This window comes from Sturnira hondurensis, unplaced genomic scaffold (assembly GCF_014824575.4).
Source record: "Sturnira hondurensis isolate 20B ecotype Veracruz unplaced genomic scaffold, ASM1482457v3 Scaffold0017436, whole genome shotgun sequence".
NCBI lineage: Eukaryota > Metazoa > Chordata > Mammalia > Chiroptera > Phyllostomidae > Sturnira > Sturnira hondurensis.
Genome location: NW_028090067.1, coordinates 17,663,182 through 17,766,238, shown reverse-complemented (window position 1 = coordinate 17,766,238; position 103,057 = coordinate 17,663,182). Strand labels below are relative to the sequence as shown.

The window sequence follows — 103,057 nt, the reverse complement described above, 5'->3', positions numbered from 1 at the left end:
GGAAGTGAGGGGGGCTTCCCGTGTTCCTGTCCAGGTGGGCGCCTGGGCAGCCCTGGCCGGTCTCTCTGGCATCCGCACTGGCATAAGCCCGCTTCAGCCCCCTGCCCCATGGGTGAGTGAGTGCTTTTCGCACAGCGGGTATGGCAGGGCATCTCGGTTTCTTCAGCAGCCCCTCTCGGAGCCCCGACTGTGTGCCCAGCACAGCCCCAGGCCCTGAGAGTGCAGCAGCGAAAAAAAGGAAGTCCTTGCCTCGTGGATTTGACATTGCAGCGAGTTGGAGCCGTACAGGAGGTCAGTGTGGGCACTGTATAGCACATCAGATGCTATCAGCCTGTAGAGGAAAATAAAGCAGGAGAATCGGACGGACAGTGAGGACAGCAGGGAATTCTCAGTGCGGTGGGCTTGGTCACAAATGAAAACCCTAAAAGACCACCGTGGCTGATGTGTCGTTATCAGGCAACACACTCCCCAGGGCGAGAAGGCTGATGCTTCCTCAGCAGGCTCCTCGGTGCCCTGATGCAAACAGCCCCTGACATGCGGGCCCCCTGGCCTGGCCGAGTGCCCAGGCCCTCCTTCCTGGCAAGCAGACCTGGGGCCCAAGCTGCCCCACCAGCCTCTCCGCCTCGTTTCACCCTTTGGCCCATGTCTCACCTTTCTCTCCTCACACTGCCCCCAGGGCACAGGCACTGCCTTTTGGAAAACCTCTCCAGGTTTGGGGGGTGGGGGGCGGGTGCAGGCCATGGTGGGGTAAAAGTGGAGACAACTATACTTGAACAATAAAAGAAAAAAAAAGAAAGAAAGAAAGCCTTTTCAGAAATCCCTTTGTCGGGGCGGATACACAGACCACGGTGGGGAGTTAGAGAGGCCCTCGCTGGGAGGGTCGAAGGAGGCAGGCGCACACCCTCCGCAGACAGCGGCTTTTAAAATATGTCTCAAGCCCTGACTGGTGCGGCTTAGTTGGCTGAGTGTTGTCCCAGAAAGCAAAAAGTCACTGGCTCAGTTCCCAGTCAAGGCATATGCCTGGGTTGGGGGCCGGGCCCCCAGTTGGAGAGGAGAGAGAGGCAGCCAATCAATGTTCTCTCGCATATCAGTGTTTCTCTCCTTCTTTCTCCCTCCCTTTTTCTCTCTCTAAAAGTAAATAAATAAAATTTTAAAAAATAAAAAAAAGGCCCTGGCTGGTGTAGCTCAGTGGATTGAGCACAGGCCTATGAAGCAAAGGGTCGCCAGTTCGATTCCCGGTCAGGGCACATGCCTGGGTTGCAGGCCAGGTCCCCAGTGGGGGACCCATGAGAGGCAACCACACATTGATGTTTCTCTCCCCCTTCCCCTCTCTCTAAAAATAAATAAATAAAATATTAAAAAAGTAAAATAAAATAAAAGATGAGAAAGTGTTCCGGGGGGGGGGGTACCCGGGCTCCGGTTCTATTTGAACACAGGTATGAATCACAAATACACAGTGGAGGAACAGTATGAGCCAACCCCCTGAGGCGGAAAAGCACACATGTGACACAGAGGCCTCTGGTGTCCCAGGGACCAGCCTGTCCTCATCACCCCCTACCTACACCTCCTACCATGAATCCCCTCGCACCCTACCCCCAGCCTTGCAAGGCGAGCGGGTCATCACATTCCTGTGGCAGGTGCAGAAGCAAGGATCAGAGAGGCCAAGAGAGTGGCCTAAGGTCACAGAGCAAAAAGTGGCAGAGCCCAAAGGCCAAGTTCACTGTCTAGATAGCCTGGAGCCTGTGGCCACCCTGCTCCCAGTCTCTAGGGACCTGGGGACCCCTCTGCACCACAAACCTCCATAAGCAACTGGGGGAGAGACTCTCCACGGCTTAACCCAGAGCCTCCACTTCTGGGGCACAGAGCTGTCCTCCCCGCAAGGAAAAGAAACACAGGAGACGCTGAGACACAATCCTCGCACTGCCATGGGTGCACACACAGACACACAAATGACACAGACTCACCAACACCACAGACACTCTCACACGCACAGCCAAGCAGATATCATTTTTATTAAGTACAGCCTCCCACCAAAACACAAATCCACACAGATACATTCGCATGCCCTCTCAGGTACACAGGGCACGCTGTTGTTCCTAAGTTCCACAAACACAAAGACACGTGCAAATAGACCCTTTCAAATGCACTCAGGAAGGGGGAAGACATATTAACGTGTTAGAGAGGAGGAGGAGGAGGGGAAAGAAAGAGACAGAAAAAGGAAGACAGAGAAAAAATCAAGGGGAGAGACATAGGGAGGGAACCGGCAGGTCGGGGAGCAAGTTCAGAGCACCCAAAAGCAGAGAGATTGAGGGAGGAAGAGGAGAGGAGAGGGGACAGAGAAGGAGGCAGGAGGGACGGAGAATGAAGATGGGAAAGCAGAGGGGAGAGGGGCTGTGATTGGAGCCTAACTTTAGCTGCGGCAACACTGATGACTCACACTTCGGGGGGAGCGTTGAGCCGGCTCCAGGTTTCTGTTTATATACTTCGATGAGCTAAATATACAGCTAAGGGGCTCTTCTGTTCTGGTCCAGCAGCTCCTCTGTGTTCTTCCTCCCGCCCTTGCCTCCCTGCTCCCGGCTCACACACGCATGCACTCGGTGCCTGCCTGCCTCTCCCAAGCCCCCAGGGCCCTGCCTGGGCCCTCCTGCTGCACCAGCCCGCACCTTGCCCCTGCCTGCAGCTCCCGCCACCAGGAGCTGACCCTGGGGTTTGGCTGCAAGCTCAGAAATAACAAGGTCCAAACTGCCCCTTTCTGGTGCCAGGCAGTCAGGCGGGAGGGCATGCCCAAGGTCACATAGCGTGCAAATAGATAGGCCACACCACAGCCTCCTGTAACTGTCAGACTAGAACTCCCCCAGGAGATGACAGGGGACGGGGTGAGGGTGTGAGGGGGGGCGGGCGGGGGGGGGGGGACAGGGCGCAGGTGGGCAGCGGGCTGAAGAAGAGAGAGTGAAGCACGGAGGAAGCGCGAGAGCACCCGCCGAGGCCCGTGGCAAAGCAAAGAAGAAATGGAAGTGGTGTGGGGGCAGCGGAAGGTGATCCCCAGTCTTGGGGGCAAAGAAGAGAGAGAATTCCGTTAACAAAACCATCCGCGGACCGAAGGGAGCTCCTCCGACATCACCAGCTCCCAGTGTCCGACCTTCCAGGCGGCCGTTCAGTGACCCCAACCAGCCCAATTCACTATCTGACGAGTCCGGGCGCTGTCCGTGGTGCTGAATCTCCTCTCCCCAGCCCCATTCCCACCAGGACGACTCCCTGAATTCAGCAGGGGTGAAGGAAGCGGTGGTGGTGGAAAGGGAAGGAGGAAACATAGGACCAGGGTTGTTGGGGAGGTGGCCCCAGCCAGAGATTTCGGGAAGGGAGAGCGATTTCTTCTTCGACATGGCTTTCAAACAGCCACAGTGACCCAGAACCCCACCAGCAAAGCTGGCTGACAAAGCAAGGCAGCAAGGCAGAGTGAGACGTCTGGTCCGCAGAGCGAGCGCATGGACGCGCCCAGAGGCATCCAGGCCAGAGGGCAGGAACGGGGTGGACTGAGAGGAGCAGCCTGAGCAGAACTGCACCCAGGCGCTTCTACTTTTCCTGTGTTATTACCCATCTTGATGAAAAGGTTGTGAGTTTTCACACTGTCACGGAACAAACAGAGCCGCGACTTCTGTTTCCCAGGGTACGTGGCTGTTTCACGCACTCTCAACAGCTCCATCACATTCTGACAGTTTCAAGGTTTTGTTTCCCTCGGGAAACGTGGAAGAGCACCAACCTTCCTTTCCCCTGTCACGTGCCAGGCTCAGGAGCCACGCACCTGACCCCCATGCTCCATTCACACTCGCCCCACTCCAACACCGTCTTGTGCCTCCAGGCCTTTTCCCATGCTGCCCCCCTTGCAGTGTCTCCTTTCCCCCCACTTTCTCCTTCTAGGCCCAGCTCCTCTGTCTCCCTCGTGGGACACTCCACTCCCACGCTGGCCTCAGTATCCCCGGCCACTAGCACAGAGCCTGTCAGATCCATTTTGTTTCCTTTCCTTCTACAAGAAGGAGCTGAGCCAAAGAAATGTGTGGCTTAATACCCCAGGATGGGGGGGTGGGGGGCAGCACATACTGACGCCTGGGGCAAGGATGGGGTCGGAGGTGGTCAGAGGGGGGAGAGGTCTCCAGTTCCTAGTCAGAAAGGTATGGCCTAAAGCGACCTTCGAGACCATTTAATGTACTCTTTCTTCCCTACTCTGTCTCATTTTGTTGATGAGAAAACTGAGGCTAAGAGAGAAAGGGCCTTGTACGATGTTGGCCAGGGTGATGGGGGGGCACCCTGAAGCTGATGGAGACCGTGTGGCCAGGGTGATGGGGGACACCCTGAAGGTGACAGAGACTCCTGAGTGGGAGCAGGTGCAGAGGAAACCACCCCCTCTCCCAGGCCCCTGAGCCCCATCCTGGCCACACACGCTCAGGAGAAAATTCTAGGCCCCCAGCAGAAAGACAGCCCTGCCTCCCCTCCTCTACCCCCTCACCTGCTACAGGATCCCAGCCTCTAAATAACGAATGGTTCCTAATTTAATTAATTAAATTACATCTTTAATTAATCCAGGTCTCTGAGGAGCTCCAAGGAACCATTCAGTAGTTCCCGAGAGGTGGGGGGAGGGCTTGCTTCCCAGTTTCAGGAAAGGGAGAAGGAGAGGCCAGGGTCCCACTGTCTTCTGGGTGCCCCCACTTTCCCCACAGGGAGTCACACTTAGGCTTCTAGACAAGCAGGGTGCTGGGCATCAGTGAGGAGGCAGTAGGGCACACAAGCAAGAGGCAGAGGGGAAAGTCCCCGCCTGGTGTTTCCAAAACCCTGCTCACTCACGCAGCCAGAGAATCGGCATGGGGACGTTATCGTCATTGTGATCATTTCTCATGGGTCTTCTCTTGTGCGCTTTACCCAACTTCAACCCCATAGTATTACCATCTGCACTTTGCAAAAGAAGTTGAGCCTCAAAGATAGGGAGTGACTTAGTGAGGACACAAGATAGGTAAGGGGCACAACCAGGACCCAAAGAGCTGTCCTGGCTTGCAGCCCCTGCCCACAAGCTCCACCTCCACAGGGGTCCCTAACACATACACACCCATCGCAGACAAGGAACCCCAGGGGACAGATGTCTAATCCAAGATGATGACACTCCCAGGATGAACCTCCTGGAAATGTCTGGGCAATCTGATGCGTATGTGCAAATCACATCAACAAATACTAATATTAATAATAATAATAGCCCTGGCTGGTGTAGCTCAGTGGATTGAGCATGGGCCTGTGAAGCAAAGGGTTGCTGGTTCAATTCCCAGTCAGGGAACATCCCTGGGTTGCAGGCCAGGTCCCCAGTAGGGGACACATGAGAGGCAACCACACATTGATGTTTCTCTCCCACTCTTTCTCCTTCCTGTCCTCTCTCTCCAAAAATAAATAAATAAAATATTTAATAATAATAATAATAATGGCAGACACTTATACAGCCTCTGTTGTTTGCCAGAGCCTGTTCTAAGCACTTTCACCTATAAACTCATTTCACCTCAGAACAGCCCTGCACCACCCCTCTTTCAGAGACAAGGAGATGGACACACTGAGGAGCAAGTAGCCTGGCTGAGGCTGGCACAGCCCCCAAGTGGAGGGTTCTCAGAACCCCACAAAGTAAGGCTTTTCATCCTGATTCTAACAGTCCGGAAGGGGAGGCTGTCCCCCGAAGCCATGCAGGAAATAGCTCAGACTCACACCCAGGCCTGATGCCCAAGTCCCAGCCTCTCCACTCCACTGAGCAGGTGGGGACCTCACATTCTACGTCTGCCGAGTGGGTCTGACACCTGTGTCTCAGACTGAGTGTGAGGACCAGGTGTCAACTGCTAAATGGGTGGGCACCAGAAACGTGACAGCTACGTCCATAAAGCATGGGATCCTGTAACCCTCACAACAGCTTCCCGGACTGACATTATTAAGCACGATGTGTAACAAGGAAACTGAAGCACAGAGAGCTGAAGTAACTTTCCCAAGGCCACACAGCCCACAGATGGCAGAACCAAGATTGAAACCCGAGAGGCTGGCTCCAGAGGTTTGCCCTGAGCCCCCATGCTCTGCTCCTGCCCCCCTGGAGATGAGAGAAGGGAGAGAAGGAAATGGGGCCACCACCAAAGCCTGAAAGAACACAGGGAGTCATCTGGCAGAGAAGAGGATGGGCAGAGGCAGAAAAGGGCGTGATTCTGGGACCAGACCTGGGGTAGGGACACAGCCTGGCCCCCCACCCCAGGTCCACAGGGTCTTGTGAGCCTGCCTGCGCTGAAGCGATGGGCCCCCAGGCACAAATGGTTTGCATGGGTGGGGGGATGTCGCCAGCATACAGGCCCCAAAGGCCATGTGGGCCACCACCTGGGCAGGCAAAGCTATCCACCACTGCCCCCTCCCCAAGGGTCCTACCAGCAACTCCTGGGCAAGCCTGGGCAGAAGGGAAGTGTGTGGGGGAGGGCTGGTGACCTGGGCTGGGGGTGTGGTTTCTGGGGACAGAGAGAAGGGGAGAGACTGGGGGTGACTTAGAAGATTCAGCAGACAGGACAGGTGGCTCCTCTCATTTGGGGTGAAGGGGAGAGTAGCACCCTGAGTTTCTGGCTGGGGCGAGACAGGAGAGGAGGGGAGAGGAAAGGAGGGGGAAACAGGTTCAGGGGAGGAAGCAAGGTCTCTTTGGGATAAGCTAAGGCTGAGAGGTATGTGGGACATGCAGGAGCAGGACAAGACAGGAAGCTTCGAAGGTAGGAGTCTGGGGCCTGGAGAGGCCTGAGCTCATGCGGAAGCCATGCAGCCCTGGATGGCTCAGCCAAGGCCGGTGGGCTCACCCACCCTCCTTGTACCAGTTTCTCAGGACAGGAGTCGAGCCAAGTGACCAGAACCCACTGGAGCCATCTTCTGCCACTGTCCACCACACCATGGCCACAGCCACCCAGGACTCCTCCTGAATCGAGGCTGCCAAGATGCCTATCCTCAGAGCCCTGTGCACGATGCCAGGGACATGTCCTCAAGCTCAGAGGCTAGCAGACACTGCGGGCACCAGGCACTAACCCCAGCTTCATGGAGACTTTCCCAGGTCTGAAGGCCATCCTGCCAGGGAACAGTCCACCTGTGGAGGAGTGAGCTCACCATGACAGATTAGAGCCACAGACGTACAAAAGCTCCCTCCTCCCAAACCAGCCTTGCCATGATCCCCCCGTCCTTGCGCCTGTGGGCACCATCTCTGCCCCGCCGGACCCCCAGGTTTTACCAGCTCTCGTGCGCACTGCCACCTTGCTCCCCTCCCAGCCCCAGCCAGGCTCCTGCTGCACCTCCAAATGGTCCCCGACATGCCGCAGGCGCTGCGCACGTGTCTTTTACCTAATGAGTGTTTTTACCTGACACTCATCCTAGAAGCGTCTGTCATACACCTAGTGTGTGCAAGGCACCACTCTAAGCTCTGCGGCAGCAGGTGAGGACAAGATACACAAAGGTGCTGTGGTCCTGACATTGTGACTGAGAGGACCCACGACAAACAGGAGTAAACAGTTCCGTGTGGTTGTCGGAAAGTGGCACATGCTTTGGAGAAAACAGCAGGGAGGGCACGGGCATGGGCAGGGGCGGGGGCAGGGGTGACGCCTGCAAGAACTACCAGCTGCGGGGTGAGTTCTGCCCCAGCCCCTGGCTCAGTCTCTGGCCACTTTAGCTCACAGAATCCTCACAACGACCCTGGAAGGTGAGTGTAATTATTCTCCCCATTTTGCAGATGAAGAAACTGAGGTGCAGGCAGATCCTGGTCCCAGCTAGATCTGCACCAGGTCATCTGGTCCAGTCTATGCTAGAAGCCACCATGGTACCTGGGATGGGGTGGCAGGTGGCTTAGAAAATGCCTGAGCTCAGAATTGTCCTTGGCCCTGAAGAGGGTCCCCCATCCCGCCAGAAGGGCCTCTCAGAAGGGTCTCTGCTCGGTTTCGTGCTCTGCTCTCACCACCTTGCACAAGGGGCTCCGCCTTCCCTTGTGCACCAGGCCCCACACACACGTGGCGAGCCCTCCCCTTGGGTCACAGAGCCTCTGACAGATGGCCTCCCCCACTCCCCCCTCTTCCGCAGCCTGCCGGCCCTGGCACACCAAGTCAGGGGGCACAAATTGGCCATGTCCCTCACTGGACCCCTTTGCAGGGGACAGGCAATTCCCCTCCGTGTCCCCTGCAAAGCCCAGCCCGGACAGGGCCAGCACAGAGCAGAGACTGGAGGGCACTGGTGGGGTCAGCCGGTGGGAGTGGGATGGAATGAACCAGCCCCTCCTGGGGGTCCTTGGTGGACCTGTCGGTGTAACTTCTAACTCTGCTTCTTCCTTAAAAGTCCTGCCACTCCCCTCGGGCCGCATCCTGCCTCCTGTGGGGAGGGGGGGTGCTCCTCACTCCGATGCATCGGATAGTCTCTCTAGAGAGATCATCTCTCTCATCTCTCAGGACGAGCCCTGTTAGGGGCTCTGAGGTCCAGAGAAGTGTCCTCCGTGCCCTCAGCTCCACCTGTTTGGAGTGAGGAGATGCAGACATTGTATGCCTTTTTTCACAGGCTGGCAAGGGTGGCCCAGAAGGGCCTGACTCTCCTGGCAGCCAGGACAGGTGGGGGCAGGCTGAGAGCCCCAGCCTCTGACCCAGGTTCCTCTCAAAGTCCCCCTTGCAAGCCATCTCAGGAACCTCAGATTTCCTCCTCTGTGGGAGAGGAAGCCCCAGGGGCCTGGCCAAAAGCTCACCACTCCCATGGGTCTCAAGCCCCGGCTCCTGGCCAGGGTGGAGGAGGGACAGAGCCCAGCTCCTTGGACTCTGCATTCTCGAAACCTGAGCCTTTAGGGGACCGGGGCTCTCACAACGGAGCAACACAGGGCCCTGGAGCCATGATGGAACCTGCTCTTCCTTGGTCTTCCTCAGAGAATACCCCTCATATGACACAGGTCATCCCAAGCCCAGCCTGACATCCAGGGGGCTCCCGGGGACTGTCAGGAGGGGACCTGGGAGGTGCATTAGTCAGGATATGAGAGACTGTGCTGCAGTAATAAATAGGTCGCAATACCCTCAGGGCTCTAACACAACAATAGTTTGCTGCTTGTTTGTGTCATGGTCCAGCTGGGTGGTCCCCTGCCATCCACCTTGTACCAAGGTCATGATAGCAAGGAAAACGAGCTGGAGGTTGCAAGGGATGCTTCCAAAAGCCAGGCTAGTATCAGAACTCAGTTCCTGGCCCCACCTAATTGCAAAGAAAGCTGCGGTAGAAGTGGGGGAGGCAGGTAAACACCAAGCTGTCCTCTCCCGATTGGAAGGGAGTTAATGCATATCCTCTTCTGGGAACTGAGCCCCACCTTGCTCAGTCCCGTCCCCTCCAGAACCAGCCCTTCAGCCCCACCCTTGCTCTTGCTGGGAGGCAGTTTACCAACCTAGCATTAAGAACTCAAAGTCAACCGTCAGACAAAACGCCAGCGCTCCCCAGCCCACCCTCCCCTCCCAGCAGGCACTCTGCATCAGGCCACGGTCACCCAGCAGCGTGGGGCTGAACGGTTTGCACAGAGCAGCCACGCTCATTCTTTTCCTCTCTGTCACAATTGTTCATTTATAATTTACACTTTCAGCTGTTTCTAAAGAGGGTTTCTTAAAAAGTAAAATAAAAGATCAGAAATCATTTAGAGAGCAGGAGTGAGTGAGATGTACCAGAAAGTCGGAATGAATATTTATTACAATTGAATACAGTAATGTAACACAATAACGTAATAAATTACATGTATTACTGTAATACAGTAATAATACGATTCAGTCTGAGCTCCCTGGAAGCACAGGGAAAAAAGGGACGCACAGCTTCCCCCTCCATATGGTCATCCCGTCCGGCCCCTGGTGCCAATGCTCTTTCCCTTCCCTAAAGCTCCTGCTCTTTACCCTCCCTTGTTTTCGGGTCCACCGAGGGCAGACAGATCTGCCCCCATTTTTTAGACACCCATACCCCACCCCTTGCAGGGAAAGGCTGGCATAAAGCCAAATGGCTGTGGGGTTAGTGTAAGGGGAGCCTCAGCCTGAAGCACGGAGCGGACCCAGGATGGGAAGCCGCCTCCCACGCCACCTCTTGGCTCCTTCTCCAGGATGGAGCAGGGGCTAGAATTCCAGGGCATGAGACACCTGGACTCCACACAGGGAGGGGTCCAGGCCTCGGCTTCATCGAGTGCCCTGGAACTGCACTTGGAAGGCGGACCCCCTGCCCTGACATCCTGTGTGTTCACTGACTGAATCCCTATGATAACCCTGCAAGAGAGGCCTGTAACATTATCCCCAATACACAGATGGGGAAACTGAGGCCAAGAAGGGGAAATGACTTTTACAAGCTTACCCAGCCTCCTTCCCCAGAAGACCCAGCCTCAGAGCAGGAGACCCCCAAGCTGCGGGTGAGGTGCTCAGAGCTCTGAGAGGGGGAGGAGGAAGGCGCCCAGGCAGGCCCCTCCCCACCCCCAGACTCCAGTTGCTGTGACAGCAAAGCCTGCACTCTGGGTGTCTGTTGGAAATCTGTATTTTAATGGAGATGCAACTGGAATTGCAAAGCTGAGGCTGAAGAGACAGAAGCCCTCTCACCTCCTTGGGACCCAGAACCCCCCTCCTACCCCTCCCCCGACACCTCTTCCACTGCCACACTCCCAGTACCCTCCCCCTGCCCAGACCGGCGGGGGTGGGGGGGTGGGGGGTGGCGCTGAGGCTCTGGGCAGAGGAGGGGCTTATTCAAGGTCTCACAGTGAAGCCAAGGCCCCAGGGTCTGGGCCCCATGTCCTCTAAGGAACCCCCATACGACCCCCTCCCTGCTGGTGGGGCATGAGTTGGCTGGCAGCAGCGGGTGCTGGCTTGCTGAGGGCCCCCAAGTCTTCCCCCGAGTCTTCAGCTTGCCTCCTCCTTTCCCTAAACCCTCTCACATCTTAGTGGCCCTAGGGGCCTGGCAGGGCTGGGGGCCCCCCATCTTACCCCAGAGGGAACTGAGGACTGACTGGTCGGGGTGGCACCATTAACAAGACCCCACCTGTGAGTCACTGTCTGGCCCCAGATCTCCATGGAGAATTTCCAGTAGCTTCTTCCTGTGTCTTTATTGAGTTCTTTTTAAAAATATATATATTTTATTAATTATGCCATTACAGTTGTTCTGTTCCCCCCTTCATTCCCCTCCACCCTGCATACCCCCTCCCCTACCATTCCCCCCCTTTATTTTTTATTTTTTTAGTATATTTTATTGATTATACCATTACAGTTGTTCTATTTCCCCCTCCTTCATTCCCCTCCACCCGCACACTCCCTCCCCCACCATTCTACCCCCCTTAGTTTATAACCACGTGTCTCAAGTTCTTTGAATTCTATATTTCCCCCACTATTCTCGCCCTCCCCCCTATCTATTTTCTACCTACCGTCTATGCTATTTTCTGTGCCTTCTCCCCCCTTCTTCCCCTCCCACCCCCCTGTTTCTAGCCCTCCATGTGTTCTTCATTTCTATNTCTTGGCTAATGTAATTATGATGTGCCTTGGTGTGTTCCTTCTTGGGTCCAACTTCTTTGGCACTCTCTGAGCTTCCTGGATTTCCTGGAAGTCTATTTCCTTTGCCAGACTGGGGAAGTTCTCCTTTATTATTTGTTCAAATAAGTTTTCCACTCGTGGCTGTTTCTTTCCCCCTTCTGGTACCCCTATAATCCAGATGTTGGAATGTTTAAAGATGTCCTGGAGGTTCCTAAGCCTCTCCTCATTTTTTTGAATTCTCATTTCTTCATTCCTTTCTGGTTGGATGTTTTGTTCTTCCTTCTGGTCCATTCCATTGATTTGAGTCCCAGTTTCCTTTCCATCGCTATTGGTTTCCTGTGCATTTCCCTTCATTTCAATTAGTTTAGCCTTCATATGTTCCTCTAATTTGTGACTATAATCAACCAGTTCTGTGAGCATCCTGATAAACAGTGTCTTGAATTGTGCTTCTGAGAGTCTGGCAATTTCTTGGTCACTGAGAGTTATCAGCTCTGGGACTTTGAGTTCTTCTTGAGCCATCTTTGGGGCTGTTTGTGCCTGTTACGCAGCAGGAACAGAGCCCTAGGTGTTCACCAGAGCAGGGCCACTCAGTCGCTGGGTTGTGACGCTGTATGTCAGGGCAGGGTCAGAGAGGAGCAATGGCACCCGTCTGCCGTCTCCTGCCGCCTCGGCCCCCACTGGTGCGGCAGCTGCCACCATCACCGGGCGCACGCGTTTCGTCCCACTGCATGCGAGTGTGCCACCGCCGTCAGCCCTCGCCCCCTGGGGCCTGCGTGGTCCATCTCACTGTGTGCGAATGCGCGACCACGGTCAGTCTGCCCCACACCCTGACTGGGTCCGGGCAACTTGTGCGCGTAGGTCTGGGGATCTTTCCTGCCCGACCCCGCTCTGCTGCTGCTCTTACCGTCCCCGTTGAACCGTTAGTTGTAGTCAGACTTCCATATAATTTAATTTCCTGTTTTTTCGCTGTGTCTTTGTTCTCCAAACCTTTGTTGTATTCAAACTTGGTTGTGGGAGAAGGCACAGTGTTTCCACCTATGCCTCCATCTTGGCGGAAGTCCTTTATTGAGTTCTTAAAACCAGTCATGCCAATAATGTTATCTTTTCATTATCAAATCATTGAAAAAAAGCCACTCGGTCTCAGCCTGGACACTCCCCTGATGGGGCCCTGCCCCTGGGGGCCACCCTGAACCCTGCAACCCCCGGGGTCACAAACGTAGGCCTTCGCAGTGGAGCAGAGACCGGACGCGCTGAGAGTGCTGCCCAGCCCACAAGCAGCCCGTGTTTACCCTGCACCCACCCCTGCACCCGGGATGCTCCGCAGCTGTTTGCACAGTGAGCACAGGACCAAGCGGCAGGCCCAGGCGCTGAGCACACCCATCCCAGGCAGCCCCCTGCCGCACTCTGCCGCAGACCTGTGGAGGGGGCACCACCAGCCCCCGCCAACCCCCCACGAAGCCCACAGGTGACCTGTGTGACCTGATGTGACCTCCCCGGGTCACACAACTGGTAAGTGGCAAAGGCTCTCTGAGCACCGACCTGCTGACTCCAAGCTCTTAGCATTGCTCTCTGTGACTTCCACGCACCCACACCACGTGCTGACCACAAAAAGAGCACGGGACCCAGCTGCCACACACACACGCAGGTCACGCCCACGGACATGGGCACAGGGCCCATGGGTGCACTGCTGGCCCACATGGCTATTTATTACAAACACATAGCGCCTACTCTGTGCCCAGTGCCAGTCCAGGAGCTTTGTACTCAATCCTCACAGCAACCCCAGGAGGTAGGGATGATTATTATACAATCACCATATTCAACTGACAGATGAGAAAACCAAGGCACAGAAAGGTCTTGTGACTTACCCAAGGTCACACAGCTGGTGCATAGAAAAGCCAGAATTTAAACCTGCACAGCCTGACCCCAGAGCTCCTGCCACCCTCAGCCCTGGGGAGAGGGCGGGGCAATACCGCTCAAAGCCCAGTTCACAGAGGAAGCAGGCCCAGCAATAAAAGGCAGCTTACTCTTGGACACGCACTGAGTGAGCACAGCCCATCAACCCTGAGCCTCTGTGTCAGCCATGGGGACCCCCTACCTACAGCCCTGCCTCTCTCCCAACATCTCCCACCCAGAGGGACACTGACGCGGGACCCTGAGGAGGAGCGATTGCCTGGTGACAGCATGGTCAGGAGGGGACAAGATGCGATGTACAAGCATCACTTTCTAGAAAAGAAAGCTGAAGAGCCCTGATCTGTGTGGCCCAGCTGGCTGGGCGTAGTTCCGCAGAGCACAGACTCAGTCAGGCCACATGCCTGGGTTTTGGGTTCTGTCCCCAGCTGGGATGAGGGTGAGAAGCAACCAGTCAATGTTTCTCTCTCACATCAATGTGCCTCTCCCTTTCTTTCTCTTCCCCCTCCCCTCTCTCTAAAAAATAAATGAATAAATGCTTTTTAAAAATTTCAGATTTTTAAAAATCTGAATTAAAAAAGAAATAGGAACTCTACTTTAAAAAAAAAGCCAGAGACTGAGTCAAAGCTGGAAAGACCCGAGAGGGATGGGCGAAACCAGACCAGAGGCCAAAAGGAGCCGACTCCACAGTCTAGAACCAGACAGGGAAGAAATGGGTCTTCTCTTGAGCTCTCTGTAACCGCACTTCAAAGGCACTGAAGGCAGGAATCAAAGGGGAGACGGAGAGAGGGAGACTGCACTCAGCACAAGGCAGCAGGGGAGGGGGAGGGCGGGGGACACACCAAGACTGGGAATCACCTGCTGGAAGGGCAATCAGAAATTCCATTTGGGTTTTCAGCGGAAGGCGGAAGGCGGAGAGAGGCCAGGCATTAGTATGGGGGGCAGGGATGACGGAGGAAGAGAAGGAAAAAGAGAGGACTCAGACAGGGAAGAGAGAGGACAGAGGCAGGGGGCAGGAATAAAGACAGAGAGACAAAGGACACCCAGAGCCAGAAGAAAGAGGGAGAAGCAAATGCAAATCACAAGATCCCAGGTGTCCCCCAGCACACTATCCAAAAGGCCACACATGACCCTGCCTGCTGTGGCTCAGTGGGTTGGGTGCCGGCCTGTGAACCAGAGGTCACCGAGTCTGTTCCTGGTAGGGGCAGGGGCGTGTGCCTGAGTTATGGACGGGCCCCTGGTTGGGCACGTGTAGGAGGCAGTCAGTTAATGTTTCTCTCCTTCTTTTTCCCTCACTTCCCCTCTCTCTAAAAATAAATAAATAAAACCTTTTTCCATTAAAAAAACAAGGCCACACACACACACACACAGCACTCTCACACAAGTTCACATACATACTCATGACTCAAAGACCTGGGTTCTAGAGTTGACTCTGCTCTTCAAATGCTTTGTGACCTTGGGGAAGACCAGCCTCCCTCTAAGCCTCAGGTCCCCCCTGAGCATTGGTGAGGTTAAGCTGGTTCTGGGAAGGCCAGGACATGTGGGCAACAGGGTCTAGGACGGCAAACCCTCACGGTGATGTTTCTTCCATGTGGCAGAGGGCCCCAGCTGGGCAGGCACTGAGGGCGACCTCAGGAAGGGCCTCAACCAGCAGGGACCCAGCACTTCCTCTCGGGAGGAGAGAACAGGCTGAAAGCAGCAAAGCAGCTCACTCAACACAATGCAGCCAGGACAGGAGCGCCCCTGTGGGACCCCCTGACACACCCTCTGCCAGCAGAGCAGCAGGGATCTGCCTTTCCTGAGCCTGTCCCATCAGAGGTTCAGGACAGGTCTGGCACTTCTTAGGTGCCCAAATGTGGGCACCACCAGAGTGGGAGTGCACACATCAGTAATACCAGAGCAAACAGTGGCCGGGCACTGACTCATCCACTCCCTGTTCTAGGTGCTTCACGCTCTTAATTTACTGGCTCCTCACACCCACCTTGTTAGGAAGCTGAGCCCCATTAAACAGAGGAGGAAACTGAGGCACTCCCTGTTTAGGGATTGCCTAAGGTCACAGAGCCCCCTGCAGCCTCCCCAACAGTGAGTGCCCAGCTGCGCCTCCCACCTCCCATCCCCTGCTCCCACACCTTTTGAGGAGGTCTCATCGTGCCCTAGGCAGCCCAGCCTGCCGGCTCTGCCTCTGCTTCCCACCCACTCCTCAGCCAGGCCCAGCAAGGGTGTGTAGCCCAGTCTCGGAAGGCTGCGGGGTAGGGACAGCAAGAAGCCAGGGCCACGAGGGGATGGCTGCAAAGAGTCAGCTGAGGTCCAGAGGTGTCCAGACCCCGTACTCCTACCTGGACACACCAACCGACCCGAAGCACACAGCACCGCAGTCGGGAGGCATGAGAAAGATGATCTGAGGCGACACCTCGTGGCCAAAAAGGCCTCCTGGCCCCAGGTGCCCCTGTTCACTGAGACGCTGGAATGCAAAGAATTCCTCCTCTGGGGACCACGTGCTTACCAACTCAGGTCAAGAGAAGGAAGCTTGTCCTTTGCACCCACCCCTGGGGAGGGACAGACTCACACATCCCACGACCACCTGGACATCTTTACCCACTGCCCACAACATCCCAAACTTCTCTAACACACACAAACCTTCATCTAACATATGCATTTATGAAGCACTCATATATGCCGAGCCCTGTTCCAGGGGCTAGAGATACAAAGACAAGCAAAACATAGACCTCTGCCCTTGTGGAGCTTGAGGTGGGGCGTGGTGGGGAAACACAATAACCAGCAAACATAAGAAATAAAACAATTCGGCCATTTTAGAAGCAGGAAAAATACAGTGTGTCTGACAATTCAAAGAGCCAGACACACACACAGCCCTTAGGGCAAACTCACAAGAGTCAGACGCCAATCAGACCATTCTGCCCTCTTGCTTCCTCTGGGGCCCCTCTGTTCCAGGGGATGTCACCTCACCATGGGGTCCTCCTGCCCGGTACTCTCCCCTGTCACATAGCTCTTCTCTGGACGTCTCCTGACTCCAGGCTGGCTGGGTCCCACCCAGGGCACAAACGCTCAGGTCAGGGTGCCTTGCTGCCTTGCTGCCTTGCTTCCCAGCTCCTATACCACCTGTGTGACCAGGTCAGGTTCCTTGGCCTCTCTGTTTCCTCATCTGTTAAATGAGAAAAAGTTGTTCCCACTCCAGAATCATGGGGGAGGGAGGGACACAGTTAATGAGCACAAAACACTTCTAACAACATCTTGACATAGTTTTGTTATTATTAACGTCTGTTTAGGTGTTTCCCTCCTGGCCAAGTTGATGGAGATTAGACAGTGAGTTCATCCAGGAAGGACCAGCTGAGTCATCACTATGTCCCCTGCGCCACAGTCAGGTTTACAGCCCTCAGAACGTGTTTGCTCGGTGGGTTCAGCGGTTCCTTCTCTCACCACGTATGGAGTGCCTCCTGCGTGCCTGGTAGTGCTAAGTGAAGACACCGTCTTTCCACTGCAAGAAGAGTAATTTCTAGGCCAAGAGTTCTCAATATTTTTTTTGATCTAAGAACCTCTTTACACTAAAAAACAATTCAAGGTCCCCAAGAGCTTTTGTATATGTAAATATTTTATAGCTATTTGCCATATTAGAAACCAAAACCAAGAAAACTTTTGAATATATACTAGTCCTTTAAAATAACCACCTCATTGCATGTTAACATATTTTTATGATAGTTGTCTTTTCCAAAACAAAGCAAAATAGTGTGAAATCATATTTTTTGCATTTTCTCAAATGTCTTCAATGTCTTGGCTTAATGAAAAACAACTGAGTTCTTGTGCCGTACTCAATCTGTGCAACATGTTGCTTCGGTTCGCGTATACGAAAAAAGAAACCCAGCTCAACATTCTTTTTCGTAAAAATTGAGAACACTAACACCCTACCCTATCCCCAGCTTCGCCTACTACAGACCGACCAGATCAGAGAGGTCTGACCGACCAAAGTAGGCTAGTCCCGAGTGGTTTCCGGGAGAAGGCGTGGCCTGGCGCGCAAAGGAGCGGTTGGGCTGGAATTGGACATCAAATGCGTCCTTCTGCGCATTGCCCCCGCCCCCGAGTCCCGCCCCTCCTCCCTCAAGAGTAAACCAGCTAACCTAACGCCTGCATCTTAACGAAGGTGGCCACTTCCGCCTACCCACTTCGGAACTTTCCGTTCCCGCTCGGGTTTCCGCCGAGACTACGCGAGCGCCGGGACGGAAGTAGGGTGAGCGTGTGGGTGGGGCTAAGGGCAACAATGTCCGCCTCCTTGCTGCGGCGGGGCCTGGAGTTGCTGGGTGCCCCCGAAGGTGAGGAGAGCCTGCACGGAGGCTGCGGACGGGGGCGCGCGGGGGCTGGGGCTAAGGGCGGGATCCCGGAGGGTGCGGAAGGATCCAGTCCCGGCTATCCCGGGTAGGATGGGAACCCGTCTCTCCCTCCGACCCGGGTCCATCCCTCTCTCTCTTCCCTTATAGCCCCCCAGGTCGCGCCAGGCCAAGCCAAGCCGAACGGGGCTCCGGTGAAGCGAACTCGGAAGGCGAAGGCGACCCAGGCCGGGAAACTGCGGAATTCGGCCAAGGGAAAAGTGCCCAAGTCGGCGTTGGGTAAGCTCAGGAGGGGGCTGGACATGCCACCCCCAGGGTCGGGGTCTGCGGCTTGGAGGAAGGGGCACTTGAGGCACAGCTTAGAACGTTCATCAGGCATTTCTAGAATACCTACTGGGCGCCATGCACGGAGCGGAGTCCTGGTAACAGTGAACGAAACACATCAACCGTGCTGGGGAGAAAGGAATTAAAGAGCTTCAAAATCAGCCCTGGCTAGTGTAGCTCAGTGGATTGAGTGCCGGCCTGCAAACTGCAAGGTCCCCGGGTCTATTCCCAGTCAGGGCACATACCTGGGTTGTGGGCCAGGTCCCCAGCTGGAGATACGCAATATTTCTCTCCCTCTCTTTCTCCCTCCCTTCCCGTTTCTCTAAAAATGAATAAGATCTTTTAAAAAAAATTTAATATCCCTGGCTAGTGTAGCTCAGTGGACTGAGTGTGGGACTGTGAACCAGATGATCGCGGTTCAATTCCCAGTCAGGGCACATGCCTGGGTTGCAGGCCAGTTCCTGTCAGGGGACACATGAGAGGCAACCATATGTTGATATTTCTCTCCCTCTCTCTTTCCTTTCCCCTTTAAAAATAAACGAATAAAAAATCTTTTAAAATTTTTTAATAAAGAGCTTCAAAATCGGCTAAGTTTGATGAGGGCTTTGAAGAAGACCTGTGCTCTGAGAGGGATTTCAAATAAAAAGCCAAATCAGACTTCACTGAGGAAGTGACATTTGAGTCCTGACCTGAAGGGAGTGTAGAGCGAACCACTGAGTACAGTATCCTAGAAAGAACAGCAATGTGCAGAGTCCAGAAGAAGTTTGTTGCCTTTGAAATTTTGAAAGAAAGAAGCCAGGTAAAGGTGACGTATAGGCAACAAAGGTCAGAGGTGGAGTATTTAACAGTTAACGGTCCATGCCCATCACCGTTCCAAATGCTGTGCGAAGATTCACTCGTTTAATCCCTCACAGCAGCCTTGAGGGGGGTGCAGATGGCGCAGGTGGCGGCCATGTGGTGTCTCTTCAGAGCCCTGCTCTCACCTATTCCGTTCAAGTGGGAGGTGCTGTGACCCAGGCAGTGGCGAGGGTCACTGTGCAGGGAGATGAGATGAACTGTGCAGGGAGAAGATGGGGTGAGGAGGGAGCAGTGATGGGCTGTAGTGGTGAACTGGCTATGAGGATGGGGGAAGAGGGAGACACAGAGAACAGAACCCGGTGTCTGAAGAGCGCAGTGAGGGGTGTGGTGCCACCTAAGGAGAGGCAGACTTGCAGAGGGAAGGATGGCGGGAGGATATGTGGCAGGAGTCAGTGAGCTCCCAGGGCATCTTCCAACCCCAGGGCCTGGTGCGGAAACGGTGCTCAGGCCTTTGTTAAGAGGACTGCAAGCTTCCGGAAGGAAACAGCCCAAGCGGAAGTGCAGAGGGAGGAAAGTGAGACCCGTTTGAGCAAGCGATGTTGATGTGCAGAGCACAGGATGCCAGAGGTGCCCTCATCCAGTCCAGACCTTGTCCCATAATTGCTACCTCATTGACGAGGGAGGGGACCCTCAAGCCTCAGTGGGCAATCTAAAGGACATCTCTGTGGCAGCCACCTCTGTAAACTAGACATCACCTCTTGCCTGGATGGTTGTGAAAACCTCCCAGCTGGTCTCTCACCTTCCACCAACCCCGCCACCACCCGCCTAATCTTGTTTTCAGCACTGCAGCCAATGGGACCTTATAAAATCCTATTGGACCCCTCTGTTCTCTGCCCTGCACCCTCCTGTGAAGCCCAAGTTCTTACGGCTCCTGGTGGGGCCCCACATGTCTTTCCCCTTCTGCTGCTCTCCCCTCCCCTTCCAGCCGTTTTCTGTTCTTCAGATGCATTAAGTCACAGCTCTGCTCCAGGGCCTTTGCACAGGCTGTTCCCTCTATCTAGAATGCTCTCCCCCCAGACATTACAGTCTCCCTTGAGTCTTTGCTCAAATGTCATTGCATTGGGGCTTTTTCAGACCCTCAGGTTTAGAACTGCAACCCTCTGACCTTGGCATTCCTCATTCCCATTTACTATAAAACATATTGCCCTCTAAACACTATTTACCACCTCTCTTCCCACTGGCACATAAGCTCCATGAGAGCAGTTTTGGCCTGATGGTTTCCTGCTATATGCTCATATCTAGACCAGTGCCTCACACACAGTAAGCACTTAGGACACGCTTGTTAAGTGAGTGATTTGAGCCTCAGGGAGCCAGGGGGGGCTTTCAGCAGGATCTGTGTGGAGAGGCCAGGGTATTGCAGTAGTGGAGGGAAGGGACGACAAGGCCTTTGGGGGGCCATGGAGGTTGGGGGTGGCGCAGAGCAGAGAGCTGTCACGAGGAGACCCAGAAGGCTTCCAGGGAGTGACTCAAATTGATGCAGCTTTGCCTACCCTCACAGCCGAGTTCCAGAAGCAAGAGTGTCAGGGCTACCTTGGAGTGAACCTAAAGTTCATGACCAGTGCGAGGAGCACCGTGCCTGAGTCCGTCACCCAGCAGGTTTGTCAGGGATGGTTTTGAGGAGCCTGGGCGTAGGGTGAAGCCTGGGCCACCCCTCAGGCTCCTACCTTGCTGTGCTCTGAGGGTTCTCCCCCAAAGGGCTGGGGGCAGAGCAGGGGAGGTGGAAGGCTGGACCAGGCCCTGCCCCCTAAGGGGCAGCATTTGGCCAGCTGGGCAGCTCCTTTGTGTCCTGACTCCCACACGCCTCCAGATCGTGCGCCAGAACCAGGGCCGCAAGGCCTGTGACCGGCCTGTGGGCAAAAAGAAGAAGAAGAAGGCGGCTGAGGGCACTGTGTTCACTGAGGAGGATTTCCAGAAGTTCCAGCAGGAATACTTCGGCAGCTAGGCTCCCAGAGGGCACGGTGGGAGAGGCACTGGGGCCCAGCATCCTCTGGTCTCACAGCTACTGCTGGCCCTAGGACCCGCCTTGCACAGCGTGGACCAGGGTGATTCAAGGAAGCCCTGGAGCTGAAGCCAGGGGCAGGCTGGAGTGCATCTGGGGAGCTGGAAACCTGGGGAAGGATGTCAACTCAGAAGGAACTGAAATCCGCAGGCCCGGAAGGAGTGATCTCCCCACCAGAAGGGAACATTTTTGACTTCTGTTTGCTTTGGCCCCAGGAGGGCCTCTTGGCTGTTTGCTGTGGAGAGACCAGTTCCTGGGCCCTCAGGGCCACACCTCTAGGATGGGGGGTGGCTACTGGGTCCACTTTAGGATTCTAATAAATGTGGGCCCAAGACCTGTGTGTGTGCTGCAGCTTGACTCGTGGGATATCTGTTATCTTCTGTGGCTCAAAGGGGCCTTCGCAGCCTCCCAGCTTGGTTCTTAGAGCCCCAGCACACCTAGCATCTGCTGGCAGAGTCCAGGGGGGCACCCACGCCAGTGATGGCCGCCACAGCTGCCAGGGGCTTTGCTCCATAGACCCACATTCAGGGTCCAAGGAGAGAGATGCTGCCAGCCAGTTGCCCAGGCCCTGTGCTCTTGTGAGCACCGGTAGGGGGCGGGGGGAGGGGGGTATGTGTCAAAGGCCGCTAACTCTTGACTCAAGTTGGGAGAGTGGTTGGGTGACCCAGGAGCTGACCTCCAGAAACAAGGTCAGCACTCAGGTCTGTTCCCCAGCAGAAAGGCAGTGAGAGCTGGGGGCCGGGGCTAGGCCCTTTCCAGCCAGCCCAGTGCCTGGCACAAGCATGTGTTGATCAAATGCACAAGTGTAAGTGTGGAGGAGACAAGTCCTAGAAGCCAGGGCCCCTTGGAGGGGTTGGGGGCCTCCTGGAGAAGAGGGTCCTGGACACCTTTGGGCAGCTCTCCTACCTCTTACCTGCCACCAAAGGGCTCCATAGGCCATGGTGTTGTCTGATCAAGGACTTCCGAGGGGTCCCCTGTGGCTGGAACAGCTGGGAAGTGAGTCTACCAGCACCAACAGCCTCACCCACTGCCCTGAACTGCCTGGCTTTTGGCCAGCTTTCTGTTCTGAGGGCAGGAGCAGCCAGAGCTGCCTGCAGCAGTGTTGGATCTGACCGTCTGCAGGGGCGGCTTCCATCTGAGCAGCAGGAAGCAGACCACCCAGAAGCCAGGGCTGCAGAAGAGGGTGCTGTGACTCCACGCTCATGCTGAGAAATCACCATGTAGAAAGTGGGGGAGGGGGCAGGGCATGCAGGTCCCAGGGCCTAATGACTGAAGATCTGGGAGACAGGGCCCAAATGACAGTTTACACACTGCAGGCAGCGGCCTGTCCCAGTGAAGACATGATAGTGGATGTGAAGCACCTGAGAATGTCTCAGGTGGTTTGGGACAGCTGGCAGACTTGGGGCAGGTATGTAGTTGACAACTGTTGAAGCCAGTAAATCCCTATAGTCAAGCTGCTTTGATGGGGTGATCCGGTTGAGTTGATTTCTGTACCTGGACCTATGGCCCCCCTGCCTTGAGTGAGGCTCGTGGCCTTGTGGATCATTCCCCTTAACAGGTACGCCCTCAAATACCACCAAGTCCACCTTTCTGGTGTGGCTCAATGGCCCAAGTGCCAGCTTGCGGAAAGGTCACCAGTTCAATTCCCAATCAGGGCACGTGCCTGGGTTGCAGGTCCCCAGTAGGGATATGCAAGAGGTAAACTGCACATTGCTGTTTTCTCCCTTCCCCTTAAAATTAGGGGGGAGGGGGAAGCCACCACCCATTTCAGCCTGCCCACCTGATTCACCACCCACGCATCCCAAGTAGACCAGTTCCTCAGTGTTTCCAAGCCCTTAAAACCACTTGGTTTACCACTGCTCAAAGTCCTCGTGCAAATTCATCACCTCACCTTTACCTGGTTAGACAAGATCAGTGTCTAACCATCATGACACCCTCATCCCAGCCAGGTTCCAAGGCACCCACACTGGCCTTTGTACAGGAAACAGGTCCCAAGGACATGAAGGGACCTCCACAGGGTGGGCCCAAGACAACAGGAAGTCTGCCTTATCCTACACTAGGCCAATCCAGTTATGAGAGCAGGGTTGCCACAAGCAGCACAAGTGGCTTCCCCTTGCTGCTGCTCCTCCACATCTCTAGGGATGGCTAGCAGGGGGGCCCGACCACACAGCTCCTGCTAGCAAGTGACGAAGCAGCAGGACTTCCTTGTTTCTTCCAGCAGAAACCAAGAGCTGTTTTTCTGAATGACCACCTCTTCTAAGAAGAGCTCTCTGCATAGAAGTGTAAGCTTGAAAGTAAAATATAATCACCAGTGCACCCCGGTATTTCCATGACAGCTGTTGGCAAAAAGCCAGATTGAGGACAAGTAGAACCTGGCTGTTCTTCCCCACCACCCAGTTCCCTCAGTTTGCTAAAGCCTGTATGCACCTAACCAAGGACTAACCTAAGCCCAGCCAATTCAGATGTGGGAAAACCACCCAGGAGCCTGCTGTAGGGGCTCTAGCCCAGGCCCCTCCAGTGAAGGGCCAATGGAAGTCCCCCAGCCATCCTGCCCCATGGCACAAGGGCCCAGCACACCTCTCTAGGATAAATCTGAAGCATTGTTGAGCCCCGCCACCCCCCCCCATTCCAGAATCTAGTTCCAAGTTACCAGATCAGATACAGGTCTGCACAGCACTTTCACTACAAAATAATTTATTACACCACAGCTCCAGCACACACCTCCTATATACAAGCGCACGCTACCCTAACTAGGGGGCCCTTTTCTTTCCCCTTGCCTTGCGCACCTCTTCTATCAAATCTTTCAGATACTGGATCTCCTTGGCCAAGGAATCTGCCTTCTCTTTCAGAGCCTCATTTTTCTTTTCTAGCTCTTTACATTCACCCATGAGGGCCTCCTGCTCTGCCCTCTTTTTCTGGCGGTACCTAGTGGCTGCTGTCTTGTTCTGCTGCATTTTCTTTAGCTTTTTATCTAGTTTTTCACCCTTTACTTTAGCCACCACCACCTTCTCTCCAGGAGGGTCATAGGGTTTGGAGCGGACAGAGCCACAGAAGGCATCTGACAGCGAACTATTTGGAGAGGCCCTGGAAGTAGAGGGACTGTGCTGCGGAGAGCCCCGATCGGACTCTGGGCTCATACATATGCCACTGTCGTTGTCTGAGGCAGCTTCCTCCTCCTTTATGCACTGAGGGATTATAATGTAAGGGGCAGAGTCCGACTTCCTATCTCCTTCAGGAATGTCGACCTCACTGCCCAGCTCTAAACTAAAGGAATGATCCAGAGTGGCAGACAGGGCCACTGGGGAAAGGGGACGAGGCTGCAGTAAGGTAAGGAAAGCAACCTGGTCGGTTTTTGGTAAACTTTCTGGAAGATGGCCAATTGGGTTCACTGTCTGGGGGAGCTCCTTATTAATCTCCTGGTTTAGGGGGTCAAGGAGATCACACGAGTCTTCCAACGTGGCCCAAAGCTCATCCGGCATGATTTCCAGGTCATCTAAACCTAACAAGGCATCGAAATCAAACTCGTTGAGATCCATTTTCTCCACCATCCAATCCGTCCCGGAGAAGGCATCCTCTGCAAAAGATTTCAAAGGATGAAATTTAAAAAAATTTTTTTAAAGGATTAAATAAAATCAATCAGATGCACAAGGCAACAAGTTCGTATGACCAGGTCTCACCAGAAAGGTGAGGATGGGCACTCACCCTTGCCGTTGTCTGAAGCGCTGACCAACCCATCCACAGCCGACCATTCGGAGGAGCCCGCCTTAGCCTTGGCGCTGGAGAACCCATGAGGTTTAAAGTGCTTGGCCACCTCCAGGGAGTCGTCTAAGAGACCTAGGCTTTCTTCAGCCCCCAAGCCCGACTGGTCGAAGGGGGACACGAAGTCCCCCACCAACACCTCGCTGCTCAGGAAACTCATCTCGGTCATGTTGTGGGGCTTTGCTGGAGTCGAGGAATGTGCTTAATTGGAAGGTGTCTTTGTCGGTTACAGCAATGCTGCTGCTGAATGCCGTGAAAAACCTGAATAGGAACCAGAAACCAAGTCCCATTAACGACCAGTTGGTCAGGGAACTTCATCTTTCTACTACTGAGGCAGTGCGGGCAAACTCTACTTCCCTGTTCAGATGGGAAACACGTGGCCCCAGAGCCATTGTGCCGACCCTCCCTGTCCCTTCGTCAGGCCACCCAAAATGGACGCCCTCCGAGCTCGGCCATTCCTCAACCGGCCACAAGAGGAAGGCGCCGCTTCCTCATGCCCAAATACGGCCTCGGCCGCGCGGCCTCGCCTCCGCGTGACTCACACCGCGCCTGCCGCCGCCCCGCCGCCATCTTTGCTCCTGCCACGTTTCGCGGGGCGCCAAGCGGGACTCTTGCGGGCTCGGCTGCACACCATCGAAGGCTTCTCCCCCTAGGTCCAGGCCGCTCTCCAAACTGAGACCTAGGGTCTCCGAATACCCAAACAGCGGCCACGCGTGCCCGAGAGCTCGTAAAACCTCTTCCCCCTCCGCGAGGCCGCAGGGCGCGCCTGCTTAGGTCCTAAGCCCTAGCCAGCCCAAGGGTCCACGGCCAAAGCGGTCCGACCCTGTACTTACGCCATGGCTTAAGCCGCTGGGGGGTGCCGCCGCAGAGCCTGGTGCTGCTGCCGCCGCTGCAAAGGCCAATGCTGCCGCAGGCACTGCTGCCTCTAATACGCCATGGCGGCCGCGGACTTGCGGGAACGGAGGAGGGAAAGCACGCACTCGCACACACACTCTACATTTGGGGACGGAAAGAAAAGAAATGGCCGTAGCAGCGTCACCACGGGTCTTTTATAAACTTCCCTGTGAGACGCATCACAGAGAAAAATCCCTCCGCCAAGGCCACGTGACCCACCATTTGTTTTCATCTGTCAACACCTTACCATTTTCAACCAATGACTTTTTCGTTCCGGGCGGAACTCCAAAGAGAGAATGAGTTATTTTCAAGGCCTCCAGAAAGGAAAGACGCACTACATAGAAGCCTTGTAATGTAGCCTTGATCAAAGAGTCACACTTCCCCATGCCTCTAGAGAGTGCGGAGGGATCCACCAGACACGCCGCGTTTCCGGTGTTAGCTGAAGGGCAGGGGAGTGGCTTCTCTCCCCAAGAAAGATTTCCATTGTGAAGTCCGAGGCCGCCTTACTCTCGCGCGAGAGGCCAGCGGAGAGCGCGCATCGAGTTGATTGGTCAGATATGATGAGTAACGTATATCTCGAGTTTGTATTGGCTCAGGCCCGAGGTGGGTGACACTTCCCAGGTCCGAACGGGAAGAGGTGGAGCTGCTGATGCGTTTCCAGCTGAGTCCTGTGTAATCTGTTCTTGGTGGCAGGACTCTGCAGAGTCTTTCGCTGTCCGGCCTGTAGCTAGCCTAGATCGGCTCTCCCCAGACCCTGTGGTTGCTAGTTGCCCCCTCTTACTGTACCTACAACTAGGGACCAGGTTGCAACTGGAAGAGAAAACTAAGCAAAAGGAAATGTCATGTGTGCAGTTTCACCACATGGAAGCCCTTCAGTCGCTGAAGTGGGAGACAGGATCTCAGGCGGAAGGTCACCTGATCCATGCCCACGTACTAACAAAGGCCAGCTCTCCGTTCTTACTCAACTTTGTACAGTTGAGACGGAAAGATGCGTAATCCTGTAACCCAACCTATTATAGTTTTACATGCCCATTCTACTAAAATATGTTTACTAATCTGTTAACATATGCAGTCAATCACAGGGGAAATGCTTTTGGTTTATGTAAGTTCAGTTTCTCTAAGAACACGGAGAGATGTTATTCAACTGGGACCTTTCACTTTAGAGTAATTTCAACCAACTATCCCTTCTGTAACTCCCAGGCATCCACTTCCTAGCAAGTCCTTGTAATGGCCCTGCGAGGAGAACCCAGGCCCAGTGGCAGGGGTTCCCGTGTTTGGAAGCAGCTGTCCAGGTCCCGGCCAACAACCTGCTCTCTATTGGGGACTTGTTAGGAGTGCTGAGAGCCCTGCTCTGGTAGCTCTGTTCGTTAGAGCGCCCTCCCAATGTGCCAAGGTTGCAGGTTCCATCTCCAGGCAGAATACATACAAGAAGCAACCAATGAATGCTTAAATAAGTGGAACAACAACCCGCTGTTTGTCTCCTCCCTTCTCCCTAAAATCAATGTGTTCTTTAAAAAGTGCAGAGAAAGCTGTGNTTTGGAAGCAGCTGTCCTGGTCCCGGCCAACAACCTGCTCTCTATTGGGGACTTGTTAGGAGTGCTGAGTGAGAGCCCTGCTCTGGTAGCTCTGTTCGTTAGAGCGCCCTCCCAATGTGCCAAGGTTGCAGGTTCCATCTCCAGGCAGAATACATACAAGAAGCAACCAATGAATGCTTAAATAAGTGGAACAACAACCCGCTGTTTCTCTCCTCCCTTCTCCCTAAAATCAATGTGTTCTTTAAAAAGTGCAGAGAAAGCTGTGTGCCATCCATCATTCCCCTCCATAGTCAGGCCCTGTGAGAACAGAGACTCAAGATTTCTGTCTCCATTCACTTTAGTGGGTCATGCAAATACTGTGAAGGCTGCGCTGTGCTGGCAGAACACTTGGGAAGCACTGTCCTAGGTAAACTGGCAACATTCGTTGGCTTCATCCAGCATGACTTCTTCCCAGTGGTGAAGAGAGGCCTAACAGGGTGAAGTGTCCTGCTAGGTCAGAGCTCCCAGTGGAGACAGCATGGGGCAGGGATTAAAAGATAGATTTTAGGGACAAACCCAAAAGGATCCTGGTTCTTCCATTTGTTAGCTGAAAAGTTTTGGTTAAGTAACTTATTCTCGCTGAGCCTGTTGACTCATCTGTAAAATGATGTAAAATTGATGAGTAGTATCCTTATCCTTACAATGAAGTAAAATCACTGAGGTGTGAAGCACTGAGCAAAGCACCTGGTATCTGGTAAGTGCTCAGTGATTACAGTTAGAACTCAGGTCTTCCGACCCTGGCCCCCCAATACCCGCTCCTCGGCCTCGAGTACATCATCCTGCTTCCTCAGAGGATCCCTATTATTTACTGAGATGAAGCCGCCAGTACAACTCTAAACCACCAGTACACGCAAAGCATACTGGGTGCTGGGATGTGTGGTGTTTCTCTCCCCGTGAGGAATGGTCACCAGTATGGAGGCCCATGGAAGTTGCCCACTACCGGGTCTTCCCGGGGAGTGACTCAGGGCCCGTGCGGCACGCCCTCTTTTTGCGGGATCTGGATCGAGAGACTTGAGAGACTTGTCGGTGCCTCCTGAGGGATGACCACGCAGATGGTTGAGAATTAAAGAAAGTAACACTGCCCCAGTTTTGACACTAGAAGTCGTGCACGAATGACTTCAGTGGCAGTCTGGCCCATCCACTCTATTATGGAGACCCGGATCAAGCACTCCAGTGTTCTCGCTGAAATGAAGAGTCAGTACACTCCTGTGGGAAAAGGCTCCATACCACACGCAGAAGTCAAAGCTGTTGGAAAGGAGGCTTTTATTTTGTTTTTCCCATGCCGTGGAAGGACACCACGTTCCCCAGCTCTATTTCCTCCCCCAAGGAGAAAAAGGACAGTTGTTCTCCAGGTCTCAGGGCTAAGCTGCTTGTACATGGAACTAACCAAGACAGGACAGAAAGATTGGTGACTGGTTCCAAATCTGCCAGCCAAACATACCAACTGCTTCTGAAGAGTGACTGGAAGTGACTGGAAGACAAGTTGTGGACTTGGCGTCGGACCAAGAATTTAAAGACTACACGGTGATCAACATGAAAAGGTAAACAGCACACTGTATCCGTTAACTCAAGAACCCCCATGTTGGGCATTTTGGCCACTTAAGAGTCAGCAGTGTCTAAGAGGGTGACAGCCTCACATCTCTAGTCCTACGCATCTCTTTGGCCTTGAGCTTCAGAAGGAAGGGCAGAGTTCTAACAAATTCTGTGACACCAGATGTTCCCAGCCAGAATCACAGTCTCACGGAGATGGCCCGCAGCAGAAGGCTCAGGACACATGCAGGGACCCTACTTACAGAAACCCCTCGGGGCCTCTCCAGGGCCTTTGGATCCTGAGCTGATTCCCTTCAAACCCACTTGCGCTCTCAACTTCGGTGGAACACAAGGGAGCAGGCCCAGCTAATCTGGAATGTCCACCAGTGGACCACCAGGGGCCGAGACCCGGGGAAGAAAGACCGTAGGCCTCAACACAGCTTTTCCAAACATGAGCTTCAATCATTTATTTGAAAAAAATAAGTCACAACCAAGTGTATAAAGAAAAATACTGTTGTCCTAAACTCATTTTTTTAAGGAAGGGAAAACAAAACCACACTTTGAAATTGATTCGAATGTCAAAATGAAGTATATTTTTTAAGCATTAGGCTGTGTGGTTTGCTAACCTAGATGGTGTGGAAAAAACCCACCTCAGACGGAGAAGTAGGACCAGATGCTATGACGTTAGAAAAGGCGGGAGAAGGCGGGAGTTACTGAGTGAAAATGCAGAATGGCGGGAAAGGCACCACCTCTTCCCCCAAAGATTAAAGGTGGAGGGGACAGGATGTTCCCTCTTCCTCCCAAGAATCTGAAGACCTTGACCGTCCTCCATGTTTTACGGTGAGGCTTGCTGAGTTCGTCAGCAAAGCCACCAGGATGGGGAATTCCCACCGCTTCCAGTTCTGAGGGCTTCTAGGAGGTTCTTGTTTGTGAAATGGCAAAGTTATGGATTTTGGTTTTATGAAACATAGTTAAGAAGCAGAGATGCCCTCAGAAAGATGCTCTTTAAGAGAGGAGATAAACTCAAATCACAATCACGCTTAACTTTGATAATCTGGGACCTGATCTTTAAAATCTTTTTTGAGCTTGGGAAAACTTGGCTTTATACGAGACTGGGAAAACCAAACCCGTCATCTCCGCGAATGACCTGTGCTTTGGCAATGCCTCCTCAGCCCGCCCGTCTCCTGGATGCCATGCCAGGCACTCACCCAGGGCAGCACCAGGAGTACAGAGTTTCTAAAACTCCAATTTAATTCTGATGAACAGCCAGGCTGGATAATCTTTTTCCAGGTTCTGGGCTTTACACTTTTCATTCTGTCCCAATATCCTCATAGAAACAAAACAACTGAACCACTTTAAGGAATCCTTACATACATGTCAGAGGCCAAAAGATTTTCCAAATATAGCCAAAGTTAACACCAGTTCTCAACCCCCTGATCCATGACAGACAGGAGTCTCTACCCTAAACTCAGAGCGTGGCTGAGGTTCTGATGCTATTCATAGAGCCATTTCAAGTTGCTGTAGCCGGGAAGGAATGAGACAGCTGCAGAGAGCTTCCCCAGAATCACTGATCGGAGAGGTAGTAAGAATAGAAAAAAAACACCACCACTTCATGGGAGCTAAACAAAATACTGGGTGGGCGGATCAGAAACAGAATTATCAGGCTCTTGTCATAGACAGGAAAAAACACACAAAACAAGCAGCAGTGACATTGTGTATTAATCACTCCCCTGCCCACTCAGGACACTTTCTACACTACAATAAATACTGCGATTTTAGCAGCCAGAAACAAGGAGCACAGGAAGTCCCTACCCCCTCTCACATGTGTTTTATCCGTGTGCACTCTTCCCTAGGTAGCACCAATCTCCCCAGGTGCTGGGCAGAGACAGGACTGGGGGGGGGAGGTCTGAGCACATGTGCTGGCCCTTTGGCTCTGGACGTGCCTGGAGAGCTCAGCAAACAGCGCCCTCGCAGACCTACAGCAGAGAGTCGAGCCTGCTCTTGCTCTTGCTCTAAGGCAATGTCCTAGAAAGGCAGAGTCTGATGGGAGAGAAGCGTGGTCACTGAGTACCAACTGGTGACTGGATCTTCCAGCTGACGGTCTGCCACCTGTCAAGCTCCCTTCCACCTCTACAGCTAAGGCTGTGTTCTTGAAGGCCTCGTCCTAATTGGCAATCAGAGAGGAAGGGGGTGAATGAGCGCGGTCCTGCAGAGGTGCTGCCCTTGCGACTCCTTCCCTCCCTTGTCTGCGCCTGACTCCGGCACACAGGGGCGATGGTCTGGAGCAGGATGCGGCGCAGACGTCGGGCACACAGACCCTCCCCCAGGCCCCTGTACCACCCCCGGCTCTCCTACTCTGACAGCACCAAGAAACACAATCTCCGAACAACGGGGCATCCGTTTTTTCCTGGGCCCTCACTCCTGGGTGGGTCACTAACAGTGTTCCCATGAGAGACCTTCTCAGCACTACAGATGTGAGCAGGTCAGGAGACTGGGGGAGTAAGCTTCTTTTCCAGGAACCTGGGTCAAAGGCCAGCTCTTGCACCACCTCACCGCCAGGCACCCTAAATACTGCTTGAGCACTCTCTGCAGAGTTCAGCTTGGAAACGTGCAGTAACTTCGGTGGCATTCAACAAAAGGCAACATCCGGGTCAGGCAGGTGTGCTCCGGGGAAGGAACAAAACAGAAGGTGCAAACACAAGGAAAAGGGAAAGGCAGAGGAGACACTGAAGAGAAGCCAAAGGGCAGGGCAGGGCAGGGCAGGGCAGGGCAGGGCAGCCGGGAGCCGAACACCAAGCAGTTTCAACAGCTCAGGCAGGTGCTCCACCTTCTCAATTCATTCCAGAAAATCAGCCTGGAGCAAGGGGCTGAGGAGTAGGGAGGAGGAAGGAGCACAGTGTTTGGTAACAAAAATAGAATGGGCTAGGTTTGAGAAAATAGGAAATTAAGCGATGTCATTCTCATCAGCATGAAGTGCCCAGGGCAAGGCAGGAGGCACCTGGGGACCCTGTGAGGCACCAACCGCTTGGCTGAGTGTTTCTGACAGAGGGTCCAGAGCCTGACTGCCCCACACCCGCTCTGGCCCCCACCTGCCCTACGTCTGCAGCAGCACCTCCGGCTCAGACAACGAGCAATAGAGAGTGTATCCCAATTCATCTATTTCCTCCGGGGTGAGCTCTGCAAATAAGTTCACCTTGGGGTTGAGGGCACTGGGCAGGACCCCGGCCTCTAGGTACCTGATGAGTCCCCGCAAGGCCTGCAGGAATCGATCGGCCAGCATACCGGGCGACCAGTCAGCCTCCTCCTGGGCCAAGTGGAGGATGACGTTGGTGAGCTGGCTGGCAGTGAGGCGGCCCAGCGCGGGAGTGGACTTGCATATGGCCTTAAGGATCTTGAGGCACAGAGAGCGGCAGCCTGAGTCGGCCTGGTCCAAAGCCCGCAGGCGTGCCGTCTCAGCAGGGCGCAGGCTCAGCCGCCACAGGTTGTCATACTGGGCCAGCCGGTGCGGTCTGGCCACCAAGACGGTGTCACCAAGGGTCACTGACGGCAGGAAGTCAATGACAAGATGTTTGTCGTGCTCATACTGCACTTCCAGGGTCAGGGCCTCTGGGGGCGGTGCCGGTCGGATGACATAGTCCAAGAGGGAGCCGATAGCCGGCCAGTTGATGGAGCCAGCTACGACCTTCTCAAACGTGTCTGCCACCGTCTTTGGGGAGAGGTAGCCCCCGACCACACAGCGGTCCCAGTAACTGCTGCCACGAGGAAAGTACTCCGGGTTCTCACGGCGGACCAGGAAGAAGCCGGGGACGTTCATGATGGTGTCCTCGCCAGGAATGCACGACCACAGGTTCTGCTCCAGCACGAGGGGCACGATGAGCTGGATGTGGTCGGCTGTCACCACCTGTCGGAGAATCACAGAGGTTTTGAGGGACTGAATCTGCTCAAGACAGCAGCTTCCTCAAACACACATCTCCACAGGAATCTATCTTGCATTCCCACAGCAGCGAAGGAAACCAGGAATTCTTGCCTGTGAGCCTTTCAGTTCAGACAGAGAAGTAGTGAGGACCGAAACCCAGGCCCGTCAGACTCAAACCCACACTCACACCATATGGTCTCGGGGCACAGAAGTACCAGGACACCCCCCACTAAGCCTGAAGACCCAGTAAGAGAGAGAACTACAAAGCAGAGACGGGGCAGGAACGGAGGATGGAGGATGGAGGATGGAGAATGCCTCTTACGGTTTCCTACAAGTTGTGAGTACGACCGAAAAACAAGAAAGGGTTAAAGAAGACCAAGATGGATTCAATAAAAAAACCAAATAAGTGAGATCTGTATCTAAAAAACAAACAAACAAAACAAAGAAGACTCCAGCCATGACCTCCAAACACTCCTGGTGAGCACAGCAGAGTTCAGAGGCAGCAAGACTTCAGCCTTCCTGGCAAGCCTGGGACACTGGCCCTTCATGCCAACAGCACCGCTCAGAAGCATCGCGGTCAGAACCCAATCCTCCCCTTCCTGAGAACCACCCTGTTACCTGCAGGTCATCATAGAGGCTACCGCTCAGGTACATGTCCCGAAGCGGCATGTCAGGCAGCTTGGCCCGCAGGAAGCCCCGGAGCTCGGCACAAATGTCCACGGCAGCTTGCTTGGCCCGCGCCTGCTCACCGGCAGGGATGGCGGCCCGGTTCCGGTAGTAAGTGAGAAGTTTCTCCTGCAGGGACATGCGGAGTCGTGACTTCTTCAAGTCTACCTGGCCCTTCCTGGCCAATGGCTTGGGCCGGGGTGGGCAGAATGTATCTGCCAAGGCAAGAGAGAAGCACGTCAGCCCTTCCCAGGCTTGCTCCGCCCACGGCTGCCTCAGCCCCAGAAAGAAGGGCTTGGCACAAAAGGCAAATGCTGGCACGGTGCCTGGCACCTATGTGCTCAAGAAACGTTTGCCGAGTGCAGGGGCAGGGCAGAGAGCTCCCAGAAAAGGCCCAGGAGGGGCAACAGGCCTCTCACCGGTGTCGAAGGCGGAGGAGTCCGTGGGCAGGGTCTGCAGGGAACGGCTCAGGCCCGTCTTCATGTCCTTGTTCAGCAGTCGGGGGGAGCCCATCCAGTTTGGTTCTTCCCAGCTTCTTTTCCCTAAATGGTTCAGGCGGGTGGGGCTGGTAGGGGCACTGATCGCCCGATCGTACATCTGAAACAGAGAGGGCCCCACACATGCGTCCTCCCTCTGTCCCCCTCCCCTCTGCCCTGTGAATTCCAAACCACCATTTTTCAATGCCTTTGTTTTATTCTAGATTACAGAACACTTTTCTCCATGTAGGAAATTTCAGGAAATAGGAAATGATATAAGCAACAGACTTATTCATAATGTTAATATTATGAATGTTAATATTTGGTATATTTCTTTCTGAAAAAAACAAGAGATAACTGTTAATATGTTGGTATATTTCTTTCTGGGAAAAAAATAGATTTAAGGAAATAATATCCTACTCTACATATGCTTTTGAAATCTTACTTTTTTTCACTTATGACTTCATTACTTCTCCATCTCTCTGAAAATGCATCGGTGTTCAACATCCCGGCACACTCTGCCACGCCTATAACGGTGAGCACTGACTCATTTCTTTACCAGATGCTTCCTGAGTGGCTGCTGTGTGCCGAGCACGGGTCTGGGCACAGAGTACAGCACCAGACAAAGAGCCTCCCCGCCCTCATGGGGCTTTCAGTCTGGGGGGGGGCGGGCAGCACATAAACAAGTTAAACACAAATACACAGACAGAGACAGCCGTTGAGGAAAATGAAGTAGGAAAGGGAACGAGGAAGCATATTATGTGGTGGAGGGGTGTTGATATTTAAAATTAGGTAGTCACAGAAGGAGGTTTTGGTTATTTACAATTTTTTACTTGCTGGGATAAACTTCATTTGTACCTCCAATGATTTCTTTAGGGCAGAGACCTAGCAGCAGACTGAACTGACTCTCTTAAGGTCTCATCCAACTATGCCGAACGACTGCGTCATGTTCCAGGCCAGCTCCACTCTGCAGAGGCAGCCCCCCACCTCTCCCACCACCTCCCACCCCTGGCCCGGCTGCAGGCACTTACCCGCTTAACTGCCAGTGTGGCAATGCCCAGCATGGCTGCTCCACCCACCCCCAGCACCAGCCGGGCATTGGAGAGCACAAAATCAATGGCCGTGCCGATGCCATTGTCATCCTTCTTGCCTTTGCGCTCACCAGCGCCTGCCATTGCTCACCTGAGAAAGAAGGCAGAACACAGCCATGACCCCCTGGGACCTCAGGAACTGTCCCTCCTGTCTCCCCCATCAGGCCAGTCCCCAGGCAGTTAAGCAAATCCTTCTGCCTCTAACACTGCATGCTCTAGGGCCGAGAGAGAGAGACCAGGTCCCAAGATGTATCTGGATGTAAGAGGGGAGCCAGTCACACTTAAGACAAGGTTCTGTGGGAGAACCTCCCCACTAATCCACTGAGATTACAGAGAGTATTAGGCTTATTTCAGCCCTTTCCCACATTAGAGCGCCCCAGCACACAGTACAACGTGCAACGTGCAGGCCACTGCTTCAGAAAGGTTAGCTCTGAGAAGGTCTAATCTAACAGATTAGAGGAGGCTCATCTTATCCCATTGCATCACTTCACACAGAGGGAGGTGACTTGCTCGAGGTCCCAGTGAAAGGAAATGGCAGGTCCACCTCCAGAACTCTGGATTCCCAATTCCTACCACAACGCTTTTGCTACTGGATCATATCTACCCTCACCCAAGTCAAACTCTTCCTATTCTATGTACTTTCTGCAAAACAAAAGCAAAAACCCCACAAAATAACATGGTCCAAACACCCTGCACATACACATACATATAGGACTAGGAGTCCATCCGTGATAAAGGTCCAAAGAAGAAAATAACCCTCATGGACACTCCCACTTGACAAATGCAGTTTCCTGGGTCAAGGGTGTGGGGCGACTACCCCAGGCTTGGGTGAGGCTGGCACTGTGAGAATGAGGATAAACACAGAGGACAATGAAGACTTGACTGTTAACTGAAAAACAAGCAAACAAAACCCCCACCTGCTCACTCCATGCACTTGGAACATGAACTAAAAATGTGGGCACCTAAAAGGGGTCCTTCGGTGCAACACAGGACCCAGTACCCAGCCCAAGAGGCCAGCACACACTTGCTCCCCGGCAATGATGGAATCATCCTGACTGAAGCTCCCCCAGTCCCCAAACAAGCCAATTTCCCATGGAGCCTGGCCCAACCCAGTAGGGGATGGCAACATGGTTTAGATCTGAATACGGCTCTCAACACCATTCCTCTCTTCCATCACGTGTCACGTACACCGGGATTACACAGGGACAGAGCTGTATGCCATTCAGGATCCCAGTATACCTGGAACGGGCAGCCGCAGAGAGACAAGGCCCCAGCACACCTTCCAGTATAAAGTAACATTCTATGCCTTGTCACAACTGAAATTGCCAGTTTCACAGCTCACACTGCCTACAGCTCTACACAACTCCAAAAGGAAAAGAAACATTTCTGCCTCTACTTATTCCAGCAACTGCCTAAGAGTCACCGTCAAGTCCAAAGACATTTGTTCCCTAACTAGAGTTCACAACCTTGGTGGCACTTTTCTTTCCTCCACTTTTAGAGTCAATAGAAACTTCACATTAGGGACACATAAGACCACTCAGGCAAATAAAAAACATTCCCACTTCAAATGCACAGAGCAAGCAAGGCCAAGAAGAGCTTAACTCTGAATTTACAGGTGGGGGTCACACAAGAATGCCTGTCATCCTTTTTCCAGTGGCCACTGAGTAATCCAATCAGGACTGCAATTCCCACACACAACAATGACCACTATTTTATTTTTATAAAAACGAAACATCCGCCCTGACTGGTGTAGCTCAGTGGATTGAGCACAGGCCCATGAAGCAAAGGGTCGCTGGTTCGATTCCCAGTCGGGGCACATGCCTGGGTTGCAGGCCAGGTCCCCAGTAAGGGACACATGAGAGGCAACCACGCATTGATGTTTCTCTCCTACTCTTTCTCCTTCCTGTCCTTTTCTCTCATAATAAATAAATAAATAAATAAATAAATAAATAAACAAACAAACCGAAACCCCCTCTACTGGTCTATTTACAACAGGAAGAAGTACTGGGCCGAGGCGCCCCCAGGTGGTCCTCGGGTGCTGTGCGATGGACCGGAAGAGCAGGTTCTCCCAAGCAGATGCCAGAAGGAGCCTTCCTGGGCTACTCTGTCCCTGGCCCATGTGATGTGGTGGCCAGTAAGAGCAAGGCTCTGACTGTGTGATATGGCAGAAGAGAAAAGACCTGGGGCCCTGGCTGGTGCGGCTCAGTGGATTAAGTGCAGGCCTGCGAACCAGAGGGTCACCGATGCGATTCCCAGTCAGGGCACATATTTGGGTTGCAGGCCAGGTCCCCAGTAGGGGGCATGTGAGAGGCAACCACACATTGATGTTTCTCTCCCTCTGTCCCTTCTTTCTCTTCTTTCTAAAAATAAAATTCTAAAAAAAAACAAACTGCCTGGCTGATGTAGCTCAGTGTATTGAGCGCGGGACTGCGAACCAGAGGGTCGCCGATTTGATTCCCAGTCAGGGCACATGCCTGGGTTGCAGGCCAGGTCCCCAGTAGGGGGTGCTTGGGAGGCAACCACACATGGATGCTTCTCTTCCTCCCTCTCTCTCTAAAAATAAATAAACATTAAAAAAAAAAACAAAGAAAGAAAGAAAAGACCTGGGCTTCCGGGTTGGGAATCCTGAGATCAAGAACTTGTCCCAGAGCCCTGACTAATTAGCTGGGTGACCTCAAAGGAATCACTTAACCCCTCGCTCTGAAAAGGGGATAATGATGCTGGTGTGGCCTACATCATAGGGGTGTGGCAAGGAAAAAACATGTACTAAAATACTGTGTGCAAACACTTTATAAACTGTAAAAGTACTTCAGAAATTTAAATTTATGAGTAAGTCTTAAGATTTCCACCTACAGGACAAAAGGTCAGCTTCCAGAAAACAGTCAGGAATCCAGACTGTCCCCTAAGTTACATCTGACCTTCTGAAACAGAGGTAAGAATGACCTCTAAGCCCTGGCTGGTGCGGCTCAGTGGACTGAGTGTCAGCCTGCAAATGAAAGGGTCACCAGTTCGATTCCCAGTCAGGGCACAGGCATGGGCTGCAGCCCAGGTCTCCAGCTAGGGGCATGCAGGAGGCAACCACACATTGATGTTTCTCTCCTTCTCTTTCTTCTTTTTGGAAACTAGATATTTCATTTTTATTGTATAAAAATACTTAGAATTATGGTTTTATAATAGTACTCAAACAAAAGTTATGTTATTCTGTTATTCTCATTAGAATCCTCTAAAATCTTTTTTTAAATTTTCATTATTGTTCTCCCTCTTTCTAAAAATAAGTAAGTAAAAAAAAAAAAAAAAAGAATGGCTTCTAAAACTCACACCGATGCTATCCAGGGCTTGAGATCAAAACTGTGTGATTGAGCGGCTTGTGAGAAGGCTGTCCTACTGTAGTGCAGTGTGTCCCTCCCATCTGAGGACCGGCGACCTGGACGAGGGGAGTACCTGCGTCCTCCAACAGGAAGATGTGAGCCCTTATTTTAAAATTTAACTTGTTCCAGTTGAAAGTGCTTGTCGACTGTACCTCCTCCACTCAGGTTCGGCCGCAGTAGCCAGAAGCCTCCTGGGAGACAGGTACTCCACCCACTGGGCGAGGGGCAAGGGGCCTGGCCAGTGCACTTGAGAAGGAGCAGTGTTGTCTCGTGGGTATGGAGTGTCAGCTCTGCAAGACAGATTCTGGAGATACTACACAACAATGTGAATACTCTAGTTTGTCGGGCTGGGAGGGTTGCCATTTTTTAAATATAACATTTATTGCTTAGATGATTTGATGCTAAACGGCTTTTCTTCGTATTTTGAACCTGGAAGTATAATACAACTGAATACAAAGAGGAACAAACAGCATCAAAACCAAATCTGTGATTCTGTTCATGCGGCATAAACAACGCACTCTGAACACTAATGAACTAACTGTACACTAACAAATGGCTCAAATATTTAAAAGAAAGAGCACAGCCCTGGTGGACAGGGCAGGGGTGGAGAATCCAAGCACTGCCAGCATTCAGGGGAGTGAGTTATTAAACGGGCCTCCCTAGATCCGAAAATGGGACTAAGGATACCCATTGCCCCAACACTGTGGTGGTGAGCAATGTGGGGCCCTGTAGCTTCCTAGGGTGGCAGCACAGAACTATGAAAACTCCAACTTATTTTGCTTGAAAAAGTCATGTGACTCAAACATGTCATGAGGTCATATTGTTGTCTCCAATTTTTCAGAGGAAGAAACTGAAGCAAAGGTTAAGTAACTAGCCCAGGGTCACCATGGCAACAAATTGTATGGAGATTTGAACCTAGAGTCATGCTGCCAGGTAGTAGCAGTTTACAGGGGCCTCAGGTGACTTGCTCACACTTTCTCTGTATTAACCACTAGACCACAGCTTCTTGGGGGCGTTTTGGCTCCTTTATTGCTACCACCCAGGGCCAGCAGTGTTTGACATATAGCAAATATTTGTTGCATAAATGAGCTATAACCCTGTGGCTACTCTTTTTTTTTGGCAGGAGTGATTGCAGCCTGTAACCCAACTCACAGTCAAAACAGATCAGGAGCATAAAGACTCAGTAAGTCACTGTTTCATTCCAGGCCCCCAGGGGCACCCACCCATCCCAACCCCACACTGCCAAAGGCTGGCCTGCCAATCAACTTAAGTGGTTTGAGCAGAAACAAAAGCCATTACATAAGGTTCCTCCTCCTGCTTTCCCTCTGGAAGTTGGAAACAGTACCCTCCACCCAGCTGGCAAGCCTTACAACTCAGCCTTCACTCTCTCCTTCTCCTGCCTCCGGCCCACTGGTCACCAAGCCTCACTGCAGTTCACGTCGTATTTCCATGCAGCCACCCCGCCCCTCAGTCTCAGCTGGCCAGATTTGCTGCCCTAAACCTCTCACCAATTTATTCTCTAGGCTGCCACTGCCACGACCCACGCCCCATGACATTCCACCTGCTTACAAAGCTGTGACAGTCCCCCTACTGTAGGATGTCACAATCTCCTCAACAGAGGATTCAATGTCCTTCCAGACCTGGCCCAGCCTCAACGCCTGCCACCTGTCTTACAGGTACTCCATTCTAGCCACGCCAGGCTCAAGTTTCCAGACTACAGAGTACTCTACACCTCTACTTTTTCTTGCCCATCTACTCAGCAACCTTCTATTTCTCACGAGGCAGACCTCAAATGTCCTCTTTTCAACAGCTACCTGTGATTCCCTCTCCCATTTCCTACCCAGGGCAGTTGTGATTCTACCCTTACCATAAACTCTGCACCCAACCCTCTAACACAGAGCTGCCCACGCTGGAACTACTTCCTGTTGACCCCACGACAGACCAAGTCCCTCAATGGACTGCTATAACACACATCTCCATCTCCGAGCTTACAGAATGCGTGCGCCACAGACGGCCCTCTGGGAAAGTTGCTGAATCGAATATAATCATTAGGTTATTTTTAGTGGGACTTCTTAGTAACAGCGGTATCGGGTAAAACCACTCGTAAAGTAATTCTAAGTGCCGTGTGAGCACTGTCTCACTGAACTCTCACGATACCGTGGGGAGGTTGCTGTCCATTTCACAAATGAGGAAACAGAGGCCTGGCAGCGATTTGCTCCGAATCCCACAGTTGTTAGAAGCAGTGCCAGCTGGGGAACCCAGACACCATCCTCTAGCATCTGTACACTACGTTCTGCTTTGTATTAAGGGCAGTTGTAACAAAATATAGTTATGTCTGGCCCTGGCTGGTATAGCTCAATGGATTGAGCACATGCCTGCAAACCAGAGGATCGCGGTTCGATTTCCAGTCAGGGCACATGTCTGGGTTGCAGGCCAGTTCCCAGCAGGGGACGCATAAGAGGCAACCATACATTGATATTTCTCTCCCTCTCTCCTTCCCTTCCTCTCTAAAGATAAATAAATAAAATCTTTTTTAAAAATGTTAAATATATATATATATATATATATATATATATATATATAGTTATGTCTGGAGAATGTGGTCAGCCCCACAAGATAACTGACTACACTGAAGAATGTGTCAGCCTAGAACTGAACTCTAATAGTTTTAACCAATGTCTTCTCTAACATTTTATGTGTAAATTGTTCTTTCAATATGGTGAACAATCCTATTCTGGTGAGGCTTGAAACTCAGGGCCTAATTTTTCTCAATAAGAAAAGAGACTTCTGTTAATACATCTACAGTTTCTCTACTGACTTTGAATGATTAAACCTATGAAATGATTTAACAATGAAACCTACATGACAAGGGTCCACCTACCTGAAGCTTCTTTACTGCATCTGTGAGGTGGGGATGGGAGGGATCCTAGGGTGTCTACAGAAGGCACTTCTGCCCTCCTTCCCTCGGAATTAGGATGGGGAAAGAGAGGATTCTAAATAATCCCCCCCAGTTTGCTGTGAAGGAAGACCAGGCCCTTTTCCAGCTGCCTCTCCCGGGCCTCAGGATCCTCTAGCTTCTGATTTTTCCGGAACTCACGGCGGATGGAAGCAAGGTAGAAGTCCCGATCAGTGTAGCGAAGCTCTCGGCCCTGGCGCAGCAGAGCCCGGTAGAGACTCAACACCGCCTCTCGGCTCCACGGGGCCATGGGGGACTGGCAGGGGCTGGGCGTCGAGCTTTAAGCAGAAGGGGAAAAAACAAAGCCTGGAATCAGAATTAATAACAGAAGAGCCTATAGAGACTATCCAAAATTCAAGAGTTCTTAATCTAGGTCTCAGAGACCAAGACCATACTACAACTGAATGACAGGGCTAGGGCTAGACCCCAACCTCTCAATTCCCCTCTTTATGCTGAATGTACAGGGTTGGCTGAAGGGCCAGGGCCTGGAAGCCGAACTGTCTGGGCTTGAATCCTGGCTCTGCTACTTCCCACGTGACTTTGGGCAAAGTGCTTAACACCTCTAAGCATCAGCTTTCTCCCTTGTAAAATGGAGGTGATATTATGTTAAAAGTACCTACTACATAGTTTTGAGAACTGTGTGAGAAAATACATGTAAAGAAACAGTCACAGAACTTCACTACAGGGGTCTAGACGGGTTGAAGACAAGGACTCAGCCATACTTGAACCCAGGAATCACTAGAGAGCTGATCACCTTGGGCAAGTTTCCTCTCCCCTCTGTGCTTATTTCAGCTCCTCATCTGTAAGATAAGGATTAAAACTGTATTCTGCCCATACGGTTTGTATGAGTTAAGGCATGGAAACGTGTGTAGAACAGCACTTGGCACATACTAAGCACTCTTAACAGGGACAGCTATTACTACTGCCACTGAGCCTGGTGTGTAAGGGCTCAACGAATCCCAGATTTAGTTCCACATAAGCTGCCACCATCCTCCTTCAGTGACAATAAACCCTTTTACAAGTACAGAGTGGTAAAGTGATAAAGCACTTTACCATTGGTAAAGTGCCTTGTCATCCATTATCGTATTTAAATTAAGAAACCTAGGAAGTAGCCAGGGCTCATAGTAATAATAGTGAACACTTACTGTTTACATACCACGCAGGTTCCAAGCACATCCTGCATCTCACTCTACCAACAACCCCAGTGTCGTCGTCATCCCTACTTTAAGTGGAGACTGACGCTCCCGGAGGGAAATAACTTGCCCACGGACACAGCTGTAAAGGCGGGCTGCACCCCTGACCCCAATTCCGCCTGCCTCTGGAAGGACGGTTGGCACCCCGCTGGGGCCTCACCACGCGACAGAGCAGTTCTGGGTGCTCCACAAACTTCAGCGCCTGGCACCCAGCAGGAGCTCAAAAACGAAGCTGAACGAAAAAGGGAATCCTCAAAACGCCCCAACGTGGAAGAAACGCTCACCCCCGTTTCAGAAATAAAGTAGAGACTGAACGGGGGAAGTATTTGGTAAAAAGATCTGACCCCAAAGTCAGCTAGCCGTCACTCTCTGGCCTTGCTAACTTCCTGCGCGAGCTTGAGCGAGTCACTGTCCCTTTTCCCTCAACTAGAGAGGAGCCCCCTTCAGCCCCAAGGGCCTCCCGGAGAAGGGGAGATGAATCCAAGAAATTAACAGGACAAGTGCTTTATGAGGTGGGAAGCGACTGTCAGCCAAGGGCTATCTGTACAGGGTCTCTCGGCGAGTGGACGGTTGAGTCCGGGCAGGTCCCCAGGTCCTCTCCCGACCGTGGGGAGGATCGGCCGAGTCGTGGTGCTGGGCAGGCCGGCTCCGGGCACCTGAGCGGCTTCGCAGGGAATGCTCAGGGAGGGCTGCGGAGAGAGCCCCGGCGTCCAGGCCCGCGACACCGGCCACCGCCCTAAGAGGAGACTCGGCGGGTCCCGGCCGCCGGCCCTCACGCCTCCTCGCACTCACCCGCGGACCGCGCGCGCTACCACTCTTCGGGATTCGCCTCTCGCCCGGTACCTCTCCCCGGGTCACCCACCAACATGGCCCCTTCACTTCCGGGACACGACCTTGTGCGCGGAGCCGAGGGGAGGGACTGAAGGGAGTTCGGAGGAGGACGGAGGCGGGAGGGCTTCCGGTCTTCGCTGCGGCAGCCTCCCTCTGGCGGGGCCCGGAGCTTCGTCGGCCCTAGCTCTCGGGATCCGACTCTGCCCACAATCCTCAACCCCGCCTCCTGCGTGACGTCACACGGGCCCCGCCGTCTTGGAGCGTCCAGGCCCCGCCCCCCGGAAGGCCGCGGGACCGGGCGTCCACTCCGCAGAGAGGCAGCGCGCGAGCGCGTGGGGCGTGGGATAGGCCTCCAGACCGTAGCAACTTCTGGGAGGGACCGTGGGAATACCTGCGGGAGTTCTGTCATTAATAACATTGCCAGCCATAGGTTTCAAAGCTCTTCAAAGTCCATTTTCTCGGATCGATTTCGAATCTTTACTTTCCTTCGTGCTGTTCCAGCTTCCCAGGCTTCTTGGCTCCTGGCAAACTCCTACCAAAGTCCACCTCAGATGTCACTTCTGGAAGTCTTCCAGCCTCTTCCTTGCCCCTCATCCAACGCACTTAGGTGCCTCCTTCGGGCTCCACAGAAATGTCAGCACACTAGTAGGGTTCCTAAGCTGGCCAACGACAAAGCACAGTTATTTATTGACACCTGTTATTTGCACAGGCACTGTGTTTTAATATGCACTGGCTTCTCTGTCTCTCACCAGCTTCGAGGGCAGGAGCCATGTCTTAAGGAATCTATAAACCCCCTCCCCCAGTGCCTCACTGGGTGCCCAGTCCTGAGGGAAGCCAAGGAATGTTGGGTTTTGGAGTCAGGCCCAGCTGGCTCCCAATTCCAGCCCCAGCGTTTCAGAACAGCTGCCCTCTGGCAAATTGCCTAATCTCTCTCAGCCTGGGACTGTGGTGAGGTTTGAAAAGTACCTAGCATTCTAAGAATAGTGGCAAGAGGCAGGAAACCCTGGCTGAGGGTCTCTAGCGCGCGCAGCACTGCCACAGGCATTGCAGGGAAGAGAGACCAAGCCCTGGTGTCCTGGTAGCTCAGCCTCCAACTCCTCCCAGGATCTGACCACTCCCTTGCTCACTGCCACCTCCCTAGTCTGAGCCTATGTCTGATTTTGTAGATGGGAAGACTGAGACACAGAGAGGTTTGGTAATTTCTCTAAGGCACTGAGCTGGGCAGCTGAGAAGCTTGCAGTGGAACCCAAGTCTGTCTGACTCCAAACCATATTCTTTTCACCCTTCCAGGCTGCCCTACTTTGCTCTCTGAACAAATAATTCTGTGACCCAAATAAATCTAAATGGATCTAGCTGGAAGATCAGATGACCTTTCATATCCCTCCTGACCCTGCTGTTCTATAGAGAATTATTTTTAGGAGGAAAGGAGGGGGTTCCTTAAGGATCTGCCCTTCAGATCATTTCCCAGATTCTTCTCGTTCTTCAGAGTTTTCTCTTTATTTCCAGACAAACAAGGGTCCTCCCCATTTTCAGTGCTTCCATGGCAACGAGTGGGAGGGAAGAAGACAGGGCAGGAAGACAGGCCTCTGGCCCCCTCAGGTGTTGGTGGTGACTTTGTAGGCTGGAGACCCAAGCAAGGGGCACTGACCCAAATCTCAGGGCTCTGTTGGGCTTAATGGGACAAGATGCCTTCCCGGATCTCTCTGATTGATATTGCAGCTTTGACATAACCTCGGGTCTCACATCTGGATGATGGCAATGACCTCTCAAGGGGTCATGGTTAGGGGGCACGAGGGAAACTTACTCGACAAAACAGCGACTCACACAGAGTAGGCATTTAATTGTGGAATTAATTAATTAATTAATTAATTAACATTTTCCACAAAGGTAGAGGGTTTGGGAGAGATGGTCCATTTCCCCTGAGTCAGGCCAGTCCAGTCTAATTTGAAAGGGGCATATGGGGTGGTGATGAGCATGGGGCAAGTGATTTAGGCTTTGTGTGCCTTCGTTTCCTCATCCATCCATTGGACAAAAATGGACAAAATATTTTTGCTCCATGGTCCATGAGAACCAACACTATTGCTCCCAATGTACTAACCAAGTAGTCACCCATCCACCATTTCGTGAGCATCTAGTCTGAGTCAGGAGAGATGCAGGTATGTTAAATGAAACCTGCAGTTCCTGTCCTCAAGAAGCCCCAGGTTGAGGAAAGAGCCAGACAAGCACACAGACAAGAACTAGTAGAGAAGCCTTCATGGCGGGAAGGAGAAGAGCCAGTGACCCAGGGCAGAAGAGGAGGGTTGGGCATGACCTGGCTGGAGCACAAGAGAGGGAGATGAGGGGATGAAGAGGCTGGACAGGTGAGCATTCCGAGGTAGTCCAGGGAGGAAGTGATGGCCAGATGTGCTTCAGGCAGTTGCACCAGCACCATTAGTCTGGAGTCAGTCATGAGTTTGAATCCCAGCTCCTCTTGATGGCTGGGTGACCTTCAACAAGGTTCTCGACCTCTCTGGGCCTTGCTTTCTACACTTGTCAATGGGGATTAATACAAGTACCTAAGCAATGAGAACTTGATATTGACTCAAACTAACTAAAATGTGGGAGAGACAGGTAGGTCAAGCAGATTTCTGCAATGAGAATTATGACTATGGCTGAGGTTTTAGGGAGCTCACCAGGTGATGAAATAGAGAGCAGTCTGGGCAAAGGATAAGGTTGTGGGCCATCGGAGAACTTAAAGGACTGGAGCCCAGAGAATGCAGGAAAAGGGGTCCAAGAAAAGACTAGTGAGGAAGGAAGGGCCCAGTAGGCCACGGCTGGAAATTCAGCCCTGACCAACTGCCGTGGGCAGTCTGTGCAGTGATCAGACTTGGGTCTTGGATAGAGCATTTCTGTGGGGGATGGACTGGTGGGCTTAGACTGCAGGAGCTCAGGCTGCAGGCACAGCGGGACCCCTTGAGAGAGTCATGGGGGGCAGTGAGAGTTCGTCCTCACTGAGTTTTTCCTGTGTGCCTGCACTTACACATGCCAGCCCCCAGCTCTCCTCACAGCCCCGTGCGGACAAAGGCTGAAGAATAAGTGGCAAGCGGGAAGGAGACAGGGGTTCTTCTGGGAAGGAAAAGGGCAGAAGAGGACAATTCAAGGAGAGGGTTGTTGGAGGGACCGTGTTTGGTCGGAGTGATGGCACAGAGGAGAGAGAGGAGAGCGTGAAAGTGCAGGTCAGGCGCCCCTCTGCCTGTGGGGCAGCAGGCCTGCATCTCCAAGGCCTGCATCTCCCCAGTCCCATCCCCTTCACTTTGCCTAGCAGGCTGTCTTACGAAATCAAGACTCTCTGGAAATGCTGGCTGCTCTGAATTGGAGGGAAATTGCTACTGGATGACAAGACAGAAAACTCGGTCCAGCCCACCTCCACCTCCCCAGCCCTCCCAGGGGCAGGCCCAGGATGGAGTGAAGGTTGGGCACTATCATTATGAGGCTGATGGAGAAGTTGGCTGTAACCAGATCAGCAAAGCTCTGGGACTGCAAGCCTGCCAGGGACCTGGAAATCACTCTCCGAAAGAGCCGCCTCCCTCATAATGGGCTTTGCTATAATCAGTGCCATGGATCCTGTATTCACCAGACTAAAATCAGATATCCCTGGGCAGGAGTGAGGTTTCAAGCCAGTGAAATCTTTGCTGCCCATGTTGTGCCAGGTGGTGTTGAAAAGGACGCAGGGCATGGAAGCTTGTTTGCTGACTACCCTCCTTTACCAGGCTGCAGGAGTGGGGGCCAGGGACTGGCAGATGTGCAGGCTCGGAGCCCAGATCCCAGCATCTCCGCTTCCCACCTGTGCAACCGCTGTGAGTTCCAGGACTTAGGAGAAAGTGGGGAAGGCTGAGTACCCAGCCCAGCCCAGAGCAGTTGCTTAGTGAATGTTACTTGGATTCCTTTCACATCCTTTGTCTCCGTTGACCTCCACTACAGCCCTGTGAGGGCTGGGTATCCATGTACCCATTTTACAGATGAGACAGCACCATTCAGGCTGGCTATAGCCTCCACCTGCACTCTCACCTCCTCATCCTCAAGGGACAAGCTGGAAGCCTACAAGCCGGACTGGACCAAGAACTGTTCTCCTTGCCACACTAAGAGCTTTGTAAGTCCCAGACAGTCATGCAAGACAGCTTTCCACATTTGTTCAAATATTTAGAAGATCTGGCAACACCAGCCTCCCCACCTGGGCTGGGGAATAGTCCTCACCCTTGGGCAGGGTATGACCTCCCCAGCTCACCCCAATCCCCATCACTCCCTACTGTCTCACCCATGGGTGCTCACTCCATTACCTGTTGGGCTCTTTTGGTTTTCTGGATCTGCCAGGCCTCATGAGGGTTTCTCGTTCTCTGTGGGAAGGAAAAGGAATCCAAGACAAAACCCGACTGCCTCCCAGGGTCACGATGAGTATACCCCCTGACACACCTCAGTTCCCATCACAAAGCACTGAACCTTAACATATAGAAAAAGAAAACCGAGCCCTGGCTGGTGTGGCTCAGTGGATTGAGCGCTGGCCTGTGAACCAAAAGTTCACAGGTTTGATTCCCAGTCAGGGCACATGTCTGGGTTTTGGACCAGGTCCGCAACTGGGGACCTGCCAGAGGCAACCAATTGATGTTTCTGTCACACATAGATGTTTCTCTCTCCTTCTCTTTCTCCTTCCCTTGCCCTGTCTCTGAAAATAAACAATCTAAAACAAAATTCCAAAATGGCATAACTCATTTTGAACTTGGACTCATGTTCAAGGTAAAAGCCTCCAAAGTCCAGGAAAGGAGCCGCTAGTAGTTCCAAAACAGAATGCAGGGATGAAGGAGTGAGAGCTGAGGACATTCCAGTCGGGGGGCAAGTATTACAGGAGGCAGGTGGGTATGGTGGGCTTAGGGTCCCTGGGGCTTAGGGTCAGGGTATAATGAATGGCAGCTGTCCTGGCTGTTAGAGACCCGAGAGTTTACTTACCCAACCCCTCCCTGCTGCAGCCCAGAGAGAGAAAAGACTGGTCAAATTGTACTTTTTAGCCCTGGCTGGTGTGGCTCAATGGAATGAATGCTGGCCTGTGAACCAGAAGGTCACGGGTTTGATTCCTGGCCAGAGCACATGCCTGGGTTGCAGGCCAGGTCCCCAGTTGGGGGCATGTGAAAGGCAACCAATAGATGTTTCCTTCAGTTTCTCCCTCCCTCCCCCTTTCTCTGGCTGGTGTACCTCAGTGTATTGAGCACCAGACTTTGCCAGTTCAATTCCCAGTCAGGGCACTTGCCTGGGTTGCAGGCGCTTGAGAGGCAACCACTCTCTCCCTCCTTTCCTCCCTCTAAAAATAAACAAATAAATCCTTTAAAAATAAATAAAATCTTGTTTAAAATTGTACTTTTTAAACTTTTTAAATACCTTTGGTAAATTAATCTGGGATTCATCTGGGTGTAAGGGAGGGATTGTAACTAGACTTCTTAAAAAATGGCTGTCAGATATTTATGAATTAATCCTTTTTTCTTCCAATGCCATGAAAAACCACTTTTATCAAATACTCTGTGTATTTGAGAACCCCATCTTCAGATCCTCAGAATTTTGTGATACTTCGAATTTGCTGACTCCTGCATCAGCGTCACCTCCCCCAGGTCACAGCTCTGATAGGGCGACTGTGAGTTCACAGGGCGGAGCACCACGGAGGCGGGCAGGTTTGTCCTGAGGATGCACCAGGACCAGGGATTGGAAAGGTTACTGGTCTCCCGTGGCTGCTTCTCTCTGAACCTGTCCACACACCCCCTCCCTGACCGCTGCCCTCTGACGGGCCCAGCTCACCTCTTCAAACCCAGCCACGTCACAGGCAGCACTGCCCAGACTGCAGGCAGATCGGCTGCCTTTGAGTCAGATGTCTACTCCAGCTCAAGGGGATGGCACAAGGTAGCCAGCATAACAGGGCAGCAGGGTGACTTAGCAATGCAGGTGACAGGGGACCAGAGACTGTGTTCAGGTCACGATGCGGGCAGATCTGGGATGGAGGCAGGGCTGCTGGAGGTGGTTGTTCGTGTCACACACTGAACAAGGGCACCACATCCAAGAGCACCTTCCCCATGGTGAGCCTTGTGGAGTTGTGTGTCTGTTCTGACATTTCTCTGGCAGAGACAGTGAATTGTCTTGTTCTAATGAAACCAGTACTTTATGGCAATTTTTAAATTTTTTAGTGAAAGGGGGGGGAAAGAGAGGGAGGTCAGTCTGTTGTTCTGCTTATTTATGCATTCATTGGTTGGTTTTTGTTGGTGCCCTGACTGGGGACCAAACCTGCAACATTGGTGTGTCAGGACGATGCTCTAACTAACTGAGCTACGTGGCCAGGGCCCATTACAGCAATTTTTTGATAGATGGGAATAAAACGTCTTGAGGAATGGGTCCTCTTCCCGATTTGCACAAAGGCCCCGATGGACTGGGGCAGCCCTGTGTGGAGAATGGGTTGGTTGGGGGAGACTGGAAGAGGGGGAAGGAAAAGCAAGAGATAATTTCTGCATTTCCAGGTCGGGGTGTGTGTCCCAGAGGATGAGCAGAGCTGGGAAAGACACTAACTGTAGTTCAGATGACAAGCTGTGATGTTTGCACACGTTCTCCATCCTCTGAGTCTTAGAGTGTGACCCAACGATGCCCTCCTGCTCGTTGCTGGCAAACAGCCTTTCCTTTCCTGGGTGGCTGGCTATCCACAGGCCAGGCGCAGGCTGGAGAATGGGAGGAGCCCTCCCCAAACACAGCTCCTCAGCAGGAAAGTCATTCCTAACTTGGGCCTCTGTCCTCCATGAGCCAGAGGGGATGAGTGAACCCCAACTGAGGAAGGTAACTACTACCCTCAGCTGCCAGGGCGCAGGGGTCCTTGGGGTCCGACTGTTTGGGGACATGCTGGCAGGGTCAATGCCAACATCTACAGTGACCACTAATAGCACGAGTTAGAGGCCTGGGGGTAGGTCGCCCAAGGAAGGGCCAGTTATTACATGCACATCACATCAGTACAATTCAGCAGGATGTAGTGGGTACCGCCTGGCCCTGGGCAGAAGGCTGGGGACACAAAAGTGAGGAAGATGCGCCCACTAGACAAGAGAGACGCTCCAGAGGTGCCTGCCGTCAGTGTTCACCCCAAAGCTCAGCCACCTCCTGCCAGTTCTGGAAGCTTCACTTCCTCATCTGTAAAAGCCAAACAGAGGACACGCCCCTCCCCTCTGCCTTCAACACTCTGACATTTCCCTAGCATTGCCCTCATCATTTGGTGGTGTTTCCCAGGCTTGGTTTTCTTTTCTCATTACATTTTCCCACGATTCTAATTTTTATATTTGCTTTTCCACTGTCTGTGGCTTCCAGTTGAGGAGAAATAGGAAGAAGCAGGGAAGCCTGAGCCACCTGTAATGGACATGCCTCACCCTCCCACTAGGAGGCAGTGCAGCACTGTAAGAATGGTGGAGACCCTGCTGCCTGGGAGCAGTGTGCCTCTGAGCAGTTTCTACCCTTAATCTCCCTAAATCCTAGCCTCCCCTCCTCCAATCTCCCAGGCTGGAAAATGGAAGGAACCCTCCCCGACCCAATACCATTAAATCCCACAGGAGAAGAAGAGCTGACCCTCCAATGCCCCTGTGAGTGAATGGTGTGCCTTCTTCCACCATCCACTGCCTGTGAAGTACCTGGCACCCTGTGAGTGCTCAGAAGACACTAGCCCCTGCTCTGGCCACCCACACTGCAGCCACTCCCTCCCATCTCAGGCCTCAGTCTCCCCATCTAACCTGGAGGCTGCACAGCCACCCCACAGGGGACCAAGGAAGAGTTCAAAGTGTGTCCCCTCCCACCATCTCTGAGACCTTCCTTAGGAAACACCCAGAGGGCCCTCTTCTCAGGGACAATGCCAGTATACGAGTCCTACAGGAAACCACCCCCCACCCCCAGCATTCCACAGCACCAGGTGCCATCTTGGCCCAAGCCCAAGGTCAGTTTCATGGGGGAGAAATGACTAAACACAGAGGCTGCCATCCTCTCCTGCCCCAGAGGGTTGAGGACTGGTGTTGTAAGGTCAGGCCCAGCCCTGCTCTGCCATCAGGTGGCTGTATGACCTTAGGACCCCACAGGCATGGGCAGGAAACAGGGGAGGATGCCTCGACAACCCAACTGCAGGGCAACTGCTGCCCTCTCAGAACAGGCACCAAAGTCCTTATCCGGATCCCCAGGGATCCCCCTGCCTTAGGAGGGTGGGTGTTGCCAGGCCCAGGCCCACTTCTCCTTCCTTCTGGGGGCCCCTCTCCAGCCCTTTCCCTTCTTCAGCTAATTTCTACCAGTGGGAGGGAAGGATGCCCCCTGGTGCTGGTGGAGGTAACTGCGTCCCTCCTCACCAGCCCTGGGGTCCTAGGACTAGGCTCTGATCCCAGACCCAGCACTCCATAGCCAGAGCGGCTCCAGCAAGGCCAGAGCCACCCACTTGCAGCCCTCCCTGCCCCAGAGCACCCCGAAACCAGCCACACAGACATGCTACATACTTCGTAGCTGTTTTTATTATTAATATTACCTTAAGCATCCCTTTAAGGGTGAAATGAAATCCAACCATTTACAGAGAAAATGATTTCAGAATGTACATATCAATTTCCCTTTCCAAAAAAAATAATGGTGTCCTTAAATTATACATTTCCCAGGGCCCTGCTATCTTTGTGGGTAAGTCCTGTCTTCCCCCCCCAACTGTCACCTTTGCCCCCCAAAGCTCTCCCACACCTGACCCTGGGACCCAGCATGGCCTGTGGGTGGGCTGGGCCTCCTTGAGCCTAGAGGTCCAGGGCAGGTGTCCCAGGGAAAAGAAATCTGGGTGTGTTGTGTTGTCAGGGCCAGTGGTACACCAGCATTCACATTCACAATTTGGCTTCCCTTCACATTGAGTGAGTGGCCTAGGGCTCCCCTGCCCCCCAAATTCCCAGTGTGTGACGTGATTATACGTGAAACTCTTCAACCCCGTGCCTTGGCCCCCCACCCCTGACAGCTGTCATCTTCACCCAATGGCTAGGCCTCACTCAGCAGTGGCCACGAAAATGCCCTCCTGGGTCTGAGAGGAAAGGCAGGGCCTGGCAGGTCTAGCTCCACCCTTCTTCCCTTGCCCGAGCTGCTGAACTGGAGGCTGGCCTGGGAGGGGGCGCCCGGCAGTAGCAGGAGGGGGTGCGGGGTGAGAAAGCTGACAAGCAGGGAGGGGGCTGGGGGGGGCTCAGGCACGACTCCGGAGCCCTGAGGCTGCCTGCCCAGCAGTGAGCAGGGAGGGGGCTGGCCTCCTGAGCCACTTGTCAGCCCCAAAGGGATCAGAGGGGGGTGCTGCTGTAACCCCGAGAGGGGTTCCCTCGAGGTCCTCCTAGACGGGAGGGAGAGTGGGGGCAACAGAGCCCCCTCGGCCTTCTTCATTCCTACCCCAGAGACTGTTTCTCAGCCAGCTGCCATACTACACCCACACCAGGAACTTCCCCAGACAGAGCTGTGGCGAAAGGGACACCCTCCTCGTCTGGCCCATTCAGGAACACCCAGAGAAAGTCCCTGCTGGAGGCCAGAGGGCACAGGGCAGAAGGGTGTGGGCGGGGCCAGAGGGGCTGGGAGGTCATGGGCTCACAGCTGCACAGCCCTCAGCTCAAGAGGGTTCTCATCCCTTGGACTGAAAGACAGACGGACGGACGGACCCTGCATCCCCTTCAGCCTTGCTTTCCAGACTCCCCAAGGGCTTTCTGCCTCAGTCATTTTGGGGAGCTGCAGGAGGTGTGGTCACAGGCTCCGGATTCCGGGGAAGGGGGGCCATCCACACACAAGTATTATGTATAGGGACATAGCGACACAGACACATACAAGTACACACAAGCATGCACCCATGCCCATAAATACACACACACACACACACGTACCATTCCACAGGCAGCCTCTGCATCCTGGAGTCACCAGGTGAGTGTCTACTGGGGTCTCAGAGACCGAGTGGCCCACCCTTCCCATAACTGCAGGCTCTCAGTGAATCCCAGCCCCGGGCTGCAGGGAGGGGGCAGGTTGTTCCAGGAGCTCCACGCAAGGGAGGATGATCTTATGACTGCAACAGTCACTTCTACGCTCTCTCCCCGGCCCCCGTATCCGCCTTCCGGTAATGTAAGAACTAAGTTGACACTGAGCTCATGGCAGCCCAGCTTCCCTTGCAGCTACCTGTGGCCAGCAAGATGCTGTCAGAAGCGACTGCCATCTCTGGCTCACGCCACTAACAGGAAAGGCTCTGTGCTTCCCTTGCCTGTCTCTGCCGGCCCCAGGCCTGGGTGCCCACGTGCCGGTGGGACCTGGGGCGAGTGCCCTATCCATAATTGGAAGGTGTGCATGAGGAAAGCAGAGCTGCCCTCCTCGATCCAGACCACTTCCCTCCAGAGGGTTAAATCCACAACAAGCTTGTCTTGCTTAAACCACTCACTGTATTTCAGGGTCTCTCAATCACAGCAGCTTGGAACCTACTTCAGTGAGTCCATCTCCTGCCCCCACAAGGCATACTAAGAGGAATGAGATACCATACAACCGGCCATAATGTCCCTCACGGCCCCTTCCTGGGCCCTAGCCAGCACCAAAGAGGGGCACAGGGGCAGCTCCACCTCAGATGGCAGAGAGCCAGGGCTGTGGACTCCAGTGGGAAGGGGTGATGGGGCGTCCTGGGAGCTGACCTACTAGGCTGGCTGATGCCCTGGGCCACCCTGAGAACTCCTGGCCTTGCAAGGACTAGCAGGTAGCCCACAAGACAGCAACGTAGAAAGTAAAAAGGAACATCAAAGCCAGGCCCAGACTCCCCAAGCCCCACCCCTACGTCAGCTCGGGAGGGGCTGGGGGACAGAGCTGGCACCCACCACAGTGGTGTCCCTGTGGGGTGGGCAGGTGGTGTTCTGGGCTCCTTCTGGCCCAGCACTTCTGAGGACACTGTGCTACTCCCAGCTGGGTGCTCTTTGTGTTTATCCTTTCCTTTCTTGGTGTGCCCTCTTCCTCAGGCCCAAACGCAATTATTTACAGAGCCTGGGGACCTCCTGGCACTACCCTTCCAACTGCAGGTCCAAAGCACCAGGAAGCCAAATGGCGGGCTTCTCCCCAGTGGGGCCTCAGCTCCCACTGAGCATGGCCAGAGTTCCTCCATGCCCTTCCCCACCCTCCCCTGCCACCCAGTAACATTCATGCACTCTCCACCGGCACCACCTGGCCACAGCCCTCGTGGAGGGCAGAAGGGTTGGGCTCCCTTTTCTGACAAGGAATGATGCTTTTTGAGCTCACGGGCCTGACCCCTGATTCACAAGGGCTTGAACAGGGAAGACTCTCCCACCCATCCACTCCTGGTCCCCTCAAGAACCCCTCTGAGGTCAGAGAGATGACAGAAGTCGCCACCCGCTGCCCAGCCACTGGCCCTATAAGGTCGCGCAACCTTAGCCTTCCATCACTTCCAATTTGGCCCTGGCGGGCGGCCGTCCATCAGAGCCCCTGTTGCGCAGCGCACCTTCCGCTGTGCTCTTGGGCTCCTGGTAGGGGTTGTCCAGCAGGTAGCGGAACTGGTTGTAGTTCTGGAGCAGGTACTTGGGGGCATACATGTGTTCGCTGGGGTCAGCCGGCGGGTACTCCTGCTGCGTGCCATCAAACCAGCCCCCCGTGCGGATCAAGCTCCGAATGTAGTTGAGGTCCCGCTTGTCCTCGTAGTCTCCCCAGCGCGGGAAGTCACCGTTCTGGGCGGACACGAGCTTGAAGTAGATGCCCTCGGGCGTGAAGCACCAGGAGCAGTGCCAGCCCGCGAAGTGCAGGGGGCTGCCCAGCGACCACTGCACCAGGATGTGGCCCGTGCGGTTCTCGTACTGCCGGAAGGTGGGCATGGTGTAGTACTGGCGGCGGCGCAGGCGGATGCCGTCCAGCCCGTACACCGACTGCAGCATGTCCACCGTGCAGCCCGACACCACCTCCAGGGTGCCCGGCTGCTTCCAGAAGAAGCCGTAGAGCGACTTGCGCATGTGGAAGGCGAACGGCTCGGTCCAGCCGTCGTAGAGCTTGAGGAAGAGCACGCCGTCGCGCGCGGGGATCTCGTCGGCGTCGTCGATGATGAAGACGTCATCGGGCCGCAGGTTGCGCAGGCGCGCCACGCCGTCCTGCGTCAGGAAGGTGCGCAGGTAGTCGTCCGCGATCCAGCCGTCCTGCCGGCCGCCCGGCGGGAAGTGGTCCAGGAAGACGTAGAGCACCTTGTGCCGGATGTACTCGAACGTGCCGTTGGTCAGCATCTCCCGGAACTTCAGCGGCCGCGGCTCCCCGTAGGCCGTGAAGTTGGACTCGCACACCACAAAGGCGTCCACCACGTCGCCCAGCTCGTGGAAGCGCACGTCCAGCAGGTCGAACTCGTGGTTGATGTTGATGGCGTTGATGACGCGCCGCGGCACCTCCCTGGGCACCAGGCGCTCCTTGGTGGGCAGGTTGGAGTACTGCACCACGGTGGGCACACCGCAGCTGGGCCCGTGCCAGCCCGGGAGGCAGACGCACTCCACCCACTTGCGCCGCGTGCCGCGACTCCCCACGCGCTCCTGGGCGCTCAGCAGGTGCCGGACTGGGCCCCGGGCAGATGAGCCATCGCCCGCCTCCACCTTCTCCTCTGGCCGCCCTGATGGGGGCTTCTCCAGCATCTTGGTACCTGGTTTGAAGCAGACACCCCCAGCTTTGGTGCGCACGAAATACTCAGTGGTGTCCTCAGGCAGCACAAAGTCCATCCGGTGGAGCTCCTCGGTGGCCCTGCTTGGTGGCAGTGGCTGGAGCAGGGGCGAATGGGAATACAGCGGGGTACGCAGCAGGTCGGGGCTCCCCGGCTCTGGGCTGGCCTGGGGCGTGACGGGGGCATTGTTCCAGAAGAAGCTGGACACGAGGTTAGGGCTGAGGGAGGCCAGTTCTCGGGGGAAGGTGACATAGGACAGGGTCTTGAAGAAGTGCAGGAAGGAGATGAGGCACAGGCCGGCCATACAGAACATGAGAAAGAGCTTGTAGCGTCTCATCTTCATTCTACAGGAAGGAGGAGAGAGTAGACGGGTCAGGGGTCTGAGTTCCTGGGTGAGGGGAGCATGGGGCCCTTCTGGAAACCAGACCTGAGGAGGCCCTTGCCGCCACCATGTTTGTGATGTCCCAGCCAGTTGCTGGTGACCCTGTATGAAGCCACCTCCTGCTGCCCAAATGTCAAACCTGCTAGTCCAACTTGCTGTACCCAGTGACTCTGAAAGCCTATGTGTCCAGGAAGCTCCCCTCCTGGTTTGAGGACCCCTGCCCTTTGCTCACCAGCCCAACCCCCAGGGACCACCAGCTCACCACACATCCAGCCTCTGCAGTGGGCTCCTCCACCTGGCTCACTGCCCCGCCCCTGCCCCTCACCAGCTGCACTGCTTCAAGGTACAAGGTGCATCCTGGGAAAAACTCAACCCTGGGTACAGAATCTGCCCAGGGGGCTTACAGGCCCCAGAGGGGGGGAGCGGGCAGGCTGCAGGCATGGGGCCCCTTCTCCGCACTGCCCAGGGTTACCTTCTTTCTTTCTACCTGTCTACCTTCTGATTGTATGTGGGGAACATTGACAAGCCTTTCCAATACCTTTTCATTGAAAAAATTCATAGGTCTCCAGGGACGACATTTAATTCTAACATTTAAAGAATAAAATTAAGTGAAAGTTTCCCGCATTACCCCATGCCCTATACTGCACTGCTCTCCGGGCACGCACAGTTGGACCTGCTAGAGGTGTATCGCTGATTCTAGGTGCCATTTTTCTGTTCTTGATTTAAAAGGTTTCATATCTATCACATTGGGCACCAAGTCCAATCAAATTTCTTCTAAATGAATAATAGAGATTTTTCAGATCAGTGGAAATAAACCTGCCATTTCCTTTTAAATTCTACATAATATTCCATGGTTATTCTGAATGAATCAGTCTCTGTTCATGAGTGATTCATGAGCAGAACCATTCTCTCTTCACACAGCTGATTTCACACAAAGTTATCAACTCGTGATGACCACGGAGACATATATATTACAATTTAAACAGACCTTCCATTTTAGATTATCTGGTTTATCAGAAAAGTTGCAAAGACAGTACAGAGTTCCCTCACGCTCTTCACGCAGCCTCCCCTGGGTTAACAGCTACATCATCACGGTACCTTTGTCCCAATAAGGAGACCAAAACGGGGACCGCGACGTTGACTGAACTCCACAGTTTTACCTGGATGTTCAATACTGAATCTCATGCATGACCCTAACAGTCTGGCTCGTGCTGCTCTTGAGCCCAGGGAAGTGGGCAGGCAGGCTGGGAGGTTATACCCTTTTGGGGGGTGGGACCAGTGACTTGCTTGCAGTGACCCACCAAGTCACAGGAGGGATTGAGACAGACACCTGGCCTGTGGCATCTGGTGCCTTCATTTCCCCTTCCATAGATCCTGGTGAGTGGGCCACTGTCCTTCCACCTAGAACGTTCTTTTCCCTAAAGTGTTCTTTTCTGTGGCTTCTCCCCTGGTTGTTTCTCTGGGTCACTTGAGTGTCCTCCTGCCATACTCTCCCTTTCACCTCCTGACACTGAGGGTGGTGGGGCACTGTGCACTTGGCTTTAAACTGCTGTGACCCTATGCAAGGCACTTGCTGTTCTGAACCCCAGTTGCTACCTCTGTGAGACGGATACAGAGTTCTCAGCACGTAACTTTCTCTGAAAAGTTCTGAGGTCGGAAGGCACAGAACCAGGAATATTTGACCTATAAGTTTACAAACCGTTTCCTCTCTTTCCTTTTTTAAAGATTTTATTTATTTTCATAGAGAGAGGAGAAGGGAGGAAGAGGGAGAGAAATACCAATGTGTGGTTGCCTCTCCCATGCCCCGCACTGGGGACCTCGCCTGCAACCCAGGCATGTGCCCTGACAAGGAATCGAACCAGCGACCTCTTGATTTGCAGGCCCACACTCAGTCCACTGAGGCATACCTGCCAGGGTGCTTTCCTTTTTATAAAGGAGGAAACCCACGGACTTCAGGGACCTGCTCAAAGTTACAAAGCTGGGTGACCCTGGGTGGCTTGACTCCTTTGTTGCGCACCCTCCCTGGCCTCACCTTGCTGGGAAATCCTGAGCAAACTAGTCCACAACAATGGAGTTGCCAATCCCCTGGCTGGAGCGACCTTCCTGGAACCTGCCCCACAGGTGGCTAGCCCAGCTGCCTGCAGGCAGGCAGGACAACTGGGGGTGGGGACCTAACCTCTGCTGAATGCCAGCTGTCCCAGAACAGAGGTGGGGCTGGTCTCCACTAGTGTTTCTGATGGCAGAAGGGAGGGGCTGCCCCTCGGCAAACTGTTCAAGGGGGTCTTCTGGACTCCACAGTGGATTCCACTCCTGCTCTGCAAAGTGAGACCAGGTAGAGCAGGCCCGCAGGGTGAGTGAAGGAGCAATGGGTGAGGCCCAATAAAGGCAGGCGGGGAGGATGGTTGCCATGGCAGTGACCAGGTATAAGGCAACTTGTGGAGAGGTCAGCACTGCAGAAGCCTCCAGAGTGACCTACCTGAGGATTTCAGGGTTTGCCAAGGGAGCCCCGATCCTTCTTGCAGGCTGTTTTCCCCTACTTGGGACGTGCCTCTGTAAGGCACAACCCCCACCCCCACCGTCCCGCCCTGGTTGGACTGAAAGGACCTGTGGGCTGTGGAGGGGCAGGGCAGGGGAGGGCCAGGACTGAATCCCCTGGCAGCAGCCAACAAAGGCCTTTGCAGGTAAGAAACTCAGGGCGGAAGTGAACTCCCTGCTGTATGCAAAGGGGGGCCCTCGGACCCCACCCCCCTGGCCAGGCTGGCTCTCAGGATCTGGTTACACCTGGCCCACTCTGCCCAAGGGAGGGCAGGCTCACCGATGCCTGGGACCTCGCTGACTCACTGGGCCCCAGCCCAGCTTGCTGCCGAGAATCATGGAACTGAGCATGTTTCTCTCATCACTTAGGCTACTAGGAAGCTCTAAAGGGCACAGGGGTCAGCCCAGAGTCAGTGCCTCATAAACTGCATTTTCTGGGACACCTTCACTCATAGCTGCTTGTAGTTTTTCAACTTTCACTCCTCTTGGTCTGCTTTCTTTTTATCTTATCTTCATGTATTTTGATAAGTGATTCAAATACATCTTGTGACCAAGAGGCACCTAAGTAGGAAACAGAATAAATAAATAAGCATTTGGGAGCTGGGGTCTCACTTAAGTCTCAATCACCCTGGGAGGTCTTGGTACTGCCTTTGTCTTCAGAGACGGGGAGAGTAACACTCCGAGAGCTGACGAGGCTTTCCAGGGAATATGGAGTTGGTGGCCAAGTCGAGACTTGAACCTAAGTTCTGTTCCCGAGCTGGCAGCTACACCCCCCCCTTACAGCTGCAGCCGAGCCCCTCCCCAGTGCAGGTGCCCTGGCTGCAGGCTACAGCCAGGGAGCATTTCCCAGGCCACTGTCAGCTTCTTGGAGAAACCTTCAGGTGTGACCACAGAGCTAATGGCCACTGACACAGCCCAGCTGCTGTCCTGAGTGCATGACATGCACGACCTCCCTGAACCCTTCCAACACACAGTGGGGACTGCTGTTACCCGGTTTCACAGATGAGAAGACTGAGGCCAGAGAAGTGAAGTGACTTGCTCAGTGCCACACAATCCGGAAGGGTCAGACTCGATTCTGTGGGGTCAATAGCAGGACTAAGTCCAGTGGTAAAGTTGTCCTGAGCCCCTTCCATCTGCCAAGTTCAACCCAAGTGGACAACAAGGTCCCACGAAGTATCCCCCAGTGACCTGGGGAGATAACCCAGTGGCTGGAACTGCCACCATCGCATCTGAAGCACACAACACCCCCAGGGTGCTCACCGCACCTGTATCATCCATTCACTCAGCAGCGACTTCCAGCGAGCATGCCGGGTGCCAGGCACTGTGCCAAGGCCCAGGAGCACAGGAGACCAGGCAGCAAGGACCCAGAGGAGGGAGGCATGTGCTTGGGTGAGTGGGAGAAGGGTCAGTTATAAACTACATAAACAAGTCAAGTAATGTTGTATGTTAGAAAGAGTTGCACTCTGAAGAATAAAGCAGGATAAAGGGGAAGAAGGGGGCAGGTTGGAGCAGGCCTCAGGAGGAGTGAGACCTGAAGATGAGGCTACAGGGGAGGAAGGGACAGCCAGTACTCAGGGGAACTGCAAGGGCAGCAGACCGGGGGGAGATGGATGGGCCCAGATCACACAGGGCCTGGGGTCACAGCTGGCAATGTGGCTGTCCCAGGAGGGCTCTGAGAAGAGGGACAGGCTCACCTGGCCACTTTGCCAAGACTGCCACCCCCGGGGCAGGGCAGGGGGACTCTGTCACCCCACTTCCCGGCTGCCTGCAGGGAGCACTGGCCAGTCTCTGCCGAGTCCAACCCACTCTGCAAAATGGAATGTGACCACAGCTTCAACGAGACACTGGATCAGGGAGGCCAGTCCAGCCCATTCTTCTCCCGATTCCCTCCGCAGTGGCCTCATCTCCCCTGATGTCTGTCTCTCCGGCGGCGGGACCACGAGCTCACAGGGCAAAACCTAGACACAGCGGGCGCTCGACAAGAGCACCCTGTGTTGCCCTGGGCCTCCTCAAAGCATACCCAGACTGCCTGGTTCCAGCCCAGGCTCTGCTGCTTCCTGGGTAGCCTTGGGCAGGCCAATGACCTTTCTGAGCCTCCCTTTTCTTATCTACGCAAGTACTCAGCAATAATCCACATAAGGTGCTGGCACATACCAAGCGCTCAATGAGCTTGAGCTCTTCTTACTGCTATTGCTATTCCCCAGCTTGGCAGAGAAGAACTGGGCTGGGGGAGGAGCAAGGGCAAAGGCTCAGAGCTGAGCCTTGGCAGGGCCTGGGCCCCGGTCGGTGCTGTCCTGTCTCAGAGCTGCACTGAGCAGAGGGAAGGCCTGAGCCTGACTAGGGAGTGGGCCGGGAAAGGTGGGAAGTACTGTGAGGGTCTCTGGGATCCTCCCTACCAGGACTCCCACATATCCCACGAGTCGCACCCAGCCCCAGGGGCTGGGTCTCCCCTCTGAGTGCGTGAAGGAGGCAGTGGGTGGGCCAGGTGCTTCCTGGTAGCCGGATAATCATGGACAGGGTAGGCTGAGACTGACCCTGGCCCAGGATGGCCACAGGATCAGCCTGCCCCTGGCCCCCTCATCATAGCCAGGAGGTTCCAGGCAGGTTTCCCTCCTCCCCACTCCCTCCTCCCACTTCCCCCCTCAGGCTCTGCTTAGAAAGCTGAGGGAGTGAACAGGGAGCAGCTGACCCCAATTCCATGACACAGCCATGACTGAGGTCAGGCTGAGTCTGGGGGGTCCCGGCCAGAAAGAGGGGTGCTCCCTGGAGGCTCCAGCTGTGCCTGTGGGGCTGGCCAGGCCAGCAGCAGCCGCCCAGGTGCAAACAACCCCCGACAGCTGTCAGTGGGGTGACCCAGGCGCCCAGGGAGCTCTCCGTGGTCCTGAGCTCGCCTATGCGGGCCAGGGCCTTAGCTCAGCCCTGGGGGTGCCCTCAGGCAGCCTCCAGCAGGCCCCTGCCAGCCTCCTCCATGTTCAGAGCTTTCGTCCTAAGGGCTACTTCTTCCTCACCTGCCTCACAGCCCTGATTCCTGGCATCCTCCATTCTAGGTGGCTGGGGTGGCTCAACTGGGAGAGGAGGCCAGCTGTGATCCAGCTGTGGTCCGTGTCCAGCAGCAAGCAGGGCCAACCCTTAGTAGGTGCTCAGAGCACTCTGTCAATGGGGTTAATCTCAGAGGTCACCCATCCTCCCTCAGTCTCCACTCCTGGGGAGGAATCTGCCATCTAAGCTCCCCAGCCTGGGAGCACCTTCGAATGGACCCTCCCCACCTTTCCAAGAGTTCATCTGCTTGAAGGCCATCTTGATTTTTCAGCGGAAGTACACCTCTCTGTGCCCACCTTCCTCCCCACCCCAGCCCTCCCACACTGACCTGAGGGCTCTGCCCATTTCCATGAGGAAAGCAGGAGGCGCATCTTTGCAGCCAACTGCAAAGATCTGAGCACTGCGTCTCACCGTAGCAAGCTACGCCACCTCCCCATGCCTCAGTTCCCCCTCTAAATAGAAGGGAGGTAGAGCACTCTGTTTCGTAGGGTTACTGTGAGAATCAAATCAGCTGACCCATGCCAAGAATAGTAACCCGACCTAAGCATGCAGTAGGTGCTCAGTAAATACTGGCTGCCCGTTTTACTGAAGTCAGGAGAACCTGGTTTGAACCCAGCACTAGAACTTACTGTGTCCTTAAGCAATCTACTTAGCCTCTCTGAGCCCGTCCTCAGATGAAGAAGGATAATGTCATCCTCTCCCTCGCAGTCCTGTGGGAGATCTCAATGAGCCGAGATGTCAAAGCACCTGCCTGCACAGAGCCTGGCACTTTGGTTAATGCTCCAAAAGTGCCTGTTTCTTTCCTTGCATTTGGGTTTCCTGTCAGATGAGCAAATTCAGATGATCCAACTGATCCTGCCAGGCCTGGTTCCTGGCCAGCTTTGTGCAAGGGCCGGGCCAGGTGCAGGGCTGCTTACCATCTTCCAGGGTATTGCTCAGTGACTCAGTAGGCTTCCCTAACCTGGGGCCAGAACCTGGGAGATCCGGAGCCCCAGGAAGTGTTCAGAATCCCCTTCCAGGGTTCTGAAGGGCACCTGAAGTAAGAATACTGCCCAAACCTTCACCCCAGGCAGGAGTCCTGCCCAGCTGCCCGCCTGGCTTCCTCTTGTCCAATTCTTAGAGTTGCCCATTGCAAGCCCTTGGGCTGCTAGAAATTCTTCTGTTGGCCTGAATCAGCTTCTTTGGAGCTTCTGCTATTGCTTCTAGGTCCTTTCTTAGGCTTAAGCAAGCAAGTCAGTGTCCAAGATCAGAAGACAGGGACCACAACTTCTGTATTTCCTCCGTCCCCGGGACTCAGTAAGGGTCCTTCCAACATGAGGTTCCATGATCCTACATGGAAGATGGGCAGAGGAGGTGGCGAAGAACAGGACAGATTCTAGGTTTCAGGTAAGATGCACAAAACCGACACTGTGTTTATTTTTTCGTATCTCGTTGTTTCATTCATTCCCTCAGTTCGTCTCCAGCAGGCAGGACTCCAAAGGTCAAGCTTACACTAGGGGTCACTCTACGGCCAGCACATTATCCAGGCTACTGGTGGACATGCACTGAGACCTTGCTGTATGCCAGGTACTGCGCTACAAGGGCTGGAGAGGAGTTGGGGCCCAATTCGGGGGCCAACACTGGAGGAACACAAATGTATGTCTCCCTCTTATTGAAACAGAGGCTTGGGGAGGTTAGGGTACTTGTTAGCCACACAGCACCAGTGGGAAAGGAACAGATGGCACCCTGCACTTGCTGACAGATAGACTGGGGCCCAGCGGGACTGCAGACTCTGGGGCCTGCCCTTGCCCTGGGCTAACCTCGAACACCCTGGCCAAAGGACTGTCTGGTGTGCCAGGACCCCAGTCCCCAAGAATGCTGCCCCCCTGGCCCTCTGCAGAGTGAGAGTTGGCTCATGGGGCCAGCCCTGGCCAAGGACGCATCTGTTCCAGGTGACCGGAGTCCTGGCAAACACTGTTCACCACAAGGCAGCAGCTGCCACAGCCACAGATAAGGAAATCAAGCCCTGGCCGGGAGAGGAAGCGCTACACTGGGAACCTGCTCGGCAGTGTTGGAGGAGGGCCGGGCACCCGTGCCACCTGAATACGCAGCTTGCCTGGCACAATGGTCCTGGCCCCACTTCCTCCACAGGCTCAGCTCCAGGTTGGGGCTGGCTGCTCAGTTCAACGCCCACACCCAGAAGCCCTTTCCGTGATGAACCCCGCCTCTCCCCCTGCTCCACAGCCAGCCTGTCCCTCTCCTTCCTCAGAGCTCTCCACTCAGTCCCAGCGCCTGCCTGCGGCCACAGAGGGGAAGCAGGTGCCTGGGAAAGTTGATCCCCAAGGCTGGTCCTGCCTGCCCTTGCTCCCTGGGGCCCCCTCCCCTTTCCACACCAGTCATTGGCCTGCCTGAGACATCAGTCCCCAGAGGCCAGTGGGCATATAGAACATTCCTACCACCCAGACTGTCCTGTGGACAGCACTGCAGGCTAAACAGGTTAGTCATCCTCGGGACAACTGTGCCCAGAAGCCCAGGTGGCCCACAGCTATTCTGGCCCTGCCTCCCTCGACCTGGCCCTGTCGCCTCATTCATGTTGATGCGATGGACACCCTTACCACGTGCTGAAATATATGCCAGCCATTGGCTGGGTTTTACAATTACTTGACCTTCACAGTCACCTTTGGAGGTAGGCATTATTATCATCCACATTCTACAGATGAGGAAACGGGGGCCGAGAGGGTGAAGCAAATCGGAGCATGCTCCTCCAACCACCGGTACAAAGCCCCTGCTCTCCAGGGCTGCAGGTCTGTGCGGCGTCCACTGAGAGGCATGGAGCAGGGTGGCCTTAGGCCACTGAAGGCTCTGAGCACAGCAGCAGCATCGACCTGTGCCTGAAGATGACTAATCTGTTGGTTTCCCAACTGCCCCTGACGCACTCTTTGATGGTGGAAACATCAAGGCCTGTGCTGGCCCAAGCACCAGCCGCTAACCACACACGGCTACTGAGCATTTGAAACTGACTAGGGGCGGGGCAAGTTGTCATTTAAATACAATGTCAATTTTAACAGCCACATGCAGCTAGTGGCTACCAAATTGGATAGAATTGGTTCAGACTGCACTGGGGAGAAGGGAGCCAGGAGGCCCACTGCTCCAGGCCAGCGGGAGTGGTGGGGCAGCACATGGGGGGAGACAGTGGGAGGGGGGGAGGACACCGTGGGGCACAGCTGTGATGCTGGTGGGCAGGAAGCAGCCCAGAGTGTCCAGCCTGGGACACTTGGAAGGGTGGGGAACAGTGGTAAGCTGTTGCTGAGGTGCCTCAGATCCTGGATGACGGAGGGAGGGAAGAGGAGAAGGGACACACCCCTGGGGGGACCACCTAACAACCCAGATCAGCAGGAGGAGGGCTACAGTGGGGAACTGATAGGGCAGAGCCCAACTGGGCCCAACTCAGAGCCCAGAGTCCAATTTGGTAGGTGGGTGCAGAGAGCAGGTCAGCTCTGGGCCTGGAGCTAGGGAGCAGCAGGGAGCGAGGTGGGCAGAGGAGCACCTCATGGAGCTCAGCTCAGTGGAGGGACAGAGGACACATGAGAAAACGGGCCGATGGAAGAGGCCAGGTGTCAGGGAGGACCTCTGAGAGGATGTTTCAGCCCAGGCCCCAGGTCCAGCAGGAGCCATTGCAGAGACGGGGCAGCAGCCCAGACACTGGGTGGGGGGCACAGAGGCCTGTGTGCTGGGAATGCCCAGTGCCACGCAGCTAAGTGGGGGTTCCTGAGTCTGGTAAGGGGCACATGGAGTGGTAAGGATACTCCCTTCACCTCGGGCTGCTTGGTAGCCACCCCCTTGGGTCTGCAATCCCGATGCAGGTAAGCCCTCCATCTGGGCAGGGCTGCGGAGCAGGGGGCCTGGAACCTTCCTCCCAAGAGATGGCACTTCCATCGTCATCACCTTCTTCTTGGCAGTTGGCACCTCCCAAATGCCCTCAGGTGCCTGACGCTGTGTGCGCTGGCCTTGCTCTGTGTGTATGCCCGCAGTGCCCGCAGTGCCCGCAGGTGAGGTGGGCACAGGGAGCCGAGGGACCTGCCTGAGACTCGGCTCACACCCACATGCCACCGCTGGGGGTCCCCAGTCAGGATTTCAGCACAGGGTCCCGGCTGCTGCCTTCAGTCTGGCCGCTCACCTCTACCCAGGTCCCCAGCAGACACCGGTGGGCCTCCCTTCTGCGGGTGGCCCTGAAAAGCTGCCCCTGAGCAAAAGCCCCACCCCCGACCCCAGCTGGCGACTGCCGTCTCCACCCAGGCAGCCCTCCAGGAGGCTGTGCTGCACTGACTCACAGCCACATCTCTCAAAGCCCTGGGCCCTGCCCCATCCCCCCACGTACTCCAACAGGAGCAAATCTCCCCGGACAGGGGCCTGTGTTGGGTCTCCAGCAACTTGAAGGGGGTTGGGTGCTCTAGAAAGTCAAAAACCTGAGATGAGGCCTGGCCTTCAGGAGGCTCTGGGGGCCTGAAGCCCCAGAGGGGACAGGGCTCCTCCTGCTGTGCATTGCAGACCCCTGTCCACAGCCTCCTGGAGGGTCTCAGACTGGCTGCGCCCACCACCGTGGAGGTTTCTATTGGCCTTCCATTTGACCCTGGCCTCCAGTCAGTGGGGACCTGGCTGCATGGCCTGGGGACACCCCAGCCCTGTCCAAGGCCCATTCTTGAGCCTCCCACTGCAGCACGCTCCAAGGCAGGGGTGTCTGACCTTTTGGCGTCTTTGGGACACACCGGAAGAAGAGTTGTCTTGGGCTGCACATTAACTGCATTGGGACATGTAATCACACAAAAAAATCTAATGTTTTAGGTAAACTTAGGTTTTGTGCTGGGGCCACATTCACAGCCATCCTGTGGATGGCACGGGCTGCAGGCTGGACACCCCGCAAGGGCTTCAGCTCCCTTCTCCAATTTCACCGTCACGTCGGCCCATCACTACGGCAGTGTCTGAGCGACCAGCCTGGCTTGCTCCCCACTCACCCAGTAAGTGGCAGGGTGTATCAGTCCTGACCCTAGGTCTTCCTGCTCCCCACCACTCCAAGTTGCCTCAGGCTTGCCTGGCTCCTCCCTGGGCCCCTCCAAGCTCACCCACCCTCCCCTCACCTAACCAGGTACCTGCCTCAGGAGGGTCACAGGCCACGGGTGGGGCGCTGCCCCATCCCAGCTGCTGCAACGCACTCCTCGACCCTGTGCCTGGCCTTCACAGCTCCATGGCAGCTGTTTCTCCCCAGGGCTGTCCACTGCACCCCAGGCCCAATGCAGGCCGCAATTAGGTGGCGGTGTGAGGAACCGACCTTGTCCGGGCCTGGGGCCAGTTCTACCCTTTCCTGGGCTGCTTTCCTGGCCCCACCTCTTCCCAGCCGAGTCTCCTAACCTCTCTGTCTTCATTCAGTCTTCTCGTCCACACAAAAGGGTGACCAAGCAGCCCCGACAGGTGGCTCAGCTGGTTGGAGAACTGTCCGTACCCAAAGGTTGTGGGTTGATCCTGGGCAGGGCGTGCACAGAAGGAAACCAACTGATGTTTCTCTTGCTCCCTCTCTCTCTCTGAAATTATGATCAGTAAACACACCCTTGGGTGAGGATTAGAAAAAGGGTGACCAAGCAGAACGAGGTGCCCCACCCCACTGGAACCACTCCCCAAGGCGAGGGGCCAGGAGTTGGGGGGCCCTTCAGGTTTCCATGTACAGGTGAGAGCCCGTCAGTGCCCAGTGAGCCCCATGCCCACCTCCCCTTGGAGCCTCTCTGCCCGGTTCCCTCTGGGCGGGAGGTCACCCTGAACTGTGTCCTCTCTCTCGGGCTCTGGGGCACTTTCAGTAGGACACAGGTGGGAAGCAGAGGAGTGACGTGCACGTGCAAGAGCTTGAAGTAAAGCCCACGGGTTGGGTGGGCCAGTGTCTCAAACACAGAGGGGCCCGGGGCGGGGGGAGCCTGGTGCCACCAGCAGAGGGGTCTGTGTGTGGCTGACCACGGGTGAGAAACTGGGGCCCCAGAGGAGACCCCCAAACAGCTCCCGCCCGGTTAGCAGGCTCGAAGGCTCAATGCCCAAGCTCACAGTTAGCAGGACGTGCTGTCCCTCTGTTCGGAGTCACCCTCTCCAGGCTGCTCCTGGGAGGGTGAAGACATGATTCTGTCTCTGAAGAGAGCTGGGCAGCGGGGCCTCGACCATTCACACTGCTGGCGGACATATGAGGGGGGTGCACTGAGGGCCTTTAAAGATGCGCCCCACCCTGGCTGGTGTGGCTCAGTGGATTGAGTGCCAGCCTGTGAACCAAAGGGTCACCGGTTCAATTTCCAGTCAGGGCACATGCCTGAATTGCGGGCCTGGTCCCCAGTTGGGGGCACATGAGATGCAACTACACATTGATATTTCTCTCACTCTCTTTCTCCTTCCCTTCCCCTCCCTCTAAAAATAAATAAATAAAAATCTTTAAAAAAAGACGCTGTCCCATAGTGTGGGGTCCCCTCCTCCCCTCTTTTACAGCCCAGCTTAGCTCTTGTCTCCCCGGTGGGGAGCTGCCCTCAACCCCAGCCTGCTCAGAGCACCGCCCACCAGCCTGGAGAGAAGCTTCCCACTGGCCCATCTGCCTGCCCTGAACGCAGGGAGTGCCAAGTCCCGCTCCTGAGCCAGCCACACAGAGGAGGACAGGGAGGTGAACGTCCAGCGAACCGGTGAAGGACATCGCTTTGGGCAGGCCCCACTGCCCTCTGTGCCTCAGTGGCTCCATCTGTCAGAGGGGACAATGCCCACCAGGGTGCGGTGCTGAAGGCCCAAGTGAGAAGGACAGTGAAGAGGACTCCCCAACAGCACGGGGGCCTGGTCATCTCTGCAGGGAGAGCCTGGCTGGGACAGATGGCTGGAGGACAGGGGCAGGTGCGGAGCCCCGAGAGGAAGGAGGAAGAAGGAAGAGAGAGACCAGGGTCCAGCCAGGGCACAGTCAAGGCGGCTGGGGGGTGGCCCCAGCGCGTAATAACCAACGGAGCAAACGAGTAATCATTAACAGAACTTCTGATTAGAGAAAGAACACGGCCTTTTCTGATTCGTAGAGAGGAGCCAGTCTTTGGGCAGATGTTGACCAAGTCAAGACCCAGGCAGGCTTATCACTCACACTCTACGGAACCCGGAGGCCCTGAACCCCTCCCTGCACCCGGGAAGAACTCATTCCTGGGCCCCGCTGTGCAAGACGCCCCCACACCCAGTGTATCAGGAGGCAGGGGAGGTTGGGGGTGGGGCGGCTGGATTCGAACCCTACCCCTGCCTCTCCTCGCCCCGCTGTGTGACCAGGTCACTTCCTGCCCCTGGGGTTCCTCGTGGGACCAGCCCGGACCCTCACTCCATGAGGATTAAAGAAGTAACATCCCAAAAGCCTCAACCTCAACCAGTCCTCCGGGCCCCAAGGCTGAGGCTTGTGTGCCTCTGTCCACAACTCTTCACCACGCGCCTCGCTGGGGCGCTCGCTGAGAGGCTTATGGACACCCCCCTCCAAAAAGGTTCCCAGGACATAACCCCAATCCTCCTCCTCACTGGCCTCCCTCCTACCTCCCCCTTTTTAAAAATTCTGACTTGAAATTCTTAACTGTGGAACAAGAGGCCCTGCATTTTCATCTGGCACCAGGCCACGCAAATTCTACGGCGGCAGAGTCCCCATCAGGTCACGTGCCCCTGCACCACAGCCCCCACCGGACCCTCCCTCCCCCCACTCCTGCACACTCAGAATGAAACCCACACTCCTACGTCCATACACCCTGCCGGGTTGGTCCCTGCCTCTTTGCTGACCTTGCCCCTCTTGTCCACTCAGCCCACCCACAGTCCCTGCCTTTTTGTCCCTCCCACACCCCAGGTTTGCCTGTCTCAGGGTCCTCGAGCTGGCTGTTCCTGCCACCTAGAATGCCCTTCCCTCAGATCTCCACATGCCAGCTACCTCCCACTTCCTGACCGGCCAGCTAAAGCAGCTGTCCCCTCCCGGACTGTCTGCCCCACAGCACTCCTGGCTGTGGAAGCCATCTCCTCGTTTATGTGTTAGTGGTCTGCTTGTCCCACCCACACCCTATTCACTCGGAATGTCAACAACAGGAGAGCAGGGTCACTGTGGGCCGTGGTTACGGGTCACTGCTGCTCCCCACCCGACACAGCCTGGCCTGGACACAGCACTCCGTAAACAGCTGCTGAATGACAGCAGAATTCTTACGAGAGCCGGCGACAGACTCCGAGTGAAAAGTGTCACCTGGTTTAGGGGTGCACGGGCAGCAGGCCTGGCCAATGCATGCCCACCCCAAGCAGGGGGCCCTCCCCTGCTCCAGAGGCCCAGAGAAAGCCCCATCCTCTCAGCCCGGTCCTGCCCAGGCAGCCCGGGCAGTACCAGCCCCTCCCGCCAGGCTTGCCTGTCCTCCGGGGACAGTATACAAAGGGCCACTTCAGCACGGAGCCGCTCCGTCTCCAACCCAGAAGCCACCCCCACCCTCCTCTGTCCTCACGGGGCCTTCCCCAGCACAGGGCCCTGGAGCCAAGCTAAGCTGGAGAGGCTCTGCTCCGCACCTGGGGGCGTGGGGGTGGTGGGCACCTCCACGAAGTGTGGAGGCAAAAATTGGCCCCCCCACACCTGGGCATTAGGAGTGGGGGGCGCTCCCGCAGGCACCTCCCCACAAATACAGGGTGGCAGGTGGTGGAAACCCCTGTGTCCTGAGAGGCCTGGGTGCCAGTGGGGTCAGGGAAACAGGAGCAGACCTGGGAGCACGGGGTCTGCGTCCGGTCAGTTTCCATCCTGCCTGGGACCCTCGGCTACAAAATGGGGCACAAAGAACTCGCTCAAATGGTGGCTCCAGCAACCTGAGCCGATGACCTGGGGTATGAGCCTGACACCCAGCGACGCCTGGACGACTTCGGGAATCCCCAGCATTCTTCCTCCAGGGCCCAGCTGCCCACACCAGGAATTCCCCCTCTCATCGACCCCACACACCTGTCACTGAGCCTGGTCTGCTCTATGTCCCGTTCTAGCGGCACCACCATCAGCGATCACCTGGACAACAGCGGCAACCTCCCTGAAGGGCTCCCAGGCTTGTCACCACGAGCCAAGTACAAGCCACATCTGACGCTGCCTGGCCCTTGCACCGTGGAACCGCTGACCTCGGGATAAAGTCCAAACCTTCCAGGAGGCTCCAAGTCAGTGCACAGCTTTCCACCCCCATCCTCATGCCTGTCTCAGCCGGGTCCACTGACCTCGGCACCCTCCAGGGCTCCCTGACCCTCCGCTTTGGAAAGACCCTGGCTTGCAGCCCCCGCCATTCCTTACCCTAAACCAAGGCTGTGCTGCCCACGTAGGTGTTCTAGGTTCCCCTAGCCCCAGCCTGACACGAAGGTGTGTGTCAACCTCTGTTTGCTGAATGAATAAATGACCCTCTACCAAACCCCACATCTGCACCTTTCAGTAAATGCTACTGGGCTCTCAGGTCTGGCCTGGGGCTTGGAAAAGTGGCTGTGGTTCTAGTCTTGCCTGCAGCACGCCCAGGGCTCACACCCTGCCATGAGCTGGCTCACCTCCATGGGTTCCCAGGGTCCCTTCCAGGGGCGGTGGGGGTGGAGAGGGGAGACAAGCAAGGACTGCAGCCACCTGAGCAGCGATGTGATGCCGGATGGCCCGGAGGGGGCTCGGGAGGGAAGGGGCGGCACATGAAGCGCCGGCTCAGAGTAGGTTACGGTCCTCCCCACGGCAGCTCGTGGCCATGCACCTGGCACACCCTAGGTGCTCAACAATCACTGCTGAGTGCAGGAATGAGCTTGAACTCTGGCTCTGCCACCCGTTCTGGGACCCCAGGCAGGAACTTGATCCTCTCCTGGCCTGTTTGCTGAGACACGACAGGAGAAGCTGGTCCTCAGAGGAAAGGTGACGAGGCTGCCCCTGGCTCAGAGCCTGCGGCTCCTGGATCTGTGACCCTGAGAGCCACAGGAAACTTTCTGCTGGGAGCGGTCTGGATGGGGCAGGTGCACAGCTGGTTGGCTTCATGATCTGGGCACCTGGCGGGCCTCCATGGAGCTGGAACAACGGCCCCTTTCTCCTCCCCCTCCCCCAGCTCCTCTCCGTCCGCCCTGCCTTCGAGAACACCAGCTGCCAAGGGTCAGGACCTGGCTGTCTCCACTGGGGACATTCGGGGGGCCCCCACCAAGTGGCAGGGAGCCCAACGCAGGGCTGCAGGCAGTGGGCCTTCGCTCCTTAATATCAAGGGAGCCGCCCATCTGCCCTGGCTCCGTCGGCTACTCAGCCCTTCCCACCTGCTGCATCTGGCATCCCATCGCCGGCTTCAAGGAGAGACGACACAAGAGGGCAGCAGCAAAGCCATCCCCACAGGGCGAGGCTGGTCTAGGGGTTGGGTGGCCAGGACCCCGGTCTCCGTAATGCCACCGACCTCCTGAGCAGCACTCCTCCCCTCCATCTCGGCTCACCCTCACAGCTCCGCTTCACAGACGAAACAGAGGCTTGGAGAGGGGACAAGGCTTGCGAGGCCAAGCACCAGGGGCTGCAGGGAGGGCTGTCAGCCCAGCTACTGCTCGCCAAGGCCCAAGAGCGCCCCTCCCTCCAGACCTCAGAGGACATCAGTGCTCCGTGTTCCAGAAGGCCCTAGTCGGGTCTGCCGCTCCACAACCCCCTTCAAGTCCCACATTCTGAGCACTGTGTTCTGACGTCTGGTCCCCAGGAAGTTCCACAGCCTGGAGTCTCCAGCCTGCCCTCCCCCCGGGGTTCCGTCTCTGTGTTCTCCAGCCAACATGCTTCCTCTACAGGGCACCGCATTCTCTTCCCAGCCTCCTGCCAAGGGGCTCACAGCCACTGCTTCATCAACCTTCAGTGGCATTCTCAAGCGGCAGGGAGGGCGAGTTGGGCTGGTGCGGGGGCGGAGGGCGTCTAGCAGAAGGCAGAGCACACAGAATGCTCTTCCCCACTCTTCTCTCCACCTCCTTTCTCCAGGATGCCCTCCTGACCACTCCCACCCCTGCTGGCCCTGGCCCCACCAGTCCGCGCAGCAGCGGCCTCAGGAGAGGGGCATTCCCCCAAGGACAGAGAGCACTTCCTTCATGGGCACTCGATTAACACTTGCTGAGTGAATTCACCAGGCATGCCCCAGGTACGAGCAAGATCGCACGGGGGCTCAGCCTGAGGGACACACATTCACCTGTGACGAAGATGCCCCGCTGTGTGCGTGTGCAGGTGACGTGCACAAAACCTCCGCAGGGAAACACAGCCGTGCTACACCGTGAAGTGGACAGGTCTGTCTGTGCCCCTGGCACCTAGCTCAGCCCCTGGCACATAGTGGGCCCTCAGTGAGTAACTGCTGAATGGATGTATGAGTGCCCTGTACCAGGTAGAGTCAGGGGCCATGGGAGAGACAGAGGTGGAGTCCCCACCCAGGATCAAGGCTCAGCTGTAATGACAAACACCTTTACCACAAGGCAGAGCTGGGCCATGTCGTAGCGGGGCCACCTCAAGGCAGGGTCGGTCGGTCAGGAAGGCAGTCGAAGGCAATGCAGCGCTCCCACTGAGCAGTGGGGATGGAGGTGATGCCCACAGCCCTGGAGCCCCCGCTGGCTGGGAGAAGGGGCAGGAATGGCTTTCCAGGTGGACAGCAGCACCTGCAGGGGTGTGGGCTGGCCCTCCAGGTAGGGGGCCTGGCACATCAAAGTGGGGAGGTGGGCAGAAGAGGACCTCATGCAGAGAACAGCAGGGGTCCCAAGGTTGGAACTCAGGATGCAAGGGGAACGTGGGGAGAGAGAAGTGAAAGCCAGACCTTCACCCTAGGAAGGAGGTTGGAGGTTTGGATTGAATTTGAGCAGAACCGCACCCCAGTAGCCCCAGGCCTGGACACTCACTGACAGAATTTCCGGGAAGGAGAGACACGCAATCGACAGGTAAGCTGTTTGCCACTGATGCACCTGTTCCGGGGGGTGTGCCGGGGACTAGACAAGCCCACTGATGTGACCCCATGGCGAGCACCTCTGCAGACCCTGCACAAGTGCCAATCCCAGGAACAGACACATGGTGAGCTGGCTGTTCTCAGGGCACCTCTTCTTACCTCTCTCCTTCAAAACACAACTGTATCCTCTTGGCTACAAAAGTTTGCCATATTCTAGAAAATCTGGGGCTTGCAGTGGAAAAGGCAGGACAGTAAGCACATGCCGTCCCACCCGCCATCTCTTGGGCCGACGCTGAAGGTGATGCTGTGCACCTTCCCCATGCACCTGTGCTGTAGCGGCTCACCGCCACAGACCTCCTGCCGGCTTTGGGGCAGCGAGTACTTCCTCCCTGGAGCACTGTCCTCCACACTGAAAGACTGAAGTGCCAGCCTGGGCCCTGGGGACTTTGCCCTTTTGGGTTCCTTCCCACCCCCACACAGACCTGACCCGGGCGGGTCCCACTGAGAAAGCTCCAACTTGGGACAGGCTTGGGACAGAGTACAGCCGCCCCCCCCCAGCCCCAGGCTCTCCTCCTCCACACCACGAAGGAGACGCGTAGCCACTCTCCGTGGCACTCTGGGTAGGTCCCAGGCCTCAAGGTTTCCTTTGTGAAATGGGTAGCTTCAGCCGGCCACGTGGCCTCCAGGTTCCCCAGCCTGGCCCTGCCTCTGGGCTGAGGTGACAGTCACCTGGGCTGCACTGCACCTTATAGTTGTTTCTAGGAGCTGCGCCAGGAGGCCCCTTGGTCTCTCCCAGAACTCCACGGCTTGTCATCCAGACAGAAGGACCAGCACGGTAAGCTCTACTGCTGGCCCGGGGACCTGGCTGCGTCCTGCTGGCCCAGTCCTCTCTCTCCCTGCCACCAGCACGCCCCACCAGGCCCTCAGCAGACCTGCGCTGCCCACAAGGTTCCCACATCCCGTAGGGACAGACAGAAATCCCCTTGGGGTGGGCATCAGCCATGCTGCCTGGAGGGGTTCTAAGGGATGCCCAGGAGAGGAGGGGAAGGGCATCTGGGCAGAGACCTGCTCCTGCGAAGGCCCAATGAGAAAGCCAGTGCCTGGATTTCCGGTCTGGGTGCCGGTACATTGCCATCCCCACCTGCCAGGGCCTGGAGGTGGCAACTAGGGCTTCTGCCACATTCACTGCAGTGCTGGCCACAGGACCGTGGCCCGTGCTCACATGTGGCCCCAAACACTTCAGACAGCCGTGACCTGCCAGGCCCCAGAACCAGCCTGAGGAGGCCTGGCCCCTGGACACCCCTAAAAGGGAGTCTGCAGGATATCCTCTAGGGCCAGCCCCTGCTGTGTAATGAATGACTCTACAGTGGCCACTCTGTGTCGCTTAAGCCTGCCTGCCAGGCCCCCAACCCTCCCAGCCATGGCAGAGCTTCACACTCTCTGATCTTCATCTTGGGGAAGCAGGCGGTGACCCTGGACCAGCAACCCGCACGCCGGGGGCCTGGGCTTCGAGACTGAAGAGTGTCCTGGCTGTTGGAGGAGCAGATGGGGCCAACCGTGTGCCAGCCTGCGCTCAGGCCTGGCTCTGTCTCTACTGGCCAGGTGGGCCCCCAGCGCTGGCTGCTCCAGTTCTGTCTCCACCCGCCTGAGCAGAGGCCCTCCCTTCACCACCCCCACCCTGCGCATGCAGGACACCCCCCAGTGCGGGTCTTCTAACCTGGGCCGGGGGCACAGGTGAGGAGAGCCATGCCTCTGAGTAACGTGAGAATCAAGGGCGCTGGTGGGTATGGAAGTGCTTTTTAACTGCAGGTGCCACAGAGGCCTAGTCACGCTTCTGCCAGTCAGGGACACTCTGCCCCGAAGAGCCACCTCCTGGCTGCGTGACCCGGGCTAGTCACTCCTCCTGGCTCAGATTCGGTTTCCATACAGTGGGACAGAGCCTTCGCAAGCTTTCGCCCACACCAGCCGTAATGCCACGTGCTCACACTCACCATTCAACAAAGAGTTAAGAAACATTGAGTGAATGCTTTCTCCATGTCGGGCATGGTGCCAGCTCCCAGCACACGCACGTGTGCCAGCCCAGGAGCCCAAGCCGCCCGTTTCCCTTCGCCGGCCACCATCAGTCACCAGCCACGACTCACTCAGGCGGCGAGAAGGGGAGAGCCACCAGAGGCTGACCCAGACCCCGAGCAAGCTCTGGGGGGTTCCGCAGCCAGCAAGGACCTATTTTATGTCCCAGGGGAGACTGCAGCAGCAGGTGCTCCTCTGAAAAAGCAATGGGGGTGCAGGGTGGGGGTCGTCACGGTGTGCGCAGAGCTGGGGGGCAGGGGCAGCATGGAGCAGGGGCATGAGTCACAGGGACCGTCATCCCAGGGGACAGGGGCTCTCTGAGGCAGCCTGGACCCCATGGGGCCGGACAGTGGGTCTTGGAGTCCACAGGCCTCTAAACCCCGAGGCAGCATTTTAAAAACTGGGTTTGCACCCTCCCTCTTGCGTTGGATTTCTAACTCGGCGGGGTGGGAGGGGCCCGGGAATCGGGGACTTTCCTGAAGCCACCCAGGTGAGACTGAGCGAGGCTTCCAGCAGCCCCAGGACTACGGGTGGACTGGAGGGACACAGCCTAGAGGTGGGGGGCCTGCAAGCCACCAGGACAGAGTGAGGTAGCCATTTCGGGCATCCAAGCCTCAGAGAGCAGCCTCCCCCTGGGTGACCAAGGGGACCTAGGTAGGAAGCCCTGTCTGGGGCCCTACAGTCCCAGCCACACTCCTTCCCAGCCCTGAACCCTCTGGGTCCTGGGCTCCCTTGAACTGCAGAACAGGGAGACACAATAGCACCGAGCTCTTGGGCGGTTAGGTCTTCATGGGATAATGCAGACAAAGCGCTTGGCCCAGCGCCTAGCACCCAGCAAGTGCTCAATACATAGCAGCAAATTAAGACGACTGGGAGGCTGAAGTGGGGAGAACAGCCTGGAAAATCATCTATCACGGGGCTCTGTCGACCAGAGCCCGGGAGCCTCTGCGCCCCCAGCCACACTGCTCAGACCCCGTCTGCACTGCGCCTTTGGGGACTTCCAGGCGGGCAGCCAGCCGGAGAGGGCAGCCGGCCCAAGAGGGCAGCGGGAGGACAGGCCGGAGGAGGTCCCAGCTGCACCCCGGCCTGCACCCGGCCCCGCCCGTACCCCCTCAGACTCCACTTCAGTGGGAACCAGTCTTGAGCCAAATAAGCTCTGAATTCCTAAAATAACAAAGTAATTAGGTATATAAATAATTTCTATTGTTTCCATTTTATTTTTAGGGGAAAAAGTGAAAACAAGAGAGGAATTTCCATTCCAACAGGGGAATTTCCATTTGAGGGACCCTGTTAACCAGGCAAGCCTCGGCTCCCCTGTGGGCCCCTTCTAGACCACAGGGCAGGGTTTCACGACCCTTCCACCTGGCCTGCTTCCCGCCACCAGCAGGCTCTCAGCCCTCCTGCAGCCCCACTGTCCCCTTCCGGGAGATGGGGACAAGCAGGGTCCATGTGACTGCCTCGCCGTAGCCTGAGGCTCCCCTCTGGAGGACCAGTCTCCTCCCCCGGGATGAGGAACGGGGTGGGACAGCCAGAAGAGCAGGCTGCTCCCTTGGGCTGAAACTCATTTACCGGCTCACTGGAGCTCCTGCAGGTCTGTGGGGCTCAGGCCGGCAGGACCCCCGTGGTGAGGACACAGGGACGGTGCTCTGTGGGCCCACAGCCAGGAGACCAGGACTCACACAGGCCTCCCTACGTAAGCGATGCTCAAGCTAAGATGTAAAGGACAGGTCGGCGGTAGCAAGACACAGTGCCTTGACGTCCCCATCTGCAGAAAGCATTGCCGTGGTACTCTTGCCACGGGTTGCTGTAGAGATGCAACAAATGTCGGCTGCTGACATTTTTATGAGTGGGCCCATGAGAGAGGTTGTAAGGCCGGGGATAACAGGAGAAAGGGGAGAAGGGTCTGCGTGATTTGGGGTGGATGGCTGGCATCATGAAGCGGGCTTTTACTGGGTGACAGAGTTTCAGGGGGCAGAGGTGAGTAGAAGAAACATTCAGGCAGAGGGAACAGCAAAAGCAAAGGAACAGAATTTGAGGATGGAGATCTCTTTGGACCACATCTCAGAGCTCTCTTAAGTGAAAGCTTGGGATCCAGAAAGGCCACTCTGTGCAGAGCCCCAAGGCCAGGCCAAGGTCAAGGGGAGACCCTGGGAGCAGGGCCTCAAGCAAGAGTGAGGCAGGGTCAGAGGTGTGGAGCCCCAAGAAAGGGAGATGACAGCCTTCCGTTCCCTCTGCTATCGGTTCCACTGAGGGTGTTTACTCAGGGTGGCCTCTGGCCCCACCCTCAGCCTGCCCAGCGCCTGCCCCTACAGGCCCTCTTCCGGACAGTATGGCCAGGCAGGTCCCCAGATCCAGCCAACCGACAGTCTCCCAGTCTCCAGGGCCTTTCCTTCTTGTTCGACCATCACTTATGACCACCTACTAAATGCCTGGGTGCTGAAGCCGTCATTGTACCTGCTTCCATCAGAAGATCGCTAAGCTGTTGGCAATCTGAAACGGGCCCTGCTGGGAAGATTCATACCACAGAAATGGGCCAACCCTGCTCATCAGAGCCAGATGACAGCATGCCACAGCCCTCTACCCAAGCGTGAACACAGAAAGGCAGGCCCCTGCCATGGGGACTCCCAAACAGAAGAGGACACCGGGGATGTGGAGTGCACCGGGGGGCAGGGGTGGGGGTAGGTCGTGAACACTCACCAGAAACTGAACCAAAACCAAACTGTTGAAACGATCGGGGATCGTTCGCACCGTCCCACTTTAGGAACTGAAGCACGGCCCACACTCACCCAGTAAGAAGTGGCGGGGCTAGGATTGGAACCTGGGCCATCGGATGCAGGATCCTTGCTTCCCACCCCATGGTGCAGTGATTGCCTCTCCTCCTTCCCCAAAGCACAGCGCTGGGGAGCCTTTGGGTGCCCAGTGCTATCTGCCCTTCAGCTAGATTCTAAACTCCTGAGCGGGAGGCCTGCATCCTCTCCACCTGGCTGCCTGGCACAGCGCCCCTCACAGGAGGGCATCATGGCATCATGTTTGTTGACCTGTATGTCTGAAGAAACTTCTGGAAAACAGCCCTGGTCCTCATGTGGTGGATTAGAGCTGGCTGGGGGGGGGGGGGGGGGGGTNGGGGGGGGTTGTGCACCATGCAGTATGGGGAACAAAGAGGCTTTGGCCTTGGAGTGCACAGCAGGGTCCCTTGAATGACATGGCTTGAGGCCAGAAGGTGGTGGGGACCCAGAGGAGCAAGGAGAGGATGTCTGTGAGGACAACACGGCCCCCAGCCACTCCTGCTTCTCTCTTCTCCTCCTGGAAGGAGGATCCCCCCCCACCCCCCCCCACCCCCGCCTCTGGCTCCCTCCCAGTCACATCCAGCCCGCACATGATCCTCACCATCACCTGGTGAAGTGAGCCCGGCCTGCCAGCTGGCATCAATGTCCCCGTTTTACAGGTAAAAATACCAACGCAGCAGCCAGTACCTCTCAGGTGCCAAGCACCCTACGCACATTGTTCTTTCACGAAGTCTTCTCCACACTGGTAGGGAAGACTCTCCCACTGGACAGATGTAGAAACTGAGACTCAGAATGCTGACTGCTTGAGGTGGTCCAAGTACCCCAGAAAAGGGATCCCAGTGCGGGTCAAGCAGCCCTGACCACAGCGGGGGCACTGGGCATACCCTTGGAAGGACAGAGTGCCAGCTCACTAGGGATGTGGCCCACCACCTCCTCCCCACCTGGCCTTCCCTCCCTGAGGCCTTGGCTCCCTCCCCCTCTTCATCTGGCTTCTCACTTGGGCCACTCGCAGTGCCTGACAATCCCCCACCTCCATCTCTCAACACAGACCGGGAACTGGTATGTCTAAGCTTTTGCTCATGCCATTCCCTTGACCAAATGCCCTTCCCACGTTTCCTACCAAATGTACAAACTCTTCCTGCTTTCAGTTATCACCTCGTCCAGCAAGTTCTCTCCCTCCCTAGGGCTGGCAGCCCCTCTTTCAACTTCCCTAGGACCCGGTGCTTCCCGCCCCCCCATAGCATTTGGAAGCATTAATGACCCCACAGAATGGCCAGCTCCCAGGTGGGATGCAGGCTGGATTGTCCTGCTCTTCCCTCCAGCCTTAGGTTTGCCCCATGCTCAGATCTTTACTAACTGCCCTGGAGAGGTGGCACATCAGTGGCCGTAACTCCCCCATCAAGGCAGATCCTGAGTAGTGTCCCAGTAGAAAGGAGAAGTACTATGGGGGCTTGGAGAGTGCCAGTTCTCGGGGACCATGCAGGGATCTCACCAGAGTAGTGTGCCTGCCCACACCCTTTCTGGGACATCTTGCAGGGCTAAGAGAGTCCCCCGACCTCAGGCCACCAAGGCTGGCTGACACCCATCTCTGCTTCCCCTGGAATCAGAGCTCAGGCACCCCCTTACCCCGCCATTCACCCAGACTCGCTCCCCTCCCCTCCCCACCCCAGGTTCCAGAATTCACTGTTTGCAGATATTTATAGCGCCCTCCCCCAGCCAGGTTCCCTCCCCTGCCTGGGCAGTGCAGTTACGGGTCTCTTCCCATTCCCCTCTGCTCGGTCCCCAACGGCAGCCACAGTCCTGCCCCCGCCCACCACCCCGACTGCGCCTGGGCCTCCAAAGCCGCCGCCGCAGCCCCAGGTTGGGGGGGTGGGGAAGGCGGGCGCTAAGGCCTCCCACTCCCCGCCCCGGAGGTTTGTTGGGGTACAGGGCACAAAGCACTGCTCAAGCCGGTTGCCTCTGGGACGCTCCCCGCCGGGACCAGGAAAAGAAAGGTCGAAAGGATGAGGCTCTGGCCCCCGGGGCCAGGGAAAGCTCCACCGAGCAGCCGGTGGGGGAGGGGCGCCCGAGCCCCAGCATCTCACCCCTATCTCAGCGCCCCCCACCAAGCCCCCCAGCCTAACGCTCTCGCCCCCGGCCCCAGAGGTCATGCTCGGGGAGGGGGCGTTGGGAGCCATGACTGGGGGCGCCGCAAGCAAGCAGGAGGTGGCGTGGAGATGGAAACGGAGGGCCGGGAGTGCGGGATGAAGGGGCTGCGGCGCTGGCCCCCAGAACACCAGGGTCAACTCACCCATCGCCTGCTGGGTCTCAGCAGCAGCGGCGGCGGCGGCTCCGCGGCCCCCGGGGCCCCCGGCGGGGAGATGCTGGCGTCCGCAGCCTCTCGCCCCATCCCGGGCTCCGGCGGCGGCGGCTGCGGCGGGCGCCCGGCATCGCAGGCAGCGCGGCCCCAGCCCGGCCCGGATCCCCGCCCCTTGCCCCCACCTCCACCTCGTCCCGCGGTCCCCGCGCGGCCGCCTGGCTGCACCCCGGCGCCGCGGCGGGGACCCGATGAGCGGACGGCGCGGGGGAGGGCTCCGCGGGAGGCGCGCTGGGGGTGCTGAGGCGAGGCCCGAGCGCGGCGCGCAGAGGTGCCCGCTCCCGCCGGGTTCCGGCGACTCGGGTCCCCGCCCCGCCGCGCCCCGCCCCCACCGCGCCCCCTCCCCTCCACTGCTCGCCGGGCTCTGTTCGCAGCGCCGGCCCGGAGCCACTCGGACGAGTCTCGGCCGCCGCTGCTCCGCGCCTCCCGCGTGTGCGATCAGATGTGTGCGTGTGTGTGTGTGTGTGTGCGCGCGCGCCCCTGCCTGTGACCGTGCGTGCGCCGGCCCACGGCCCGGTGCGTCCTGTGCAGTGGTGTGTGTGCGATGGGAGGCAGGGCCGGTCAGGGAGTGTGCGCGTCTGGCGTGTGCACGGGTCTGCGTGTCCGTGGATGTGTGCATCTGTTTTACAGTGTGCACGGGTCTATGTGGCCTACGGTGTGTCCCTGGGACTGCTTCGGTGTGCGTGGCGGTGTACATCTGCTTACACCCGGACCGCGATTGTGTGCACACTATGACCGTGTGCAGAGAGGCCTCTAGGTCTCCTATCATGTGTTTGCCTGGCCCCCGGCGGCTGTGAGGAGGCATATACCCATCTGTGACGTGTAGAGAGGCCTGGTCTTACTGTGTTTCGAGCATAGTGCCAGGCCTGTTATCTTGGCTACACAGGTCTGTGAGCCCTGGGGGTGGCCGCTGTACACCAGCTCCACAGGGCCTCGGCCGGCTGTATCCTTCCGACTCCGTCCATCCACGGATATGCCCTGTGTGCTCACTCTCTCCTGGGCCTCGCAGGGCTCCCAGTCGCAAACCTTCCCACCCCATTCGCGTTAGGGGTAAGTGGGAAGCCAGCCTGCCCTGCTCACCTCTTGAGCCTTGTCTCCACCTGCAGCTGTTCTCCCAGCGCCCACTATTTCACACTCAGGCTCTTGCTGGGGCTCCAAGATGGCCTCCTCAAGCTTCTCTCTCTTTTCGCCCTTCCTGTAGTCCCTTCCGATTTGGAGGCTCCCTCGGTCAGTGACTTCCGCCCACGTGTGCAAGGCATCCTGGGTATGCGCCAAGCACCACTGTGGGCCAGGCCATCAGCAAACGTATAGGGCGTAGGGTACAGAGACCCCTCAAGGCTAGGTCTCAGCAAGTATCCTCAAGGGCAGTCTGGGCCTTTGCTGGGCTTTTGGAGCTGGAGCCCGTCTCCCTGGTTCAGTTGCCCACCGCCCACCTCCATCCATCCTTGCCAAGAAGCCAGAGTGACCCTCCTCCAACATTCTTCTGAACAGGTCCTTCTCCCAGAACTCCCACTTTCTTAATTACACTCTGCGCCTGGGCAGGGCAGACGGCCCCTCTCCTGTTCTCCAGCCTCACTGTCCACTGCCCTCCTCTCCCTGCAGGCCGCCTCTCAGCCAAGGATGGGCAGACTGTTGTCTGGAAGGACCAGACTTAATGTTTTAGGCTTCGCTGCCCACTGGATCTCTGTCTCAGTGACTCAACTTTGCCACCTTAGCACAAAATCAAGACAATATGTAAAGGAATGATCAGGGCTGTGTTCCAACAAAACTTTATTTATGGACATGAAGATGGGAATTTTACATTATTTTCACATGTCATAAAACACTATTATCTTGCTTTCCCCCAACCATTTGGAACTGTGAAAACCGTTCCCAGCCACCACTGCTCTGAGCATGCCTCCAGAGTCTTCATACCATCCCTGGGACTGACCTACTCACAGGTGTCCCCACGAACGCAGGCAGTCCCCAAGTCCAATCCACTCTACCTCTTTCCCCCCCCCTCCCCCTCCAGCTGACCTTCCCTCGGTCCTTCTCTTTCCACCTCCTGCGGGTCCCTCGCCACTGCTCACGCGTGCTGTCCTCCAACGCTCCCTGACTCTGCCTGGGAGCCCCTGCCAGCTGGAAGGGCCAGCTCAGAGACTCTCTCCTGGCCCCGGACCTCAGAGGAAGAATCTGCTCCCCCTGCCCCGGCCTCCTGCAGCACCTCGGGCATCCCTCGGACTACATGACAGAAGCGGTTAGAGGTCTGGCTCCCCCAGTGGGTTGGTTCTGGGCACCTCAGAAACCTCAAGGCTGGCCCCTGAAGGGGTTCGGAACAAGCCTTCCCAAAATGTGCCACTTTGGCATGTGGACAATATTGAGCTGAAGGCAATCAAGACCCAGCAGACTCAAGGAAAATGTTTATCCCTCCCTTAATTACCTAGAAAAAATGTAGATGGGTGTCTGGCCCGGAAAGAGAGATGGCTTTTTATTTGAATGATCTCTGTAAAGCAATACAAATGCCTGAATGCCACACATCTGCTCTTCTCATCCCGGGCCCGGGGAAGCCTCTGTCCCTTGGCTCAGAAAGGCAGGGAAGCCCCAACTGCCCAACTCCTTCCTGGGTCTCACAGTCTTACGGGGGCCCCAGTATGTACGTAATGAAATTTGTGTTTCTTCTGTTAATCTGGTTTGTGTTCATTTGACCAGCAACAGAAGCTAAAAGAGTAGAATAAAATGTTTTCCTCCCCCACACTCCCTACCCCTAAGCTGGGCACAAATCATCATAGCCCTTAATTTTCACAGCTCCCAGCAAAGAAGAGGTGAAGTGATGTGCCCAAGGTAACAAAACTGGGGAGCCCCGGGCTTCATCCCAGGTGTGGGGAGCTTTCCCTCCTTCGCTCTCTCTGCCAGGGTGCCCGGGGGCAATCCAGCATTCGCCTGTCTTCTAGGGGGTGCTCTTTCTGCCCATGGCGACCTCTGCTCCCCCCAAAACGATGGGCCCTGCAGGTGTGGAGCAAGGCCGGAGCCACAGATAGGCAGATATCCTTTGAAAATTGTTGATTGATTTGGGTACATAGATAATAGCCACGCTGTGCAAATTTGAAAATTATTGAAGGGTGTCCAAGTAAAACCAGAAAGTAAGCACCCCAGCCCCCACCTTGCTCAGCTTTTTGTCCTTTGAAAATTGTGAAGTGATTTGGGTGAATAGATAGCAGCCACGCTATGCAAATGTGAAAATTACTGAAGGGTGTCCGAGTAAGACCAGAAAGAAGGCAGACTCCCCCCAGTTTCCCGCAAAGGAAGGATTTCACCCTCGTGGCCTTTTTAGATGCAGCCTGGTCGAATTGAAGCCATTTTGTTGTGACCTAAAAACCAGTCCTGGGACTTGACTCCCAAGCTGAGGGCTTGACTCCCCTTCATTTTCTTTTTTAAATAAAGTATAAAACAGACAGGCCCACTTGTCCTTGACTGCACCACCCTGCCCAGAGGGCAGAGTGGGAGGTAAGGACTGGTGGGGAGGGCCCTCTCGCACAGCGGTAACTGGTTTCAGTCTGGGGTTTTGCACAAATTGCTCAATTCTTAGTTTTCTCATCTGTGAAATGGGAATAAGGAGGGTTCCTTCACAAGGCTGCTCCAGGGGTGAAACGGACCCCTATATGGGGGGGGGGGGTTCCCCGCCTAGGGCCTGTCATCCAGTTGGTCTTAGCTGGCACCATGACTACAGGGCCACTGTCTGTCTTCTGAACCCAGAGTCCAGGCCTGGGCACATAGAAGATGCTCAATAAATGTTGCTAAAAAAAAGGAGCACATTAATGCCGCCTGTGTGCATGCTACCAGTTACTGAAACAATGGCGATTGTTCATTTTGATCTGTCTAAAAATGGCCGCTGTGGGAAAGCTGTGTCCCCAAGCCCTGCACCCCTCAGCAGGGCACCCCGACCCACATACTGGTGTTTCTGATAGGGGATTTGAGAGTTGGAAAATTTTAGTTTAATAGCTAATAAGCTTAGTAATCAAATGCATGTGAAAACTTTTGTTCGAGGAACTGAAGGTCTGACCCACCCTGACTGCAGGAGACCATAAGCAGTTCCACCTTTGTTCTCAGAAGGACTGTAAGCAACTCAAGGTGATATCGGAGCCACTGTACTCCAGGGTGAGACGACCACCACCTGGGGCACAGCTAAAGAACACTGCCTGGGGCACAGTTTAAGACCACTGCCCAGGATGAGAATGCTGACGTCAGGTTTTTTTTTTAATCTAATTAACATTTCTATGAATTTCAAAACCCCTCACCCCATCTCATTTATTCCCTGCTATAAAAACCTTGGCCTGGAAAGAAAAGACAAGATGGTCTGTTAGGGTATGAACCCGCCATCTGAATAAACCCCCCACAATGACTCAGTCCCTGTCTCTGGTTATTGGGTTTGGTAGTAACAGGGCAGCCCAAACTCCGGTGTCATTTCCAGTTTCACTTTTAGGCCCATGCAGGGGGAGGAACCTAAAGCCAAGCACCCCCCGACCTCCACCCCAGGGCAGTCATGTGGAGGAACCAGAGTGGAATTACCCTGCCCACGCCCCCTCTACTCGGCCTTTGTGGTCCCGACCTTTCCAGATCCCCAAGCTTCTTGGGAGGCCACAGGGGAGTCGGCCCTTGGTTGGGGTCATATCAAAGCCAGCTTGTCTACCCATTGAGCTCTCACAGTGTCTGGGGAGCTGTGTGTGACAAATGCCTGCCCTCCCAGCTCGGCAGAGATGACAAGTGGTTTGCTCAGTCACCTGCAACCTGCCCAGGCCCAGCAGCACCAGGAGCCCCCCTCTGAGAGAGCTGGCCAGGGCTGGGAACAACCCCCGAGGCTTCCCTCTCAGCCTCTTTCTTCCCTTCCAACGTTTTAGAAGTCTGGCACTCAGGTACTGACAGGTGGAGAAGCTGAAACAATCCTGACTGAGACCTGGGTTCAAGACCCTGGCGGGGTAGTTTAGCTGGTTGGCTATCGTCCAGATTCACCAAGGCTGGAGGTTCAACTTCCAGTCAGGGCACATACGAGAATCAACCAGTGAATGCACGGATAAGTGGAACAAAAATCGATGTTTCTCGCTCTCTCAAATCAATTTTTCACAAGAGCTGGGTTCAAACTCATCTCTGCTGCATGTTCCGGTCTTTTCTTCATCTGGAAAATGGGGACAATCACTGCCCAGGCATGACAGTGCTGTCGGTAGAATCTGGAGCCCGCCAGCCTCACCTCCCCTTCCCATCGGGTCCCCTGATGTGCAGACGGAGTGTGGCAGTGCACTGGGGCTCAGTGGGTGGTCCTCCCTCCCCAGCCCCTCTGGGGCCTGGCTGCCCAACACGGAGGCTGTGCAGAGCCCAGAGCTCAGAGGAGATACAAGATTAGCTGGCCCCAGGCAGTGTCACCTTACAGCTCTGCCATCCCCTCTCACCTGGACCTGTTTGTGCTCTGGGCACAATTGCAAGGTCTGTTATCTCTTTCAAGAGCTGCTGTAAGGGCCCCAGGGAGCCAAGTTCACATTCCACCCTCTCTGAGTCATCTCAGGCCCAACACTGCGTCTGGGTGAGGAATGCCGACCCTGTGTCTCAGGCACAGCCGGAAGGCAGAGCCCTCGGGCTCACGGCTTTGGCTTGTCCTCTGCAGAAGGGGCGTGAGGGTCCTGACGGCCGGCAGTAGAGGCTTTCAGTTAGTGTTTGGTCCCTTGCCTTCCTCATCACCTGTTGGATAAAATCACTAGACTTGGCATCGTCTATCCTCCACCACAGACACTCCACTCACTCGTTCATTTGTTCACCCCTGAGCCCCTCCCCAAAGCACACAGCGTGCAGCCCTCTGAAACACCTGCGGTTTCTTCCGCTTCCCTCCTCTGCGTCTGGGCAAATATTAGTCCCTCTGCTCAGAGAGCCTTTCCGGAGAAACTCCTACTCGACCTTCAGACCCAATCCAAGTGCTCCCTCCCCGGGGATGCCGCTCCGACTTCTGGTGCCCGAGGCCCTGCTGGTGCCCATTTGGGGAGCTCCCACCTCAGGGCCTCCGCTGCTGCTGCTGGACTCTGCCCGCCAGGCCTTCCCAGGCCCACAGTCAGTACTGAGGAAGAGGAGGGGCCCCATGCTAACCTGACAAGCTCAGAGGAGGTCCTCGAGGAGGCCTCACAGACTCAGAGACCTCAAGTAACCACAAAGGATGTTCTAAAATTAAAGCTCATTAACTAAAAGCAGTTCCAGTCCTAGGCCAGTGTTTTTCCCTAGCAAAGGTCAATCTTTACCTTAACTAAACTGCCTATTGTCTTTTTACATCTATGAAAGATCTTTGGAACCTCAGGGTAAGGACAGTTTTCCCAAATCCCTGGGGGCACAAGCTGAGACCACAAATCCCCTCCTCGCTATTGTTATCATGATAATTGTTGTCTGTGAACTATTCCTTACCGACCTCCGTGAAAGAGGGATGTGTCTATCATTTTACCTTTTATCCAATCCCGGAGGTTTCCCCACTTTGCTTTCTCCCTAATCTATCACCAGTGGACTCCGTGTAACGGCCTTATGCCCCCTCCTTTGATTCTAGTGTATAAATGAAGGTGCTAGCTGCCATTTTCCAGAGCATGTCTCAATCCGGAGCACTTCTCAGTCTGTTGAGATGTTGCTTCCTGGCAGTTGTCGTCAGTTTGGCTCAAATAAACTCACCAAAGAGTCTCCACAAGTCTGAACGTTCCCCGAGTTGCCGGCTGGTGTGCGTTGCACCACCTCAGCCTCTGGGGCGAGGCTCAGGTGCCTCATCTCAGCGTTCCCCCTCCACTTCCTTTCACCGCGTGGCCCACCACAGGGTCAGGTGTCGTCTCAGGTCCCTGAGCACTTCCTTTCTGATATCCTGGCCTCCCTGTGGACTGTTTGGGCACAAGGACAAGAGTGCCAGGGGACAAAGGCCCTAAGACAGGGGTCTCCCAGGTTGGGTGTCCGAACCAAGTCTGCAGGTTAGACCCTCTCTGTGTGACCTTGGACAAGTTCCTCTCAGCAAATCTGTTTCCACAGTTGTCATGTAGAGGGAATGGATTAGACAGGGGCTCATTACCTGAGGGACGGGGTCCAGGAATCATCTGAAATTACTTGTAGCATGGTGTGTCTGTAAGGGTGTGAAAATGCAGGGTGTGAAAATGCAGGAATGAGTATACTCCTGGATGGATGTGTGTGCATGCATGTGCAAATGTGTGTGTGTGTGTAACTGTCTGTGTGTGGACATGTGTGCACGTTTTTCTGGGAGAGGGCCCATGGCTGCTACTGGATTCTCTCTCTCTCTCTCTTTTTTTTAAAGATATTTTTAGAGAGGGGAAGGGAGGGAGAGAGAGAGAAACATCAATGTGTGGTTGCCTCTCATGTGGCCCCCACTGGGGAACTGGCCTGCAACCTAGGTATGTGCCCTGACTGGGAATTGAACTGGTGACCCTTTGGTTTGCAGCCCGCGCTCATTCCACTGAGCTACACCAGCTAGGGCTAGAGGAATCTCAAAGTGTGCAGGGGGCAGGTGAAGGGTGCCTGGCTCCCCGTCCTTTCAGAGGCCCCTCCCCCATCCCTCCTGGCTCCTCCCACAGCAGGGAATCCTGGCAGTTCCAGAATTGCGCTCTTGCAATGAGACAGGACAGTAAGAAGCTGGGAAAATGTCTGGGCAAGTGGAATGGAGAAACTGAAACAAGAAAATTAAATCGGGCCCTGGCTGGTGTAGCTCAGTGGTTTGAGCGCGGGCCTTCGAACCATAGGATCGCAGTTCGATTCCCAGTCAGGGCACACGCCTGGGTTGCAGGCCAGCTCCCAGCAGGGGACGTACGAGAAGCAACCATACATTGATACTTCTCTCTCTCCTTTCCTTCCCCTCTAAAGATAAATAAATAAAATCTTTTTAAAAAATTAAATCAGGCCAAACAGTTTCACCAATTTACAGCCAGCTAGTGAATCGCCAGACCTTATCTTCCCTACGCAGAAAATCAGTAACATCCCTGGCCGTAAACTCCTGGCTGGCGTCTGGGGGAAGAGAGGAATTCTAATGCAAATGGAGAAATAACACCAGAACAAAGGAGGCGGCTCCGGGAGAAGCTGCTGACTTCCTTCCCAGCTCCCTCTCCCAAGAGAAGCAGCAAGTCTGCGCTCCCCCTAGGAATTTCCCCCTCCCGAATTCCCACTCTTACCCTATATAAACTTGCTCTGAAAGCTCAGAGTAAAGGGAATGTTAGGGTTTTAACCCGCCACCTTCTCAGGCTGCTAGTCTCTGGTAGGAATAAAAGCAGTTACAATCCAATGCCTGTCTCTGCTTTTCCCCTGAACGGCGGCAGGCGGCCAGAGGCCTGGACTGGGTTGCCCTCCAGGTTTAGTTCCGGTGACCCTGGTAGGACTGGAACCCACAAGCTTTGAATTAGAAGTCCAATGCGCCGGATTCCTCTCTCCCCCGGATTCCTGAAGTTTACAGCCTGGAGGTTACAGGCTCTCTGGGTAGGGACGGTAAGGTCTTGCGATTCGCCAGCTGGCTGTAAATTGCTCGACCTGTTTGGCCGTGTTTAATTTTTTTGTCTGAGTTTCCCCATTCTGATGGGTGACTCAAGAGTTAGAAAATTTTAGTTTAGGTAACAGCTAATAAGCTTGTAAAAAGCTGTTGCTCCAGAAACTGAATGTATGTCCCACCCTGACTCCAGGAGACCATCAGCTCCACCTTTGTGCCTCGGGGGGAGGGCAAGATGGTCAGGATGGTATCTGAGCCACTGTGCTCCCGGGGAGATGCCCACCGCCCAGGACCCAGATGGAAGAATGCTCCAGCTTTTATCTGGCTACCTTCTCCCTGAATTCCAAACCCCTTACCTACACTTTTCTTCGCTTTATAAAAAGGCACGGTTTAAAATGGAGTTGAAGACGGTCTGTTAGGGTGCATAACCCATCGCCCTCTAAGATCGCCAACCGTCTGAATCAAGTGTCCACAAAGATTCAATCCCTGCCTGTCTGCTTATTGGGCCAGGTAGTGACAGGCTTTTCCGATTTCAATTCCACTTGCTCAGGAATTTTCCTACCTTCTTACGATCCTGTCTCAATCCCTCCCTTGGTTCTCGACTGCCTTCTTGCCAGAACTTTGTGGTGTTTTTGCTCCTGCTCCTGCCCCACTGAGCAGCTAGGATGATCCTGAGTGCACATGTCAAGTCACCTCCCTCCTCTGCTCAGAGTCTGCTGTGGCTCCCATCCCCCCACAGTGACGCCGGAGTCCTTCAGAGGCCACAAGGGCCCTCCTGGCCTGGCCTGGCGCCTCCCTTCACACCTCTTGCACTGATCGACCTCTGCACTGGTCGTCCCCTGACTAGACCTCGCTTCTCCAGGTACCATATGGCTCAAGGCCTCCCCTTTCCCGATCCCTTGGCCTGCCGTCCTTCCCTCCATAGTGCTTTTCACCTTCTGTCACACTAGGTACTTTCCATGTTTTTGTTCTTTTGCTTGTCTCCCCCATAGAACAAAACCACTACCAGGGCAGGGATTTTCATCCCAACTTTGCTGGCGGCTCCCAGCTCCTAGCATAGCCTCGCACACAGAACTGCCCCGGAAACGATGTTGCCCAGGAAGGAGGCCTCAGTAACCCCCTGTGTTGGCCTCTGTGAGCGTGTTTGGGGGGACGCCCCTCATCCGTAAGTTCTGTGGAGGGTGTGAGGGCTGGTGGGAGTGTAGAGAGAAAAGTGCCAGCCTTCCAGGCAAGGGAGACCTTCGGACCGGAGAAGTCCTCCCACGCGGGCCAGGGCTGCAGTGGAGTGGCAGACGGATGTGACAGAGCGGACAAACGGCGTCACGCTTAACTGGGCCCTGGTGACCGCCCCTGGGAACACAGAGCCTGTGCTGTCTCCACGCCTCTGCCTTCCCCGGGCTGCCCACACAGCCTCACACACCCAGTCCCCAGGGGAGCGACTGAGGTGCTGCAGCTGAAAGAGACTGGCCCCCTCCACTCTTCAGCCAGAAAGGAAGCGGCAGCACCGAGGGAGCAACTCATCCTGAGGCCCCCACAAGCTCCAAGGATGCCACAGATGCTGACAGTTAGCTTAGGTCACGAGGTGGAAGCTGAGCAAGTGAAGGAACGTGGCCTGCTGGAGTGAGGTTTGGGGCCTGGACCCCCACGGCTCCAGGCTGAGTCACACCAGGGGGCACACCAGCAGAGAAGAGTAGAAACACCCAGACCTATGCACACATGCCTGGTACGCCTACGGAGTGAGCACCCATCGGCCTGCAGGAGCGCCCCCTGGGAGATTCCCCACCCTAGTGTTGCACACACACACTCTCACACTCTCACATTCACACCAAACCTCGTACACACTGGCCCGCAGACACCCCCCACATGCATACACACAAGAACACCTCCCTGCACCCACAAAGCCCGGCTGGCATTCCCCACAAGTTCATAAGGCAACATCCCACGGGGCCACCACAGGAAGGGCAGGGCAGGGCCCAGGCCCCCAGAGACCCCTCTCCTGACATCCGCCCCTGCCTTCACCCCACAGCCAGCACCCACTTTGGCAAAGATGCCAGAAACAGAGGCGGGGACAGCTTAGTGATGCCAGCTCCCACCTGTTCTTCTACAGCGGCTTCAGCTCTTAGGGCCCATCAGCAAGGTTCGGTCCTCAGAGCTGCCTAGTCCTTGCCCGCAGCCCCATGGCCACATCTATCTCCTCGGCCTCGAAGGCAGTCTTTGGGGCATCTGTCTGTCTCGCTTGTCTGAGCCCGAAAGCCACAGGCCCAGAGGGGGCCCACGAGGGATCTTTGGGGTCCTTTGGGTCAGCAGGTTCTCTGGTCCTTCTGACGACCAGAAATTTAAAGAACAAGCCCTGGCTGGTGTCGCTCAGTGGATTGAATGCCAGCCTGCGAACCTAAGGGTTCCTGGTTCGACTCCCAGTCAGAGCACATGCCTGGGTCCCCAGTATGGGGCATGTGAGAGGCAACCATACATTGATGTTTTTCTCCCTCTCTTTCTCCCTTTCCCCTCTCTCTAAAGATAAATAAATAAAATCTTTTTTAAAAGAGAAATTTAATCAACTGCTGGGAACAACTGCTGGGTTGTTCATGTCAGGATGGGCGGGGCAGGACAAAATGGCAGCTGAACTACAACCCGGAAAAGACGGCTGACGTCAAACCAGAGAGCCGGAAGGGCAGGCTTTATTTGCATAGCAACCTGAGCCCGAGGAAAGCCACCAATGATACATTGCCGCTTTGTTCAAAGGGGACCAATCCCCAGCTCCCAGGAAGAGAGCAACCAAAATAAAACTCACCACATTCCCTGCTTGGGCACGACTTCCCCGACCCCACTCTGCGGACCGGGGGACCTGGCCTGGGCGCGCAAACCCCAATAAAGCTCTATATTGCCTGACTTTGTGGTTGATTGGGATTTCTTCCTCGGCAGAGCCTAGAAAGCCTTTCGGTTCAGCTAGAGCCAGGCTGATGGGTGGAACTAGAAGAAGAGAAAGTCACCAACAAAATGTGCGCTTAGTTAAGAAAAGGCCACTGGGCTGGCTCTCTGTTTGCAGGCTGCAGTGGGCAATAAGAGGTTCAACCACTGACCTTTAACCTGTGCACATGCACACCCTGAGGCTTTTGGGACTGTCCAAATGTGGCTCTATTGAATCTCACACCTGCAAACTTGGCAGGTGGGGGCACTGCTCAAGGTCATCTCGTCCGGTCCCCCTGTTGTCCCATGCAGCTCTGAAGTGACACTGTCCCCCATGGCAGCTCTTTATCATGGGTCAGATTTGGATGCTAGAAATCCTGGACCCCACTGCCTGGAACTGGTCAAAGCAGCTCCGTGTCTGCGTTGGCACCACGGTCCTTCAGAAACTTGGCGAGAGTCCCTTTATCACATCTCCTCCCAGGTTCTTTACTGGCTCCTCTGACAGGGTTTCCAGACCTTTCCATCCCAGCCACCGTCCCCTGCGCTGCCGCCCTCCCCCAGGCCCTGCCCGACTAGCACAGACAGGTGACACAGAGGGCCCCTCAGCGCCCCACCCCACCCATCCTCCAGTTCCCATGGCCTGCTGCGCCCGTGAAAGGCTCTGGCCGCTGTTGCCTGCTTCCTGCAAGCTGCTACACGAAGGAACTTGGCACTTGGCAAAGCTCAGGGGCTCAGAAAAACTCTGGTTCAAAACACCTCAGCCCCAGGATGGTGGAAGACTTGGGCTGAGGACACGGGTGAAGAAGGAGTCATCGAATGCTGCCTCAGTGGGGCTTTGGGCTGGTCATTGAACCCCTCTGCTCCTCGGTTTCCTCTTCGGCGTGGTGGGAATCAGAGCTGTGCCTGCCACATTGGGCTGTTGCCAGGATTAAGTGAGTCTGGACGTGTTAACGGCTTAGAACACAGTGGGTGCTATCGATACTGTGACTTCTGTTCAGTGGTCGTTGCCTAGAAACTCAGCTGCCCAGTCCTTCTCAGTGACTTCTCTTCTTCTAGAAGGTCAGGGTCATGGACATCTTCTAGGTGGGAGGGACTCTGAAGGCGCTCAGTTCCAGCCTACCCCACTGCACCAGTGAGGAAGCCAGGCTCAGAAGGAAGCTGGGGCTTGTTCAGGGCTGTGGGAAGCTGCTAGGACAAGACCCCATAACCTTGGCCTTCCACCCATAGCAGTGCTTGTGCCCTCGAGGCCGAGGCCAGATCACTGCCCCAGGTTCTGCACGGTGCCGCTTCAGAATGTTGGACCCCTGTCCCCAGCCAGGACCAGGGCGGCAGCGGTCAGGGCCCAGGACCTGAGGGTGCAACGAGAGGCAGAGGGGCGCTGAGCTTCAGGCCCGTGTCTGGGGCCACCGTGTCATTCCCGAGGTCTTTGGAAGGTGGGGGGAGACTTTGCACCGCCTCTTCCCCACTGGCCCGTGAATGTCATGATCTGGGGACACTATTTTCTCAGAACCTGAGAGACTGGGGCAGGGTAAGGTAGAGCTGTTGGCAGAACATTTCTCAGATCTGGGAGGCCCAGGGCAGGGCAGAGTAGGTGGGGGACAACCAACCCAGCAGGGCTCCCTGCCAGCGTGACATCCCAGCAAAGCCACAGCTCGGCCCACAGAATGTGGTCCCCAGCGGGAAGGGCAGGCCTGGCCTCATTTCCCCCTGGGGCTCCCACCCTCCAAGGGCAGGGGGCAGGGGGCACCATGGGTGAGGCCCAGGGGGATAGGCCTGAGGCTTGAAGAGAGAGGCCTCTGAGGCCTCTGGTCCCCCTGGGCCTGGCCAGAGCCAGCCTGTTCCTCTTGTCCCACTGTAGCTGAGCCTGGAGCTTCCTGGGCCCACCCCCTCCACCTTCTCATGGGCCGCCATCTACTCTCCACCCCTCGTTGATCAGGGGCCTGCCAGTAGGCAACAGTGTGAAGGCAGGATCCTTGGGTGGGACAATGTCTGCCAAGATGGCTGCCGTCACTTCCTCCCCAGCTGGTAACTTGGGTCCCACGGCCCACTACTTCCCTGCCCTTGGAGTGTGGCCTGTGCGCAACTGGCTTTGACCAACAGGACGAGGCGGCAGTGACTGGGAGATTCCAGGACTAGGCCTTAAGAGGCTTTGCAGCATCCGTGTTCTCCGGCTTGGAAGCCAGAGGCCTGTGAGGAAATCAGGTTACCCAGCTGGAGAGAGGCCACCAGGGGAAGCAGCCCTGGAGACTGCTGAGGGAAAATTGGTGGCTGTCCGGCCACTCCCGCCAGAGCGTCAGACCTGGGGAGGCCAGTTGGCCCACCCAGCCTGCCCTGCACAAGGGGTCCAGCGGTCCCGCCCAGCTCTGTCTGGACTACGGAACTGTGAGCAAATCCGCACTGGGGGCTGTTTGTTGCTCAGCAGTGGATGCCTGCTACACGTCCAGTCCTGAAATCTCAGCCTCACAGAGACGTGGCCTGGGCGAGTGCCTTCAGCTCTCTGGGACTTGGTTACCCCCAAACAGAGACGACAGCACCATGTGGCCCGGGTGAGGTTGCACACTGAGCGTGGCCGCGGAGTGCAGGTGGCCCACAGGCTCTCGGAGGAGTGGGAGCCAAGTGCGGAGACCCCACTGCTCCGGCTCCCAGAGGGCGCTGGGCACAGCCCTGTCGCCGCATCTCCTAGGCCTGGAAGGCAACTGCTGGAACACCCAGCCTGTCTCCTCTCCTCCTGGCTGACAGACAGTGCCTGCTGGGGCCGCTGCTTCCCCCCACTCCACGTCACGGTCGGAGCAGGGACACAGGGGGTGCTCTCCTTTCCCACCTCGGGGAAGCCATCAGGCCCCTGGAATTTGGGTCTTCAGAGTTTAAAGGTAATTCAGGACTGAGTCAGATGGGCCGCCCACCCCAGTGGCCAAAGGCTCCAGGGACCTGAAGGGTCGAGGATCCTGTGGAGGCCATTTGCTGCAGGACCTACTCTGAGTCCTGTCCGCACGGGGATGACACCACTTCTGAGCCTCACACTCTCTGGTGAGGTGTGTGGCCTGAGACACGCAACTTCCCCAGGGTCAAGGTGTTGGTGACTCAACCCAGACTGGCAGCTCCTCACATGTCCTTCCTCCCCACCTGGTCCTTTCCTCTTCTGAGAAAGCCAGTGGCCATCAGCCAATGGGAGGGGTAGCACCCGCCATACCTCCACCATCCCACCAAGCCCGGCTGCTGGCACATCCCTAGGGGGCCCACTCCTGTGGTGCAAGGACTCGGCCAAGATGGTCCAGGCAGAGCTTTGAGTCCCAGAACCGAGAGGGGCAGAGGCCAGGCCACCTGCTGTTCCCTCTCACGGAGTTTCTTCCCCTTCTCCCCCAGCTCATTTCCGCTCTCCTATCTGAGAAGCCACAGACAGAAGCAGGGGCACTTGCCCCTCCCCAAGGGACTCTGGGACCCGATTTCTGCATAGGAATGGCTTGTGCAAGAGGCATCTTGTGGAATAGAGGTGTTGAGAGCCACTCTCCACAGCAAGCTGGCCTTTTTATAAACCTGAGCTGTGTGTCCCCCCAGGCTGGTGGAGCCCAGCTGTGGCCTCCCATCCCCCCCCCTTTCCTGTTGGCCTTGGACTCAGAGGCTCCCTGCTCACCACTGGCTGCGTCCTGACAGCCCTGACCTCACATTCGGGGCCCCCAGGGAGAGAGGCGGTTCAAAGCATCTGGGTCCTGGGGCTGGCCCCCCTGAGGTGCTGGTTCCTGAACTGTCTTCAAGACCAGACCCCAAAGAGAAAGCAGAGACCCAGAGAGGGGAGCAGCAGGCTCACACCTCACAGCAGGAGGGATACCTAGCTGAGTCAAGCCGAAATCTCAGCCCCCCTCCCTCCTGGCTTCCTAACCACTTCTCAGCAGTTCACAGGCAATGGACATGGCTCTTCTGGGGCCCAGGGGAGGACATGAGACAGCCCCACTAACCCCACCCCATTTCCAATGACCACCCCTCCTCTGCTGCCAAGACCATCACCAGGTCAAACAAACGCTCGCTCCTAGCAGAGGGCGATTCACCTTACCTGCACCTGCTCCTCCAGGTCAGGAGCCACCACCTCCAGGCGGGGTGGCCTGGCTCCACCTTCAGACATGCAAACCGAGGCTGGGCGGGGGTCCCAGAGCCCCAGAGCTAGTGCGCGTGCGGCCAGCCCTGCACCCAGGCCTGTCGGAGGGCTTCAGAGCCCTGGCTCTCCAACCCCACGTCCTCCGGTGCCCAGCACAAAGCAGGCAGTTTGTCCTACCTGCCCCCTTCAGCCACTGTCCCAGGCCTGCTGGCACTTGGTCCCCGAGGGCAGGAAGAGGCTTTGATGGTCACATGGTAGCCCCTGAGGCTTCAGGAGGGGGACCTGCTACCTGGGCTCACAGGCCAGGCCTCTTATGTCTGTGTTTTCGAACCACCTGGAGATGCTGGCCTGTCCTGTCCAGGGGCCAGCAGAGGGACTGCTTCTGAATCACGTAGGATGACAGCCCGTTCTCCCTCCGGCTTCCCAGCAAAAGTCCAGGCCCTGCTGATTCCCGTGTGCTCCTGCCCACTGATCCTGAGCCCACCCTAGGGTGGAGAAGCTGGTAGCTTTGGACGGTGACCTGCCCAAGATCACACAGCCATGCCCCTGCTGAGTGGGGTTAGAGGCCGGGGTCCTGCCCCAACCCGAGGAACACCCCCCCAGCCCTCACCCCCGTGTCCCCTGCTGTGTGACCTTGGGCGAGTGGCCCTCCCTGAGCCTCCCTTTTCCAGAGGCCTCAGTAAGTCCAGTTTTTTCATCCCTGTTGCTGTAGCCCTCCGTGGGGCAGCCACGGTGTAGCCCAGAGAAAGCGTCACAAGGACCCCTCCCCCGGCCCCCTTTGTTTTCCTTCTGGTTGGCTGCTGTTCGCAGTCAGAGAACATTTGTATCATTTCCTTGTTTGTGGTCCGCCTCTCTGCTGAACAGGGCTTTTGCTTGGTCCTAATCGGTGCTGCCCTAACCGGGGCGCACTGGGCACTGAGTACATCCTCACTGCTGGACTGAGGGGGTCAGATGGGGCCAGACGGGCAGGCGCAGGGATGGAGGGGAGAGGCGATGGAGGCTGAGCCCTGTGGGGTGGGGCCGCAGAGGGGGGGCGAGACCAACAGGACAGGTGATGCCTGAGGTGTGGGGGAGGAAGAGGGCCTGTGGAGCCAACTCCCCAGAGGGTGTCTGATATGAAAGGCTGGCACCTTGGCCGCCCACCCCGACAGCTGGGCTCAGGGTGGGTCCCAAGTGTGACACCACAGGGCAGAATCTAGCTCGGTCTCCTCGCCTGGGCAGGCACTGAAACCTTCCTCTAACAGGCTGCCCATACCCTACCTCCTCACATTCCCTCTTGCCCCCCCGCCCCTCCCCCCGGAAGCCCTCCCTGATGCTTCTGCCCCTGCACACAGCCCCACAGTTAGTTACCCCCTCTCCTCCACTCACACTCATGCGTCCACTCACTCACACACTCAGAAGACAGTTCTGAGACTGGCTCTAGTGCCAGCCCTGTGGGGACACAGACGACTGTGCCTCAAGGGAGACAGACCCAGAAGCCAGGGCACAGCACCACGCAAAACCTCCACCGCGGGACATCTCTTCTGAAAAGAAAATTTCTCACGGACCCTGGGGTTGTCCCCAGTCATTTTTATGGCAGGGCCTCTTTAAAAAAGTATATTGATTTTAGAGAGAGATCAGTTTGTCCCACTTCTCGTGCCTTCATTGGTTGAGTCTCGAATGTGCCCTGACCAGGGACTGAACCCACAACCTTGGCGCCTTGGGGCGGTGCTCTAACCGACCGAGCGCCCTGGCCAGGGCCCACGGCCAATTTGTTTTTAATTCAGAAACTCAAACCCACAGCATTTTAAAAGCCTCATAAACGGCAAATGACGTCCAGAGCGGCATGCGGCCCGGGGGCCTGTGGTCGGCGTGGGTGAGTGTGCCCGTACTTCAAAGACTTAGTAGAAAAGAGATCTCATTAGCAATTTTTAGATATTGATTAGTAATTAGTAATGCTGCTATGTTAAAATGATGATAGTTTGGCTATGTTGCGTCGAAGAAACTACAGCATGAACACTCATCGCACTAATTGCAGCATGAACACTAATTGCAACTTGTTTCTTTTTACTTTTTCAAATGCCACCACTGGAGAACCCCATGTGGAGTCTGTGGCTTGCAGCATCTTCGCATTGGGGGGTCTCACCAGGCAGTTTAATCCCGCTGTTCTCCGAGTCTACAAGGCCATCCAAAACCCAGGAGCCGTGGCCAGCACCGTGTGTGCTTGTTTTGAATGGAGGTGAAGTTCCTCATAACATACAATTAACCATTTTGAACTGTACAATTCTCAATGGCTTTTAGTACATTCCCAGTGTTTGAGAACTACCACCTCTCTCTAGTTTCAGACCTTCTCATCACCCCAGAAAAACACCCTGTATCCATGAAGTAATCACTCCCCATCCTCCTGGCCGCTGGCCCCTGGCAAGTACTAATCTGCTTTCTGTGTCTGTGGATTGGCCTGTTCCTGACATTTCTTTAAAAGGAACAGTACAGTATGTGACCTTCTGGGCCTGGCTTCTCTCACCGGGCAGCACGACCTGGAGGCTCACCCGAGTTGGGGGCGCGTGTCAGAACCACGCTCCTTTGTGTGGCTGAGTGATATCCCAGTGCCCGGGCAGACCCCCGTCAGCGTGCCCTCTCCTCCACTGGGGGGCATTTGGGGCGTCTCTGTCTCTGGGCTGTTAGGGGGAATGCTGCTAGGAACGCTGGCGTGTAATTTCTGCATGGACACAGCTTTTCAGTTCCTGGGAGAACTGCTGGGTCATCAGGTAACACCGGTTCTGTTTGTCCTTTTTAACCTTCACTTTACTTATTTATCAAAATCAGAGACACACACTGACAGAGTCGAGCTGCTCCTCAGGGTGTGACCCTTAGGAGAGACCCTTGAACACCACTGGAGGGAGGTCTGGGGGCTGCTGGTTGGGGACCCCCCAATGTCAGTATTTTTAGGACTTTGTTTTCAGAAAGACCAGATTCTCCAGGGAAGATTCTTCAGCGTCTGGGAGTCGATTCCCCTGAAGATGCTTCAGCGGAGGGGAAAGGCCCCACTGCCCCTGGAAGCAGGGCAGGGGGCCCAGCAGGGACTCTGGCATCCAGCAGCCCCAGGGAGCCAGCTCCCTGTTTTTGGTGTGACTCCCCCTCTCCCCAGGCCAGGGAGCCCTGGTTTGCCATCACCAGAGAAGGACCAGTATGCTGCCATGGTCGGAGAGGGTGACTGCCCAGCAGTTCTGGGAGGGGATTCGAGGGTCTGACTAATCCTTATTTTGCTCCTACCCGTTGCCCCTGCCCAGGGTCGCCAGCTGGAGGCAGAACCCTTGGCCATTCCGTGGGGCACATCATGCTGGTGCTCAGCCCGCCCCGCTCGGCGTGTGGTATTCCTGGGTCCTTTGGGCCAGCAGCACTTTGCATTAACTTTCCGGCTCCAGAAATGGTACGGATGTGCTGCTTGCCCGTCCTTGGGGGCTGACACCTTAAACAAAGAAAAGAAACCCCCATCTGTAGTCTTCATAGGGCTTTAGAGGGGGAGAAATTTGGTGCATGGGTTTAATCTGCTGTCTCTAGCCTGGCAGTCCCAGGATGCCCCTGCCCTTCAGAAATATTCCGGGGCCCAGTGCCAAGCCCCTGCTCTGGGAAGCTTCCCAGAACCCATCAGGGAACCCGCCCCTCGGCCTGGGTCTCAGGCCCCATTCCGTCTGGAATTCCAGGTGCTGGCTTATCTCCCTGGGAGACTGGGAGCCCCTCCAGGGCAGGAGAGTTAATAACTAATTTATGACCCTCCTTTCTCTTTCCCTCCTAACCCAGTCCCTAGCGGGGGCTGCACACATTGGCGCCCTCCCCGATTTGCTGCTGGAGAGAGAACAAAAGGGAGGGGCACCGAGGGAAGAAGAAACAGACTGGGCAAAGGACATCACCTCGGGATGGGATGTTCTCTCACCTGCTCTGGAACCCTTCTTGCACCTTTGTCCTGGGTCTAGGACCGCAGGGGCACTGGGCAGCTCGGGAAGCCTGGGGCTGGGACCTCAGCTGCAGGCCTCCCCAGGGAGGAAGCTCACTGAGGCCCTGGTGGTCCCTGTGCAGACGTGGAGCCCCAGGCCCACCGTACTTTTATGGGTCCATGGAAATAGTTTATTTTCCTTTATTTATTTATTTTTAAAAGATTTATTTATTTTAGACGGGAAGGGAAGGAGAGAAGTATCAATGTATGGTTGCTTCTTGTGAGTCCCCCCCTGCTGCTGGGAACTGGCCTGCAACCTAGGCATGTGCCCTGACTGGGAATTGAACCGCGATCGTGTGGTTCGCAGGCCCGCGCTCAATCCACTGAGCTATGCCAACCAGAGCGTTTATTTTCCTTTAAATCAGAAGAAATTAACTTTTAGTTTTTAAAAAGTTTTAATAATAAATGTCTTTATACCAATGCAGTCAAAACGTAATTTTTAACAGCTTTCAGTGGAAGAAGAGGCCACAAAGGTCCCAATGTGTCCCTGCCTCCTGCCCAGGGTCTGAGTAAGGTCCCAGTCCTTCCCTCAGAGCAGCTGGGGCCAGCGGCCTTCATCGCCACAGACACTGCTGCGTGCGGGGTGCTGGGACCAGGACACCAAAAGTCTTCGGGTCCTCACCAGGAGCCCCAGGTCCACTGCAGCCTTACCCTATGTACACGGGGGCCAAAGAGCCTGGGAGAGGAGCTAAGCTGGGGAAGGTATCCCTGGAGAGGGAGGTTACATTAGCCGGGTCTTGAAGGAGGAAGTGACAAGTGTGGGGGGCCCGATCATGGAGGGTGTGGACACAGCCAGGGGGCTCTGGCCTGGAGGCAGTGGGTGGACTCAGGCGCCCAACATGTCCCACCCTGGGCCCACTCTGGGACCTGGGACAAGAAGGCAAAGAAGAGCCTGCATGAGGCGACCAGTCCACACAGCTTGGGGTCCCCCCACCCCTCTCAAGGTCAAGGTGGAGTTTGGGAGCTGGTGCCAGTATTCCTGAAAGCCAGCTGCCAAACTGTGCCCCCGAGAGGGCCACCCGGGCCCAGGGAAATGTCAAGTGCCCCTCTGTCTCTGCTCCGGGTTGACATCACCTCTGCATGGGAATAAAGTGGGTGCTCATGCCCAGCCCGCCGGGAGCGGCAGCGATCTGTATCCTTGTTGGGTTTCAAAATTAGAGGGGCCGAAGAATCATGAAAGATGCCGTTGTTGAAGACATGTTTGGGGGCCCATCTGAGGGCTTCTCTCGGGGCTCCCATGGAGAAGGGGCAAGCCCCTGCTGCTCCTCAGCATCTGGCTGCAGGGGCTGCACGCAGGCACACCTGCTACACCCACATGCGGCCTTCCCTGTTGGTGACTTAACAGCGCACACCGTGTGTGGTGGCGTGGGCACTGGCGGAGGGGCGGGGATCTCAGCTCACACCCTTGCCCTGTGCCCCTGACCACATCCACATTTGTAGGACAGGACAACCCTTGCCTCTATGTCTCAGACAGGTCAGGCCATGTTATGGAGACACGGGTCAGGTCCTCTTTCTGCAGAGGAAGAAATGGAGGCTCAGCACGGTCAAGTAGCTTGCCCAAGATCACGTGGCCATTCACTTACTCATTCAACACACATGGGAAAGGCTGCCACAGGGCTGACCCTGACCTTGGGTCTAGGACCCAGTGGATTAAGGTAGACAGAGACCCACTCTCGTGAGTGAGTGAACATTTTAGTGAGTTACAGAGACAAATGAGCCAGAAATGTCAGACAGTGAGTTTCTGGGAAGCAAACAGGGATACGAGCAGGCCTCTCAGAGGAGGTGGCATTTGTGCTGAGGCTGGAGTGACAGGGAGGAAGCCAACACATAATGAGCATGATCGGGTGCCTTTTCCTACAAAGTCCATGTCACAGGCCTGAGTGGCTCCTGACGGGGCTCACTGCCAACGAGCCAGTGGTGGGAACTGCCCGCTAAGCCCAAGGGCTGGGTCGTGGGAATCAGAGGACCAGACGAGGGTGGAAGCACCAACACGAACCCTAGTGAAGATGCTCAAAGGCATCCAGAGCTCCTGGCCCTGCCCGATGTCCCCGTCCTGTCCACCTGCCTCTGGCCCAGGACACGCAGTGGCTCCCAAAGGCCTGGCCCTATCTGGTCTGACCTAGGCCAGGGTCTCAGTCCAGGCTGTGACCCAGTCCTGTGCTGGGAGGAAACCAGGTGTCTTCAAGGGGCCAGTGGACACAGGTGGCAGGTGGGGGGTGGGTTCCTCTGGTTCTCCCTGACCCAGCCTCAGGAAAAACGGGTACCCGCCACCAAGAGGAGATCAAGGGTTGGGTGGGTTCCACTTGGCGATCTCCCACCTTGTGTCCCGAGAGGGCTGCTGACTGGCCCACAGCCACACGGCCTCGGCTGGCTGCCTCGGTTCTTCTTGTCCTGGCCCTGGCCCCTTGTTAAATCTTAACACAGACTCCTCAGCTCCCCCTCACCCCAGGGCTGCCACAGTGGCCCCCTCGCCCTCAGGAAGCAGGCTCAAGTGGATAGGGGACACAAAGCCAGGAGGGCAATGCCCCGCCCCCACATGCTTGGGGCAAAGCGGTGCTGGGAGAGGCCCTGTGAGGCCAGATGGGCCATTTGCGCTGGGACTGGGCCCTCTGGGCCGTCTGGGCCTCTGCCTCAG

General features: G+C 55.6%; 4 protein-coding genes across 7 annotated transcripts; 1 reads left to right on the top strand and 3 right to left on the bottom strand.

The window, feature by feature from the left end:
• The first annotated feature begins 17,688 nt into the window (after positions 1–17,688).
• On the top strand, positions 17,689–21,291 carry RPS19BP1 (ribosomal protein S19 binding protein 1). The gene is made up of 4 exons (XM_037068362.1): positions 17,689–17,761; positions 17,927–18,055; positions 20,457–20,554; positions 20,766–21,291. The coding sequence occupies exons 1-4, from the start codon at positions 17,710–17,712 to the stop codon at positions 20,898–20,900; spliced, it is 414 nt and encodes a 137-aa protein (XP_036924257.1). The 5' UTR covers positions 17,689–17,709; the 3' UTR covers positions 20,901–21,291.
• Positions 21,292–23,634: 2,343 nt separating this feature from the next.
• On the bottom strand, positions 23,635–25,747 carry ATF4 (activating transcription factor 4). Its single transcript, XM_037068162.1, has 3 exons — positions 25,550–25,747; positions 24,660–24,977; positions 23,635–24,531 (listed from the first exon to the last, which is right to left on the bottom strand). Exons 2-3 carry the CDS (start codon positions 24,883–24,885, stop codon positions 23,708–23,710), a joined length of 1,050 nt encoding a protein of 349 aa, XP_036924057.1. The 5' UTR covers positions 24,886–24,977; positions 25,550–25,747; the 3' UTR covers positions 23,635–23,707.
• A 2,683-nt stretch (positions 25,748–28,430) lies between these two features.
• Positions 28,431–43,325, bottom strand: MIEF1 (mitochondrial elongation factor 1). Of its 2 annotated transcripts, XM_037067877.1 has the most exons (6): positions 43,173–43,325; positions 41,329–41,465; positions 34,804–34,954; positions 33,716–33,893; positions 33,249–33,511; positions 28,431–32,615 (listed from the first exon to the last, which is right to left on the bottom strand). In XM_037067877.1, exons 3-6 carry the CDS (start codon positions 34,945–34,947, stop codon positions 31,809–31,811), a joined length of 1,392 nt encoding a protein of 463 aa, XP_036923772.1. In that variant the 5' UTR covers positions 34,948–34,954; positions 41,329–41,465; positions 43,173–43,325; the 3' UTR covers positions 28,431–31,808. The 2 variants fall into 2 exon arrangements, with proteins under 2 accessions (XP_036923772.1, XP_036923774.1); XM_037067879.1 differs by lacking the exons at positions 34,804–34,954; positions 41,329–41,465; positions 43,173–43,325 and adding an exon at positions 41,113–41,228.
• An 8,399-nt stretch (positions 43,326–51,724) lies between these two features.
• On the bottom strand, positions 51,725–81,049 carry MGAT3 (beta-1,4-mannosyl-glycoprotein 4-beta-N-acetylglucosaminyltransferase). Of its 3 annotated transcripts, none has more exons than XM_037068202.1 (2): positions 80,917–81,049; positions 51,725–56,249 (listed from the first exon to the last, which is right to left on the bottom strand). In XM_037068202.1, exon 2 carries the CDS (start codon positions 56,246–56,248, stop codon positions 54,647–54,649), a length of 1,602 nt encoding a protein of 533 aa, XP_036924097.1. In that variant the 5' UTR covers position 56,249; positions 80,917–81,049; the 3' UTR covers positions 51,725–54,646. The 3 variants fall into 3 exon arrangements, with proteins under 3 accessions (XP_036924097.1, XP_036924096.1, XP_036924098.1); XM_037068201.1 differs by lacking the exon at positions 80,917–81,049 and adding an exon at positions 70,827–70,943; XM_037068203.1 differs by lacking the exon at positions 80,917–81,049 and adding an exon at positions 58,764–58,954.
• Between the last annotated feature and the right edge of the window lie 22,008 nt (positions 81,050–103,057).

Coding starts and splice junctions, on each gene's coding strand:
- MIEF1 (XM_037067877.1), bottom strand. CDS start 34,947: ATGGCAGGCGCTGGTGAGCGCAAAGGCAAGAAGGATGACAATGGCATC. Junction 33,894..34,803: donor CCACACTGGCAGTTAAGCGG/GTAAGTGCCTGC, acceptor TCTCTGTTTCAG/ATGTACGATCGGGCGATCAG. Junction 33,512..33,715: donor CTCCTCCGCCTTCGACACCG/GTGAGAGGCCTG, acceptor TTGCCTTGGCAG/ATACATTCTGCCCACCCCGG.
- RPS19BP1 (XM_037068362.1), top strand. CDS start 17,710: ATGTCCGCCTCCTTGCTGCGGCGGGGCCTGGAGTTGCTGGGTGCCCCC. Junction 17,762..17,926: donor GTTGCTGGGTGCCCCCGAAG/GTGAGGAGAGCC, acceptor CTTCCCTTATAG/CCCCCCAGGTCGCGCCAGGC. Junction 18,056..20,456: donor AGTGCCCAAGTCGGCGTTGG/GTAAGCTCAGGA, acceptor CTACCCTCACAG/CCGAGTTCCAGAAGCAAGAG.
- MGAT3 (XM_037068201.1), bottom strand. CDS start 70,876: ATGGTGGTGCCGCTAGAACGGGACATAGAGCAGACCAGGCTCAGTGAC. Junction 56,250..70,826: donor CAGACCAGGCTCAGTGACAG/GTGTGTGGGGTC, acceptor TCCTTCCTGTAG/AATGAAGATGAGACGCTACA.
- ATF4 (XM_037068162.1), bottom strand. CDS start 24,885: ATGACCGAGATGAGTTTCCTGAGCAGCGAGGTGTTGGTGGGGGACTTC. Junction 24,532..24,659: donor CGCTTCAGACAACGGCAAGG/GTGAGTGCCCAT, acceptor AATCTTTTGCAG/AGGATGCCTTCTCCGGGACG.